Here is a 144179-nt window from a genome sequence, read left to right as displayed (position 1 = left end):
TCAGCGACTTGGCGTCACGTGATCTCAGGCTCAGAATATAGTGGGTGGAGTTATACAATGATGTACAGTAGGTGGCGGTATGCACCTCTGAATTTGTTGAGAACCGCCAGCAGAAGAGAAGAAGAAGCAGCAGCACTAGCGCCAAAAGAACGGACCAAGAGCATATATTAACGACATTAAGACATATATAAACTTTTTAACATTACCTGGCTTTGTACCGTAGTTTCTTGGTCCGTCATTTTAGCGCTAGTGCTGCTTCTTCTTCTGCTTCTTCTCTTCTTCTGCTGGCGGTTCGCAACAAATTCAGAGGTGCATACTGCCACCTACTGTACATCATTGTATAACTCCACCCACTATATTCTGAGCCTGAGATCACGTGACACCAAGTTGCTGATGTAAATTCGTATTCTCATAGAAAATAAATCGTATTCACAAACTGTTATAGCATATTGTATTCATAAAGAATAAACCACAACTGTAAACTTGAACTTTGTGTTTGCAATTTCTTGAAGCTGTAACATTTTGTTTTGTATTTTTATAGAGAAAATATACAATACCTCTTTTGGATTTTACTTATGCACAACTATTGACTAATATGCACACATTTTCGTCTTTACATACAGATTGTTTTTGACAGCATTCTTACCCCATATTTCTCACCCTTTACAATGATGTTCATAGTAAAAGTGAGATTGTTGCAGCATCCGTTTGACGCTGCAACATGTGTCTTTTAAAATGATTAAGGCAGGAGAACAACTTTTTCTGCCAGACTTTAACATACCGAATTACACGCCAATTGGTCATATCAAAACAAGGAGTAAAAATTAAATGTATAATTGGTCTCAAACATCCCCAAGTAAGTGCTGTGTAGAGCAACTCTAGTTTCTCAAGATTCTACTAAATTTAAAGCAAAACTAGTAGAAAAGGGTTATTTCTAAGTTTTGTCTGCATGAGGTTAACTAAAACCACTCTAAAATATGTTCAGAAAATTATCAACAAGTCATGTCAAAATAGAGGAAACATCAGCCAAGCACTTCCATAAGCTTGTAAGCTTGAAATCGTCAGCAGGACCAAGACTTTAGTTTATTAAAGATTGTAGCTGTATGAGACAGACATTTAGTGAGTTAGTAAGACAGTTACTGGGTTTTAGGCAATCTGTTGTCAGAAATCTGTGGTTGCTTTCTTAAAGGGACGGCTACATTTTTTTTTTTTTTTTTTTAAGTAAGGTTCTATAAAGTATAATAGTTCTATGTTTTCAATCATTTACATAAAATGAATTTTATTCACTTTAATTTAGCATCAAACTGTGACACATTCAGTAAAGTACTGTGTCTAGATTAAACTAAAAGTAAAGCACTGTGGTCACATTTAGACTGCCTAAACTATCATGTTCACAATTTTCTGACTTGAATTAGGTTGCAAAGTGACTGCTAAGAATTTTTATCACCTGTTATTATGAAAGACACAACATCGTATGGTGACTCATACGTACTGCAGTTTAGCAGAAAGCACAAACAAACACACAAAGGGGGAAAGCTAGTAGCAAAGAAAAGACAGATGGCTCATGTACCCAAATATAAGGTATTTTTTACACTTGGCTATCAGAATTTAGAATTAGCCATGTAGTAGAACGTACATCTGTAGTAGTAGTATAGTTGAATGCCTAACCATCAAAAATGACACCATGGGTGCATCTAGTGTATTTCTAACAGAGTGAGTAGATGCTTGTTGTGAAAATGGGGAAATTATTGTCAAATGCAGATGGATAAAATACGTCTGTACTAATAGCATTAATGCTTTTCCACGGTTAGCCAAGCTGCACTCTGGCTCTCTATTCCTGTGTGGTTACAAATTAGCAAATCCATGGTTTTAATCAGTCAATCAATCCCCAGCTTCCTATAGGACAGCCTGATAAATGTCTCTGCTGCAATTCCAACTTCAGTGCACATCGTTAATGAGTTAAAACCCCAAGGAAAGATTACTGCTGCAGGACAAATATGGAAATAGTTTGTTTCTTATCAGTGTAATGAATAAACACATTGGCATAACACATTTTAACCACTCTTCGAATTCAAACTTCAAGAGGAGTTTTTGAAAAACACCTGCATTGGTATGAAAGGGGATGTCTAAAAAATAAAAAAGAACACTGCATTTGGACTGATATTCCAAAGAGGACATACAAGAGCTAGCTACAATTTACGAGCCAAGGATTTCAGTTACACCTATTAATTCAAAACACCCTCTGGCAGAACTGTTATTTTCACTAGAATATCAAGACTGATGTAAAAGTAAAGTTAGCTGAAGTTTAATATGCCCTAAGAAACCTGTGTTTGAGTGGTGAACGTGAAAACGGTGGATTTGTGGAAATAGCGGATATTTGTACAGCAAAGGAAGTAAATGAAATCACCACCAAATCTTGAAAACAAAAATGTCTTAAACCAAAAATTGAAATAAACCTTATTCTCATAGTGCTCCAACCAAACATTAGTGTAATTTTACCAGCCTAAGCTTGGTCTCTTCTCCCTGATCTCTCAGTCCACTATAGCCCTAAATAAAGAGAAAGGAGCCGCAATGTCGCTTCCCTCCTGAAATAAATGCCAAAGAGTATAGGATGAGAACACAGACCCAACCACCCCTTATCCGGTGGTGGCAACAGTGCTCTCCGATGCCCCACCGTGGGCTCTCAGGTTGCATCATCGTCATCATCTTCATTCAGGTGATGGTAGTTGAGGCTGATGACAGCACTGATGAATTCACCAAGCTCAACGAAATCCGCCATAATAATGTTGATGCCGTTCTCCCCAGGTCTTTGTGATCTGATCCATTGCATCATGCCCGGTAACGCTCTGAGAAGAGGCACAGACACAAACAAGCACACATGTACAATGCATGTTAGGAAAAAGTGCAAATACTTCAGGTCGATGTTTTTACATTGATTATTTTATCCCCATCACTGCTGACCTCCCCTGGGAAGCATCACAAGGATCCACTCTTTGACCTCTGCCTTTTTTCTCTGGAGCCACTGGCACTTGGTGCTATTTTCCAGAAACATGACATTTTCCTAATTTTTTTATGCAGTTGACTGCCAGTTTTCTTTTTTGTTTTCAATTTAAACATACTGCTGACTGTCTATTCCTGCTTATCCTTGACTGCATGAATGACATCAAGAGATAGATGACACTGACTTTTAATGAGTAATGTTTAGGCCCAACACCAAAGGACCCCTTGTACGGACCTTTCCTCCTAACGTCATATGAGAATATTATTGTAATATACTTGGATGTAGTCAGGTAGTCAGGTAAACTGTAGTAATATCCTGCTTTTTCCAGTTGAGGCGGTTGTCCTTGATAGAGCCATTCTGAACAAAACCTCGCAACATACTTTTATAACGTCATGTCTTGGTTACTTCCTATTGAAATGAGTCAGTCTTCCATTTGACGTTTACAACTGGTACAAAACTCTGCTGCTTGATTTTTAGATGGTACAAAGAGGCAATATAGCATTTACCCAAGTTTGATTTCTTGTCACTGGCCTCCAGATAGTTTCTGATATATATTTGAACATACTGTTTTTAAGTCACTTAAAAGTTGTGTTACATTTATTTGTTGGAACTCCTAGTCCTTTTCTACAGTTTTGTTATATTAAGTTTGTAGAACATGTTCCATAGACAAGATTCAAACTCAGAGGTAATGGAGCATTTTTGATTCAGCTCCCAAGCTCCACATTAAGCAGGCATATTAACTCATTCTTCCTATTGTGCCATGAAAATGCATTGCCCACATACAACTTTCTTCTCTATTGTTTAAAGTTATACAGACTAATCTACCCCTATATTGAAAACGTAATTCCTTCTTGTTAAATCATAAATTTACAGTAATTAGCCATATTCTTTAAAAGATGAGTTCCATTTCATCTGCCACACTAAGGCCTGGTTACCAACAGAATTGTAGAATTAAGAAATTTCCTAATGAAAACCTTTCTGACAACATGAAGTAGAAGATGCCAAAAATCAACACATGCCCTGATCGAGAGATGAGAAGCTAAATTAATGACATCTATCCGTCTAGAAGGGACAATAAAGCCATTTCTAGGGCGTTGGGACTCCAGTGAACCACAATGAGAGCCATTATGCGAAAAAGGAGAAAACATGGAACAGTGTTGAAGTTTCTCAGAAGTGACCAGTCTACCAAAATGACTACAAGAGTGCATTAATGACATCCAGGTGGTCAAAATGTAATTCTTTGCAGACCTCACTTGGCTCAGTTAACATCAGTGTTCACGATTCAGCAATCAGAAAGAGGCTGCGGAAAAATGGCATCCATGGGAGAGTATGAGGCAAAAAGCATTGCTGAGCAAAAAAGAGGTGCATCTTGTAGCATCTAGTGTAAAACTAACACAACACTTCAGAAAAAGAACATAATACTTACAATCAAACACTGTGGTGGTAGCGTGATAGTCTGGGACTGCTCTGCTGCTTCTGGATCTAGACGACTTGACCTGATTTACAGAACCATGAGTTCTGCCCTCTACTAGAAAGTCCTGAAGGAGAATGTCAGACTGACAGTTATGGACCTTGAGCTCAAGTGCACTTGGGGCTACACAGCAGGAGTGAGCCAAAACTGTTTCACAGCAATGTATAGGACTCATTACTAGTTATTGATGCAAGTTGTTGCCATGGGTGCCACAACCAGTAATAAGGGTTAGGGCCAGGTTGAGCCAGGGTAATTTGGATTTTTTTTTATTTTGGAGTTTTTTACCTATTATAAATAATGTCATTATTTTTTTATTTACTCCGGTTATCTTTGATATTAAAATACGTTTGGTGATCTAAACATGTAAGTTTGCCAAAATAGCAAAAACAAAATAATCTCTAAAGGAACTGAAGTTTTATTCTATGGCTATCAACCAAGTGTGAGTTATTTAACATGGCCTAATTTTATTTACTGCGTCTTAATTGGTTAAATCGTTGCACATGTCTTGTTAACTTTTACTGCCCTTATGTGACTGCATACTTTTTATTCTCTCACCTGTTTGTTTCTTATGTCTGGTTTTATTGTTTAACACTTTGGTCAGCCAAGAAATGCTTTGTATAAAAGAAGTGGTATGGTATGGTATGGTATGGTAGAAAAATGGATCGATCACGCTTTTGTGCAGAGAAGAGCTGTGGTAAAAGATCTTTTTGACACAGCTTGTTATGTCTAGCTCTGTCCTCACATCTGGCATTGGTCTGTAAGAAGTGCGCTCTGAGCTCTCGTTGGACATGTTTAGGGATGACAAGCAACGGTGGAGGACTTTATCTTAACAGATACCTCACTCTACATTTCCCCCGTCAATAAAATTCTAGGAGTTTTTTCCCTCCCTCCCTTCTTATGCTCGGCTGCTTTCTTGCAAGCCTGAGTGTTCCGAAATGAATGCTTGGAACTGTGAAGGATGTCTACATCAAAGTAGCTAACTGCCTGGTGAGAATGGCTGATAGAGGAATTATTAAATGAATAATTCATGCAAGGAAAATTGATGGTTTTGGTGCCAAAGCTTTTAACAAACTGGTGACATTAAGATGGAGTGAAACACAGACAAAGCTGGGGATAATTTCAAAAAATGAATCCTGCAACATGGGGGAGATACAAAAAGAGCAAAGCAAAACAAAAGCATTGCTTTGTTTTTTTTTAAACTGACATACCAGCCCGAATGAGGTCAGTGGCAAATGCTGAGGGACATTTGTAAAAACCAACATGCCTGTTGATTACGTTATTTAATGCCACAGCGGCTCACATATTTCTATCTGTGTGTCCACACTGCAAGTTGTTATGGGTAAATTATGCCACCTTAGAGACCGCTGGCGCTTCAGGTGTTGCAACAGTTTTGGTCCCAGAGTGCCAGCTGGGTATTGTTCTGTGTCCTAATTGGTGCAGACAGCATGATTTGCATGGCCTACAGTTATGCTGAACACAAGCATAACAAAGCTTATTTTTTTTGGTCTCTCTGGAGTATGTACCTTTCTGTTATTGTCTCCCTCAGTCCGCTGGCCACGCCCTTCATCACTGTACTGGCCTTTGGCGTTAGAACCACCTGGGAAACAAAGAATGTCCCTTTCCTCCTGCAGAAAAAAGATACAACTTCAAAACTTTCCTTTAACTTAATTTTGTTGCTACTTTTGGAAGATCGTTTCTGTGTGGCAGAAAGTTCTCAGTCTTCACTTTTCACTATACTTAATAAAATTAAATGACTATGGTAGAATCTCCAAAAATATGTAAATTAATGCAAAGATGCAATGATAGATAAGAGAGATTTTGTTTCAATAAATACAAGAAATATGCTCATGAAGGTCAAATTAAATTGAATTCCTTTTAAGATTTATGTAAATAATTTTTTCTGGGTGGAACGATGATACAACAAATAGCGACAACAATTTTTAAAAACAAGAACTGGAAAGGTTAAAATTATTGAGGATTTTCTCTAAATTATACATGCTTATATAGTTACATAAACCCTCACTAATATTTGGTTAAATACCCCCTTGCAAGTAGGAGGAATTACATGGGTTTTGTGTTGCCATTAACAAGCAACTGAAATAATTCTGGCAGGATATTTGCTCATTCTTCTTTGCTGGCTTCTACGTTGACCCCAACCTCAACCCCATTGAAAATGTACAAACTACTCTTAATAGTCAAGTCAGTGCCAGGAAACCTAGCAATTTTAATGAATTCAATGTCAGTCTAACTGGAATTATGCCAGGACCCTGTCGATGGCTTCAAAAAGCATGTCTCTGCAACTTGCTGAGTGACATTTATACAAAAAAAAGAGGATACATGTATATATTTAAGCCTATAAGCATAATTTTGACTTTTTGCAAATTAAAAAAATTGCTAAATAAATTTGAACCACTGTACCTAATTCTTGTTTTCTATAATTTGAGTTATTTGTTGTATATTTATTCCCCCCTAAAAAAAGATGAGTTGATATAAATCATGAAAAGCTCAAATTAACATGACATTCATGGCTAAAATGGGTCTATGTAAACCTCTGAACCAAATTGTATGTGAGTTGGTTATTGGCATAAATGTTGTTACAAACCTGCGGTCAGTTACAGATGCCTGGAGAAACTGAACCAGCTTCTCTGGGTCGGTGGTGTTGGCCCACGGAGCAGGCATCATCTGGCCAGGCCACAGGAAGGGCACCTCCAGGGCCATGGGGTGGTGGTAGAAGACGAGCACCTGGTACTCCTTCTCCCAAAGATACTTCAGAGTCACCTAGGTACAATCAGAGAATTTTCAGAGTAAAATGTAATGAGAAAGGAACCCTCTTCTGCTGTGAGACAAAAAACAGTTTAACCAGCTGAACCATCTAAAAACCGATAAAAAGAATATATAAAAAAGACTTTATTCACCCCAAAGGGAGATTAAATAGAATATTATAGAGCTGGATTTCACAAAATTTGACTGGAAGAAATACAGTTTATTTGCGTTTTTTATTTCATTTTTATGCATGAGACAAAATAATATTAATATTTTTATAACTACAAAAGCCTTTCAGACTTTCAGAAGTCTTTAAACCTCTGTGCACATAATATATTCTAAAATAAACAAAAAAATTGGTATATGTGTGTGTAACTGATGGGAACAAAGAAAGAGTGCTAATGCTCTGCTAAGATCTGAGGAGTGCAAGAAGACAGAAGGGTAGTACAATGATTTGATATATTTCACTATATGCATGTTTAATTCAACTTACAAATGAGCAGGCAAACATAAAAAAACATTAGAAGGTGGTACCTACTGGTACATTTTCTCTCATCTATATAAGTATTGTCCTCACATGCACAGGGGGCTACCACTCTAATCCAGCACAGTGTGATTTTATGCCAAGCAGAAGGAGGGAGGCCAAGGACTAGTATGAGTTAGAGCCACCATCCAGGATTATAAAGCAGAGATCCTGGAGTACATCAGAAAGATACCCCCAATGACAAACTGCTTGAATTAATGCCTGAGGCATTAGAGACCCAGCTTGCAAAAAAGGGACCAGGAAGAACCATCATGGAGAGACAAGCCCCTTCATGGCATGAATCACCAACAAATTGTGAATATGGCTAATTTTAAGAGGTCCTACTAGTGGCTAGAATGAGCTGGGGACAGGCACTTATCATGGCACTAAAGAAACATGCTCTAAGGACTAGAATAATAGAAGCTGAGGTCTACAGCATTAGACAGGACCCAGGATGTAGGTTCTTTAAAAACGTCCCTGAAACAGTCCAGCACATAATAGCTGGGTGTAAAAGTATATATGCTACGCCATATCCAAGTGGCTGGAATAGTGTACAGAAGCATCTATGCTGAGTGCAGGCTAGAGGCCCCACCGTCAAAGTATGAGGCAACACCAAGAGTGGGTTAGAATGATAAAACTAAGATCCTGCAAAGAGGTGTATTTTGATATGGGCTATATTCCTCACTTCCAAGGGAGATATTTCATCAGGGGTCAGCATGAGCACCCCAGAAAATAGTACTGTTATATACACAGTTTTCTATTGTTAACTTGCACATCCAGTCTATTGGCAGAGGGTGCCACCTGATTTGTCACAATTTCAGCATTGTAGGAAAATGTGGCCTTAGAAGCCCCTGAGATTTTTAAATGCAGTTTAATGTTTATGAAATATTTCTATTTGTAAAAACCAGAAAAGAGAAAGTTGTATTTTAAATGTATTTCAAACTAGCATGGGAACCAGGGGGGTGCTGGAGCCTGGCCTGGAGTGGTTGCGGGGTGGAGTTGGGGGTTGTGTCTTCTTTTTGGATGTGGGGTCACCTGCATTTTAATCGGGTGAGTCGGGGTGGTGTCTGCTCTGTTGCACTTGTGGGCTGAGGCTGAGGTGCCATTGCGCGGGGCCCTTGCCTTGCCATCGCCGCACGCTGTGTAGTGGAGGGCAGGATGTGGTGGGGGTGCTTGGAGTGGGGCTGTGTTTGGAGCTTGCGCTGTGTTGATGTGTCCATCTGCTTTTCGGGGATAGAGCTCATCTGTGGGGGTGTGCCCCTGTGGAGATGGGATTCATGGCGTTTGGGTTCGGGGACATGTGTTTGATATCTGTGTCCTGGTTGGGGGTGGCCCTGTGGGAAGATTTATGTTGGGGTTCATAGAGGGTGGGGGTCTCATGGGGTTGAGATCGGAATTTATTGGGGGGTTGGGGCTGTTTCATCCTGGGACGGCTCTGGTTGGCGGGCCTGTTTGGACCAGGTAGACCCCTCTTTTGTACATGGCGCCCTCTCCAGGTGGGGAGGGAGGTCATTGGGGGCTGGGATCGGAGTGGGGGGTCGGGGTCTGGGCCGGGGTCACTTGGGTTTGGGCAGTGCCAGCACTAGTCTGAGCTGGTGCTGGGGTGGTCTGCATGTCTCCACCCCGGAAGGAAGAGGACCACCTCCTGTGTCCGGGGGCTGGTTGCCCCTCTGGGGTATTGGTACCTTGACCTGGGAGTATAGAGTGTGTATGGGGAGTGTGGGTGAGTGTACGACACCCATTGTTGTGTGTCTTTGGGTATGTGGGTGTGAGTGTTTTTAAGTGTACGTATGAGGGTGGAAATGTGTGTTTGTGACTGTGTGTGCCTATTTTTGTGTCAGGTTGGGTCTTGGGGTTGCTCCCTCTCCTGGATCAGTTTAGTTTCCTATGCACCACACTCTGCCCACTGGTGTCTTGGTGGTTCTCAATGTCTGGGGCTGGGTGCTTTGGTGTGTGTTGGCTCACTCCCAATGGCTGCTTGCCGGGGCCTGGGCCCCCTGGCTCTGTCGGGTCTCTGCTTGTGGAGTAATGTGCCCCAGAATCTCAGGTCTCTGGGTCCATGGCTGGATCTGCTCAGGCATAGACGGCTGCCGGCGGGCCAGTGAGTTCATTGCTGCAGCTCCCTGGGGCTTCTGCACTGTGGCTGCTGGGTGGTTCCCCTGGGGCTCTCCTCTGCTCTTCTGTGGGGGAGTTGTGGTAGTCCCTGCGATGGTCCTCCTGGGGTTCCCGTGCTCTGGGGGGCCTTTGAATGTCTGTGGCTTAGATCTCTTCCGTATCTGTCTCGGGTCCAGGGGGTTAGGTCTGTGGCTCCTCACAGTCGCTACTGCATATTTTTATGGAGCAACCATATATACACAAGCGCGCTTACACCCACAGGTGTTTAGATTCAGGTGTTAACAGATACACAGTTGTTATATATTGAGCCGCAGTTACCACTAAATACATCTTGCATTCATTAGTACTTCAGTAACAATGCTGTTGTTATGTATGTTTCTGCAGGTGTAGAAGCAGTCTTCTAGGGTGTTATCTTGTATTCTCTTCGCCTGTCTTTCTCTCCTCTATTCTTTTTTCCTTCATTCCCTTTTCCTTTTTGCCCCACCGCTCTCCCTTTCTTGCTTCTTTTTTTTCTTTTTGTTACCAACTCCATTTCCATTGCAAATGAAGTAATCCCAAAGCTGTTTCTAATAAAGTTTCTTTTATAAATATCAAGTGGAGCATTATAGCATTTGCCGTAATGCTCCACTTGTGAAAGTAAATCTGTTGGGCTTCTTCTTGACAACAATTCTGAGTGCTACTCTGCCGGACAGGACATGTAAAAAAAGAAAGAAAAATAGTTTTGAAATGTAAACCCGTGTAAAATAAAAAAGGGTATTGGATACAGAGGGAGAGACTTGGCAGGTGTCATTCATGCCTGAACAACAACTGGTAGTGTGGGACTTCCACATCCAGACTGAGAAACAAGAATTAATTAACCAATCAGATGTTGTGTTGGAGGACAAAACAGAAAAGAGGGAGATACTGAAAGAGATAGCAAATGAAAGCAACAGCAACACCAAGTAAAATGAATGGTGGTGGACTTTCGGAGAACAACACCCCCATACACCCCCCTCACCATCCTCAACAACACTGTATAGGCCGTGGACCACTTCAGATTCTTAGGAACCACCATCTCTGAGGACCTGAGAAGGTCTTTACACATAGACACTGTTCGAAAAAAGGCCCAGGAGAGACTGTACTTCCTGAGGCAACTCAAGAAGTTCAACCTTCCACAGGAGCTGCTGGTCATCTTCTACACTGCCATCATTCAGGCTGTCCTGTCTTCATCCATCTCAGTGTGGTTTGGCTCATCCACAAAACAGGACAGGTCCAGACTGCAACAAATAATCAGGAATGCAGAGAGAATAATCAGGACTGACCTTCCCTCCATCCAGGACTTATACAGGTCAAGGGTCAGAAAAAGAGCTGCTAAAATCTCTGCAGACCCCACACACCCTGCACATAAGCTGTTCAGAGCTTTACCTTCAGGCCGCCGCTACAGAGCACTGTTCACTAAAACCAGCCGCCACAGAGACAGTTTCTTTCCCTAGGCTGTTTCTCTGTTGAACATTCAATAGAGTACAAAACAACAGCATACAGATGTTGCAAATGCACCTTTTTATTATATATCTGTATATTGTACATTGTAAATATGTATATTCTGTAATACAAAAACAAAACCAAAGAGCAAAGTGTACTGGAGTCAAATTCCTTGTTTGTATGTACGAACTTGGCAATAAAGCTGATTCTGATTCTGATGAGAAATGCCGAAGGCTCAAATAGGAAACAGGAAAGCTGTGGAAAGTCAAGGTCTCAGTGGTGATGGTGGTCATTGCAGCACTCAAGGCTGTGATCTCCAAACTGGGGAAATGGATTCCAGGAAAAAGCTCTAACATTTCAAATGAGTTGAGTTCTAGTAACAACTAGGATATGGAAAAGTGGAGAAAGAAAAGTCTTTGACATTCCAACTGCATGTCACCCAATTCACCACAAAGAAAATCAATATTGAAATCTTGATTGGAACCCTGTGTGATAAGAGAGTGACTCTGAGATAAGACGCCAAAGTAATGGTTTATGAGAGTATCGTCTACATGTGATAAGGCAGAAAGACAAGAAGAGAAACTGATTTAGTACGAGCTAGGAAAAAAGATGAGTAGATTGAAAATAAAACTTAAAAAAATCAAACTGAAAAATGGTATGTTCATAGACAAAAATGCAACTCAAAAAGAAAATGTCACTATGATTAGAATAATGGGTATTCACCCCCCAGATAGACAGATGTTCTATATTGAGCCGGAGTCACCACCAAATACATCTTGCATTCATTAGTACTGTGCACTTTTCGGCAACATTGCTAATATAATTAATATTTCGGCAGGTGTAGAAGTAGTCTTATACGGTGCTATCTTGTATTCTCTTTGCCCTTTTTTCTTTCCTCTATTCTTTTCTCATTCTCTCTTTTTTCTTTTTGCTCGACCTCTCTCTCTTTCTTGCTTCTTTTTTTTCCGTTTTGTTTTCATCCATTGCAATTCAAATATTCCCAAAGTGGTTTCTAATACACTTTATATATATATAAATATGTATATATATATATATATATATATATATATATATATGTATATATATATATATATATATATATATATATATATATATATATATATATATATATATATATATATATATATATATATATATATATACATCAAGTGGAGGGATTACAGCATTAGCCGTAATGCTTCGCTTGTGAAAGTAAATCTGTTGCGCTACTCTGCCAAACAGGCACGTTAAAAAAAAAAGAAGAAAAATAATTATGGTAATCATTATAGCCAATATCTGTGTAGGGCTGGAAAAATAATAATGATCACTCACAAAATCTTTGTATCCTCTTGGAGACAAGTTGTTTAGGCCACAAAAGCCCCTGAAATAAATGTTAGAGGGCTGCACATAAGATATCCTGCACACAAATTCACAAATCCTTACTATTTCACTCCCTGTCACAATGTAAATGCATTTGTACCTCTTGAGCAAAAACCACTGGGCAGAGTTTCTCTCCGAACACCTCTTTTAGCATGGCCACCAGCTTTTCGTGGTGCAGGTTCTGTACGCCGTAGAAGTGATTGAAGTCCAGAAAAACGACCTCTTTGGCATGCCCTGACAGGAAACTGCTGATCTGTTCTAAACCTTCCCGGACCTGAAAACAGACACAAAAATCTCCTCTATTAGGAAATCCTTATACTGACATTCTGACACCAAAAACTGACTTTCCACTTGAACCCCTTGAAGTACCTTGCCGATTAGGCTCTCAGTCTTCACTCAAGCATACAGTTAAATAAACTACCAAATGCAAGGAAATGAAATAAGATCACTTAGCAACCACAAGCAACACTAAAAAGTCATTGCATCAAAAACCATCAGAGCTGTGTGCTTTTTCACTGACCGTGGCGCTGAAGAGCCCGTGGGCGAAGTACAGCTCGTTGTCAGGGTCACGGGGCTTGGTGGAGATGCGCAGGTCAAAGAAACGGATCCCGGCCTCCAGCTGGCTAGTGAAGTTCATAGTCTGCGTGGCCAACCACTTTCTCATTAGCTTCTTGGCTACCGTACCAAAAACAGACACAAAGTTCTGCACAGTCTCTGGCTGCTCAGGACCCACTGGAGATGCCTCATCAATATAGAAGCTGAAGGAATCGTGAGAACCTGAAAGAGGACACAAGCATGAGTCTGCATGAAGGTACTGTCTGGTTTTATTTATGGTGAAATTCATCTGTAGAGAAAGGGGTCAGTAAAGGAAAACAGGAGGATGCCATGACAGCAAGTAGCTGAATACTAGCACCAGTAACAGAAAAGTCCTAAACAATGAAATCTAAAAACTTCAGATGAAAAATAATCTTTTGAAAGTTACAATAATATATTTCATTTATCATATTTCCCAACATTTTTTGTTTAAGTTTTTTTTTCTATTTGCATGGCTTACTTGTAAGTTGTTTGTAGCCCTGTGTGATAATTCAGTTTAAATTTATGTGCTACCACAAGAGTTATTTCATTTTGAAGGTAAGGTAGATAAAATCTACAGTGTTTAATAGTAAACAAATAATACATTTTAATGGTATAAATTAAGCTCTTTGTTTCCTGTCGTCCTGGTTCTGATATAAAAACATAGAATTGTAGATGTGAAAGTTACAGTGTCAACACAAAATGCTAATTGTGAAGTGTAGAGAGAACATTAAATGGTTTTCTTTTTTTTTTTTTTACAAAAAAAGTTGTAAATAGTGTGCCATGCACATGTACTTTATTTAGCCCATTGATTTTTCAGTTTGTTGGACAACCTTTTGCTGCAAATATAGCAGGAAGTTCCTTAGGAGTATCTCTATCAACCTCAGTCTTGTAGAGCTCAAAATGTTTGCCTATTCTTCTATTAGGAAGAGCTCAAACTCAATCAGATTAGATGGAGTGCAAAGGTGTACATCAATTCTCAAGTCTTGCCATATATACTCAGTTGGATACAGATTTGGACTTTGACCGGAAGATTCTAACACATGAAGATGCTTCATTGTCCTGTAAGGAAGCATAGTTTTTAGCAGCCTCAAACAGGTGTTGTCACAGAATTGCAATGTATTTTCCTTCATCCGTTTTGCCATCAACTGTGCTTTCTTGTCCCTGCTGAAGAAAAGGACCCTCTCAGCATGATGTTGCCACCATGTTTCAAAAGTTTAATTTAGGTATTTAGCACCCTCTTCCACATGTTTGCTTTGTCCCCTAGATGGCTAAACTTCTTAGTGCTTTCTTTTAGCAATGGTGCTCTTCCTGCCACTCTTCCATATCCCATGAATGGAAAACTGGCTGATATTAAACTTCTCAGAGTCTCTTCGTAGAGCCTTGACCACAAAACTGTCAAACACCTGTTGGCTATTCTTGAAAGTCAAGTCCATACCAGGAAGCCAACCAATTAAAAGTAATTCTACCAATTCTACCAAAAAGAGTATTCAAATATGCACCAAGAAACTTGTTAATAGTTTTAAGATCCACAATAATTTTAAACCTGTTCACCGAACTCTCATTATGAAAACTATTGCTGTAGTTTTTATATAATTATTTCCCCCTGCAAAAAAAGGTAATTTAAAAAAGCCAAAATTAATGATATTCAGAGTCATGAGGACTGTTTGTAGACTGTGAATGTGACTGTACATAAATATGCAAACTACATGAGGAGGAATAGGAGGTTGCCCACAATAGATCAGACTATTCAGTATCCTCAAGGAGGGAATCATCAGAGTAGATTTTAAAAATGGCAAACAGCACCTTAGGAACCCAGACAAATTTTGAAACTGACAGCAGTTTGAACGTAAAACAGTGGAAGAAAAAAAAAGTTGGTATTTGGAATAGCTTCCTATCTCAAAAATCCAATTATAACTCGAAGCATGCTGGTGACGTAAATATGTGGCAAGAACAACTTTCACTGACAATGCATTTTTACTGTTGACTAAGAACTCAAAACGTAGTCTAATAAAAATCATTCTGATGGTTCCAGAGATATTCTGCCTCATCCATTTTATCCAAGCATTGCTAAGTTGATTCAACAATACAGGTCAACAATGGTCCAAAACACATGACAAAACCAAAAAAGGAGATTTAAATGTATAAGAACTCCAATATTTAATAATGTCTAAGTTAATCACTGTTCCAAATCACACTGAGTCACTAGTGTAGAGTAAAAGCCAAAAAAGTAACAAATTTAATGCAAACTGAATTTAGCATTTACATTAATATATTTTAGAGCTGAAATGTAACTACATACATGTATTAGTGTCCAAATACTAGAGGACTAGTTATTACTACCAGAGGTTAATCTAAAAAAATTATCACTACAAAGTTAAAAGTGAAATCTGAATATCATATAGACTCACAGATATATATATATATATACATTTTCTTTCTGTTCATTTTGATCAAATTTGTTATTTTGAAACAATGTTTAGATGTTGCATAGAAAATGTTACATAAGACCAAACAAAATATTTGTTTTTTTACAGAAATCTCAGCCTACTGAAAAGTATGTCCATATACTTTATAGTTTACACATTTAATACATGGTTGGAGCTCATTCTGCATTAATTTCTGCATCAATGACACATGGCATGAAAGCGATCAGAGTGTGGTTTTGCTAAGGTATTAGGAAAACCCTGGTTGCTTTAATTAGTGGTCTTGTTGGCTCTGGTGTCTCTCTTCAGAACAGCCAGCTTCTTTAGCAATGACATTTTGTGTAGTACCCTCCTTATGGATGAGGTCAGTGCTTGTATGCTGGGCAACTGCCAAGTCAGCAGCCTTTACAACAATTCTGTAAGTCATAAAGTAAAAGAAAAAACGGTTCCTGGGTATCTTATTCTCCAGCAAATAAATAATGTAAAGCTTTTGACAAACAGAAGGCTGAATGCATCTGAAAATGTTTAACTGATGTTACATAGCATAACTTCATAAAAGCAGTTCTATTGTGCTTTCCTGATTATTTATTGCATGAAGGATTGTACTTCCTAGATATTCTTCTGTGATATGTGAAACTTTTTCTGGAATGATTAATGTTGTTAAATATTTAACAAGTCATGTTTCCAAGTTCAAGAGAAACGTCATAAACTGTGAGTAATGCTGTCCTTGAAATACTTCTTTACAAATTGGTGCATTATGCCAGGAGTTTCATTTATCCTTTGTGACATTTTAGGAGTTGTTTAAAAGAGATCAAAAGTTAATTCCAGTAGTTAAATGTAAAGGTTGTGACCTTCAATGCCTGCTTGACAAGGTAAATGTGTACGTGCAAATTGTACATATTACCGAATCCTGTTCTCTCTCCCCCCTTCCATCAACAAACTGGCATGTAGCCTGAACTGACCTTCAACTATCTACACGCAAAAGAGCCAGGTCTTCACAGCCGGCACAGAGAATGACCATAAACAGGGCGGACAGCTGAATCCTGGGGCGGTGGAGCTAACTGCATCACTGCTGGCTGAGCCGCACCATTAGGGTCACAGTGTAACACACCGTGACCTTAACCAGCTGCAACAGCTGCACAGCTGAGTTTTTTTATGTTTTATTTTTATTCTCATGTTGTGGCTCAGAATGTTTTGTTTTTAACACATGATCATTCAAAAATCTTTACAAATTGATTTCTTTTTTACATATGACAAAATAGAAACAGGAAGCAAATGACATACCAGATACTAGACGTCAATAATCTATATCAGACCACATAAATAATCGGTAATACTCACACATAAAGTAAATCACATAAATCACATAAAGTATCAAAATCCTGTCTGAAAGATGTATTATTTCATTCCCAGTTAATAATTAGCTTCATTACATTTTCTAAAAAAGCAAAGGACATTTATTCCATCGGTCAAATTTATTACATGTAAGCAACGATTATATTCATTATGAATCAGACAAAGGTGTACTTCCTAAATATTTAATCAAGTAAAAGTAAACGCAAAGATAAAACAAAGACACTAGGAATAATTTTACACACTATTACTTCAGGGAAAATGGGGGAAAGTTTTCAGGATAAGAAATAAATGTTCTCAATGTTATCAAAGCAGATTAAAGGTTTAACTTTTATCAAAAGTATGTTGCTCTCTCAGTAGTTTAAAGACAGGGCTTCATGACTATAGAATAATAGAGTTTCTAAGACCTAACAATAGTTTTATGGAGATATTTAAAAATTGTCAACTTGACAACTTGGACAAGTCAGTTTTCTCAGAACAAAATCCAAAGAACTGGACAAGAGAGGGCCTAATTTAGGGTTCTGTAATCATGCTGTTGGTCCAAACAGCAAATGCAGCTCCCACAGTCCTATTACTAAGCTCAGCTGAAGGTAACATCTCAGCACAAAAGCTGTTGGTGCGACTGAAAGAGTTACTCATAATGGAAGGAGTTTTAGTTATGTAAAAATAACCAGCAGCTTTTTTTCAAATTTCATTTTCTCCACACAGTCTGCATAAGGCAAACTGTTTTGTTTTCGAGAACGATGAGTTACTTTCTCTGGCTGAATTCCCCATAAATATGCATAAACAAGAGCAGGTTTTAACTTAATGACTCATTTAAATGTTTGGAAACTGCAACAGCGTAAAAGGAGCCATTCTTGCTATTTTTAATCTACCTTTGTGTTTTTTAGAAATGGTGGCACTTGCGAGATAAAGTTTGCTAACATTTGGCAGATGCGAAAAGCTTTGTGCATCTGCCCCTCAGTGAGTCAGAGGTATGGAAGAAAAACAAATAACTTTTCAAGAAATTCACACAAAGATAAGAAAAAAACTAACAAAGCATATATGCAAAAAACTAATTTATTGGCACTGAAGGGTGATGAGGCCTCAGTTCTGACTCGGCTGTGTGTCTTATTTCTGGTTCTATATTTGGTTTGTATATTTTTCTCTCTGGCTATCTGTGCTCAGCTACACTGGAACCTGCAGCCTCCAGGAAAGCAGGTGTCAATTTACTAATTAGAAGAGGACTTTGGAAAATGTGTACCCACATCACAGCTGGTAGCCACTTACAAAACAGATGTTACTCTTTTTTTTCTGCCACATTATTTAAAATGGAAAAAAAAACAAAAAACTTTGAATAATCTAACATTGTAAATAGAAACTATCTCCATTGCAGGTTCCAAACCTGATCATTCTGGATAAAAAGCAAAGTTTTGTTACATAATTGCTATTTAAAGTCAAATATTCAGGCATTAGTTTGGTTGAAGAAGTAATTAGGAGGACTGAATAACCAGTACAAGTCCTTGGTGATGGCATACTGCAAACAAAAATATATAGCATATGAAAATTTTTATTATTGGTCCCTGAAGACTTTTCAGCAAGATGAATCATATGGGATTTATTTTAAAGCCAAGCTCCTAAGGCTAAATAATAAGGCTTGTTTGTGCATTGCTAAGAAACATTGCTCTAAATATGTATGACGGAAAGTACGTGGGTTATGCTACAACGCAAAGAGAAATGGCTTCACAGGAAAAGCCAAGACAGTGAAGATTAGGTGGACGGCCATGTCTTGTAGGTTCTTTATCGCAGACATATCTGATCTGCTTCTTGGTCTTAATTTTCACCATTGTTCCAATTCTCCAAAAGACCTCTGAGGCCCCAAAAGAACCGTTGAATTTATACTGAGAGTTACATAAGGGGACTTACAAATTAGGAGACTTCTGATGGTAACTAGGTCTTATTTACTGGTATCAGAGGTCAGAAGACTGAATAAAAAGGTTATTTTAATAGCAAAACATTTCAAAAACCATGTATTATTTTCCTTCCAACTTACAATTATGTTATTATTATATTATTAGATGCAACATGACAACTCACTTTTGCAAGGCATGGATTTAAAAGGGCTACAGTGAGCTAATGTGCCTGATTTGAAAATGATCATAACATCATAACATATGCTATAAATAAATCATCAAGCTGATTAAAGGTATTACTCTTATTTTGTGGAGAGTGTGATCTCTTCTGCCATCAACTGCTGTGGAAGCAGCATCAGAGCCAGGGACTTAAAAAAGCTCAACAAGCTGACAAAGGAGGCTGGCTCTGTTCTGGGGACTCCTCTGGAACCTCTGGAGATCATTGTGGAAAGACGGATTCTTCATAAAATGAAGAACATTAATGAGAACCCTGAGCATCTTCTTCATGAGACTGTCCTACAACAACAGAGTGTCTTCAGTCAGAGGCTTCTTCAGAATTTGAATTGAATTGAATTCAGTTGACAGACATGTTGTTGCACACATAAAGGTCACAAAATAAAAAAGGATAAACAGAAATCTGTATTTTTTAACCCTCGATAGATTTTATTACAGTCCGACAGCAGGGCAGAATGAGAGCAGTGGGAAGTATTTTCTTCTGACAGTCAGCTACGCAATCAGGTCAGGTCCAAACTTGAAGATCTTGTGTTCACACTGGGAAGGTAAATAGGGGCAAAAGAGCCAAAGACAAAAAATAGAAAAACAAACCTGAAACAAGCTGAGAAAAAGAGTGGCAGTTCTTGATGGTCATTATGACAAGGCTGTTGAAGATGGTGGTGTTGATAGTGACTGTTGCCCTTGAGAATTGACCAGCATTAACTGAGTCATTCTCCCTGCATGAGAGCGGAGAATTCAGTAAGGACCACTGCTGGTCCAAATCTGGATTTTTTTAGAGAAAAACAGCATTTCAGCTCACCATGGATCCTTTATAGATCTATTTTTGGATGCCGAGGACAGGAGAGAAGAAGGGAAACTGAGAAGGGAATGGAGAGTCACAGAATGCAGTGCAGGAAAATGTTACAAAACAGATTAATATAACCTACAGGTCCCTAATCCTCCCTTCTTCACAATTTCTCTGTCGAGATTTTCCATGTCATTTTTAATTTGCTATTCACTGAGTGCTGCACTTTCCATCCTACATCTATTCTATTCGTTAGTTTAGTGGGCACACATATGATCCCGATTTCTGGTAAATGTTGTAAGTAGTATTAAAGTTATGTGTCCTTCTGATAAACTGACTTGCAGCTATAGGGAGAAGCAAAAGGAACCTATATGAAAATCAATATAAATTATTTCCTTTAGCTTCGCTGAAAAAAATGTACCAGAAAGAAAAGTAGATTGGTGCAATTTTAAAGAGTCAACATTTACAAGCTACAATTATTCCTCACAGAGTGATGTTCAGATTTTCCAAGCTTTTTGTGTAGTAGTATTTTGGAGTTGAAAATATCCAGACCATCGGTTGTGCTATATGTTGAGTAGTCCTTGAGAAATGCATTAGGGCTGGACCCATTTCCCTTCTTGACCCTTATTCTTAGCCCTCAATCCTGTTTCTAAGGGGTTTCTAATTGTTTTTGTGAAGTCAGGGGAGGGCTAAGTGGCTTTTTAGCTCTCATAAACAACAATATTGCAGGGGCCAGGAACATAAAATATACTTGAAAATGCAAACAATTTCTCAGTTAACATAACAACATAACAACAACTTCTCCAACAACTTCTCCAAGATTATATCCTTTAACTTCTGTGTCCAACCGCTGCCAGGCTGCGATTCTGTTCAAGAATCGTGTCCAACTTGCGATTCTGCTCTCTTAACGTTCCAGTCTGAATTTTGATCGCCCTACAGACTCCATCCAACATCGCAGGCAGCTTTGGAATGCTTTGAACAGCCGCCCACGTTTTGCGAATCACTCGATAAGCCAGGTAACCACCAACTCCAAAAAGCAGAAATCATGTTCTCAAAAGTCCTAATATGTACACATTTTCTACGTCCGCGACCGATATCGTAGTCAGGCACACAATCTTCCACTGCTGCCAGGAATCCATTGTGTATCCAGAGAAGAACGTCCCATCTGGACAGGAGGGTCTCCTTCAACCTGTCTTCCCGTAGAACAAATTTGATTAATTGCGTTGAGAGTCTAGCTGGCCAAATCCATAGTTTACAAGTTTGGAGTATATGCAAAGCGAGGCTCTGAGAAAAATACAAACAAAAGCAGAAGCAGGGATCAGCAGTGAGGGAGGAGAGAAAACGCGTGTGTCTTCCACCGAGAGCAAGAGAAAAAAAAAAAAAACCTTCTGTGAGTCTAAACCTGAGTAAAAAGTGGTGATTTTCAAGAACATTGACCTGTTGTGTCTTTTAAATTTTGCTTTTGATGTGCTCCCATTCAGAATACTGTGCCTATACTAAGATGAATGGTGTCTAATTCTCAAAGTCCTGTATCACGACTGGGTACTGTCAAACTGTGTATGCTGGAGTGTGTACAAAGTCAATGTGGGAGGGTTCTTTTCTTCCTGTGTCATTGAAACAAAAGGCTGATATGTGGTAGCATGATTTGGAACTAATGTTAATAGAAAAATAGCAAAAATAACATTTTTGACATGTTTGCTTTCAGACTGACAACAATATATAGTCATATTCAATACATTTAAATGTGCGTTCCAATGAGGCTCATTTATCAGATTGAAAGTACCTTTTGAAAATAAGCAGGTATTAGTTTTCATTAAACCCATGTTTCTGTATTAAAATGTTTTTGCATTGGCCTAATGTAATACCCTAGTTTTAAAATGATGTGTTTTCTTAATCCGTAAGCCGAAAATCATCATAATTGACAGAAATAAACGCTTGATAACATCAGTCTGTGTGTAATTAATCTATATATTGTGTTTCACTTAGTAAGTTGAGTTACTGAAATAAATGAATTTTTCAATAATATTCTAATTTTGTTGAATATGACTATATTTTAAGAATGTTTGCAGCAAAATGTACTTAAGGTCTTCTATATTGAAATTACTGTATTTCATTAATTATTTATATTAAATACATTAAAGAAGATAGAGTTTTTATTTGGGAACTTTTGAAATTATCTTTTGCTTCTATTTAAAAAGCATAAAAAACTATTGCTACTGCAGGACCAATAACTGCTAACATGGCACATCAAGCAGATTAATTAATTACATAGTCGAAATCCGGGTTTTTGATTATTCTTAAAAGATGATTGCATTTCAGTGGTACTGGGAAATGTTAACCAGTACCTCAATAGAGAAACAAGGTGTATGAGGAAGGGTAGTTGTAGGTGTAAGGATAACCCTTGGAAATTGGATTAAGGCTAATTCTTCCTTTAAATCAGAAATGGTGACTGCATATGCTACAGATACAAAAATATTTCAATGAATATTTTGCAAGATGTTCAATCAGTTGTTTTACTTTTTAGCCTTTTTTTAATCATAGATGTAACACTGTTGTCTAACAGCTGAACGTTCTGCTTTTTTTACACATGCCAAGTGACTTAAATGACTGTTGTAAATAATAACACCTCTTTTCATTTCAAGAAAATGCAACTCATGGACCACAAAAAAACATACCACCAATTCAGCTATTCTGGCTTTTCTAACAGCTGAATTATTGGAGGCCTGTACTCAGTTTCCATCTTTCTTACATAGCAGTTGAGAGCTCTGGGTTGATTACTGGTGGGTTGATCTACAGTCCCTGAACAAAAGTTACTATCAAAATGCATTATCATCTTAAAAAATGACTTGCTACCAAAGCTGCATTGGATTGATGACATGAGAAAAGTGTCTAAAATGTCAATGTAAACAACTACATTTACTGTACTGGGGACATATTGATATGTTTTTGTTATGATTCTGGCCCGTCTGCCTACTCTGCTCTCACTCATACAATCAACTCATCTGCTTCACCTGTCTGCTGCTGCGCAATCACCGTCCTGCCACACACCTGTGGAACTGTAGTTATATACAGCCATCTGACAGGCAGACGGTGCCAGATTTTTGAAAACATTTGTGAGTAGTTATCCAGCGTTCCTTCCTGACTGATCTTGTTCTCTGACCTTGCCTTGCCTCACAGATTTTGCCTTCTTGCCTGCCCCTTGTCTGACGGATTGGATTTCTGGACTCTGGTTTTATGCCTCTGCCTGCCCCTTGTCTGACGCCTCTAGCCCTGGAATTCGACCCTGTTTCTGTCCCTGGATTTACGCCTCAACCTAGCCACTGGTTTATTCAGCCTGAGCCCGTCTGGCTCTCAAGTCCACCAAGAATTACTGTCAAGAGGACAATCACAGCTCTCTGTGTTCCTGTCACAGTTTCAGCTGATTCCCCGGAGGATTTGGATCAGTCGGCAATCCGACTTCAGTCTGTTGGACACTTCCTCATTAACTGTCTGGATCACTTCCTCCTCTGGATTCTGTGCCTCATTCCCAGACTGAGAAGGTTAGTGGCTTTATCTAACTCCTTGCAAATCCTGAGTTTTATTCAGCCACTAACTAGTCTCTCTGTTCTCAGTGGTTCCTGGAAGCTGACTGCTGTTCTCCTGCTCTCTGATCCTGAGTTTCTGAATAAACCTTTAACTTATCACTTTGTGTTTAGCTGAATTTGGGTTCTCTGTCTCTGGTTGTGATAGTTTTATTGAGACGGCTCCAGCATCATCTTCCTGGCTAAAGCAGATATAGGATTCATCTAGAAATGCCACTTTCATCCGATGACAGCTGTGGTTTGTTTGGCTTTTCTGCATGTAAATCCCATTGATTTCAGCCAATTGTTTACAGTCTGATTACTACACCAACTCCTGCTTCAGCCTAATCATGTTTAATTTTTTTCATTATGCAATTTCTGTGTTCAAGGCATATACATTTATTCCTAAGTCATTCATACAACTGGCAAATTCAGCTTTTTAAGTAATTTATTTTTAAAAACATTTCTCTTCTGACTGGAAGCAATATTTACATTTTGGAATGGCCCAGCCACTGATATTTTGATACAGAATCAGTGGAAAGCACTAAAGATTAATTCGCTACCAGTCAAAGGTTTTAGAACCTCTTTCTCATTTAATGGTTTTGTTTATGACCATTTACATTGTATGTAGATTCTCACTGAAACCATCAAAACTATGAATTGAACACATATGGAATTATGTAGCAAATAAAAACTTGTAACATGACTTTGAATTTACTTTATAGTAGCCATCCTTTGCTGTGATGACTGAAATATTAACCTTTTTCCATCTCTCAATGAATCTCTGGGAAGTTCTTTCAAGACTCTTTAGAAAACTATTTCAGGTGACCACCTCATGAAGAGGAGAGAATGCCAAGAAAGCAAAAGCAGTAATCAAAGCAAACAATGGCTATTTTGTATAATCTAAAATATAATCTGTGAAAGTGTATCACATTTTCCTTCTATCACTGCAGGTGAGTCCAGGGACACTAATTCATAACATCTTTGGCACACCATTCTTGACTGACTTCACCAGATAATGTGCAGTCAGAGTGTGCAGCATTAACCTAGGAAGTCCAGTAATAACTGTTGAAAAATAGCATACCCAGGCCCCTACTGAGCAGTCTTAGGGGAAAAGAAAATGAAAAGTCATTTTTCCTTTCTGGCTATTTTTCAGCTTAATGCACCCCATCTCTTATCACCCACCACTAGATGTTCTTTTCCTCATACAGCCATCCAGTCTTAAAAACTCCTTAAAACCAGAGGAGGCATGGTTCCATGCATAATTAAGGGTTGGACAAAGGTTGCATGTTCGACAAAACACATCAAGTCGGATGGGAGAAAAAGCAAAGTAGCAGAATAAAGATGTTATATTTGAAATAAAACAAAACCAATGCTGCCGTAGCAGGTCGTGAGTCACAGCATTTAGTTTATTTATTTATATTTAAAGGTCAGTAGAACCAGATTTATGTAAATAACAAATTACTGGTTAATACAAATGGACCCTGCTGCCCTAACATCAAAAGGCTGAATCTCAATTAGACGCTACGCAAAATTTCCAATCTCAAAATAGTTTCTTTTCATGTATGTGCCTTGAAAAAGCTGTTCTTCAGCAGCTCCTATTTTTTTTCCCATTTTCAATCAAGTTTCACAACAGCACTGAATCAGCTCTCCTCCAGGTGACAAATGAGTCACTGCCATCTTTGGGCTCTGCAAATCCTATTTTGAAATAGTTGGACCTGATTCTATGGATAAAATTAATAGACTATTTATGGACTGTCCAATGCATGTTCTGGAAATTACAGAAAAAAGATTTCCCAAGCTTTTTTCTAATAGAACTAAATTAATAATTTTTTGAAAACATTTTTTTTATTAATTTGTGTTCTTTACATCTTAGAGGTTTTTTTAGTATAACTATAAAATGCTCTCAGAAATCAGCTAATGACAGGAATCGGACAATTCTATGCCTGACCAGTTCTGATCAGGGACTGGCCCGTCAGGGAAATCTAATCTTTTTCCAGTCATTGAAAGCACCATATCTGAGTACTGCCATACTGCAGTATCAACAATACCCTTCATTGTGGTATAAGTTGTTACTACAGGAAAAAACGTGATTTACCAATTTTCAGTATCAGTAAGGTGTAAAAAAATGAAGTCAGAGTCAGCAGAGAAGTAGGAAGATATTTAAAAGAAGTTGTAGTTGGTATAGCAGTATATCAGCTTTTTATTTGGGCTGCTACAAAAGAGACCAAAGTGCTGGTCATTCGGTCCATTGCCATATTGTTCTTTTGCAGTTGTAGTCATTTTTATTTTGGAGATATTTTACTGAATTGGAACAGATGAGGCGACCTCGGTAGAAAACAAGAAGGCTAAATGTGCAGGAAAGATCCCCTGTTTTGTCTTTTTTTTCCATTCAACCTGGAAAATGCATGGAACATGCAGGATTTGGAAATTTTGGCTGCCTCGTGGAAGTTTCAGAGTCAAAATAAAGGTCCACATTCTCTAGCACAGGGGTCCTGAACCCCCAGGCGACAGACCGCTACCCCTCTGTGGGTTGTTTGGCAAAGTAAAAAAAAAAAGAAAGTTTTAAATCTTTTCATGGTACTGACGATCAGACCACGAGTGATTTTATTCCAAAGAACCGGATGCATGCATGTGCATTTTTCAATACACCTGACAAAAATAAAGATAAACCGATGATAGGGACAAGAAGAACGAGCCTGGGAACTGGGTGCGGCGGTGGCACAGGGGTGAGGCATGCAACCCATTTACGGAAACTACAGTCCCATCCTGTTGACCTTTGCTGCATGTCTTCCCCTCTCTACCTTCAACCCACTTCCTGTCAGTCAACTTACAAAATAAATCTCACTATATAAATAAAGAGAAATAAAGACATGCCTGTGAAATGAAATGAAGGAGGAGAGAGCATGAGCTGAGTTTAATGGAAGAAGTGAAACATCGGTAAGTTATTGCTCTGGCATTTCTAAAGGGCTGTTCTTATAAAATATGTGAACCAGCAGGTAAAAGCTTTGCAAAATCTGAGAGTGAACAAAATATGTACCCAGACAAAAGTAGTGCTTGGAAGTTACTGGTGTCTTTGGACACAGCCACGGTTCAGTTGTTATACACACACAGGCAATCTTTGTAGGGACCTGGGGTCTCATTTATAAAACATTGTGTAGGATCTATACTAAAAGTGTATGTACAGAAATGGCACATGCCAAAGAAAATCCAGACTTATAAAACAATACGCACACACACCAGCAAGCAATTTCTCTTTTATAAATCACAGCTGCAGCTCAACATTTGCGTATAAGGTTCTACCTCATGTTCAGCCCTCTACATGCCTACATTCAACCATAAATGCTTAGTGCAAAGCACCTCATGAATGTCAATGTGTAGTTGAATGAACCAGCGAATCAATATTTCATGATAACAACAGTATACACGGAGAAAAGCGCAAAGAAAAACAAATTCAACATTGCAGAAATTAAGGTGCTGGTGAGGGAGGTGGAGAGTTGAAAACATATCATGTTTGGTAGCCACAGTGTTGGGAAATCTGATGTCATATTAGCAATGCCATCCAACATATTAGCTGTCTGTCAGCTAATATGTGCTGGTAAGAGCCTGTTTTCAACACCTATAATCGAACAGGGATGGAGTGGTTCCGGTAGGTCGCTCTCTCCAATACTGGAGAAAGTTCAGCACATAGATCCAAGAACAGTGCTCTGTGGGGTCTAAATCTGCATATTAGCCAGTCATCATCACGGGCCTGGAAACCTCAGTGATCCCTTAAATGTGTTCCCTCCTGATTCTCCCATTAGCAAGGCCTTCCCGCAGTACCAATGCAGCCATTGCACAGCATTACACAAGAGTGTTACCACCGTATTTAAATGTTTACAGCAATCAGTATAATTGCGTCAGACCTTGTCATAATTTTTGTGTTAATCCGTGGTACACATCACCCTTGTGATCATCGAGGAGAGGAATGTGATTTAATTAAATATTGTGTGGATTATGATTTAGCTCGCTGTATTGGCCTTTTTAATTTATCTGAAAGGTCCTTGTGTATAGTTATGGCTCACCAGTGCAAACCATTCAAGTTTTTTTTAAGCTCACAGCCTTTGCTTTGAAAGTGACATATGCCAGTTTCAAACCCCATTTAGTGCACATGCCACGTTAATAAATGAGACCCTGATGTTGATGATAAGTGCCTCTCTCGTTACTTTAAAATAAAGGCTCATGCTTTAACTAAAAAAGCAAATTGATAATAAAATAGATGTTGGGGGTTTTTTTTGCACTCCGATTTTGTTGATATTGGGCGGCATATACAGCAGCAATGAGAGCTAAAGCAGCACCTCAATGCATTATTTCACTTCTAACTTTTCTATCCTTTTAGGACTCCTTCACATTGGGAGGAGTCAACTGAGGTGGCTCGGGCAATTAATTTGAATGCCCCCTGAACACCTCCCTCGAGAGGTGTTTAAAGGACGTCCCATTGGGAGGAGGCCCAGGCGACGCCCTAGTACATGTGGGAGGGACTATGTCTCCCGCATGGCCTAGGAACACCTTGGGCTCCCCCCAGAGGAGCTGGAGGAGGTGTCTGTGGAGAGGGAAGTCTGGGTGTCTCTGTTGAGACTGCTGCCTCCGCGACCCATTCCTGGATAAGCAAAAGACGACGGGTATGGGTACAGCTTCATTTGTTTTCTGATCCCAAAAATCATGAAAATACGTGAATGAGATCAGCCATGTCTGGAATTTGGCTATAATTAAATACAGTCTATGTGAACAAAGACATCAACAGAGAATAACACAGATAATCTGGCAAATGCTAGGTTACAAAAAATGGGTTAGGATATAACTGATATATGAAACAATGAATGACGTCCTGACCTACGTGTATATTTTTAGATTTTTATTTTAGATAAACTGAAAAAAAGCTTGCTTGTCTAAAGGAGGAAAAAGTCAAGTGGACCCCAGTCAGACAGTTTCTAAAAAGAGACAGAGATGTAGACTTAAAAGAAAAGTTCAGTTCTACCAATTCACTGTGCAACAAAATCTGCTCCTTTGTAATATAGACTGATCTATTATATTGCAAGAAGGCAAGGATTTTCACTGATTGTTCTGGGAGAATATAAGCAAACTGGGAAAAATGAGGGGAGTGTTGAATGGCTGTTTGTCTCCAACCCATAGCTCCAGCAGTCCAATCTGTCATTGCCCTTAAAACTGTAAACCAGGGTAAAAATCAACAATTGCACATTGTTGAGCAACAACTGATCTGTTTCTATAAGGCAGAAACGACTGGGTATAACATTATAGCCACTTTTGATTCCACCTAGAAGTGGGTAGAGTATATTAAGTAGCAAGTAAACATTCTGTCCACAAAGTTGAAGTGTTAGAAGTAGGAAAAGTGGGCAAGCGTAAGGACTTGAGTGAGCTTCAGCAGGGCTAAATTAGATGTCTGGGTCAGAGTGTCTTGAAACCTACAGCTCCTTTGAGGTGTTTTTGGTCTGCAGCAGTTAGAATCTATGAAGAGTGGTCCAAGGAAGGACAATGATGATAAGGGATTGTTGATGCTCATATGTAGAAATGGCAATCCTGCAACTGTAGCTGTAATTGTTTAAGAAGTTAATGCTGGTTCAGATAACCAGGTAGATGTGTTTCGTGGTCGTAATGATATGCTTCATCATAGTATGTTTTGTTTAAATATTTTTGCATTTCATTCAGGTGACTTTAAATACCTGCTTATATAAAATGCTAAATTGCAGCATAAAGCATAGAGCTAGGTCACTTTGAGATTAGCTGCTGCTTCACCACTGCCACCACCTCGGGCTTAATTATCGGCTGAAATGATTTTCCGTTTTCCTATTATTAACCTCTTAATCTTTTGAGTGTGCCATTTCCAGATTAATTATTTTTATTAATACTCAAACAAACCAACAAGAAGCACAGCATTAGATCTGTTTTCAGTGTTAGACAGAATGATCCAAGTCGGATGAAGCAGAACCAGCAGATATAAGCAGATGTAACCTATCATTTGACAGTTGTTGCATCATGTCAGTCAACCTCTGATGCATCTCTGAGAATCTATTGTGTTATAAAGCCACACTGAGCATTTTCCCTCCTCTGCAAAAATCCTTTCTGCAGCATAATATCTCAAAAGCAACAATTTTCACATTACACAGAAGGCATTTACAAGTGTACAGATGTGAAATGCTGGGAACGCAGACAGCCTCATCTTTGAGCTTCTTGGCAGAAGAACGGTTTTGACCTGGATCATCCAAGCTGTGGTAAATTGAATCAGTAGACACCCCTAGTGGTATAGTTAAATCTGCATCACCGTATCCTGCAAAGATATCATTCAAATCTGAGGTCAAAAGATTATTTTCCTAGTTCTAATTTAGCTTCAGTAAAGGCTTATTTATTCAAAGATGAAACCAAAGACGGTGATGTCAGATGAGGTTTTTTAAAGAAATTACAAACAACACGTGGTTCCTGCTAAAATAAGCTCTCTTCCTGGGGATTTCGAGAATTATCTCGGCAAACATGATGCCAAGTGTGTGCAAACAGACGCAAAAACCCAGACTAAGTGAGCCTTTTCAGAACCCGTATCCAAATGGAGGACAGGCAAAGGGCAGCAGAGCTGCAGAGAAGTAATGACACCTAATTAAATGAGACAGAACATGTTCTCACACTGCTTTGGTATGTGAAATTGTGATTCAGCTGCATGTGAAGCATGCATGTAAATGATGGCTCTGTCCTCAGCTGGTGGCAGGTTAAATCCAAGAAGAAATGTATGCCTGCATGTGGTTATAGGCATCCTGGAGAGTTGTGACCACTGCTGGGAAAAATAAAAATGCCACGCCTCATTGGACACAGACACAATCCATCTGCATGTAAAAAAAAAACAAAACATGATTTCACACGTAAATCGTTAAAAAAGCAAACATTCGTACTTGTTCAGCAAAAAGCCGTAAGACGACGGTAAGGGTTGGAAAAATGAGAAAACAAGCACGATTTTTATGTGGAGCAATCATTGATCGTAGGGCAGCAGATTTAGGTGTTTAATGGGCTCTTAATAACCCACTCCATCGGTCTGAGTAGCGCTGGGTTTTACAACCACTGTGCCTCAGTTTGAATGAAGTTTAAGAGACATGCGCACTGATTGGTTAAAGGTCTAACATCTTGTTTCCTATTATCATCTTTATCACCATCATCATCTGAGTGAACTGACTGAACTCATCCCATCCCCTTCATGGCACCACCCCGCTACAAACAAAACACAGCTGCTATTCTGAATTTGTTTTGCATCGGGTGCTAATAAATAAATAAATAAATAAATAAAAGCGATCTGTCACCCTTGTGCTATTTATAGGCAAATCGCGGGCAAGCTGAAGTGAAACAAATGGATGGCACATCTCCTGTTGCGCAACAGGTCTTACCCTTTGTTCTAGGGATGCACAATTAAAGTCATGCACATTTCTGCCTAATTGGATTTAATGAAAAGCAAAGTGAAAGAAGTTTGCAAAGACACAGTGTTAAAATACAGTCAATGTTGTCGTTTTACAAGCGCAGGATTAGACGCACGCTGCTGGAAACAAATGGACAGCATCCACGCGCGATTTAACGGAGCCGGCGTAAATAAAATAAATTATTTTAAAAAAACCTACCGGGAATTGCCATGTTGGCGAGCGGGACGGTGTGCATGCTCTGTGGTAAACTTGCCATCCAGTCCGCGAAGCGCAGGTCGCTTCTTCCGTGAGACGAAGCCATGCTGCCACCGTGCACTCAACGCTCTGTTCTCCAGGACCGGTGCCTGCGCCAACCTGGACTGCGCGCTCTCCGACCCCCACCCACCCTCTCTGTCCACACAATCTCAACCCAACCTCCCTCATACACATTAGCGTTTCCACCCTCCGGATCAACATCGAAGGATAGAACAACTATATTAAAATGCGATTGAACTGACCAAAAAACGTCATCCAGTGCGTGACCAAGTAATACCAATAAATTACATTTCCGCTAAATACACTATCCAACATAAAATAATAAAAACACAGCTGTCAAACGAAGTACAGTTGCATCTCACATTACATTATCAGCAAACCGTTCATTTATTTCAGGAATTCAATTTAAAAATTAGTTATATTTTACACACGCACAAACTATATTGCCAAATGTATTGGTTAATCCATTGAGTACAGGTGTTCCAATCACTTCCACGGTCTCATGTGTATAAAATCCAGCACCTAGGCATGCAGACTGCTTCTACAAACATTGAAAAGAATGGAGCACTTCATGTGGCATTCAGATTAGCTCCATGACACATTAATGGCATAGGTTTCCAGGGCTGAGCAGCTGCATCCAAGCCTTACATCAGAGAGTTTAATGCAAAGCGTTGGATGCAGAGGTGTAAAGCACGCCACCACTGGATTCATGAGCAGTGGAAAATGTCTCGCTGTCAGTGGAAAGGGCGTGGCTTACCAGTTGCCAGGAGCCACCTGCCTGATCGCACAGTGTTAAGTGCAAAGTTTGGTGGAGAGGGTATTATGGTTATGTTTTTAAGGAGTTGGATTTACCCCCGTAATCCCAGTGAAAGAAACTCTTAATAATACAAAAGAAAACAAATTTTGCACGATTTTATCCCTCCAAATGTGCGAGTACAGTTTAGGGATTACCCTTTATAGTCATACATGACTGCAAGCCAGTGCACAAAGCAAGGTTTTTAAAGACATAAATAAGCGAGATCGAGAGACCTTGACTGACCAGCGCAAAATCCTGACCTCAACCCGACAGAACACCTTTGGGATAATTACAATGCTATACAAGTGTAGGCCATTTACCATGGCTGTGACCCAGGCCTTCCCATCTAAAGTCATAAATGTCCATCTGAAAAAGTGGTCAGAAATTCCCATAAACACAGTCTTAAACCTTGTGAAAACCCTTCCCAGGAGAGTTTAAGCTGTTTTAGCTGCAAAGGGTGGCAGATATTTTAACCCCTATGGATTAAGAATGGGGTGTCACTCAAGTTAATGTGCATGAAGGAAGATGAGAGAGGACTTTTGGCAATATAGTGTACATTTAAAAAAAATATCTGTTAATTTGCAGTATTATATATATATATTTCAAACCTTATAAAAACCTAAAATTCTGTTAGTGAATTAGAATATTAGACGAGGAAAGTGCTGCAGCCCTAAGAATACTGTGAAGCAAGACATTCAAGAGTTTGGGGGAGATTAACAAGGCATGGACAGAGGCTGGAGTCAGTGCTTCAAAATCCATCACACACAGAAGTATTAGGCCAACACCTCCTTCAAACAATATGGGTCACATTTCCTATGGTAAGCAACTGCTCAAGCAGAGAGGACATCAGAAGTATATTATCTGACCAAAGCAGAAAAAAGACTGGACACTTGCTTTGTAGTACAAAGTCCTCTTTTCAGATGAAAGTAAGTTTTATATTTCATTTAGAAATCAAAGTCCCAGAGTCTGGAGGAAGACTGGCAATGCAAAGAATTCAAGCTGCTTGAATTTCAATGTTTCCACAATCAGTGATGATTTGAGGAGACATCTGCTGGTGTTGACCCACTGTGTTTTATCAAGTCCAGTAATGCAGTAATTCTTGCAAAAGGCACCCGCCTGAGTACCAAGTACTTACACTCTACAGTAAATGGACATACTGTACTTTCAGTATACTGACGTTTTTGTATTGTTTTGTTTCATGTATTAAACTGTCTGTATGGTATGTGTATAACATTTGATGACCAAGCTAAACTGTTAGGTGTTATGAAATGTTAAAATTAAAACTCAAACACATAGCAAACAATATCTGTACAGAGTTTGATTGATTTTGTTGAAGTCTGGCAAGTAGCTTTAAACAGTCTCATCAAAAGAGCAGCAACATCAGTTTTAGGTAGTAAGAACATCCTTGGGTTTGGACACATCATGTTCAACATAGAAGTGTTTTACTAAAGATAAAACATTTGTTAATTTTCACTATTTATCCCAAGAGATTAGGGATGTTCATTTGAATACATTCATATTCCCACTAAGACCTACTTTGGTAGGCAATTTAGAATTGAGCAGGTGACATAATCTGTGCTGAAAATCGGCTGGCAGGCCACCTTCACATGAGTCATTCAGAAAAAAATGGGTCACAGTGGTATAAAGATTGAGAATATAGAGCTGAATCTTTTTCATATGCCTACTGTTTGAATGTTAACACATCCCACGACTAAATTAGGCGACGGTCTTGGCTTTTTATTTGTAGGTGTTTAAACAATTTTTGATGACACACTAAACCAGCGAAAATCTCTTGAACACCTATGTATAAGAATATTCTTACAAACTGTCAAATAACTCTTGCCCACATACATAGTAATTCATCTAGTTGCATTGTTTCATTTAAAGTGCCTTGCAAGAGTATTTATACTCCTGGAACTCAGTACATTGTCACATTACAATCACATACTTTAATGTATTGTTTTAGGATTTTAAGTGAGGAAAACGCTACATAGCCATAGAAAGTTTCTACAAACAATTGAGCCACCCTGAGTCAACACTTTCTATGACAACCTTTCAGTGCAATAACAGCTGTAAATATTTTTAGCTATGTTTCTACCAGCTTAACACATCTTGACAAGAAAGGTTTTGCACATTTGTCTTTGAAAAATTACAGTAAGTTCAGTCAGAATGGATAAAGAGTTGGCCAATATCACTTTTCAAGTCTTACCACAGATCCTCAGTTTGATCAGGTCTGGACCTTGACTGGACAATTCTAAACACGTGAATAGGATTTGATCTAACCCATAACCCAGCTCTGGCTGTTTTAGGTCATTGTCCAACTGAAAGGTGAAACTCCACCCCAGTCTCAAGTCTTTCCTATTCTCTAATAGGTTTTCCTTCTAGGATTGCCCTGTATTTAGCTCCCTCCATCTTTACATATGCTCTAACCAGCTTCCTTCTCCCTGCTGAAGAAAAGCGTCTACAGGTGGAAATTAGCATTTGTTGCAATAACCTGGTACCATGCTTGTTTCCTTTGTTAAGGTCAATGAAATTTTGTACATTGTCTCTGTAAAAATAAAGACGATCATCATCCTCATGACCACAGCATAATGCTCCCACCACTGTGTCCCAGTGGGGATGGTGTGTTCAGGGTGATGTGCAGTGATGGTGTCAGCCACACAAATTATTCTGCATTTTGACTGGAAATTTTCATTGTGACCTCATCTGAGATCTATTTTAACCTTCCCTACAACTTTATCACTGGACACTGTTTGTTGTGTTCCTAGGTCTTCTTGATGGTGTTTGTTATCTAATGTTTTCTAACAAACCTCTGAGGCCTTCACAGAACTGCTGCATTTAAACAAAAACATAACATTTTAATTAAGGTGTGTGGTTGCAATGTTACAAAATGTGGAAAAGGTAAAGTGGAGCAAAACATTGCTGATAAAATAAAATCTAAAATTAGTTGAGAAATGTTTTGTCACACCAGTTCTACTCAACATTTACTTTAAATATACACTACCAGTCAAAAGGTTAAGATACATTTCTCACTTAATGGGTCTCTTTATTTTCATGACTATTTACATTGTAGATTCTCACCAAATGCAAGAAAACTGAACGAACACTCATGGAATTATATAGTTGACAAAAAGTGTGAAATAACTCTAAACATTTTTATATTTTAGATTAATCAAAATAGCCACCCTTTGCTTTGATTACTGCTCTGCTCTCTTGGCATTCTCTCCATAAGCTTTATGAGGTGGTCACCTGAAATGGTTTTCTAAAGTGTCTTAAAAAACTTCCCAGAAGTTCATTAAGAGATGACCAAAGCTTAATATTTCAGTCATCATGGCAAACGGCAGCTACTTTAAGGAATCTAAATTGTAAAACATATTTAAAATTATTTTACAAGTTTTTGTTTGCTACCTAACTAAACCCATTTACTGCACCCATTTCAGATGAATTACTCCAAAAAGGTAAGCTCATTTATTTATGCAATTTGTTCCAGCTAAATCCAGCTGTATTTCTGAAATCCATTTATCAACTATAAGAAATGGATTACAAAATGTTGTCTAATGGGGAACCACTTGGATTTGACTCACATACAGATGTGCTGGATTAACGTCAACAACCAGTGGCAAAAGCCCCTGTCACTTTCTTCAATTTTTCTGCTTGATGATCCAACCTAGTTGATCTGCCTGTACCCCAAAAAGCCCGCTGGCTTAATTCCATGGTTATGCAACGGTCCTGAGGTAATTGCTGCGCATCTCTGGTTGAGTAGAGAAATCAAGACCAAAATGAAGACAGTGAAAGCTCCAACCTGTGTTACCCTCGGAGCAGCAATTTCCTTTCTGTCTCAGCAGAGGATTGCTGGTTTTTCACATTTAGAGAATAAGAAAGCATATTAAAAGAGACAATTTCATTTGTATTAATCTGCACACAAGGTTTTATTTCATTTTATGTACAAATAGATATCTGTAAAAACATTAAGGTTTATTTTCTATTTGAATTACATGAATTACAGAGAAAAGAAATGATTCCACAGCAGAGGTGGTTATTACAAATATGTCTCGATGAGACCCACTTTCCCTCATTTTCCAAATGGATAAAATGAAGATGTGGATGCGTAATAGAAAAAGCTTCTGCTAACTGATGAAGGATAAATTTACAAATCCAGAAATATAAAATTTGAAACCTTTTAGCATTGAATTTTTAATATTTTTCTATTGGAATCAAGTTTTCATCTTACAGTAAATGTAATTAAATTTCTATGCAGCCATTATGTTAAAGATAAAAAATGCTGTTTTGTTTGTCCTCTTACAAATCATATCAAGATCCTTTCAAATGGGCGTTTTGGTGACAACTCCACAGATGTAAATGGATACAGTGAAATATTCACTCAGTGCCAGGATAAGAATCAGGCACGTTGGCTCCAGTTGAGTCCTACTTCTTAGTTGGTGATGCTGTGTAATTCCTAATATTTGCACATTCATTACCAGAGAGCTGAACCCGGCATGTGTATTTTATAACCTTATTTGACACAGCCCGTCCTGTTCTATTGGCAGGTGCTTAGGACAGAGTAAATAACAAACCAAAAACATCTTCATATCCACTCGAAATACCGTTAAATCTGCTGCATGGGCCTCAGGTTGGGAGACACCTGGATGGGAACAGAAAAAAAAGAGAAATAGCATGCTTCAGCTTTGGGTTAGAAAGTATATTGTGATGTATAGCAAGGGACACATTTGTTGAAGAAAATTATTAATTATTTATTAATATTTTATGGGCACAATTTAACTCAGAAAATTTTTAATAACTCAACCTACAACTCAGTACCTTTTTGTGTACTCAAATTGAGCTTATTACCCTTCAATGTTCCCTGGTTAAGACCCCTAACAATTCCATTTAAGCAAATGTAGCTGAAGCATTTTTCAAGTTGTAATTTACTTTTTTGGATACTTTTCTAGAACTGTCTAATCAGACAGTCCTATTTCCCAGGGTAGAAGTACAACATGATATAGAGGGGGCTGCACGGTGGTGCAGTTGGTGGACATTCATGGAGTTTGTTCTCCCGTGCATGCGTGGGTCCTCTCTGGGTACTCTGGCTTCCTCTCACAGTCCAAAAAAATGACTGTTAGGTTAATTGTCTCTCTGCCTTAGGTATTAATGTGTGTGTGCATTTTAGTTGCAAACGTGCTGGACTATTTATTTATTTAGGCAACATCCTTTTTTACAGCAACTCCTTGATGCAATGAAATGCAATCAATTGAGTTTTTTGCTTTGAAAATTTTAGTGCTGCAAAGTGTGCCCCTTTGTGCTGAGGATGAGAAGGTGAGAGGAATGAGAAAACAAGTGGGAAAAACATTTGAGTGCAAATATATGAAGGTCAGTACAACATGTAGACAGAAAAAGTGTTACTGAGTCAAGTCCTTTACCCCCACCAGTCATATCCACTCCTTCTGTCTGCAACTAATGCAAACAAATGGCTGGAAACATGCTCTGCTCATAGTTGTCTGGTTTGTCCGCCTAACCACCAGCTTGTCAGAGTTGTTTTGGACAAGGGGCATTTAGTTCAGGATCTGCTTGTACAGTACAGACCAAAAGTTTGGACACACCTTCTCATTCAAAGAGTTGTCTTTATTTTCATGATTATGAATATTGTAGCTTCACACTGAAGGCATCAAAACTATGAATTAACACATGTGGAATTATATACTGAACAAAAAAGTGTGAAACAACTGAAAATATGTCTTATATTCTAGGTTCTTCAAAGTAGCCACCTTTTGCTTTGATTACTGCTCTGCACACTCTTGGCATTCTGTTGATGAGCTTCAAGAGGTAGTCACCTGAAATGGTTTTCCAACAGTCTTGAAGGAGTTCCCAGAGATGCTTAGCACTTGTTGGCCCTTTTGCCTTCACTCTGCGGTCCAGCTCACCCCAAACCATCTCGATTGGGTTCAGGTCCAGTGACTGTGGAGGCCAGGTCATCTGGCGCAGCACCACATCACTCTCCTTCTTGGTCAAATAGCCCTTACACAGCCTGGAGGTGTGTTTGGGATCATTGTCCTGTTGAAAAATAAATGATGGTCCAACTAAACGCAAACCGGATGGAATAGCATGCCGCTGCAAGATGCTGTGGTAGCCATGCTGGTTCAGTATGCCTTCAATTTTGAATAAATCCCCAACAGTGTCACCAGCAAAGCACCCCCACACCATCACACCTCCTCCTCCATGCTTCACGGTGGGAACCAGGCATGTAGAGTCCATCCGTTCACCTCTTCTGCGCCGCACAAAGACACGATGGTTGGAACCAAAGATCTCAAACTTGGACTCATCAGACCAAAGCACAGATTTCCACTGGTCTAATGTCCATTCCTTGTGTTCTTTAGCCCAAACAAGTCTCTTCTGCTTGTTGCCTGTCCTCAGCAGTGGTTTCCTAGCAGCTATTTTACCATGAAGGCCTGATTCACACAGTCTCCTCTTAACAGTTGTTCTAGAGATGTGTCTGCTGCTAGAACTCTGTGTGGCATTGACCTGTTCTCTAATCTGAGCTGCTGTTAACCTGCGATTTCTGAGGCTGATGACTCGGATGAACTTATCGTCCGCAGCAGAGGTGACTCTTGGTCTTCCTTTCCTGGGGCGGTCCTCATGTGAGCCAGTTTCTTTGTAGCGCTTGATGGTTTTTGTGACTGCACTTGGGGACACTTTCAAAGTTTTCCCAATTGTTCGGACTGACTGACCTTCATTTCTTAAAGTAATGATGGCCACTCGTTTTTCTTTACTTAGCTGCTTTTTTCTTGCCATAATACAAATTCTAACAGTCTATTCAGTAGAACTATCAGCTGTGTACTGTATCCACCTCCTGCACAACACAACTGATGGTCCCAACCCCATTTATAAGGCTTGAAATCCCACTTATTAAACCTTACAGGGCACACCTCTGAAGTGAAAACCATTTCAGGTGACTACCTCTTGAAGCTCATCAACAGAATACCAAGAGTGTGTGGAGCAGTAATCAAAGCAAAAGGTGGCTACTTTGAAGAACCTAGAATATAAGACATATTTTCAGTTGTTTCACACTTTTTTGTTCAGTATATATTTCATATAATTCATAATGTTGATGACTTCAGTGTGAAGCTACAATATTCATAGTCATGAAAATAAAGAAAACTTTGAATGAGGTGTGTCCAAACCTTTGGTCTGTCAAAATAAGGTGAGATTTTCCATGTAATCCATGCAACCATCATTAACTGCTACAGTTAAATCCATAAAAACTACAATATCCTTTTGTTTAATCCATGCAATAATTATTAAAATACACAGTTGAAGCAGTGGAGAGTGAAAGAAGCATGTTTTCATATTCTGGCACAGAGAGACTAGAAAGGCCTGTGTGGAGCCACATATTATCTGCCACATATTATCTGTCTTATCTTTTGCAAAAATATAAACAAGTATATCTAAAGAAATGATGTATGATGATTTTACATGTTAATACATGTAAAATGTACCATGTTACATGTAACATGTAACATTTACATGTATGATTTCTTTCACATGTATTAAATGAAATTAGCAATCTTTGATTAACAAGTTAAAAGATGTATGATTGAAATGTGGTTAAGAACTGAGGATTAGAGTAAACAAATATTAAGGTTTGACATTCTCAGTCAGCTATATATGAAAGAAATATAACGTTAATCATTTGTGAAGTATGAATAAAAAGAATTGTAACTGTGTTTTAAAGTAAATGCAGAAAGCTGAAGAATGAAATGTGTAATACTGTGTAAAGTTTAAAACTGAACAGATTAGGGAAAGAACTGTAGAACTGACTGGGAGTGAGGAGAGCCAGTTGTATGCTGACAATGAACCCTTTTAAAAGGAAGAAAGGGAAGAGGCGACTATAGCCAGCTGTGTGGCTATTATTGGCATCTCCATGGCCGAAACAACAGCATCCGTGGGTCACAGTGACCGTGACTAAAGTATTGAGCAATAACCAAGAAGCTGAGCGGAAAGAGTTGCGCAATAACTAAGAAGCCTAATAAGGGGCTGACTGGTGAAAGCATCAAGCGCTATAAAACAATGCTGAAAGCAGAAACGGGGTTGTTTCCTCGCAGAAGACCAGCGAACAAGATCGGACGGAGAAAAGAAGCTCAGATGGAAGAGGAACTGAGACACAGCCCAACTGATCGACTGCATTAAAAAAGAGAATCAACCCGTGTGCCTAGAAAGGACTGTGCCTTAAAATTAAGAATCTGATTTCATCTTAAGCCTTTTTATCCAGACAACAGAAGTGAACTTGATCGGTGAACAGCTGATTGCTCTAAGTTTCAGGCTTCTGGAAGTCCTGAATCAACCTCATTTATGTCCCCGGGTTTCCTTCAACTCTTCAGCCTCTGGAAACTACTGTATTCGGAGACATATGACAACAAAGATCCTGTTTAACCCTCGAAGCCTGGAGCATCAGTGCCTGCCACTTAAAGGAAGAAAACTGAAGCTTAAGTCATATTCCCTTCAAGAAACCACTCGTTACCATAAGAAACATCTCCATCAGGTGCTTGGATGAGCTTCCGTCTTCAAAGCTTCTCCAAACTCACTAGTTTCAGCATCATGGAAAGACAGGTTGAGTTGATTGATTAATTTCTATTATTTAAATTATTATGTGTTGCCGAATTTAAGCTGTTACTGACCCCTGCAAAAGCGTTACTAATTAAAGAAAGCATATAAAATTCTAGTTAAATCGTGGACATTCAATTATTTGAGTCACCGTATTTTTGGTTTTTTATTGGTGGTAAAAAGTCTTGTTGCCTGGTTCCAAGATATTTTAGGAGGTTTTTATAGGTTGCCTTAGCCAAGTTTGTTAAAACAGCGCCCTTGGGGCTCGTGCTGAGCTACTAAAATTAACCTAGCCCATATACCAAGAGCCAGTTGTAAAATTAGGGAACGAGCAGCCGTGAACAAAAGTGAATGTCGAGGGTGTGGATGACTGCGATAGGCTACTCGGTCGCCCGGACCTCCAGTTGAAGAAGGGCAAGACTTTTGTATAAAGGCTGTCAGAGGCTAGGCGAGTCATTTCCCGACACCAGCTTAAACAGAACTTTCAGTAAACCTGCTTAGTAAGATCTTTCAGGTTTAGGGAGGTCCGGACCCGTTAGATGGAGAGCTGGATTGAGCAATCCCTTTAGACATGGGGAAGTAGGAGGGAGGGGTTAGTTCATCGGACAACAAAAGGTGTGTACTGTATATGTAAGTTTGGGTTTACCTAAATGCTGTGGCAGCACACCTAAATGAAAGAGTTAGGCACACTAGTCTTACCAGTTAATCTGAGAGAGGATTTTTGACCCTTAACAGTCTAGAGTAATTTAGATTTAACAGCAGGAGTTCCAATATTTCTGCTACAGGTGATTTTGTTAAGAACACTTAACATATGAATATTTTCCATCCTTCGTAAATGTACTCAAATTAAATGTTGGGTTTTTCTAAAATATTTAGTCAAAGAATATCTTACTTCAATAAAAGTCATTTTATTGTCATTTTGAGACTTTTAACACAATGTTACCTGGGGAGCCAAAAATAAAAAAACAGTACTGTAGATAACTGAACAGTACTCACCACAAAATCTGTGCCAGTGCACGCCTTGATGTCCTCAGGAGTCAGTCCCTCCCATATTTCAATCAGGGTCAGACCTTTTGTCTTATCAACATCAAACACAGCCTAGTAAAGAGAGAAATGGTCAAATTATATGAGGACAAAAAGTAGTGAAAGAAAAATGATTAGAACGATTATGGTTGATGGTGGGAAATAATGACAAAACCATAAGTGAGTATATAAAGTGAGGTAGGCAGACAGACAATAATTTAAGGGGCTGAAATATCTAACTGACACAAAAATGGTACAATAAGGCTTAAAAAAAAAAAAAAAAGCAGTGGTTCACACATTAGGCCAAAGTAGCACTTCAGTGTCATCCACACAGGAGATGACAAAAAGGCTGCAATTATTGTTGACACATACAGGAGAGGCACAGAGGAGCCCTTGACTCCCTAAATCTGGACCACTACAAACAAGTGAACAGTTGCACTGTAATTGTGCGGAGTACTCCTGATAATTTAAACATGACAAAAAATAGCTATTTAATTTAATTTTTAATAACCTTCAAAATTTCAAACTTTAGTATTATTGCAGAGTGATTCAAGTTCAATAGTAATAAATTGCTAAATTCAGTAGAACAGGGCTCTGCAACCTTTACACTCCAAACTGCCCGCAGTCCAGCTAAATAAAACTTGATTAGAGCTGTAAATGTTACATGACCTATGGAAGGCAAAAAAAAAAAAACGAAGAATCATTATTTTATTTGTTTTCAAAGCTTTTAAAGATATAGGAACGGTATCCGTTCCTATATCTATTATCTGGAATGGTGTTGCAGGGACAGCGGTCTCAGCAGAGATGCCCAGACTTCCCTCTACCCACACACCTCTTTCAGCTCCTCTGGGGGAATCCCGAGGCGTTCCCAGGCCAGTTGAGACACATATGCCCCTTTTCCACTGGCTCGATTTGGCCCAACTCGGCTCCACTCAGTCGCTTCGCGACCATTTCCATTACTGCTATTTCATTACCGGTACCCACTTTTTTGGTACCTCCTTCTTAGCAGGGCTAAGTGAGGCCGAGTTGGCAGTGTACGTGATATGAACAAACAGCTGTTCACTGATTGGCCGTGGGCGCAGCCAGCCGTAAGAGTCGACCAGCATAAAAAAAAAAAACTGCCATTTTCAAACGTGCATTCAAGCGAGTGAGAGAAACATATGAGGGAGTCCGCACAGTTATCCGGAAAAGTCACACCTTGACGAGGTGCAAGCTTTTCTGCAATATTATAGGACTATAATATATATATATATAGGACTGCAATATTCAGCGACAGCTGGATGGGGCAGCAAGGAATGAAAAGGTGTTTGCTGATGTAGCCAATCAAATGGCCAGCCAAGGTTTTCACCGCACATCGCTCCAGGAGGTGTTCCCTCCAGTGGAGCGAAAGCGGGTCTATGGAAATGCAACACACAATGTGCGGAGGTGTTCCGGGCTGGCCAAATCAAGCCAGTGGAAAAGGGGCAATAGTCCCTCCTGCATGTGCTGGGCCCGGTTGGACGTGCCTGAAACACCCCCAGAGGGAGGCACACAGGGGGCCTCCAGAACAGATGCCCAAGCTACCTCGGCTGACTCCTCTCACAATGTGAAGGAGCAGCGGGGCTCTACACCCAGATGCCCAAGCTCCTCACCCCATCTCTAATAGAATGCCAGGCCACCCTGCAGAGGAAGCTTATCTCAGCCGCTTGTTTTCGGGATCTCGTTATTTCGGTTATCACCTACAGTTAATGACCATAGGTAAGGGTAGGAACGTAGACAGACCCTCGTCTTTCAGCTCAGCTCTCTTTACCAAAACATACCGGCACAGCGTCTGCATTACCGTGGCAGCCACACTGATCTGTCTGACGGTCTCCTGCTTCTTTCTTTCCTTTCAGGGGAGCGCAGGGTTGCCACCCTCTCATTCATCGGTGTAAACCCAAACACAAGATGTCTGAGCTGTGGGGGGACAAGCAAAACCACCCCAGCCTCTTATGTGGCTCACTACAGAGTAGAAGAGAGTTCAGCCTCTCTCTTAAAGGAGCTGGGCTCCAGAGCCCAGGCTGTGCGTGGAGGTGAGCCCCACTATATCTAGCCATATCTCTCAACCTTCAGCACCACCTTGGGCTCCTTTCCCCCATTGAGGTGACATTCCACGACCCCTGTCTAACTGCGTGGGAATCAGGTCGTCGAGGCCTCCGCCTTCGACTACCACCTAATCCTCTTAGCACCAATCCCTCATGGTTCCCTCTGCATGTGTATGGGAGATGACATTGTGTCATTCGTTTGGGAATGGCCAATCAGGCGCTCATCGAGAAGCTGCAACCTCAGGCCTGGCTCCAGGGTGGGGCCCCGGTTCCATCGTACTACGCTGCACTTCCAACGTCTTTTGCCTCGTTGTCTTCATTTTCATAAAGGCTTCTGAGGCACTCTTTGTCTGGCCTGTCACCCAGAGCCTGTTTGCCATAGGAGACCCTACCAAGGTTTTTTATTATTTATGTTATATCTATATTTAAAAACATTAGTTGTTTTTTTTATTTTCTTTAGCCAAAGTTAATAAGAACCATTGTGGAAGGTCCAAAGAGCCAATTGCAGCTCCAGACCCCTGCACTATTGATTCATTGTCTATACACACTCCCCTTGCAAGGTGGCAGGTAAGAGGTGGGGTACACCCTAGACAGGTCGCCTGTCCATCGCAGGGAAACACAGAGATACACAGGACAGGCAATTGTGCATGGACACTCATACTGTACGTAAGGGCAATATAGAGAATTCAACTGACCTAACCGTCATGTTTTTTAACAGTGGGTGGAAAGAACCCATGCATGTATGGGGAGAACATGCAAACTTCATGCAAAAAGACCCAAGGCTGAGATTCAAACCCAGGACCTTCTTGCGGCAACAGTAAAAGTAATAATCTATCATTACTAGTTCTTTCAGAGAATGAATCCAAGTTCCAAAAGTATTTTAAAATACATTAATATAAAAAATGCACTACAGTTGCATATAAAACCCAATATATCCAATGAAATAAAAATAAGTGTTGTAAATAAAATTTTTACAACTAATCAATCTGTTACATTATTTTAGCAGGAGTAATTGTAATTGTTTTCAGTTTTAAATAAAACAAGTAAGTTCAAGTTATACATTTTTATTCAAAATGTTTGAATAAAATCCCATGGTTTCACAGCATTGACACAAAGTTGTCTTTCTGCGAGGAGCTCAGCCTGACCTATGCCTACAGTCCACTTTATATAAACATGTTTAGAAAGAATCTAGTGAAATGTCATTTTCCCTCCGCTGGTAAACGATATAAAATTAATTTAAAGACAGGTCAGGCAAACTGCAGAGCTGGGTTCTGATGCATTTTTCCGTGGGGACTGACAGGCTAAGCCTCAGCCACATCCATGCAAAGCCTGTCAGGACTCTCAGCTCATTAGAACCTCACACAGTGACAGGGCAGAAAGCAAATATCTCACTTCAATATAGTGGGACAGATGGAATGTCACGAGGAACAAGGGTCTATGGGTAACACATACACTGACATACATCTCTAATTGTGACACTTGTCACAAGTGATTAAGGGGGATTAAAGGTGCATCAAAATATGCCAGAGGTGGTGGTTAAAAACATGACAATGGTGTGCAGTTACGGTAGGTGCCATCATAGGTCAGGGGAAGTCAGTTTGACTCTACAGTTACACAACAGTCTGGGTCAGTACATTTATAATTTATCTGCTGGCCTCATTTTTAATAATCACACTTTGTGCAAATTGTGCTCCATTTGCAAAGTACGCCTTTGTTTTGAAAACTTTGGGTCACCTTTCTTCACAGTCTTCAAATCCACCATCATCATTAACCAGATTGATGAAAGTAATTAATTAAGAGGCTGGTAGATGACGTGATGTGCTGTCTGGCTGGAAGTGGGCTGAATGTCAATTAAAACAGGAAGCTCAATGTTTTTAGGGAATAAAATGTGAGTATGTACAATAAGCAACAGCAGCAATTAAGCCAAAGGTTATTTCAACCACGGATTTCAGCAAATGCAATAAGCAAATTTGGAAATGTGTTTACAAAAAACTCATGGTGGAGCTATAAAATAATTTTAATTTGGCCCCTGCAGTTATAATTGCTGTCATTTGTGTTACTGTCTTGATGCACAATTACATTTTCCTAGAACTATTATCATGACTGAGTTATTTTAAAGCCATTAAACTTGATTTAGACCTGAACCTTGTTTTCTAAACCTATATCCCAATAAAGAAAAGTAATTTTAACCATTCAGAGATTGGGAAAAAATGGGATGCAAACAGACTCGGATTTTCCCACTCCACATAAAGCATATATAAAAAAATTCCAAGTAAACATGTTTTAAACAGTGTATGTGTGGTTAAAAAAATAAAGGGAAATGTGAACATTCAATGATTCACCCACAAAAAGAGCAGTAGAAACACAGCCTGAGGCAACAGGTTTCCCACCACCCTGATTCTACAATCAAAACATAACTAGGACAACACTTAATTTACCATCCCTGCAGGCTATCAGGAGCCAACGAGGACGATGTGTTTGAGAGAATATGTTGTGCATGTCACTGTCTGTGCATATGTCTGCCTGCAGGCACATACTGAAAAGTCTCCTTCTTTTGTCCTCATTGAAAAAAATCATTTGGGAAAAGAATATCATGTAAAATGCATGGTACTGACACATCTTTCATGTTAAATTTTACACTTTTTTGGACACATATTTCAATAGTATTTTTTCATTTCAGTCAAATTTTAAAGCAGAAGCAAGCAATAAAAAAAGAAAGGAAGTAAAAAGAAGGAAAAGACAACTGGATTGAAAGCAGAAAAACAAGGATGGAAAGATGAATGGATGAAAGACAGGTGGAATGATCAATGGACCAAAGGAGTGACGGACAGACTGACGGATCGACTCTGATAGGGAGAAGTCTGGAAGTCTATGATTCTAGACTTGTAAATCACCATAACAAGGCAGCCCTAACCAGTGTTATTTGTTATTAAGAGAACAGACAGTTGAAGCTTTGTACAATTCTAACAAAAGCTGCAAAATACCACCATCAGACAATAGATAATACACTAATTGCTGGGGTGTCTTATGAAAAAAACACAGGCTGAGCCTCACCCTAAGTCTTCAGATGTTGTTGCGGAAGCATTTTATTCTTTAAAACAATCACATGGTGTTGATATTAAAACAGTGAGATGGACCATAAATATTCTTCTGTAGCCTTTCAGGAAGCTTCTTATACTCATCAATATTTCTTATTGGTCTAATAAAACTGTTTCTCCCTTCTCTGTTGTCATGAAGAGGGATAGAAGCAGAGCAAAGTTATTGCCTCACTTTCACACAAGAGGATTCCACCAGAGAGACTATAAATAAAACCTTCTCCTAAGTGACACGACACGACTTTTTCATCTTGTGGCTTTTAGAGCTTAACCTAAAAATTCTTGGTGTGAAAAATGAGATACTTTGACCCCTTGCTCCTGAGCAATCCCAGTATTACGTTGGGCAATTTTCCAAGCTTATTTGCATTATGAGCCTCATTATTCTCAAAATGAGTTATTAACTGTGTATAACACAGGCAGGCAAACAAATTATTACTATAGCGTCAAGGATTAGTACCAGGCCCCTCTCTAAATTAAAAGGACATTGACAAAAAGTTATGGTGAAAATAAATATACCTAAACTACTTTCACAGCTTTTCCTTTTAAAGATTTTTTGAAATGTGTGTTTTCAGTAAAATCTTCTCTTAAAATTAAATATGAAGCAGAACATGCTAAAATTTGAGGCAAAAAAAAGCTAGTTTTTGAGGCTACAAGCCACAGGAAGGCTCCGTCACTGTAATGCAAATTGTTTACTTTGTGTCGGTCACTCTTTCATCCCAAACTTGATTAATCTTGTTAGTTTTACCCCTACTTAACTGAGCCAATGTTATCAACAAAAGGTACTAAAAAAATGTGGTGTATAGATGTATTCAGCCAACCTAAGCCAATACGTAAAAAGATACTTTTCACTACAACTAAGGCTACAAGTCTTTTGGCGTATATCTCTACCAGCTTTACAGTCAGATTGGACGGGGAGAGTCTATGAACAGTAGTTTTCAAGTTTAGCAACAGAATATCCATTGGATTTTGGTCTGGACTCATTTGCCCATTCTATCAATGAATGTGTTTTGATCTAAACCAGGGGTCTCCAATGTCCTTGACAGCTACTGTGTTGCAGCCTTTAGATGCATCCCTGTTCCAACACACCTCATTACCAGGCCTTTGCCAAACCTGATGACATGCTGAAGAGGTGATTCAACCATTAGATCCAGGTGTGATGGAGTGGGGATGGATCTAAAAGCTGCAGTAGCTCTCGAACACTGAATTCAGAGACCCCTGATAAACCATTCACCGTAGCTCTGGCTGTATGTTTAGAGTTGCTGTCCTTCAGGTAGGTAAACACTCACCTCAGTCTAAAATCTTTAGTAGCCATTAAGCACCTAAATCAAGCATCCTACATCAAGCATGACTAATAGTTGTCCTGTTAACAGACTCTTCCACCTGAGCTGTTAATCTCTGCAACTCCACCAGAGTTTACATAGGCCTCTTTGATGCTTCTCGGATCAATGCTGTCTTTGCCTGGCCTGTAAGTTTAGATGGACCGCCAAGCCTTGGTAGCTTTGCAGTTGTATCATACTCTCTAAATTTTTAAAGTCTGCTTACACATAGGTAGACTCCCTTTAGTAATTACAAGACCTGTGAAAGCAATTAGCTGCACTGGATTTTATCTAGGGGTATCGGAGAAAAGGGGTCTTAATGCTTAATGTTTGCCATGCTTTTTGTATTTGCACTGCTCTGTGTTGGTATACCACATACAATCCCAAGAAAATTGATTAAAGTTTGTTGTTGAGGGATGTGAATACTTTTGCAAACCACTGTATTCAATTATTTTTTCACTAGACAACAGCCAGACCTTTAATATATAAAGTATAATGTAATATATAAAAATAAAATAACTAAACTAGCCTTGTTGCATCCCTCCTTAATCAAACTAAGAGTAGTTAGTTATATTGCTGACTTCATTTAAATGTATATTTTTTTCATCATAGCCATTGACAAAGAGCAACTGGAGGTGACAGATTCTTGGCAGTTATATTGAGGCTAGGTTTTTTTCAGGAGATGACGAGCTGACGGCCACATGTCATAATTTCAGGAAAGTTCAGTTTGCTAAGCACTGACTACAAAGAGGGGACTGGCACTGTCAAAGACTGCCTTCAAAATGATCATACATTAGGTCAGAATATGCCAGTTTATTGTGCATAAAGCGGGAATAAAGCATTGATCAAATTTATTCAAAGCACAAGAGACAAAGTAGAAAATGAAAGGAGGGGGTGGCAAGTAAAGAACAAAAACAGAGGAGAAAAATAGGTTTTGAAAGGGAAGAAAATGAGGTAATCAATTATGAAGTGTAACATTTTTTGCTCGAGACAGTAAAAAGCTGGGAATCTGTTCAAGGGGTAAATGTTTAAGGACCAAGACGCAGTAGAGGCTGAAATGAGGAAGATGAGGAGGTGGCAGCAGAGCTTTGGATGCAGCATAAAGGGTTTTAACCTTTTCCAAATGTTAACAGAAAACTGCTTGCTGAGAAAAGCTGCGCGATCACAACGGAAACAAGCCGTGTAGAAAGGAATGAGTGGGTTGGTGGGTGGATGGTGGGGGGCACACAGACTTTAAGACTTTGTCCCTGACAGGTCATACTCTCGGTGAACAAAGTTTTGAGGGCAATCATTACAGGGGGAAAAGAGAACTGACTGAAGAGAACACAACACTACATCTGCACCAAGGGCTACACTACTTAATGCAAGAACATCTCTCCTGGCTTCCACCACCGTTTTTCACGTTAAGTATTCAAAGCTATGGTTTCTTCTTTTTGTATATCACTAGCAAACCACCTACATCCCAAGTTTATTCATTTTATACCAAGGGTCAGAAATATAGATTCAATTAACGTAAACCATAATTATTAAATTAATGTTAGAAAATGTAGCTTTATTCCCATTATCAGAACAAAAACCTTATGTCCTGGTAAGACAAAAAATCTTCAGAAAGGAAGACCTTTTTATTTACAAAGCCTGATGGCTGTAATCTTCAGCCTACAACCTCAAACCAACAACCCAAACCTAAAATTTTATTACTGTCAGGAGTGAACTAACAACATTAGAAATGTCATTCTTCCGAACTCTTTCTAAGAACTGTTTTTCCCCACGTCCACATGCTTCACAACAATGCTGGTTCTCAATCACACAGGACATGATAAGTGGCTAAATAAAAGGGAGTAAAGTCCATACAATTCTCACATGTAAACATCTATAAAACATCTGTTGAATTATAAAAAATAGTGCAAAAAAAGTAGCTACAGAATCTCTGCGGCAAAACCAGACTTTATTCCTTATTTCCATCCATCCATTGATATATGTTTCAATTCATCAATCCATTCTTCCATCTGTCCATTCATCTTTTTCTCCCTCCCTGTGTCCATTCAGTTTTTTCACCCATCTGTTTGTCCATTCATCAATCTATTCTTCAACCCATCCAGCTATGCATTCCCATTAGTCCTACATTCATCTATTCATTCGTTATCCCTCCTTCATCCATTTTTTCATTAACTCGTCCATCAACCAATTCATCCATCTGTTTCTGTCCATCTACCTGTCTGTTTGTCCTACCATCTGTCCATTCCAATTTCCATCCATCCATCCATCCATCCATATGGTTGGATTCTGACTTCTACAGACATATGAAGTGACTATGGAAAAATATGAAATTGAAACATGAAAGTGAATAGAGAACCTAAGCCTATTTTCGACATAAAAATGCAAATGTTGTAATTGGGTTCTTTGATTCTATTACACCATTCTATCTGGGGGGAAAACATACACATTCAACTTACCTATTAAATTACATTTCAGACCAATTTAGTTTCAAAAGGCTGATTTAGTTAAAATGTAACCTAAAGAGATTTCCCAACATAAGGAAAAAAACACTATTGCACCATGGTTTTGACCATCGTTTTGGCACTGTCACATACTGTAACAGATGACAAAGGTTAATCTGTCATAAGTTAAATTAATGAAAGACGCAGGTCCAGGGCACAGCTGTAAAAATATAATTGCATAACTCCGGCCCAGCGATGAACTACATCTGGCATCGTTAAAAGGCTTTCTAGGTGTTACTGTTTTTTTTTTTTTACCATCACAGCGACATGCACCATAACTCCCAAAGTTTACAGACTTTTTTTTTTATACAATGAAAATTAACTTTCAAAAATACTTCCTATGCATCAGCAATTTAAAATTATTCCCATTCCAACTTGAGTGAGAATTACAAGTCTATGGTTAATGACTCATTCATCTAATTATGCACATTGACTCTTCACTTCCATTCAAGTGGACTAAGGAACATTTGCACACATAATGTACACAAATGAAGATCAAAATGCACCTTTTCTGTGATGATTCGATCCACGCACTGCTTCCCTGTCAAAGGCAGGCTGCACTTTTCCAATATCTTGTGTTTTCCTCCCTGAAAGCAAATCGCAGCATCTTATAAATAAAGATACACCATACCATTTATTTAGCAAGTTTTGCTCAGTCAACTAAATACAAGATTTTATTCATTATGCAAGCACATCCCAATAAGAGATATACTAAACACATTTAATGTCTGTCACAGTTTTTACCTTTCTTGTCACTTAAGAAAAAGAAGCCAGATTTCTGCCATGCTCCACCTTTTTTCCTGGTCATGAATGAAATTAGGCTTCAGGGTGGTAAATTTACGCTCACCTGCTGCACCATCTGGACTTTAGCTGGGCGCCAGACAAAGTGCCATTAGCCAAAGAAAAAAACCCAGCATGCTTCTGTTAATGCAGAAGGATGGGCTTCTGTAGCATTTCAGTCTTGACTTTCTAATAGTAAAGATATGCATTTTGAAAGCATTTTTGCAGGTTTGTGAAAAGAAAAAAGAAATCTCTGAGTTTATCTTTAGCTTGATCACATCTAATTACTAATCAGTTCTTCTCAAAAAAATTAAAGCACCAACTCCAATTCTGGAGTTGTTTTTAAATTAGCTGAAGCCAAATGAAGATGGGATGCCGTCTGAGCAAAACCTCATTAGGATGTACTGGCATTCTCAGATAAAAAGGCATTAGGCAATCTATTACCAGATTTAACAGACCATAACAGTCACAATCATTATTATAGGAAGCAAACACAAAGTATGCTGGTAAAGGAAGCAGGCATGGGAAAAAGAAACTGCCAATTTAATTTTACTTTGAAAGAAAAGGTAAGTAAGTAGAAATGTATTTATATAGAACATTTCAAGACATTTACTCCCAACGTGCGGTACAACAGAGCATTACAACCTTAGGAGTTCTGCACTACAGTTAAAATACTCTATTAAGCCTTGTTTTTATGTTGCTCCTATGTAAGACATGCAATTTAGAAATTGGGAGAAGCTTAAATTTCTAACTAAATATCTTCTGACTAAGACACAAGACATATCTGTAAAACACCTCAAAATGTGTCGAAACATAGCATGTAAAACAGAAACAATAGGGGGCTGAGCACAGAATCTTGAGGTACACCATATTACTCCATATTGGAGTAATATATGACCTGTAATTTAAAATGGCGACAGAAAAAAAGTAGTCTGATAAATATGGAATAAATCATTTGATCCTGATACACCAATCCAATTCCTCAGCCAGTTAATCATAACCTGATGATTAACTGCATCAAAGATTTCGAACAAGTTCCACATAAGAAAGACAGCACAATTTTAATGTATCACATTGCATTAAAATGAAATTCGAGAATTTAAGATGGGGAACTTCTGTTGAATGAACTTTATGAAAAACTTATTGACATTTATTAAGTGTTTTATTTAGCCAAAGCAAAATCTAGTTCTGTGTTACAACCTTTTCATAACTGTTAATTCAGAGAGTGGATGGAGGACAGCATTTTTGGAATCCTCTGGAACGTGATTTTTGGTGAGCAAGGCATTGGTTATAGTAAACACAAAAAGGCCAACATCCTGGAAGACATGTTTCAACAAGGATGTGGGCACAATTTCCAAACACCAACATTGAAATCTCCATAAGAAGTGGACATCTCTTAAATCTTTAACTGAGGTGAATTGAAAGGAAGTTATAGGCCCACACCCACACATTGCACATACAGACTGCAGGTTTACTGGTGGTTCCTAGAGTCTCTAGAAGTAGAATGGGAGGCAGATCCTTTAGTTATCAGGCTCCTCTCCTGTGGAACCAGCTCCCGGTTTTGGTCCGTGAGGCAGACACCCTGTCTACTTTTAAGGCTAGGCTTAAAACTTTCCTTTTTAATAAAGCTTATAGTTAGAGTGGCTTAGTTTATCAGGGAGGCAGCCTTCCTCCCTCCCTGTTGGTTAGAGTAAGGGGGAGTCAGGTTTAGCCTAAACCGGCTCAGTTATGGTTGAGGTGCAAACACACCCTCCATTTCTGCTACCTGTATGACCCTTTCTCTTTTCCAATGGTTATAATCAGTCTGACAAAGGGAGGTATCCCAATCCTTGTAGTTTTTAGTATAACAATGACCATCAGTGGGACCCTTTGTGGGGTGTCTTGAGACAACATTGTTGTAAATAAGCGCCATTTAACTAAATAATCTGAACTGAAACTATCTGTGAAGTTATGCTGCTATAGGCTTAGGCTGCTGGAGGACATAACGACCACTTTCACCCTCTTTGCTACATTCTCACACTACTCTCCAATTTTGCATTATTTTCTGTTATTTCAGCTTTTAACCTTGTTCTCTCTTTTCTCTTCCAAGAAGCTACACCTGGCCTGGCTCTGTGTCTACCTGTGACACCTTTCTGGAGAGGGGAATCGTCCGAGCTTTTGGTCAGCGACAACTTAATGCTCACCCTCTACCGATGATCCACATGGCCCTGTCTTTCAGTGCTTAACCCTTTCTCTCTCCTAGATATTGGCGGTTGACTGAGCTTAACTGTAACAAACTCTATGTGCTCTCTTTCAGACTCTAACCTTGAAAACCGGCTCAGAGTTTATCTGTTCTTTCTTTCTAGGTGAAACGACTAAAGGAGCTACATCCATTAACATTTACTTTTCCTTCCCATAGAAAGTGCTCCTGGATCAGGGTTTCTTTGTTCTCTTTGTGTCTCTGCTCTGTTCTCTCTAAGCCCCAGTCGGTCGTGGCAGATGGCTGCTCACACTGAGCCTGGTTCTGCTGGAGGTTTCTTCTTGTTAAAAGGGAGTTTTTCCTCTCCACTGTCGCTACATGCATGCTCAGTATGAGGGATTGCTGCAAAGTCAACGCCAGTGACTGTCCACTGTCTCTACATGCTCATCTGGGAGGAGTGAATGCTGCAAGTCACTGACTTTATGCAATCTGCTGGGTTTCCTTAGATAGAAAAACTTTTTATCCAATTTGAATAAATAACTGAATCTGACTGCACTGTTCAATGATTAGGATTAATTGGAATGTATGTACCTGACTTTTGTGAAGTGCCTTGAGACAACATGTGTTGTGAATTGGTGCTATATAAATAAAACTGAATTGAATACACACCTTAGCCGAGTGCTCCATGGTGACCACCACCTTAGTTCCAGCACTTGCCACTAAATCCATAGCTCCTCCCATCCCCTTCACCATTTTCCCCTAAAGCAGGAAAAAACATATTGATTTTAGTTATGAAATATAATTAAGATTATTGTCCAAAAAATACAACAATGTCTATTTCTCTATGTCAACTATTGAAGAATAAGCCTCAAAACGAAATCCTCCTTACAGAAAAAAACCCACAAATCTTTACAAAAGAGCATTGTGTCCTACATGCAAAGATATCTTGTAATGCGTTGTTCTCAATAAAGCCTAATTTTATCTCTTTTCTAGTGAGAAGCTGGGAAACCATCACAGAGAGACAGGATATGGGAGGAGGAGATTATTATGACTCTACAGCTTAAATAAATGTGGTGAGCTGACAATGGAAACACTACAAACACTTTCCAAATAATGAGAATGACATTTATATTAGGTACACCTGTCCAACTGCTCGTTAACGCAAATTTCTAATCAGCTAATCACATGGCAGCAACTCAATGCATTTAGGCATGTAGATATGGTCAAGACGATCTGCTGCAGTTCAAACCGAGCATCAGAATGGGGAAGAAAGGTGATTTAAGTGACTTTGAACGTGGCATGGTTGTTGATGCCAGAGGAGAATGGCCAGACTGATTCGAGCTGATAGAAAGGCAACAGTAACTCAAACAACCAATTGTTACAACCAAGGCATGCAGAAGAGCATCTCTGAATGAACAACATGTCGAACCTTGAGGCGAATGGGCTACAGCAGCAGAAGACCACACCAGGTGCTGACTACTGTCAGCTAAGAACAGGAAACTGAGGCTACAATTCGCACAGGCTCACCAAAATTGGACAAAATGTTGGAAAAACGTTGCCTGGTCTGATGAGTCTCGATTTCTGCTGCGACATTCGGATGGTAGGGTCAGAATTTGGCGTCAGCAACATGAAAGCATGGATCCATCCTGCCTTGTATCAACGGTTCAGGCTGGTGGTGGTGGTGTAATGGTGTGGGGGATATTTTCTTGGCACACTTTGGCCCCTTAGAACCAATGAGCATCATGTCAACACCACACCCTACCTGAGTATTGTTGCTGACCATGTCCATCCGTTTATGACCACAGTGTACCCATCTTCTGATGGTTACTTCCAGCAGGATAACACGCCATGTCATAAAGCATGAATCATCTCAGACTGGTTTCTTGAACATGACAATGAGTTAACTGGATTCAAATGGCCTCCACAGTCACCAGATCTCAATCCAATAGAGCACCTTTGGGATGGGGTTGAACGGGAGATTCGCATCATGGATGTGTAGCCAACAAATCTGCAGCATCTGTGTGATGCTATCATGTCAATATGGACCAAACTCTCTGAGGAATGTTTCCAGTACCTTGTTGAATCTATGCCACGAAGGATTAAAGCAGTTCTGAAGGCAAAAGTGGGACCAACCCAGTACTAGCAAGGTGTACCTAATAAAGTGGCCGGTGAGTGTATGTCCCACAAATAATGATTCTTTAAAGACATTTTTCCTAAAGGTTACTGTAAGAATTCACTACAGTAAATCTTATATACTCATAACTGGAGTCACTAAAACATGCAAACCAGAAGTCAACACATTAAATTTATTATAATTAGGTCATTGCATCTGTCAAAAGAAGCTCTGATCAAAAATGACTGAAAACGGCATGCTGCTATAATATAACCCACAATATGGTATGCGTTTCACACAAAACTGCATCAGTGACATTTATATTTTGGCATAGATAAGAATAATCCCCAATAAAGAAAATGATTGATCTTTAAAACAAAAATTAAGTTATCCATATACATAAATAACCACTAGAGGAAAAAAAGAGTAAACATGTTTTTTTAAATGTGGGCCCATATACTGAAATGCAGAAGTAATGTAATCAGAATCCAGATGTCTTATTTAATGTATGGTATAATGCCATTTTGAATCTGATGGCCAAATTTATCAAAAGCATACATTCAGAAGGGGCAGCTATGGGATTTCAGTATTCCATATACAGGTCCTTCTCAAAATATTAGCATATTGTGATAAAGTTCATTATTTTCCATAATGTCATGATGAAAATTTAACATTCATATATTTTAGATTCATTGCACACTAACTGAAATATTTCAGGTCTTTTATTGTCTTAATACAGATGATTTTGGCATACAGCTCATGAAAACCCAAAATTCCTATCTCACAAAATTAGCATATTTCATCTGACCAATAAAAGAAAAGTGTTTTTAATACAAAAAACGTCAACCTTCAAATAATCATGTACAGTTATGCACTCAATATTTGGTCGGGAATCCTTTTGCAGAAATGACTGCTTCAATGCGGCGTGGCATGGAGACAATCAGCCTGTGGCACTGCTGAGGTCTTATGGAGGCCCAGGATGCTTCGATAGCGGCCTTAAACTCATCCAGAGTGTTGGGTCTTGAGTCTCTCAACTTTCTCTTCACAATATCCCACAGATTCTCTATGGGGTTCAGGTCAGGAGAGTTGGCAGGCCAATTGAGCACAGTGATACCATGGTCAGTAAACCATTTACCAGTGGTTTTGGCACTGTGAGCAGGTGCCAGGTCGTGCTGAAAAATGAAATCTTCATCTCCATAAAGCTTTTCAGCAGATGGAAGCATGAAGTGCTCCAAAATCTCCTGATAGCTAGCTGCATTGACCCTGCCCTTGATAAAACACAGTGGACCAACACCAGCAGCTGACACGGCACCCCAGACCATCACTGACTGTGGGTACTTGACACTGGACTTCTGGCATTTTGGCATTTCCTTCTCCCCAGTCTTCCTCCAGACTCTGGCACCTTGATTTCTGAATGACATGCAGAATTTGCTTTCATCCGAAAAAAGTACTTTGGACCACTGAGCAACAGTCCAGTGCTGCTTCTCTGTAGCCCAGGTCAGGCGCTTCTGCCGCTGTTTCTGGTTCAAAAGTGGCTTGACCTGGGGAATGCGGCACCTGTAGCCCATTTCCTGCACACGCCTGTGCACGGTGGCTCTGGATGTTTCTACTCCAGACTCAGTCCACTGGTTCTGCAGGTCCCCCAAGGTCTGGAATCGGCCCTTCTCCACAATCTTCCTCAGGGTCCGGTCACCTCTTCTCGTTGTGCAGCGTTTTCTGCCACACTTTTTCCTTCCCACAGACTTCCCACTGAGGTGCCTTGATACAGCACTCTGGGAACAGCCTATTCGTTCAGAAATTTCTTTCTGTGTCTTACCCTCTTGCTTGAGGGTGTCAATAGTGGCCTTCTGGACAGCAGTCAGGTCGGCAGTCTTACCCATGATTGGGGTTTTGAGTGATGAACCAGGCTGGGAGTTTTAAAGGCCTCAGGAATCTTTTGCAGGTGTTTAGAGTTAACTCGTTGATTCAGATGATTAGGTTCATAGCTCGTTTAGAGACCCTTTTAATGATATGCTAATTTTGTGAGATAGGAATTTTGGGTTTTCATGAGCTGTATGCCAAAATCATCCGTATTAAGACAATAAAGACCTGAAATATTTCAGTTAGTGTGCAATGAATCTAAAATATATGTTAAATTTTCATCATTACATTATGGAAAATAATGAACTTTATCACAATATGCTAATATTTTGAGAAGGACCTGTAATTCTGTGGAAGTTTAACGAATAAACTGTGGGACACAATTTGCTAAAAATTTAAAAAATAAAGCACATTTAAGACAGAACAGACAACAGCTAAAAGAAATGTTAGTTTATAGAGGGCTAGGAGAAGATTGTGTATATTTGCTGAAATACTTGTGTGGAAAACATTGGGCTCCAATTCGAGTAAATCATTCATTATAGAATCACATTACAACTATAAATACTTAAACCTAAAATGAATCATACTCCAGGTCGATTTTGATTTAAAGCTATTTTTATTAAACTATATTGTTTGAAAAAACATTATAGACTAACAGTTTGTAAGAACCAGAGACAAATTTTTCTTTTCAATTACGAAAAAATCTTGTAAAAAAGAGCAAAGAAAGGGTTTTTAATATGGGAAAAGCAATCTCCAAGTTCATCACCACAAAAAGTTTGTCAGATTAGTGAAAAATCCTTTCTCAGTCTTCCATTGTTTTCAGCAAAGCTGGTTTTCAAATGTGGAAGGCTGACATGCAGATATGGCTACAGGGTGACGGCTCAGTAACTGAATTAAAATCCCATTTCCTCATCAATCATGTGAAGAGCCTGTTTTGCTCTCTGCTCAATGACCCGTGGAAATATATGCCAAGTGTGGTGCATCATAAGGATACTGTCTGCCAGCTGCATAGGGAAGATATCAATTGAGAGCAGAAAAGAGGTTCAAGAGACAGAAGGTGCTTTTGAGATGTGGGGGGGAAGCAGACTATGCATATGCTTAATGGTTTTATCCTATGGAGCCAAATGAAAGGTGACTGATGTAACAGTGTTGTGATTATGAATCTAAGAATATTATTTAATATTAATATTTTATCAAATAATATTTTGGTCTGTTAAGGGTTGTCCTGTGAATACCAGCCCAGTAAGGCGATGGTATTAGGACAAAATAGAAAGGTGTGAGACGAGCTCTGACATTATTGAACAGCATAAACTCTGCACACACATGGAATGAATTCACACAATTTCTTAAAATACAAGAATTTATTAACAAAAATAAGTCAACTCAAAGTCAAACATATTTCAATCAGCAAACTCTTTACTATGCTAAAACAATCCAACTAACTACCAAGCAGAATTAAAGAATAAGGAAGATTAATGGGCTATGTACAATATAAACAAGTTGATTAAAGATGATTGAAAACCATGATCAAAAGAGTGATGCAACATTACCATGCAATGTTTATGTTTGAGAACCAAGGATTATCTTGAAGAATCTGGAAGTGAAGTTAAGTTAGTCTTGGAACCAATTTAGCCAACCTTCTGGATGACCATTTCTCAACGTGTCTAATTAGCTGCCTTTACTTATTAAAATAATATTTAAAGAAATATTATTAAGGGAGTATTTTGGAAAAGAGCCAAATCTTTCTAGAGAAATGGGGCTTAATGGTGTTTACTTAGTTATCAAATTTAGTAAAATGATGTTCAGGGACTATTATTCACTAGCTTGAAAACTAACAACCTTCCTGTTAAATACTCTTTAGTAGCAAACACGTCTTCTTACCGGTTAGCACTTGAGCTAACAAAAGAAGCTGATAGCTTAGCACCAGAAACAAACACATACCTTTAAAATACCAGAGTTAATAAAAGGGTTAAAATGCATAAGCGCTGACGGCGCGTTATGATCAATGTTCTGTTTAAAATCACCCTTCAAGTAAAGTTTGTCTTAACTTTAAACACATACAAAGTACACAAAACAGGGCAGGTGTGCTGCAGATAGCCTGCTAGCACCACGGTAGCCGAGTTTCCCACAAACAAAACTTCATAAAACGAAAAACGTTTAGATCATTTCATCCTAACTGTTAATCTGGCCAAAACACTTAACCTCATGAACCGTGGTGAGGAAACGTTGTCCAAGGGCGAAGTTTGAAGAAGTCAACAAGCGTTTAGCTCGGTAGCTTCGCGGGGGGTTGAAGGTGCGTTCGCTCTGAACAAAAGGGTTACCTCCGGAACTGTAGCTGGGCGGCCCGTCCTGTCAGCTGCGGTCTCTGCTGTCTTCCTTCCAGACTGGGAGACCGCGTCTTTGCAGGAGTTTCTCTCGAACACCGGTTGCTCCTACAGGGCTCGGAGAGACAGTCGAGCAATGATTGTACCCCCGTTCATGAATGAAAATACCGGATACACGGACAGTATTTCATTCGTACTTAACTTTGCATATGATCGATGATCGTATGACATCCTTGGATCCAGTTGAAGAGTTTATGTCTGTTTGCCAGCAAAGAGACAACAGTGCGCTTTGGCCCCCCTGTTCGGTCCCTCTAGAAGGCCGAGTGGAAGAGGGCGGATGTAGCAACAGCTGTGTTTTTATTTGGGTAGTGGCGTCACAGGAAGTCCGCAGTTATCCCGTTTCCTGGCTGTGCCGGAAGAAGGTTAATGCACTTTATTTTGAAAGTTCCAGAAAAGTCCGTACCGGAGTTTAATGTTGAAATCCATGGCTGTAGGTCCCAACAAGAGCTTATCAACATCCAAAAATTAAATCATGAAAATCTGGTTTAGTTATTCTTTCTTCCACTTTTGATCTTCAAATTCAGCTTCTATATCCATTTGTCTTTCATCAATCTATCACACATCAACAAGGTCCAATTTATACATAAAAAATGTGCTTTTCCCTCATGATAAATGTCTATGTGCTCTATGGCCGTTTGTGAGGAAGGTGGTGGGTATAAATGCTTTAGATAATGAAAATTATTCTGATGGCAGCAAGATGGGATGGGTACCTGCTATCTGTGCTGTGTGCCTTATGTTAAATAACTGTGGTCAATTAAATCTAGTAATGGAACCATCGTACCTTGGATGCTTTTAAAGGCTACCTGGTCCTATGTTAACAAAAGAAAATCCTGTGTCATTCTTGGCACAAGGTTGAGCTGCTTCCCGGCACAGGTTGGACTGCCCCTGGGCTGCCCCTCATCACCGATCCTTTTGGCGGTGTTCTTGGACATGATGAAGAGAAGGGTCTGGTTTGTGAAGCTTTGGATCCCATCTTTGCTCTTCACAAATGGTGTGGGTCTACTGGCATCTTTGGGTAGGAAGAAGCAGGACACAGATATATGGAAAGGGGCCACATCTGCAGTAATGTGGTGCTTAAGATAATATTTTGAGATATTCCTGCCGTGTGTGGTGTGTTAAGAGTGATCTAGTGTTCTCTGAGTGACGTCGGGACCACTCCGACCTCAAATATATTCAACATGTTGAATTGCCTCGGCCCGATATTCTACCGTGTGGGGGAACGGAATTAGCTGGGGTGGTTTTGGCATATGATAAGGATCTTGCCCACCTTCTTCCATGTTTGACCCACTGGCAGGAGGCTGTGGGGCAGACCCAGAATATGCTGAAAGTAACCTATCACAATTCTGGTCAATGAACGTCTTAGGAGGGAGGGAGGTAGGTACAGATGGACGGAAAAACCTGGGAGCATTTGTATATTCCAGGGACTAGAGATGACTCACTTTAACCTGGTGCTGTTTGGAAAAATTGATTAATTTATTTATCAACAAATAATAAGATTTTTAGCTTAACCAAACCTTAAAAATTTTCCTATGCTGATAATAAAATGATTTGATAGAAATAATGATATAAAGTTTGTCAAAAGAGGAAATAAAAACTAGCCTTGAAAACTGATGTTGACAAAAGAGTAGTACGAAAAAATAATTAGGATTACTGAAAAGTGTAAATAAATTTGTTACATATAAAAGACAACCCAATGGTAAGTCACTGTTGGTTAAGAGTCTTTGTGTTTTTTTGGAACTACTAGAGCCAACATGGACCCATTATATGTTCAAAAGAACATTAGCAAAAAAGTCTGCAACACAAAAAAATACATTTTACACAAACATTTGAGTTTCTGGTGTATGTTTGATGTCATTTCTTTTTCTAACTGCACCCTAGGACTGTAAGTTAATTAAAAGCACAGTACTGCTCATTTAGCAGTTTCCTGAATTCCATACAGGAAAGCAGGTAAATGAGAAGCTGCTAACAGCAATGGATGCAGAAAAAGCAGCAAATCTTTGCCATTCAAGGAAATGGTCCAGAAAAGAAGGGAAAAACTACAGATAATATGGAGTTCACAAACATGGGATGGTTCACATACAATTTAAACTGTGGTACAAGAGGAACTGTACTCAACATCAGAAACAAGGGCATTTATTTCAATAGCTAATACTTTATTACACTATTTTTAGCTTATAACCGCAAGCATGGAAAAAGGAAAAGCAGACAGAACTTGTACACAGTTCAATGATAAAAATCAATGCTTTCCAGCTACAAAAAAATATAAAAACAAAGGCCATTAATATTTGTGTGAATGCAAGAATTGTACAAAAACATCCACAATAGTCAGAAAAATACAGTTCAGATTGAGTCTGTACTTGTCTATTTGTGAGTCAATGTGTAAAATTTCACATAAACACTAAAAGCGACCTGGAACAAAAGACCACTTGTTTGAGGCTCTGTTGCTCACTGAACATTGTCAGCGACATGTTCTGATGGCTGATGTTTAATATCTAATAACAATTTTGATCCAAGCTGCTTTTTGTCTGGCAAAACGATAAACTATTGTGATCTATATGTCTAAGGCAAAGCATGCATAATAAACTTATTAAATTAACATATAGGTAAAAGATGATATCTGTTGTTGCCTAATTATTTCGGAGAGCTTGTTCAACATAAACATAAATTTTGGTTTCAGGTCTAAAAATAATACAAAACCAACACCTGGGAGAGCACAACAGATGAAATTCTTAACATTTTAAATTTCCATTTAAAGACCACCCTTAAATGAAAATGTTAACAGAACCTCTCTGACTAACCTGATGGAGCTTGAGCAAATGGGCCAAGAACAATGGGCAAAAACTTCAGTTTCCTGATGTGCATAACTGGTAGAGACATACTATAAAATACTTGTAATTGCAGAAAATGCTGGCTTTACTAAATTTTGACTCTGGAGGGGTTAAATTAGGGCTGTGCAATTAATCCAATTAATTATTCACATTAATTTAGGTTCCGAAAGACAACAAAAATATATATAAAATATACAATATATTTACCTAAAAAACAACTTTTATTTTTGCTTTACATGCATGTTCTTATTTTGTAATGTGTCCCATCTGATGCACATTTCTGCCTCTTTTATGGGCTGAACCCAGCTGCAATGATGTAATGATCAAAACCGCGAAGGCACAAAAGGGTGGAATGACCAGCATGGGTGATAAAAGCAGCAGCCACAGCATTTAGCAAAAAATAAATGTAGTCGGCTCATTTGTATTGGGAGCACTGTGCATTTACACAGATCAAAAACAAAATGTTAACCACACAACAAATCTTTCCAAACCACCAGAAAGTTGGGTTGTGTTGAGGAGCGACCCAGGAGAAGCTAATATAGAAATTGACTATATTTTATCAAAATCTAAACACATACATGCGTAGGTTCTTCTAATACCTTGTTACACAAAAATGTGGGGAAGTATGTTTAGTAAATTTGTGTAATTTAATTAGAAAATATTATTTTGTAATTCAGTTTAGATATTTTAAAGATTTGTTTTTCCATTTATTTCAAGTTTTGATTTTTCCTAAGACTGTTTAAGGTAACAAAATTTCTTAATGTTTGTTTATTTTTCTATTACATCCTACATTGGAGAAAGCAAAAATGTCAAGTTCAAGACTCTTCTTAAAATTCAATAATTGCATTGATTTTACCTTAACTGAAATAAGTCTGGTTTTAATGCTGATCAAAAGAACTAATTATATTTTTTTCAATAGTTGTTTTCAATAGTATGTATATATATATATATATATACACAAACACACACCTCTCAATTTTCTTTCTGAAAATTTCTTAAAACTATGCATCCTTGTCCTTTAATAACGCAGTCATGCAGTATTTTGTGTGGGTCTATCACAGAAAAATCCTAATAAAATGCTTTAAATATTGTGTTCTTAACATGAACAAATGTGAATCAGTTCAAGGGCTATAAATGCTTTTTGCAAGACACTTTAATTCCAAGCTCGTCAGAAACAACATCCATTACAGAAGTGAAAGCAGTGACAAGTCACAGTCAACTACTTTTCCTTCGAGTAAACAACAGATTTTTTTTTCTGCGAGCCAATTTATAAGAAGCAGCGATTTCCTAAGCATAATAAATTCTATCAAATTGATACAAACGGTAGGAAACGGAAAGGATTTATTCAGATTTAGAAACAAACAGTTGACAATAAATGAGAATGCCGTTAAATTATGCGGCTGTAGAAATAACACGTGCAAACTGCATCCTGGGAAGCATATTTTGACTGGAGCTTCATCTTACCACACTTCAGGGGCTTGCTGCATTTTTGAGTTGCCATAGCAACACTTGAATTTATTGTGGAAGTGTTTAGGTTTCGTTTGTGGTGGAAGTACCACAGAAAATGACCCCCTTCACAATGCAACAGTTCCCATTTACAAACTGGCTTTTTCGATCTCCCTCTCCCCTTCCATCTCTCTGATGGTCTCCACTGTCTGATACAAATGGCTCTCTATTTAATAACATAGCGACGGACTGCCACAATCCTTTGTTACCCAGACGACTAATGACAAGAATCACAGAGACAGAACTGACAGGAAGACAATGGTAACTGTTTGTTCCAAGTACCAAAAAAAAAACCCAACTGTTTAAGCTATGACACGAATAAAGTAAAATGAGTAAAATAAAGCCAAATTAATACTATTGTTATTTAAAAAGCAGGAGGGTTGAAAAGGAGAACATACAAATGTAAAAATGGGAATCAAAGTAATGGAAACCATGTCCAAGTAAATTTAACATAATGCAGAGGGACAAGAGGTGTGGAGATAATGGCTATTATTTATTCCTTAAAGTCATACAAAACGAGGGTTGTAAAAACTTCTAAAATATAGTTTCATCATCTATTGCCAACTTGGACCTACTAAGTATTCAATTCAATATAAATTCAAAAATACTTCATTAATCCCAAAGGGAAATTAAATGTTGTTGTAGATGGAAATAGTGTTTGAGAAATTCCTGTTTCGCTTAAAATCTACAATCATCTCCTTTGTTTTATTCACATTCAAGATGAGATGATTGTTTCCACACCATGCCACAAAGCGGTCCACCAGGTCCCGGTCCTCAGCTTCTTTTCAATTCAAATTCAATTCAAATTAAAAAATACTTTATTAATCCCAAAGAGAAATTAAATGTTGTTGTAGCTCATTATGTAGGTTTCTTCAAAGCGCCGTTGTAGATGCTGATGGCTGTGGGCAGGAAGGAGCGCTCTTACAGCACATCTGAAGAAGCCTCTTACTGAAGACACTCTGTTGTTGTAGGAGAGTCTCATGAAGAGGATGTTGAGGGTTCTCCATAATATTCTTCATTTTATGAAGAATCCTTTTTTGCACTAGGGGCCTGGGCACCTCCAACCCCCACCTTGAAGTTCCCCCCCACCAGCCCCCTACCCACGCCAGGGATGGCTCGTTCCATCCAGGAGAGGGACGTCAACAAACTCTTCAGGAGACAGAACCCCCGGAAAGCTGCTGGACCGGATTCTGTCTTACCAGCCAGCCTGAAGCACTGCGATGATCAGCTGTCTCCAGTCTTCACAGACATTTTTAACACCTCACTGGAGACATGTCATGTGCCAGCCTGCTTCAAGTCCTCCACCATCATCCCAGTTCCTAAGAAGCCAATGACCACAGGGCTTAATGACTTCAGACCCGTCGCCCTGACCTCTGTGGTGATGAAGTCCTTTGAGCGCCTTGTGCTCTCACACCTAAAAGACATCACCGACCCCCTCCTGGACCCCCTGCAGTTTGCCTACACAGCCAAGAGGTCTGTAGATGATGCAGTCAACTTAGCCCTTCACTTCATCCTCCGGCACCTGGACTCCACAGGAACCTATGCCAGGATCCTGTTTGTGGATTTCAGCTCTGCCTTCAACACCATCGTCCCAGCTCTGCTCCAGGAGAAGCTCTCCCAGCTGAGTGTGCCCAACTCCACCTGCAGGTGGATCACTGACTTCCTGTCTGACAGCTCAACACGCTAAAGACAGTGGAGATGTTTGTGGACTTAAGGCAGAACCCACCCCACCTGCCCCCATCACCTTCTGTGACTCCACAATTGACAATGTGGAATCTTTCCGCTTCCTGGGAACCATCATCTCCCGGGACCTCAAGTGGGAGCCAAACATCAGCTGCTTCATCAAGAAAGCCCAGCAGAGTATGTTCTTCCTGCGGCAGCTGAAGAAATTAAACCTGCCAAAGACTGATGGTGCACTTCTACACAGCCATCATTGAGTCCATCCTCACCTCCTCCATCACCATCTGGTATGCCGCTGCTACAGCCAAGGATAAGGGCAGGCTGCAGCGTGTCATTCGGTCACAGCGATAAGCAAACTGAAGGGGGTCCTGATTTGAGTTTATTGTTCGCTTAGGCAAGTGGGCCAACAGGAGTCTCTAGGACCGTCATGATGTGGGATGTTAGGGCAACAGGTCTGTAGTCATTGAGGACTGATGGGTGAGTTTTCTTTGGTACCAGAACAAGACAGGAGGTCTTCCACAACACTGGAACCTTCTTCTGGGACATGCTAAGGTTGAAGAGGTGCTGCAGAATCGCGCAGAGCGGCTCTGCCCAGACCGTCAGGATATTAGGGCTCACAAGATTTGGACCTGCAGCTTTATATTATATACTATCTAAACTTCTCCACACAGAAGTTTATATAGTCTGTAACACGTTCAGTCATGGATACACATTCATGTCCTCTCCATGTGGGTGGCACATTACGTTCCAGCCTGCAACCTCTCAGGACTCCTTTAGCTTCCTGCGACCATCTTCTCACAGTTCTCTTTATTACAGGTTGCCTCTGAACAAGGGACTTATATTTTGAGCAAAACATTATTGTGATCTGATTTGCCAAGAGGAGGTCTTGCTATACTCATACAACTGTATGAGTCCTTGACATTTGCATAAAACTAATCCAACGTTTTGTTTTCTCTGGTAGAGCAGCTAACAAACTGTTGAAACATTTGATGTGTAACAGAGGGTGAAGCATGGTTACAATCACCAGATATTGCCACAAAAAGTTTATCCAACTTGTTTCCCAACAATCTCACATTGCCAATCATAATCTTTGGAAGAAATGGTTTGAAATTCCTCCTTCTCTCTTTTCTCTTTGCTTCTGCTGCGCATCCAAGGTGCCTCCTTTTCAACTCATCAAGGATTTGGGGCTGTAGTTGAAGTATTATTTGAGATTTTGAGATATTCATCAGCTGCTCCGGGTTTAAAAAAACAAAAACAAAAAAAACACCTTGTTGCTATGGTTATGCATCATAACAAACGTACAAAAGTAAAATTCAATTCAAATTCAAAAATACTTTATTAATTCTAAAGGGAAAATAAATGTTGTTGTAGCTCATTATGTAGGTTTCTTCAAATAGCCGTTATAGATGATGATGACTGTGGACAGGAAGGTTTTCCTGTAGCGGTCTGTCTTACAGCACATCTGAAGAAGCCTCTGACTGAAGACACTCTGTTGTTATAGGACAGTCCCATGAAGAGGATGCTGAGGGTTCTCCATAATGCTCTTCATTTTATGAAGAACAGGTAACAAAGCAACCTCTCAGGACTCCTTCAGCTTCCTGCGACCATCTTCTCACAGTTCTCTTTATTACAGGTTGCCTCTGAACAAGGGATCCAGGGTTTAATCAGCATCCAGAGAGAATAATCGTCCAAAAAATCTATTTTTTATTCACCACAAGAAGAAAAAGAGTTCTTAACAAGATTATATTAGAATGAAAGTAACTTAGCTACTCCAATCTGCTGCCCCCTTTAGCAGCGCAATTCTAGATTTGGGCTGTACTTCAAAAAACAAATACTGCCTTAAGTTTGGGAGTCATTCAAAAGAAAATTGCATCAATTCACAATATTATTGAGAAAAAAAAGGTGTACATATTTCCTGACATTGTCAAGTGCTCATCAGGTTTGGCGACATGAAGATTGACCTCCAGAAAAAAATGTGCAAATGTAACTGCTACAGGTGAAAATGACAATCAGTTTCACCATTTGAAGCACAAAAATGATGTGGAGTGCATCCAGGCAATGAAGGTTCACCAAAGGTAGATGCAAAATGTTTACTGTGCAGTCCACAGGTAAACAAATGAGTAGATGGCTGTTGCCGCAGCAACTACTAGGTGAAGTTCAAATGATGCTGTTACAAAATGTTTGGCTTAAGCTTTGAGGCCTTTTTGGGTTGCATTTACACTATGTTGCACTGTTTGCTCACCCTTTCACATCCCTGATTTCAGGTGTTCCAATCACTTCCATTGCCTTCTACATTTGTGAATGAATAGGTTGCTCCCAGGAGTTCAGTGAATTCCAGTGTAGCACTGTGATATGATTCCACCTGTGCAATACAGCGAGCCATGAAATTTACTCACTCCTAAATATTCCAAAAGGGGATGGGGGTTATAGGAAGGTGGATGTGGAGGAGCATAATCAGATAAGCCGATAGCTAAAGACAGTCAAGCTTCATGAGCTCATCAAATTAGCTCAAGAAAAGTACATGAAGAACTTCATGGAATAGGCTTCTATGACTGAGCAGCTGTTTCCAATCATTACATTACCAAGCGCCAAGGAGAGCGTCAGATGTACTGGTGTAATAGCTGCCCACTGCAACTAAACTAGGGCAGTTGAGCTCTATTTTAGATGGAGCTAAACTAGGTGTGTTCATTGGAGGCATGAATCAAGGATGGTGTGGAAGAACTTCATGGACCTGCACAGTCCTCAACCCATTTAAAACTGTTGGGACTAATTACAAAAAGGTCCAGAAGCACAGAGACTCTAGGCCTTTTCACCGATCAGTGTCTGACCACACAAATGCACGTCTGGAAGAATAGTAAAAGATTTCCATAAACATATTTCAAACCCAAGGGGAAAGCTATCACAAAGGAGTTGAAGCTGTTGTAGCTTCATAGAGTGGGCCGACATCGTATTAAAGCCAATGGATCAAGATTGGAATCTCAAATTCATATGTGTGGAAAGGCAGAGGAGCAAACACTTTTGTTATAACACATTAATGACATTGTTTTGTATTTCTACTCATTTAGATTTGTTCAAGGCAAGGGTTGGTTTCCTATAGCAAGGTATACCAAGGTTTTAAAACCTTACCGTTTCAAAATTGCTTATATTTTCCACAACACCATTACTACAGTTCTGTTGCCAGAGAAAGTGCCACAGTGACCTGAGTTTTTTCTGAACCATTACCTCCCTCACCCATTGCTATGTACTGTCTGTCAACTGACTGAAAAAGGTTTACCAAGTTTTTTTCAAACTTACAGAAAAGGCCAATTTGGTCGTTTGGAAAGATTGCTGGTACACGGACAAGTGTAGGTGTGGAATGTGCGCCATCTATCACTCTTACTAAGGTGGCACAGTTTCACAGCAATTGGCAAGCTTCAAGACAACCTGCAAGCTGTTTCAAATAAAAGCAATGAGACCAGGTCATATATTTTTGCTTTAAATGTCTAAATCCCATGCCAGAGAATGCCTATTTATATATGAAAGGGAAGTTACAGTTCAGGTAAAACTAGTAAGAAATTTCAGTTTTCTGCTTTAGTATTTATAATTTTTGCAGTATTGGACAGTTTTAATCAGTGCCAAACTGGAGTGAAGGAGACAGGCAGGGTGGCAATTTGACAAAGTAACGATTTTAGGTAAAAACTAATAGTTTTACCGGCTCAGCAAGAAGTTATTTTGGTTTGAACCGGGGTCAACTGATGTCATATTTTATAAGAAACTACTGGTTCAATCAACTGAAATACGCAACTGATTTTGGGTAAAAATTTATCTCTACAGTTCCTAAAAATACTTAACCATGATGACAAACACAAATAGGCTGGGGCAAATTTGCAATGAGTTTGAGTTTGCATAGAGATGGGAGGTTGACCAAGAGATGTGACAGTCTAGGTACTACATTGTTTCAAGATCAGATTACTTAATTAGTTATACAATTAAGTTGTTTCAGGAGTTAGCCTTAAGAATTTATTCAACCGATTAGAAATATGTACTATTAAAATCCATCACGTATGGCTCATTTTGTAAAATTATTTGATAAATTGCTGATATCAGCCATACAGCATACTTTTTAAACTTGCAATCCAAATTATGCATTTAAATTGTTAGTTTAAGAGTTGCTAGTTAACCTAAGTTGACTGTGTACACATAGTAAATTAAACATTAGGGTTTATATTTCTGTAAAATACCATGTGAAAGAGTGCTAGATTCAGGAAACCAGATTATGCTTTAGCAACAAAATAATAAAAAGTTCAAAATGCTGTTTTATTTTATTACCAATTGTCTTCTTCCATTTGTTTTTCTCCTAGATGTATCAGCTAACTAAAGATGTAAAAGCATTTCAAAGCCAAGAGCTGGAAAATGTTAATCTCCATTTTGCATATTATACGCATTAAAATTCTACAATAATGCTTAATGTGCTGCAACCAAACTCCTACGTACAACGTTTCAACTTTTACGCTATAAAACTGCCTTTAGATCATCATGGTAAGCAAGAAATATAATTCTCTTCATCCATTCTTTAAGAAGAGCACCAAATGAAGATTGAAGCACATTTTAGGGGTAAGATTTGTGCCAGAGTTGTCTCAGTATTTGCTATTTAGGCTGTCTAACACAAGTTAAACTGTGCTAAACAGCTTAACTGCAGGGTGTGACTGTTTGAATAACATGCTTAATTAAGCACCAGGTAATCAGCGATTACCATGGCAAACATGCACATGTAAAGAGATTAAAACAACATTTCAGAAATCAACATCAGTAAAATTTTACTTTAGATTTTGTTATTAAACAGGTTTAATAGCAACTCTTTTCTTCTTATAGTCACATAAATACATTGGGGAATCTATAAGCCCTTGGTCTTTCCCTAATTACAGATGCAACAACAAAATTATGCACTGACCAATTATTAGTAGTACATAAATAGTTAACAGCTGCATCCCTGTGGTGGTTTCTGCTTTAGCCCTTTCGCACTGAACCAGCACTGAACCATACTCTTGAACGTGGTAATTAATGTGAATAACTGGGGCAGCTAAAGTTTTAAGATCAACTGAGCTGATGGAGTTCCAAGTAATAACACTACCTTGTTATTGTACCAAAGCAATTACAAACAACCATTGTCACTCATTACCATAATACAGAGATGTTCACAAGCCCTTTTTCCCCAAGTCAAGTCTCAAGTCTTTCCCCCCAAGTCAGACTCAAGTCTCAAAGTCTCTAATGACTGAAATAAAAATTGATGACATGTAGTGCCTTACTAACCCTGCATCCAATCCTATACAATTTGTCCTTAGGCCTAAATTATTACAAGAACATTTGATCATTATCTTTCAATCTTTTAACATTTAATACTTGATCCAAGAAACTGTTAAAGGTTGCTTTCTGAATGAATCAAAGTGTCATGAGAGGCTGAGGTTGTGCAGAACTGGTGTGCGAACAGAAGCGTAGGAGCCTAATGGTGAGTAGATTAGGTGTTTTAATAAAAAAAAAACAGGAAAACTTACAGGTAGGCTGGACACAAAAAACGAGTAAGGTAACAGGCATGGAGCAGGTAGGCAACAGTACGATCCAGTGACGAGAACAGAAAACCAGAGTACAATACTGATGTAGAGAGGAGAATGGACTAATGAACAAGGAAGGTTAATCAAAGGAATCAGGAGCAACTATAATATTCTAATTTATTGAATATGAAGGTATTGCATTAAATAGGGTTTGGAGAGTTTTCTTCTCAATCAGAGCTAGAGAATTATTTATAATATTGGGCAAGTGTTTTCTATATCCACATTTAAAACCTTTTTTCCTCCATTCTAAACAGTAAAGATATATAAATGTATGGTATAAATTACAACAGAATGAATGAGGCACAGTGTAGTTAGCAAATAAATCAGAAAGGTGAACTTCTGAATGAACAAAAGAGAAAGTGCTTTTATTTTTGATATGTTCAGCCAAAAGTGCCTTTGTAATGTCTAAACTAGCTTAACAATGAGAGAACGTTGAAGGCAAGTTACGTGTATTTTGTTTCCTAAATGATCAAAGTAATTTAAAACAGCATTTATTTGGAGAGACATTCATGTGGTAAAAAATATGAAGCTACCGCTACCATGAACAGATTGCTATGAGCCATTAACAGCCCGTAATCCACAAACATCAGTGGCTAACAGTCAAGCGCATCCGTTCACAGTAGAACATGCTTAGTTGCTTACACACCGGCTTCCTTTCACTCTTCAGACAAGAAGTCCAAGTCAAGTCTCAAGTATTTAGGGCACAAGTCAAGTCTGAAGTCTTATCTTTGCGATCTGAGTTACATTCTCAAACTTGAGTTGGCATCTCTGCCCTGGCAAGCTTTTCCCTGGGCTGTGCTTCGACAAAAACCGTAGGCATAAAACCAACAAAAACATTTATCAAATAATTTTACCAAACAAAATCCTTTTTGAAAAATTAGAGGGCAGCCATGTGTGAAATTGGACAGCCATATTACATTTACACACCTAATCAAACAGTTAAGACTTGCAAACGTATTTGCATTTCGTGATGCTAGTTATGATCCAGCAGCACTAAAAGAAACATTAAAAAAACTCTTCCTGATGACAAGCTGGATAAAAGCAAAGTTATTTGTAAGCACTGCAACGCTGACTGAGGTTCTCTAAAGAAAATCCGGTACAAACATGGTCATCAGAGACTAAACAGTCCCCTGCGAAGTCAATTCCAGCTGTTTCCTTTCTTTTGTGCTTGAACGCTTTACCTTTCTGCTACAAGGACAGTTGTTACTAACAATAAATTGTGATGCTCCCCGATTTCAGAATAATGTTTCTGTTTGTACCTGTTCAGAAAAAAAGTTGCATAAATGATAATATGTTGATTCAAAAATATATGTTACAGTTATGGCTTTGGACTGAGCGTAACTTTTTTTTAAACAAACTAAATAAAACATCATTGCCCAGAAAGTGCATGGCAAATAGCTTTAGGTTTGTAGTTGATTTAATGTGATTTGATTGTGTTCATACTAAAAGGAAATACCGTACTTAAAAAGTACTACTTTTTTTAAGTGTTTGCAAATAATGTTATTTGACTATTGGTAATAAAACAGTACCTTAAACTGTGATATACACCTTTAAGTCAATTATTATTATTATTACAATGATTAGTTTCTATTAATCACAAACATTTCAGGAGATCAATTGCGATTAAAAATTGTAACCGATCCACAGCACTAATAAATCGTATAAAAAGTAACAGTTCAGAATTTTCACACAATATTTTCTGCATATTTACGCTGAGACACTGTAAAAACAGCAAACAGGAGGCTTGATTTCTAAACAAAAGAATGTCAGCAGTATGTTGCAATTATAATCAACAACCACTGTAAAAAAAAATAAAAAAATCACACAGATAGCATTGAGTACAGCAACAAATTAGCATCCAACTTAACTTTAATGTTGCCTCTATGTTCTGAATATAAAATGTATTTTTATCTGTTTTCACTTTAAGCGTATTTATTTAAACATATTTTTCACTGCATATAAAAACAAACAAGCAAGGTTTGAACAATAAAAAATACTGAATGATGATTATTTTCTGAACCCACAAGACAGACAGAAAAGAATGAACACAAAGCATAATAGGGCTTGACCACAAAAATGGGAGTATGTAAAAACATAGAAAAGAAAAGGGACAACCATATTATTAAGTTTTAGTATGACAAAACTGTATGTTCTGATTGTTTCACAACATCTCTGTTCTACACATACATCTTCCAAGCCCTTATTTGTGAAGTGACAAACATACAATGACATCATAATGATTGGAGGAAACTTTATTTTGCTTTTATCAGAAAAGTTCATTCTTGATTAAAAGAGACCTTTGAAAAGGCATGTTTCAGAGCCAGCATCTTGTGGCCATCAGTGGTATAGCACTTGAGAGTGCTTTCACCTTCAAAATAATATTAAAGGCTTATCTGATTTAAAATGAGGGGATGTTGGTAGATTAGATAGACAAAAAGATGAGAAAAAGTATCTCAAATTTACTGTTCAAATTTCAAAATTTGATTGTACGACAGTAATACTGTCCAGAATTGTCCTCCACACACACCGTTACTCCCAATATGTCTTGGCTGCAGTTTGATTTAACTACAGCGACAGACACAATAATATGCATTTTCTGAAGTAAACACCTGTATTACAGCTATTGTAATACATCTAAAACCCCATGTTTAAAAACAACTGATCAACAGTGAGACTTTCAGCTGCTTCCATCTGCCACCGCTACACATACAGACACCCACATCAAATGCTCATCAAAAAATATCAATGGCTTCCTGACTTACTGTCAGAATTTTTTTAGATCTTTTTGAACTGGTCATCCACAATGCATTCCTGCACTGAAAGCAGGAAAAACAGTGAATCTGTCATGCGTCTGCCTACATTTCTGTGGACATATTTTTGGACTTGACTGACAATCTTTGATGCGTCCTATGACAGCTTCCATACTTTCAGGGATGCATGGACAGAAACCTCTGTGCAATAATGTCACAAGATGTCACCACAAGTTCTACAAGCAACATTTGGAGCATGTTTGCCTTAACAATATTGTGCTCAAGACCATCAAGGTTAAGTAAGAAGCCTTAATATGATAAATGGTACTAGATTTGTATCAAAATACAACTCACAGGGATCATCCAGTTGGCTAGATCTCCATGTTTTGACACCTGCATGGCTCCCAGCATTGTCAGGTTGATGTGACCCCTTAAGAGAGAGACATGACAGACAAGGACAGCTGTCAGCTTTGGGATCAGTTAAACTTATGAAGTCAGGTCCATTCAAAAGGAGAAAGATAAGACATTTTGTAAATAATTTTTAAAACAGTTGTTAACCAATGAGATACTTAAAAATACCAACATTCCCATCTTTTTTGTTAATAGAAAACATTTTAAAAAAAATAAAAAAAGGCTTGTGACAACATTTCATTTTGTCTTTTGCTTTTAAAACTTTATGACATCTAACATACTTTGTATACTCTGTCATAGGCATACAGGCCCTACATTTTACAGCCTTTATCTTAAAGAACTCTATTTCCTCAATAAAGCAGATTTATAAATTCACCTTTTTGGTTTATGAGCAGTGTTTCCTCACATTTAGCCAATACTTGATGGGGCATATTAATTACATAAGCTGTCTTAGGGATATAATATGGCCACCTTAGTATTTTTAGCAACTCATTTGAAGAAACATTTGTACATAAATTTCAAGTCAACTGCTACATAATTTTGTTTTAAATATAGGAATTTCTAGGTATTTTGTAAAGTTTTATGCCAAAAATAACTCAATGGATGAATTAGTGCCTGTTTAGACGAGGGGCCTGGTTTCCTATAGTGGCGTTCCCAACTCCTTATTTTTGTTGGTATGACCTTTTCACAGTCTCTTAATTTCTGATTTCCGGTTTTAGTACAGCTTGGACTTGCCAATACCAATTCTGGCAGATTCTCATGTCTCTTTCATAACTATAAGCTTCCAATATGAGAGAAGCATTAAAAATATCCGTTCTAGACTTCATGCCATAAGTGGACATGAATAGTTTATATTATGAGCAGAAGAATGCTGTTTTTGTGGGTGTAGTGGCTGTAATTTGTTATTATTTTATGTTACAGACAAAATGATTATGGAGAAAAAAACCTCTTAACAAGCTTAAGGATCCTGTTTTTGTCATTAGAGCAGTTAGCATAATTAAAACAGTCTACATGTGGAAAAATATAAGATTTTTGAGTTTTTAACCATCCAGTCAATGGCCCGTCGAGCTAAAAAAAAACCATTCATCAGTTAATTTCTCTGTACATCGAATAATTTTTTTCACATTTCTTTGTCAAGAAATGTACAAAGTAGAAAAAAAATAACCTCCTAAAAGGGCCTGATTTGGCAACTTTATATGCAGCTGCAAATTAAATTTTCAGCTTTAAGCAGCAACAACCAAATGATCAAGACTAGCAGCTTATCTTGTTCAATTTTGATGCTTTAGTAGGTAATAATCCATCTCATTTTGACAAATTCTTTTTTAGCATCTCAACTATGTCTGCACAGTAGGAGACAAAAGTGTTCACGAATTCATCTTGGTTCCTTTTAGTGTCAGCCTGTATGACTGGACATTATTGTTTATGACCACTATTGAATTTCCTCTGGGTGGTCAAACAAAACTAATGCTGCGGGGAGCACGGGTGGGTAATATCAGTCAGTGAGCAAATCAATAACAACAAAAGTTGTAGGATATATTGACAAGGCTGGAGTCTAGTTGTGCTGGTGACAGCAGCTATTTGTTAATGTAGCCAGTCTTCATTGATTGCACATTGCACCAGTAAGAGCAGAGTGTGAAGGTTCAATTAGCAGGGTAAGAGCACAGTTATGCTCTAATATTGAAATGCACACAACATTATGGGTGACATACCAGAGTTCAAAAGAGGACAAATTGTTGGTGCATGTCTTGCTGGCGCATCTGTGACCAAGAAAGCAAGTCTTTGTGATGTATCAAGAGCCACGGTATCCAGGGTAATGTCAGCAGACCACCAAGAAGGACGAACCACATCCAACAGGATTAACTGTGGACGCAAGAGGAAGCTGTCTGAAAGGGATGTTCGGGTGCTAACCCAGATTGTATCCGAAAACATAAAAACACGGCTGCCCAAATCAAGGCAGAATTAAATGTGCACCTCAACTCTCCTGTTTCCACCAGAACTGTCCGTCGGGAGCTCCACAGGGTCAATATACACAGCCGGGCTGCTATAGCCAAACCTTTGGTCACTCATGCCAATGCCAAACGTCGGTTTCAACGGTGCAAGGAGCGCAAATCTTGGGCTGTGGACAATGTGAAACATGTATTGTTCTCTGATGAGTCCACCTTCACTGTTTTCCCCACATCCGGGAGAGTTACGGTGTGGAGAAGCCCCAAAGAAGCGTACCACCCAGACTGTTGCATGCCCAGAGTGAAGCATGGGGGTGGATCAGTGATGGTTTAGGCTGCCATATCATGGCATTCCCTTGGCCCAATACTTGTGCTAGATGGGCCAAGGACTACCGAACCATTCTTGAGGACCATGTGCATCCAATGGTTCAAACATTGTATCCTGAAGGCGGTGCCATGTATCAGGATGACAATGCACCAATACACACAGCAAGACTGGTGAAAGATTGGTTTGATGAACATGAAAGTGAAGTTGAACATCTCCCATGGCCTGCACAGTCACCAGATCTAAATATTATTGAGCCACTTTGGGGTGTTTTGGAGGAGCGAGTCAGGAAACGTTTTCCTCCACCAGTATCACGTAGTGACCTGGCCACTATCCTGCAAGAAGAATGGCTTAAATTCCCTCTGACCACTGTGCAGGACTTGTATATGTCATTCCTAAGACGTATTGACGCTGTATTGGCCGCAAAAGGAGGCCCTACATGCAATGCGTGGTCCACAGTAACAAATCTTGGTTTTACGACAGACAATGATTTTAAATGTGACAGTCAAATAAAGGTCATATTGAAGTCTAGTTTTTATCATTTGAGAAAAATCGCAAAAATAACGCTATACTTTCAAGACAACAGTTGGAAACAGTAATCCACGCTTTCATTTCATTGCGACCGGATTATAGTAATTCCCATATCTCGGAGTCAGACAGTCCTCACTTGCTCGTCTGCAGCTGGTGAAAAATGTTGCAGTACGTCTCTTAACAGGAACACGTAAAAGGGAGCATATTACTCTGGTCCTGGCATCTCTTCATTGGCTCCCTGTGTATTTTAGAATTCATTTTAAAATCCTTCTGTTTGTTTTTAAGGTCTTAAATAACTTTTCCCCGCCCTACTTGGTAGAGCTTCTCCACCATTACACCCCCAATCGGTCCCTTAGGTCCGCTGATCAGTTGCTCCTGGTGGTTCCCAGCTCAAAGCGGAAGCTTAAGGAGACAGGGCCTTCTCTATTTGGGCCTCAGAGTTATGGAACACTACCCTTACACATTCAACAGGCCCCTTCACTGCCCATTTTTAAAACTGGATTAAAAACTTACTTTTACTCAATTGGCCTTCTTTTTTATTTTTAAAAGGAATTGCATAGTGCAGTACCTTGCAAACTTTCGTACTGCAAATAAAGTTTTCAAACCTGGTTTGTCATGGTCTTACCCTCGGATCATGGCAAATGACTCATCACTGGAAAAATAGGCAGCCCCTGGGAGTACAGTGACAGTCTCCTTCCCTGCAGAATAGGAACACAATGTACTGGTGTTAACAGATTATAGCCATAAATTTAACAACACATGACACATGCAAAAGCAACAAAATTAAATGAAAGTATGGTAGGTTAAGTCTGAGTCAAACTGTTAAACAAGAAAAGATGTAGATACATCCAGTGCCTTGCAAAAACAATGTTATCCCTTTTCCCTCCTTTTATATTGTTACAATCCCAAACCTCTATGTCAAGGGTTGGGATTGTAAAGGAATAATTTAATGTAGTATTCTAACACACAGCAGTGGATAATTGTGAATTCAAATTCAATTCAAAATTCAAAAATATTTTATTAATCCCAAAGGAAAATTAAATGTTGTTGTAGCACATTATGTAGGTTTCTTCAAAGAGCCGTTGTAGATGCTGATGGCTGTGGGCTGTGTAGCGGTCTGTCTTACAGCAGATCTGAAGAAGCTTCTGACTGAAGACACTCTGTTGTTGTACAACAGTCTCATGAAGAGGATGCTCAGGGTTCTCCATAATGTTCCTCATTTTATGAAGAATCCGTCTTTGCACAATGATCTCTAGAGGTTCCAGAGGAGTCTCCAGAACAGAGCCAGCCTTCTTTATCAGCTTTTTGAGCTTTTTTAGGTCCCTGGCTCTGATGTTGCTACCCCAGGAGATGATGGCAGAAGAGATCACACTCTCCACAACAGATTTATAGAAGATATGCAGCATCTTGCTGCAAACACCAAAGGACCTAAGCTTCCTCAAGAAGTACAGTCTGCTCTGTTCCTTCTTGTAGATGGCTTCACAGTTGCATCTCCATTCCAGTCTGTTGTCCAGGTGAACACCGAGATATTTATACTCCTCCACCACTTCTCCCATGATGGAAATAGTTTTTGACTTATTCCTATTTCTCTTAAAATTTACAATCATCTCCTTTGTTTTAGTCACGTTCAAGATGAGATGATTGTTTCCACACCATGCCACAAAGCGGTCTACCACCTTCCTGTACTCATCTTCTTGTCCATCTCTGATCCACCCTACAACTGCATAATGTTGTGACAACGGTGGTCTGTTTGTCAGGTAGTCTTTGATCCAGGAGATTGTTGAGGCCTCCACCTGTGTCTTCTGGAGTTTCTGACAAAGCAAATCAGGTTGGATTGTATTAAATGCACTGGAGAAATCAAAGAACATGATCCTCACAGTGCTGCTGGCTTTGTCCAGATGACAGTGGGTTTGTTGAAGCAGGTGTATGATGGCATCTTCAACTCCAACTCCACCATGATGAGCAAACTGCAGGGGATCATGATAGTTTATTGTTTGCTTACTCAGGTGGGCCAACAGGAGTCTATCTAGGACCTTCATGATGTGAGATGTCAGGGCAACAGGTCTATAATCATTGAGGACTGATGGGTGAGTTTTCTTTGGTACCGGAACAAGACAGGAGGTCTTCCACAACACTGGAACCTTCTTCTGGGCCAGGTTAAGATTGAAGAGGTGCTGCAGAATCCCACAGAGCTGCTCTGCACAGGCCTTCAGGACTCTAGGGCTGACATGATCTGGACCTGCAGCCTTATTCCTATTCAGTCTCTCCAGTTGCATCTTCACTTGACTTCTTGAGACACACAGGTGGAAGGGGGAAGCAAAGGAAGTATCAGCATCTTCTGATATGGTTAAAGGCAAACATGTAGAAGCAGAAGGGTCTAGGGCTGAGGTGGAAGATAAAACATTTGAGGTGTTACTGGACAGCTGTGGGTCCTGTGGGTCAAAGGAGGGTGAGATGTCTGTTTGGCTGTGAGCAGAAGAGGAGGATGCTGAGCTTGTTTCTGAACTGAACCTATTGAAGAATGTGTTCAGTTCAGTTCAGTCCACACATCTCTGATATTGTTTTGCTGAAGCTTGCTCTCCAGCTTCTACTTGTACACCTCCTTGCTGTCTCTTGACTTTAAGTTGCTTCTGTATAATCCTCAATAATTCTCTGTCTCCCTCTCTGAAGGCTCTTTTTTTCTTGTTAAGCAGGTCCTTCAGGTCACTGGTGATCCAAGGTTTGTTATTGGCGAAGCATCTCACGGTTCTGGTGGGGATGATGTTATCCACACAGAAGTTTATATAGTCGGTTACACACTCAGTCATGGCATTGATGTCTTCTCCATGTGGCTGGCACAGTGCTTCCCAGTCTGTAGCCTCAAAGCAACCTTGCAGGGCTTCTTCAGCTTCCTGTGACCATTTTCTCACAGTCCTCTTTATTACAGGTTATCTCTGAACAAGGGGTTTATATTTCGAGCAGAGAAAAACAAGATTGTGATCTGATTTGCCTAGAGGAGGTCTTGCTGTAGAGATGTAGAAGTCCTTGACATTTGCATAAAACAAATCCAATGTTTTGTTTACTCTGGTAGAGCAGCTGACAAACTGTTGAAACGTTGGAAGTGCAGCAGAGAGTGAAGCGTGGTTACAATCACCAGAAATAGCCACAAACGCATTGGGGTTTTGTGTCTGTAGCTTAGCAACAACTGAGAATGGCATCACAAACAGTGTCGGCAACAGCGGAAGGTGGAACATATATTGTTGCCAAAATAACACTGGTGAACTCTCTGGGTCAATAATATGGACAAAAACGTACTGCCAAGAGTTCAATATGTGGACTGCAGAGATGACACTTCACAGTTACATGTCCTGGATTACACCATCTGTTGTTCACAAGTACTGCCAGTCCACCTCCTCTACATTTGCCGCTCCTCTTTAAATCTCTGTCTGCTCGTATGGTTAAAAAGCCCGGCAGAGAGACGCTGGAGTCGGGGATATGATCCTGCAGCCATGTCTCAGTAAAACACATAATACTGCATTCCCGGTACTCTGGCTGGGTCCTTTGTAGGGCTTGGAGTTCATCCAACTTGTTTCCCAACGATCTCACATTGCCCATCATAATCGACGGAAGAGATGGTTTGAACTTCCTCCTTCCCTCTCTTCTCTTAGCTCCTGCTCTGAATCCACGGCGTCTCCTTTTCAACTCATCAGGGATTTGGGGTTGTAGTTGAAGTATTATTTGAGCTTTTGAGATCTTAATCAGCTGCTCCCCGTTGTAAGAAACAACCCCATTGCCATGGCAATGAATCATAACAAATGTCCAAAAGTAGAAAAGTATTGGGAAAAATCCTCCACGCTGCACAGCATCCGACACCGGAGAGGAGAGTGGTCCAAAAAAAATCAACTGTATCCACCACAAGAGGAGGAGTTCCAAAAAAAGGATCAATCAGAAACAATTCTAGAATAGGGGAATGAAAATTATATTTCACAAATAGAAAAAAATTGAAAAGCATGGCATGCAAACATTTGCAGAACCTAGAGCAAATGCTGTAGTTACTGGCTACTTTGAATAGCTCCACATCCATCAGATTGGATAAAGAGCATCAGTAAATTTTGAAATTCTGAACATCAATTAGATCTGGACTTTGACTGGGCAATTCTAATACATGACTATGCTTTGCTCTAAACCATACCATTATGGGTCTAGCTGTGTATTCAGGGTAATAGTCCTGTTGGAAGGTGAACTGCCATTACGTCTCAAGGCTTCTGTGGCCTCAAACAGGTTTTCTCACTATTCCAGCTTTTCACAAGATGATGCTACCACCATATGCAGGGTTTCCTTTCTGCCATGTGCACAGGTAGACCAGAAGGTTCAAATTTGGTGTAATGCGACACTTTTACTGTCTCCCATGCTTGTGGCGTTTTTTCAGCATGTTGTATGTTCTGTAATAAACCTCTGAGGCTTTCATAGAACAGCTGCACTTACACTGAGAATAAATTCCACACAGGTGGACTTCTTATTTAGGTGACTCCTGAAGGGAATTGGATGATTTCATTTGGGGGTTTCAGAATAAAGGATGTGTGGTACCCTTTTCAGATTGCGATTTAAAAAAACAAAATTTGGAAATTGGGTATCAATTTCCTTCCAGATAATAGCCACAATAACGCACTTAGAAAACACATCAGCTCACAATTGGAAATAACGAAATCATGTTGAATATCCATACTGATTTGAAATGGGTAATGTTCTTGGAACAAATTGATGTCACATCATTTAATGAAAATCATCAACCAACAGAGAGCTTAATCTAAAGTCACTCAGAAAATTAAACTGAAAAACTGATGCTAGTCCAATTTGTTGAAATGTCCTTGCAGCAACGCAAAATAATCCTCAGCAGTGTGTATTGCCCCATTTGCTTGTATGCATGCTCCTTATGAGATGACAGATGGTGTCCTGGGAAATCTCCTCACAGATCCTGACCAGGGCATCACTTAGCTCCTGGACAGTCTGAGGTGCAACCTGGTGGCATCGGATGGACCTAAACATGATGTCCCGTGGACGTTCTATTGGACTTAGGTCAGGGGGGTGGACACTAGTAAATGGTATCAATTCCTTCATCCTCCAGGAACTGCATGCATACTCTTGCCACATGAGGCTGGGCATTTTCATGCACCAAGGGAAGGGTGGGCGATTTTCCATGCTGGACATGAACGTAGCATTGCACGCACAAGAGCGTAATGACATCAATAGCAGCTGGTACAGTCAACAAAGCATGGATGCTAGATAGGGCTCGTAAGTATGGCTCCACTTTTCAAAACCCAAGCTTTACGGTGCTGGGAAGTGAGCACAGGGCCTACTAGGAGAGGTCAGGCCCTCAGGCATCCCTCATGATGTCTGTTTCTAATAGTTTGGTCAGTTGCCCAATGGAGGTCACTTTGTAGGGCTCTGGCAGTGCTCATTCTGTTACTTCTTGCACAAAGAAGCATACGCTGGTCCTGCTGATAGGTTAAGGGCCTCCAATGACCCGGTCCAGCTCTCGTAAAGTAACTGCCTGTCTACTGAAATCTCCTCCACGCTCCTGAGACTGTGCTGGGAGACAAAGCAAACCTTTGGGCAATGGCCCGTATTGATGTGTCATCCTGGTGGAGTTGGACTGCCTGTGCATCCTCTGTAGGTTCTAGGTATCGCCTCATGCTACCAGTAGTGACACTGACCCTGGGCAAAAGAAAACTACTGAAAAGTAGTAAAAAAAGAATGAGGAGGGACCAAATGTCCTGTATTTGGGCTCATCTCATTGTTGCTACTTTAGTGCAATTGTTGTTAATTCCAATAACACCAAAACAGCTGACACTGATTAACAACCCCCTCTACTCCTTAATTCAATCAGTATCATCAATCAATATTCCAGAAGTTTAACCAACTTGATATTATACTCTGAATAAAAACTGTTCCTTTAATATTTTGAGCAGTGTTTATATATGATTATATTAAATCCTACAGGTTCTAATGTGAAAAGCTACATAATTCTTTTGGAAGGCCCTGTAACGGGTAGCAAAAAGCACCTGTGGGAGAAAAAAAAAAAAAGCAAAATGTTTTGAGTGACAGAAATAATTAAGCAACGCAGTGGCGTGTATAAGACTATATGTAAACTTTGACCAGACTGTTACTGATCTATCTATAATTAAGCAGGTTCTAGTTCACATTTTTATTTAAATATACATTTATCATTCAGGGTATGGATCAATGAACCTCACCAGCATTAATCAGGTCTGCATCCACATCACTCTCAGTGGGGTAGGGCCCCTATCCAAAAAGAAATCAAACATGAGAGTGCACACAGGAAAGCAGACATACATCCACTCACACATGTCACTCATCCTGCCCGGCCATGATCTGCCGAGGGAGACAGATACAATCACATCTCTCTGATTAGATGAGACATTGATTTTTTTTTCTCTGTGTACAAGAAAGGGAGCAATCCTTTCACCAAAAAAATAAAAGAGTGGAGAAGAAAGGTGAGATGGGTACCTCTTGTAAAGCTGGGGCTTTTAATTAAAGGAAGCTTTGACAAAAAAGAAAAAACATTAGCATAGGCGCCCACATATTCCTGCAAACACAACCAATTGAAAAGTCATTCCACAGCAGCTTCAGCAGCCTTTGTTAAAAGGCTCAGGCAGCAAATAATGACTGTGACAAAGAAAAAAGCAAGTAAAAAGTGTCAAACTGCCACAATCTGATATATAATGAACATTGCACAGCTCAAATTAGGGCCCAAACTAGCAAGGAAAAAGTTTAAAGTGTGGCTATTTATCTTGTCTTACACTCGAAGCAGGATTTAGTTTTAAAAAACCTCACTGCTGTCAAAATTATCATTCATGTTACTTGGTGGCTCTGAAAGTAGCGAGAAAAACTCTTACCAGTCCCAAAAGTCCATTTTCACTTTGGAGGTGTACAGTGATCTCTGGTTTGATGAAGTTGCTGGCCAGCATGGGGATACCAATACCAAGGTTAGCTGTTTTCTTCAAGTTAAAACATTTACATGATTTGTATTCATGAGATATAAGTCAGTTATGAGAAAGGAAGCAGAAATACTTTCCAGAGTAAACTTTTCAGAGTTCTCAGTCATTTTAATTCACTTAAAATGTACAAAACACAAGTTTTTTTAATGGCAAAAATTTCTACAGCGCGTGGCTTTAAATATGTAATCTGCAAAAACAAGGAACTGGTAGAAAGGAACTAGGATCAAAGAAGGCAAAGAAAGGGAGGACAGGAGGTAGGACACAAGGACAAAAGGCTAGAAGGATGTACGAATGGAAAGACACAAGAAAGGAAAGAAGGAGAGAATAAAGAAAGTTACGACACAAAAAGGATAAGAACAAAGGACAAAATGAAAAGAACAAAGGACACAAGATAAAGAAGGAATGATGGAACAAAGGAACGAACAAAGGAAGGAAGTCCACTAGGAAGTATGCAAGATGTAAGGAGTAAGGAAGGGGACAACTTTTAGACAATTGGAGAGAGAATAAAGAGTGGAAATACTAATACTTTTCTATACTCATTTTGGTTTTTCTATGCACTTCGAAACCTGGACAATAATGAAATCAAATTCAATGCATAGAACTCGTTTCTTCAGCACATCTTCAACATCCCTTTAAACCTGTACATTAGCACAAAGTCAAGGTTATTTTGTAAGGAAATAATAAGTATTTATTACAGTGTTTGCCACGTTTGTTAGCTTCCCTGACAAAGATTCTCAAAATGCCTCATATATTTTAACTGCATTAGCATGATCTTAAAAAATAAAAAACAGCAAAAAAAAATTACGAAACCCAAACTTTAGGGTCAATGTTTTCAGTGGGGAGATCAAAAATCACCAGCAGGCTGGTGTAGATTCTCAGACATCACAATCCAATGTGGTTATATAGAAAGCAACTGGACTACTCTTGTCTTCTGAAGATGTTTCGCTTCTGATCCAAAATCAGTTCTAATCATGGGTTATGGCTGTTGATGGACAGGATGGAGGGTTTGGTCAACCACCAATGCCACCATTAGGGACAATTATGGGTACCGCTGTTGTCAAAACTTTATACTGCCCATCTTTGTCAACAGGGCATCACTTAGTCTTTTAATATAACATTTCACAAGCCTGCAGCAAAGAGACAAAACAGGATCTATCACCATTATCCTTTGCCCAACCTCTCTAGGTCCAAGGTTCTAGTCCTGGTTCCTCACTTGTAACTTCTGCTCTTTAGTTCACCTCACAGGTTTTCTATGGGATTTAGGTCTGGGGACTAATAAGCTTTGAAAAGATTGTATTGAACATTTATGTATATAAAAATAAATTACTTTCCAATGATCTTACTCAATTTGTTTAGGTTGTTTTGCCAATATTGTAACCATATATAGCGTGTTTGATTGTTTAAATTGTTGTTTGCTGACACAAAGTCATTTTTCACTATAAACCATGGAATGGGGTGCCTTAAAATTCATCTGTCACCTGCTAAAACGTGATTTAAGCATCCAGTTTGCAAATGAAGGATTGAATTGGCATTTTAATGTCTTTATTTCTTTCCTATTTATTATTAACATCACAGCACAGTGAATCCTTTGCATGTTGTCCAATTACAGTTACGCAGGCTGTGCATGCTTCTCTGGCTGATGATCAGTTATGTGCGCACTGCACCATTATCAGGTTTGTGCTTCAGCAGCAGATGATGTCACTAACAGCGATGGTGCGCTGGAATGATCCAGACGCAAGAAACAAGTGTTGCAAAGAGTTTTTATCATAGAAGACATGTCATGGCGCTTGTTTGTGATTGGCTTTAAAATCAGACCTTAGATAATCCTACATAGAATCCTTTATTCTCATCAATTTTTTTTATTTTTGACAATCCATATCTGTTGACTCATGTACAGACGATTCTCTCTTTCTGTCGTCTGTCACTCTATTTATGCCTCCTTCTCGCCACAGTGACAGCAGACATTTTTTTGTGTCAGTTAGTACCTGCATTTTAAACGAGCTAAATCTAGACACAAAAACAGCACCACAATCTGTTTCAGGTTTGATAAATTGCACTGCAGGTGGTAAGGGATTACACTTGCATATCCCCCTCCCATAAATGTGCATGCTTGGGTCATTATCTTATGTTTTGCATATGCATGAAGGCAAACACACTAAAACATTTATGTCAGCTGTTCCACTCATTCAATTTGCACCTGGTTTTGCACATGCAATTCGATTTGCATGTGGTTTTGTACACGAAAACCTTTTGAAGATCAGGACCTTAGAGTTAAAGTTTCCTTTTCTTCAGTAGCTGTGGGACGATACTTGTCTGCTTCAGCCTACGTTAACAGCTTCAAACCAAAGGATGTCAAAGGATACCATACATCCCATCTTCAAATTCCAGTGCTGCCCTGCGAATGATCCTTTCCCGAACAATGTCTGAATCCTTTTTTGGTTTGGGCTTTTCTTCTTGGCCTTTTCTCACAGTGCGTTTCTGGAAGCATTCAGAAATAGATGAGAAACAGCAAGATAGCATCTTGGGAGTCTATTTCTGACCAAGTGTAAGGACACGAGGATGAAACACTGAATGTGTATGCTCTCCACAATGAAACCCTGCTACATTGCACTGGCCCTTACTGTGAAATCATGCACATAATAATATCTCACTGTCATATGATCGTTCCATTTACGTGAACTCTGACAGGTCTTGTTTTTATACCTCAATCCTTTTCTCGTAGCTGGCTCCTTCAACAATCCTGTGGACATAGATACTTGGTATGTGTATGTCTTCTGCGGCAAACCTCCCAACATCTACCACCTCCTCAACCTGCAGAAAGACAGAGTAATGAGCACCGGCTTCATCTTAAAAATTACCCACAATCCCTAAGATTGAAGGTTCTGATAGAGAAACCATGCATTGCTGGAATAACAGCACCAGAAAATAATCTCTGCCCACTGGGCTATGAAATTCACTATGCTAAGTTGGTACAAAGAAATCTATATTGTCTTGATTTTTAAGAAATGTCTATAGATGTATAGTACCTTTCAGCAGCTCAGCACACTAAAATATGAACACATTTGGTCAGGCAAAATACCTTAGTAGATATGACAATGAATTAATTTATTTTTATATTAGAATTTTTCTTTTCATATTTTATTTACAGTTCAGATGTTTTTCAGAGAACTAAATTGCCAGTTGTATTCGTAGTTCCTACATTTGAATACATATTTTTCTCAGTTAATTTAAGGTACAACATGTACAACAGTGGTTGTGTGCACAAAGGAGCATTAACATTGGTCCTTCCTCCCAGCAGCTGTTAGACTTCATAACAATCACTGCTCCAGTCAAATAAGTTGTTTACATTGTCGTCTTCCGCTTAATTAGGGACCAGGTCGCGGGGGCAGCAGACTGAGTAGAGACACCCAGACGTCCCTCTCCCCAGACACCTCCTCCAGCTCCTTCAGGGGAAGCTGGAGGCCCCAGGCCAGCCGAAAGACATTGTCACTCCAGGATGTCCTTGACCATCCCCCGGATTCCTCCTCCCTGTGGGATGTGCCTGGAACACTTCCCGAGGGAGGCATCCAGAAGGGATCCAATACGGATGCCCGAGCCATCTTAACTTGCTCCTCTCGATGTGGAGGAGCAGCGGCTCTACTCCAACCTCCTCCCAGATGGCCGAGCACCCTGTGGACGAAGCTAATTCCAGCTGCTTGTAACCAGGATCTCGTTCTTTCGGTCAGGACCAATTTCTTACATTGTTCCATTCAACCTTACTGAACAGTCTCTTAATTTTACTATTAGTTCCTTTCATTATGTGTAGCTGCATGCTTCTGTTTTCAAGTCACTTTGCTGCTTAACACTTGAATTTCCCTACTGAGGGAAAATAAAGGATATTTCTATTCTTTTCGCCACATGTGATTTTTGTGGTGGATGCAAAGTTACCTACTGTCACAAAAAAAGTACCTGTCCTTCAAGTAGGATTTAAACCAATCGAGTGCTGTTCCAGAAAGGCCAACCCAGTTTTCCAGGCGCTCTAATAAAATGGAGAGATCAACAGTGTCGAATGCTGCATAAAGGTCCAGTAATGCCAGCAGTGTGGTTCTTCCACAGTCTGTTTTTATACAGATGTCATTTAACTGCTGAAACACAGCTTTTTTTATGATCTTACTGATGAAGGGGAGGTTTGAGATAGGTCTGTAGTTCTGCAGTAGCAGCTTTTCCAAGTTGCTGTTTTTCAATAGCGGTTTGATAATTGCTGTTTTAAGGGCATGGGGGAAAACACCTGACACAAGGGATGTGTTTATTATTTGAGTTAAATCAGACATTATGACAGGCAAAGCTTTCTTAAGGAGAGCAGTGGGTAAAACATCGAGACAGCAGGAAGAAGGGCTTAGTTGCTGTATGATTTCTTCTAAGTTTTTGTAGTTTATTTGGTGAAATTGGGAAACATTCTGAAGCCAAGAGAGCATTAATCAAAGAAGCAGTCAGGAAGCTCAGGGTATCTTTAGAAGAGCTGCAAAGATCCGCAGCTCAACATCTGTCAGGACAACAATCTTTATGGAAGTGTGGCATGAAGAAAGCCATTACTGAAACAAAGCTATAAGACATCTCTCATGCAGTTTCCCACAAGCCATTTTGGGGAATGCATCAAACCTGTGGAAGAAGGTTTTATGGAAAGATGAGATCACAATATAGCTTTTTAGCCTAGATTCAAATGGCTATGTGTGGTGAAAAAACATTTAACGTATTCCTAATCACACGATCTCCACAGTCAGAGAAGGTGGTGGCAGCATCATGCTGTGGGGATGCTTTTCGTTAACTGGGTTAGGGAAGCTGGTCAGAGTGGATAGGACAATACAGGGCAATCCTGGAGGAAAACATGTTTTAGGCTTGAGACTGGGGTAGAGGTTCATTTTCATTTTCAAGCTGGACATGAACCCTAAACAGCCAGCTACAATGGAATGGTTTAGATGACAGCATATTAATGTTCTAGATTATCTTATTCCAAGTCCAGACTTAAATCCAAATTTGTGATAAGACCTTAAAATGGGGGGATAATACAATTACAAACCACAGATGTTCATTTGTAAACCTGAAAAGTATGCATAATTTTCCTTCCACTTTACAATCCAGCACAACTTAGTGTTGGTCTCCCACATAAAAGTCTAATAAAAAAACAGGTGTGTTCTTGTAATGTTACAAAAAGGTTCAAGTGGTATGAATAATTTTGCAGAGTAAATGTGAGCAAAAAACTATAAACAACTAACACCTATAGAGGTAGTGCAATATCAGATATTTGCTTATCCAAACAGTTTGCCAGTCTCCAATTTTGGCTAATATTGTGCACTTCACACTGACAAGAGGACCAGTATTAGATGAGGAATCTAGGTTGATCCAGCTTTTCGTTTAGCAACTCCACAGAAGCCACTGTACCCAAATCCAGCTTGGCTATATGAAAAGAGAAAAAGACCATCTGATGCAACAAGCCCAGATGTACAGCTTGATCCAGGGACCAATGGCAGCAGAAAGTAGAGGTGCATAGAAGGCAAGGCACCAGGGTATCAGAGACTAAACACAGCTGCCTTCAGCAAAAATAAGCTTGGTTAAAAACAAAACAGAAAACAACAAGCACAGTTAAATAAACGGTAATAATTCAATTACTCCCACACTTAACACAGAATTGTGCAGTCCAAAATGAACAAAACGATGTATTCTAGGCTCTGAGACAGAAGTGCATCACCTTTTTGTAGAACGTGTGCAGAACCAGCAGAGAAGTGTAGATAAGGGATTATTTCTGTCTGACTAACAGGACAGAGATGGAAATGGTTATTGATTTAAGCAGCACTGGGTCAAGATGACTGGTATAAAAATCCCAGAAGAAATACACCTGCTGTCTCTTCTCCTTAGGTAACATTAGGATGTGCTAAAAAGCAGGCTTCCAGCACCCTACACTCTTACAGGTGTGAAAAGGGAACTCTGCAGCATGTGTGGGCTACAGTAATCTTGCTCGCCATTTTCCTCAGTCTCATCTAAACCATTCCAGTTAAACTCTGGCTGTATGTTTAATGTTGTTGACCACCAACCCCAGGACTCAAGTCTTTTGCATCTTCTAACAATTTTTTTTCCACAATTGTTCTACATTGAACTCCTTCCATCTTCCACTCAAATCTGACCAGCTTCCTGTTCCTTCTGCAGAAAAGCATCCCCATAGCACAATACTGCCATCACCATGTCTCACAGTAGGAACAGTGTGTTCAGTAAAGTGCAATGTCATTATTTCTCAAATACAGTGCTTTCCATGCAGTGGAAAAAAGTACATTTTTGACCCGAGAGCATTCTGCCACGTTTGCTGTGTTCCCTACATGATTTATACAGTGTTTGTTGCAGGGAGCAAATGGTTGAAACTGTAAAATAAGAAAGACAAAAATAAAGCTCTATAAAAAACAATCATGTTTCTGGTGACTGAAAGAGAACTTAACCATGGCAACACAATTCACCACCTCACTTCTACTTTCAGTGCTTTGCTTCTTGTACAGCTCACTGTGTAACCTACTTATTCCATTTACATGAGGGGCAGCCGTTCAGAGCAAATTGAATTGAATCTGTCCTTATCTCTGCTTCTCTCCCTCAGCTCTCGGCGCTGACTGAGAGAAGTCAATGGCCAGGAGTGGATCCCGTCTTCTTGTTGTCATGGATACGAAGGCTTTGGTATCTGAGGAGCTAAGGCCACTTAGGATCGTAAAGTGATTTTATACTCATTTTATGGGTGTTTAGGCTGGTTTGTAGTAAACCTTTGATGCTGGATAACAAAGAATGAGGCAGATGGAGATGACACTAGAAGCACTACAACAAGAGTCTAACATATTTAGTTCAATCTGACATTTTTTCTGAAAACAAATTTGCCTATCACAATATGATATTGTAGCAAAATAGTAAAACTAAAAGCACAACAAAAATTATTTTGCATGCATTTCAATGCTAAAGATAAAATAACTTCAGCACTTTATGTCTTCAGTAAAAACATGGGAGCTCAATGAGAAGTACCAAACAAACATGAATCCACACCTCAGAAGTGGACTTTTTTCATGCAGTTTTGTTGCCCTCTCTAAAACACACACAAAAAAACCTCAAATTTAGCCCCATTTTCAATTAGACTTCCAAAGCTAAAATCACAACACAACAAAAGGCTCATACAATTTAAATGTGGCGTGCAGATAAAAAGCCTCAGTTCCTTTCATCTATGTGATGTGTCCCAACTGCACAGGAGGTTCAACAGACAAGGAAGGATAAAGCATTAAAATAAAATACACACACACACACACACACACACACAGAGACAATTAAACAGGTGTGTAAAGCAAGTAAACAGGCAGATGCATTGAGATTGATATTCCTGTATTTGTAGCCAGATTTTCACATCAATGAGAGCAAAGCGAGGCATGAAGTGAGCTGGCAGGAGGACGCGGGGAATCAATGTACCCTCCGGGGACACAGCAAGGGTTTTTTTTTTTTTTTTTGAGATGGTACGCTTTTTTAGGCCACAAGCTTTGTCAAATCTTGTTAATCTCACACGGATCTGTTTACAATGCAACCAAAATCCAAAAACAACAGTGTTGCTGCACAAGTGTTCCCAGTCCATTTTTAGCAAAATCATGCTATGCCCATCCCAGCTAATTTGACTTAGAAATTAATAAAAAATTTAAGGTAAGTAGCTTGACACATTAAATACAATCCAGTGGTTATAGTATTGACAAAAGCTGTTGCAATTTTCAATAAATGCTTAGACTGAGTTTGATAACATTAGCATTCTGACAGAATGTACAACATATATGTAAAACAAAATCGAAATTAACCTACATTTTCCTAAAGTACTCCGTAGAGCTGATCACACTGGCTGACAGCAGAGCAACAGGACAAGAGGTCACATTACTTCCCAATCACCAAGTCAACATATGAGAGGAGATCATATAATGTGTTTTGTACTAAACTCTGAATGCTGAGAACCAAAGAGTGATGGCCTGACAGACCAAGAGTGAGACACAGGACCAAGAAGAGAGAACAATCGGACTTATGAAGGCTCGATACACTTGATTAAAATTTGGCTGCATCATTGCTTTATTGACCATCTCATCTTTGAAGTTCTAGCAAGATTTGTTTTTGTTCTGCCTTCATGCACCAGCAGCAGACATCAGAACTTATCTTAACCAGCAAGATTATTTTTTGAACTGGCACAATTTGTTTCTGAATTTCAAAGAGAAGAACCACCAAGAGACCCAGTTGATTTCACAAAACCAACAGGCCGTGAGACTGAAGAGTTCCAAAGGCAGACAGGAGATGCTGTTGAAGCAGTGACAGAAAACCCCCCCAGCCACGAGAGAAGGAGAATAAGGGCAAAGAGCTAATGGGGCCCAGAGCAGAAACCCACCATGGTTTAGAAAAACGAAACAGCCATCTGATCCAATAGTAGCCACTTACTTGTTCTGTTCTATGATCAAGGCTGTTTTCTAGAATTAGATTCTGTTGAACCTCAATGGCCTTTTTTGAATTCTCCTTTCTCCAAACCTTTCCTTTGAAAAGGTGTTTAGAAGTTCATCTTATGTGCAGCAAAGGTTTTATATATTTTTACAATATAGTTTTTTTTCTTCCGTTTTATAAGGCATGCAATTAAGGCTAACTGATTGAATAAATTAATATATTCATTCCAAATAACCATATATTTGAGGACTATGTAAAAATGTTAAATAGGCAATCAGTCCAATTATTAAGTATATAAACATAATGGCTATACCATTCTCCAAGGAGTTTAACCCTCGACTGTGGAAGAGTACACCCTGGAAGGATCACAGGATAATAAGAGTGACAAACAACCATGCATCCAAACTGTTGGAGGTGAGACATTTAGACTGGGAGAAAAACAAAAAGGTGCAGGCCAGGATTTACATCCAGAACCTTCTTCCTGCAACAACTGTGCGCCGATGCAGCTGGACAGCAGACTTAAGTAGGGAAAATGTCAAAAAATGACAGTGATCCTTTAGCATTTTCATCATGAGTTGAAGGACTTCTACATTTCCAAGTTAGGATATCCATATTGCAGTTAAGTATATTAATGTATCAAGACTCATATTAAATTGATCAGTTGCGTCCAAACCATTTGATCATTTAATTTGTTTAATTGTCCTGAACTTGATGGTTTTGTGCCCACTCAGCTGTTTAATGTAGCTGAAACATCTGGGGAAGCACATCAGCAGCTTAATCCCCAATCAGAGATTGAATTTGGGAATCATATGGTTATGTTGCCTGAGACAGCCATTAAGACACATTGAATTTGGCAATTACTTTCAACCACTTGTTTAAACTGTATTTTCAGTTGGCTGGAGCTGCTAATTCATTTAAGGTTTTATACGCGTAATATCTTAAAAGGAATAGAAAAGCACTGCTGCCTTTCAAAATTTAAACGCAAAAATCATTCTTTAAAGTGATGAATAATCATAAATGTATTACGGCATTTTTAAAATAAGCTTTCTGAATTCTAAACTACCAGAATAATACGTACCTAAAGGACAGTTTAATGTCCATCATTACATGAAAAACAGCCTTTTATACCTGCATAGGAAGGAGTTGAACTTCAAGGATTTGGGACATTGTCTGCAGAATTTGGGACATTGTCTGCAGAATGAGAGGTCCATTAGATCCTTTAGCCGTCGTTTAAAATCACCTTCAGCACAGAAAATGTTTGTGTCATCAGCAAACAGTACAATTGTCAATTTTTCCACAAATTTACCACATAAATTGTCTACATACATTATGATTTTTTTACCCCCCAAGCACTGACCCCTGAGGAATTCTGAAAACAATATCTAAGATTTCAGAACAAACATCTCTGAACTTCACATTCTGCTGTTTGCCTCTCAAATATCTCTGAACCCAGGTCATGACAATCCCTCTAATCCCATATTGTTCCAACTTATTGTGTATGAAGTACAAAAAGAGGAATATGTTGAACATGCCAGTTAGTTTTAGGAAAATGCTTCATATTGCATATGTGTTGATATTCTGCACTATTACAATTTTAAGTCATGTATGCTGGAGCTCAGGACATTCACACACTTTATAAACTGGATAAAATAAAATTAATTATTTCAGAATTTTAAATCATCAGAATAAATCATCGTAAATTATAAACTGTTTGGTACCTTATATAGTGATAGTTAAGATTCTTGAATTTATATTGAATCTAAAAGTGTGCTTTACAAGAACAAATACTAAAATGGGGCAGTAAGGAGATGAGTAGAAATAGCTAGATCGGCTACAAGAAACAAACTGAATAGGACACTACACTCATTACTGTGTGTATTTTTAGCTTTTCAATCTTCTCCCCATTGTGTGGGCACTTGGCCATGCTCTGTTGTCACTTTCTGGGATCAGTGCAAACTCTATCCTCTAACCTAAGATGCAGGCATCGCGAGCAATCTGTTTCCTCTCTGTGGAACCTCGACTGCCACAATAGAACCTGGAGAACAGAAGCCAGTCAGTCGATTGGCAACTCCTGATAACGCAAGAAGAACTATATATGTTTCCCAAATGACAAAACGCCAAAGGTGACCAATTAGTCTAGGACAAATCCACATGAAAACCTATTAAGAAATCCCTTACGTTCCTCGGAGGCCTGCAGCAGATTAATATTCTTTAGCTTTGTACTTTAAACTTCATGAGACTTCTGCAAATGTCGGCAAGGCACCTGGATCTTAATCTAGTTCAACCTGATTAGATCAATGTAAAGTAAATATCAGCGATAGAAATGTACTAAGTGATTTAAAATTATATAAGATAAAATATTTGCTTTCAGAGACATAATGTGCAAACATCATTGCTAATGAGTCAATCTGGAATTTATGAGCTGGGCAGTTTATAATGTTCCAAAAACTGTATCCACCTTCAGATAAGATGTATTTTTTGACATTTTCACTATAAATTATATCAGCCATTTATCCATTCTCTATACTTGCTCATTCCTACTCAGGATGACACGAGCATCGAGGGAAAAAACGTGTCACAACTCAAATAAATAAATAAGTTGTTAAACAATGCTTTGCATGTGACAATTTAAGTGAATTTGCAAATGCATTTAGTAATTGCATTTATTTCTAATGGTTTCAATCTGTAAATTATCTAATAGATGCATACTTAAATATAGAAAGTCAAATGTGAAAACATAGGTTAAAGTATGTTTACTTATTTCAGTATTTATACATCTATTTTATATATCAGTTTTGCAAAACACAATCTAGTTCTTTTAGCTATCCGCCTAACCCATCAAAGTTAGTGGGTGGAACTAAAACTGAGGTAGGTGATTGGTCTGCAATAGGGGTAACTTCTCAGATGTTAGACTCTTTTGGAAAAGCCAAGGGGAATGTTTAATATATCTTATGATGGAGTGTTGCTGCGATAACAAAAATGAACACAATTACTAAAATAATGAGATTTTTAAAACATATTATAAATTGAAATCTCAATGGACTTAAATAATTCCAGAATAAATAAACCATTTATACATTTGTCACAATCAGTCACCGAAACACTTCTACCTAAAGGCAAATTAAACTATCTGATTAATCCAACTGCAGTGAGAGGAACTGTAACAAGTGATGGATTACTTATTTGTATTTGTGTATCAAACATTTTTATTAATCTAAACCCAATCTTTAATAACCTCTCTCTCTCTCCCTGAATGGTGAATCTGCCTAAATTTTAGACCATATGAAGGAATGAGAGGAATATATTATTTAAATATATTTATTCTTAGAATGTCAATATTAACACTTCAATTTTGAATTGAATGGTTATAATGGATCTAGCACTAATATAATCATTACTTGTATTACTAATAGTGTGACTTCTAGTCAAGTAATAATACATTAAAACATTTAAGAAACAAGAACATGACATAAAAAGCCTAAGAGTGCAAATTCTGAAAACATGAACCTTTAGATCCTTATCAGCTGATTAAAGGTTTATCTTTATCAAAATTATCTATTTATGAATCCTGTCTGAAAGGCTCAATCAAGGCTCAGATGCATGAGTCATTTATTTATTTAACCTTTATTTAACCAGGTGAGCTAGTTTTCATTTACAACACCGACCTGTGATTTGAAATATCAGTCCTAACCTTAGGGGAGGTTTTGTGAGAATGAAGGATTCAACCAGAGGAAAGCCTTGAGGTTTGCCCACAGTTTGGTTGGACACTTTTTACTTTCTGCTACTGGTTCAGTGAGCATCGCCTTAACCTAGCAGGAAAAGACAATCTTTTTTTAGAGAATAATTTAAAGAGTACTGGCATGCATCCAAATAAGGTGTTTACCATAATAGCTTCATAATCTTAAACATTGTATTTTGATTATCTCTTTTTCCTCTCAGCTAGATATAACACCACCAAAAGGCCAGAAGTGTATGCAATTGTGTTCAATGTCCCTTTTTTCTTAATGCTGTTTACAATAAAGGAATGTGTCATTTCACTGCTATTTAAGCATGTTTGAGCATAACACAAAGTAACTGTCACTTACTCTCTTATATGAAAAGTAAGCACTTAAACTTGAAGGGTGGCATGGATTTGTGTTGATACTCACCTCTCATTTGATTTTGCAATTTATTGCAACTGTAGACTCAAGGCCTTCAACTGCTGCAATTTTCTTTGGAGATGTAACTCAAAGTAGAAAGCGGCGATTTTCTAAGAACAATGTTTTTGATGTGAAATATCATGTGAGAATTGGCAAATACTCATTTAAAACAAGCCTTATGACAGCCGCAATATTATGTGCAACACAAAACCGAAATGTGTTCACAGTTCTACCAACAGGAGGAAATGCACATTATTCTTAAATGCAGAACTGTATAATGGTGGACTAAACTGCATGAATTCAGAAAAAAGGAAAAGAGGATGAATTAGCCACAAATCAAGTAGTTTATTGTGACTACAATTTTATCAGCTAACTTCCAGCTGGCAGTTCAGTGTATCAGCAATTAATACAACAAGAGTTCCTACTGCGACAAAGACCTCATAGTGATCAAACACACCACTCATATAGTCCCATACTAAAGGTTATGTAGAAATAAAAAGCCTACTGCACATTTTGTGCCCACAAAAGTCAATTCATCAACCGGTTTTGGCAGAAAGTTTATTGGGTTTGTTGAGAAAAAAAAAGAAAGAGGAAAAACAAAAAAAATAAGGCAAGAAAGCCCGAAGAGGAAAAAAAAGAAGCAGTAAATAACACCCAGAGTGCTGGCTGTAATTGAAATTCCAGCAATAAGCAAACAAGACAGAAGGTATTCAGTACCACAGAACGACTACAGTGGGATTTCAAGACGGGATTTAATATTTCATAAACGAAAACTGGAGTAAACAAACCAACACAACTCAAAAGGTAAGTCACACAAAGTCTGATTTCCTAAATAACATTTAAAACTGAGGGTCTGCAATGAAAACTGTGCATCATCTGCACACACCAGCCATTTTATTAGGTATGCAATATCAACTGTGTGTTAGTACAAATTAGCAAATTAGGGACCAATTAGGAAAATTAGCTAGTTATATGGAAGCAACTCAATGCATCTAAATGTGGTGAAAACAACTGTCTGAGGTTTAAACAGTACCAGAGTAAGGAAGAAAGGGGAATTTGATTGTAAACCTTCTGCAGGATAATGAACCATGTTGCAAAGCTCAAATTCTTCAAAACTGGTTTCTTGACTGTACACCAATGGACCCCACAGTCACCATATAACAAAAAGTACAACTTTCTATTATACAAGTCTTACATTCCACTTACGGTGAAATGTAAGACTTGTATGAGTGTGCAGCAAACAGGTCTGATGCAGCTGTGTGATGCTATCATGTAAACATGGCCAAATAAGATAAGGTTTTGAAGGCAGTATGGGACTAATGGAACTAATGCCATACTAATATGAAGCATTTCATTTCAACAAACTACTGAATCTTAATACAACAAAAAGGCTTGCTTTATGAATGTACAACAGCAACAGTGGGATTTTGGTCAATGTCATATTAAGATCTGCAACAATATCCCTCACAAATCCTTAGAACTCTTAAATTATTTCTCTTGTTACTTCGCTATTCCTCTTTTTATAATGGCACAAGTACAGCAGGTCGTTGCTCAACCCCTCCTTTTCTCTTGGGTTAAAATTACTACCAGTAATGAGAAATTTCTGAATATTTCAATATAGCTATGCGTGGCAAACAGATTGTGCCTAACACCGAGTCTTTTTGTACAAATGTGGGCTAGTTTGTCTGTAAAAGAAGCTCAACGCCTTATTCGAATTTGGGAAAACGGCCAAGCATACTGGTTGTGCCATTTTTACAATAGTTTTGTGAATTCCACAAATCACTGATATGCTACCTTTTAGTGCCCTTAGAAGAGAATTAAGCTCTTAGTCTAACCATTGTTATAGATATTTTGTATAATTTAAAACACTACACAAACCTCAAGCACAAAAACAAAATCCACAACTTCTATTTTTTGTTTTAACACAAATGTACAGTGGGAGGCTGATAAATCACTCTGAATGGAGGTCATTTATATCCATTTAGAGCCCTCTTCTGGGTACAAGAACAAAACACACTAAAATGTAAATTCATTTGACACTTGCATGAATGGCTGCAGAGCACACAAATGTATTGTATTACTACTAGGATACTGTTGAGTCATTTACCTGATGACCGATCGTTGAATTGTGGCAAAAACTACTTTGATTCACTACATTGACTCCCATAATGCACTGGCATATTTTGTTGTACCTGCATTAACAGAGAAGAACCAGAGCAGCTGGATACCGTAGGACTGTGATCTGGTTGCCTAGCAACCATGGCAGGAGCAGGTGATGATCTAGTAATTTTTTTGTGAAATCTTCTTTAGTAACACCTAATTTTCAGACAGTTTTCTCACAGCAAAGACGTTGATCTACTCCAAGGAAGCACAGCAGTTTTTTCAATGATCTGACGAAATAAGGCTCTTGTATTGGTCATGACCTATTGTTTTTAACTTCAATATGTATAGAAACAACTACAATGTATTATGCCACAGATTCTGGCCATTTCTTTAAAAATGTGTCAAACATTTGTCAATATTTCACTTAATATTTAAATAAATGTCAAGTAAGCAATAAGACACTGTGTAAGCATAAAGCAATTCCCATGTCTTACAAAAGGACTCCTAGCCCCTGATCTTTTTCCCATGATGACCCTAAACTATCCTGTACTTTATTGGCAAGTTATCTGACAGACACCCATCATCTGAAAATTCAAAGATAATGGTACAACTGCAAACCATCAACACCATTGTCATTCAATTAAACTGTCAGGCTGGGCAACGAGAGCTTTAATCAAAGAAGTCGCCAAGGGGGCCATGATGACTCTGGAGGAGCTGCACAATCCACAGCTCAGGTAGGAGAAACTGTTGGAAAGACTACTATTAGTTGTGCTACAATTCTGGCCTTCATTGAAGAGTGACAAGAAGAAATGTGTTGAAAGGCCACAGAAAGTTGAATTCCCAGTTAGCCGCAAGCCATACTGGGAGCCAGCAAACTTTCTGTGCATCAGACCCAAATGTTGTAGGTAATATGAAAAATGTAATGTGCACTGAAACACTGCACATCATCCTGAATGCAGTGAAAACATGGTGGTGGCAGCATTATGCTGTGGGGATTCTTTTATTCAATAGGGACGTAGGAGTTGTTCAGGCTGCATTCAAAGATGGACTGTCCAAAATACAGGGACTGCAAGAAAACCTGTAGGAGACTGCTAAGGACCTGAGACTGGGCAGAGATTTACCTTCCAGCAGGAGGACAACCCTAAACTTAATAGAGCTACAATGGAATGGTTTATATCAAAGCAGATTTATGTGTTCGAATGGTCCAGTCAAAGTCCAGACCCACATCCAGTTATCTATATGGCAAGATATAATTCAGAAAATAGATCTTCATTGATACTTTCTCTCTCATCTGACTGAGCTTGAGATGTATTGAAAGGAAATTGAAGAAGATGCATAAAGCTGGTGAAGGCATACCATAAAATACCATATTTTTCTACCCGCTTACAAATTATACACTACTTTGTGTTGATGTAACACATCAACAAAAAGTAGTCTCACCTGCAACGACAGCAGCAGGTGAGACTGGGGAGCATCTTCTCCCAATCCAGATCAATACGTACTGGTGCCCCCCAAGGGTGTGTTCTATCCCCACTCCTCTTCTCTCTGTACACAAATGACTGCACCTCATCGGACTCGTCCGTGAAACTCCTTAAGTTTGCAGACAACACCACTGTCATTGGTCTGATCCAGGACGGTGATGAGTCTGGTCAGAACTACCTTGAACTGAACCCACTCATGACTGTGGAAATGGTGGTGGACTTTCGGAGAACACCACCCCCCATACACCCCCCTCACCATCCTCAACAACACTGTATCGGCCGTGGACCACTTCAAGTTCTTAGGAACCACCATCTCTGAGGACCTGAGATGGTCTTCACACATAGACACTGTTCGAAAGAAGGCCCAGCAGAGACTGTACTTCCTGAGGCAACTCAAGAAGTTCAACCTTCCACAAGAGCTGCTGGTCATCTTCTACACTGCCATCATTCAATCTGTCCTGACTTCATCCATCTCAGTGTGGTTTGGCTCATCCACAAAACAGGACAGGTCCAGACTGCAACGAATAATCAGGACTGCAGTGAGAATCATCAGAGCTGACCTTCCCTCCATCCAGGACTTATACAGGTCTAGGGTCAAGAAAAGAGCTGCTAAAATCTCTGCAGACCCCACACACCCTGCACATAAACTGTTCAGAGCTTTACCTTCAGGCCGCCGCTACAGAGCACTGTTCACTAAAACCAGCCGCCACAGAGAGTTTCTTCGCCCGGGCTGTTTCTCTGTTGAACATTTAATAGAGTTCAGAACAACAGCATACAGATGTTGCAAATGCACCTTTTTATTATATATCTGTATATTGTACATTGTAAATTTGTATATTCTGTAATATAAAAACAAAACCAAAGAGCAAAGTGTACCGGAGTAAAATTCCTTGTTTGTATGTACAAACTTGGCAATAAAGCTGATTCTGATTCTGATTAAATCCCAATAACACTGACTGAAGTTGTGATTGTAATGTTACAAGAGGCGTAAAGGTTCAAGGGTTATGAACACTTTTGCTAGACACTGTAGTGGTGTTTTTATTCTGCAGATTGTGGCCTGTTTAGTCTGAAGGAGTTTAGCCAGGGTTCAGTCACAGGAAAATAAAATACCCATCAGACACAAAAGCAGGAGTAGAACTTTCTCAGGCAGGTCTCAAGCTCATTGAAATTGTGTGATGGAAAACTTTTAAATATTGATGATACTGGCTTTGACTGCTTTCAGACTTTTCATATTTTATGTTAATAAAAACACTAACCAAAAGTCAAATTCAAAAGCAGATGTGGGGTTTCCTTTCCTCTGAATAGAAAATCTAATATCTTTGCTGTCACCAGTTGCTCTGGAAAATGTCTGGCTTTTTAAAAAAATATGAATGGCACAAAAATCATAATCTATCTAATTAAACCTGATCAAATGTTTACATAACCTGGAAATTTCATCCTGATAAAATACACACAAATTGATACAAATGGGTTAAATTACCCAATAGAAAGGTAACAATCCTCTGTTTTATGTATTATTTTTGAAGATAGTGTGCGAGTATGAAATGTCAGTGAGTTTCTGACCTCCTGACAGACCCCTTTGTGTTTCATCCAGTGCTGCACTGATGTTGCTGGAAAAGCAAAACAAATAAAAGGATCTGCAGAGGAAGGTAGCTGTAAAACCATTTTTCATATTAAACTTAGGAGCACAACTATATGTTACGACAGAAGGTAAGGTGATATATGTTCTAGGCCTGGGCGATAATCCGAAGACTTAGAGACACCGAAATGTACAGCAATGACCGACATCATTTTGCCCTTGTCGTTTTTTTTCCGGTGTTTTAAAAAAAATTAAAAAGAAAAGTCGTTTTTCCTTTTTTAGTAGGCTATGCTCATGTCCCTTTAAGACACTGCGCCACGTGTACAGTCTGTAGTTATGTGACTCCACACCATCCAGTCTGTAACAAGAAGTGATAGAGATGGAGAGGTTGAGAATATGGAGGAAATTTCAAGTACTGAAGCAGCAGTAAAGCTGGTCGAGGAGGAAGAGGAGCAGCTTAGTGTTATCGTCCTTTTATCGTTACCGAGGTGAACTGCTCAATATATCATGATATTGACCTTAGGCCATATTGCCAGCCCTAATATGTACAACTACATATGATTAAAAACCAATTTTTGGGGAGGCTTAACCAAAATTGAAGCAGTTCTAAGGTTCAAAATATTATTTTACAACTTCCTGTTTGACCCAACTCCATCTGCTACATCCTGAGATTTACTATCCCTTGGCAACCATCAACTGGTTAGTCCATAAAACACTTTGAGGTCACCTGGCTGCATGCAAACTAAAACATCCTTTGAAATCTGGCCCAACAGAGGGCTGAGAAGAATCTTACTGCCGAGGTACTGGAAAGCTGAGCTGCAAGTAAAAGTCACTGTTTCACAAAAACTGACAATGTCTGCTGGTTATTTAACAAATGCACCCAGACAGCAGGTCGAAAATGACAACAAATCATGGAATTTATGACTAAGCCTGGCCCAAAGCCTAGAGATAAACCTATTTTCACAGAGACAGTAATTGCATTATTATCAAAGATAAAAGGTTTTTAAATGGCACTGCAACATATGTCTATCATTTTCTAATCATGAAAAGGTCGTCATAGATAACATTCATGTTACCTCTGGGGCAATGAAAAAGGTATCATAAACTTCGAAAACCACTATGAAATGATACGTCTCTACCGAACAGCAGTTTTCATCCTGCTTACTGATTCGGAGTTAATCCATAACAAGGATGCAAATAATGTGTATGTTCATTGGATAGTGGGGAGAAAAAAGGCAAATATTTGATTTGTGATACAGAGTACAAACTAGAATACTTTGACTAAACTTTGTCAAACGTTGTTGGCTTATATTAAGCAAAAAAGAAACTAAAACATTACAATAGGTTGTAGCCCAGATGAACATTAAACACCAAGATGTCTCATTTGCTGTAGAACTCAAATTACTGCAAAATAAATGTTTCCAAAAAGTCTATGATCAGCTACATACAGGTGCACCTCGAAAACCCGGGACATTAGAGCCATCAGGCGTTTGTTTTTTGTCCATTCATGATTAGGGCTTACAGATTAAACTTTTGTTTCTCATAAAAATCTGTATATTACATAAGACCAATAAAATATAACTTTAATACAAAAGCGCCAACATAATCGTGAGGAAGACTGTTAACATGCTAGTTCTCACTGACACCCTCCCCAAGGAAAGTAAGCCACATGAAGTCATTGCTAAACAAGCTGGTTGTTTATAAAGTGCTGTATACAAACATATAGTACTGGAAAGTTGAGTGGAAAGAAAAAGTGTGATAGAAAAAGGTGCACAGGGAATAACCACACACTTAAGAGGATTATGACGAAAAGCCCTTTCAAGAGATTGGGGCTAATTCACAATGTGTGGACCAATAGATTGAGTCAGAACCTCAAGAGTCACGACACACAGAGGGATCCAGTTCATTGGCTACAACCGTCACATTTCCCTTGTTAAGCCACTCCTGAAACAGAGACATCAGAAGTTTCTTTATTGGGCCAAGGAGAGAAAAAAACAAGAGTATTTCTTAGTGGTCCAAAGTTTTCTTTTTAGATAATGGGAAAATATTGAATGTTAGTTAAAAAATCCCAGAATCTGGACCAAGACGGGAAAGGCACAGAATGCAAGATTTTTTTTAGGTCAACTGTTTGCACAGTGACTGACGCAGCCATGTCATCTGGTGTCAAAAATTGGTTTTATGCAATACTTTAATTATCTGGGAAACTGATTTTGGGGTTTTCCTCATTTGTAAGACACAATTTTCAACATTAACAAAACTATAACCCTTCAGATCACTGTGTAATAAACCTATCTATATAACACACCAGTTTAACTTTTTGAATTGTTGAAATAAACGTTTTGAACATATTCTAACTTAATGAGATTCAACCAACTCTAGGTTTTAGAGTCTTAATTATTTCTATTTAGCCAGTAATTTTTGTAAACAGCTCAAGTAAATTTCATACCAAGGAGAAGTTTGAGTGTTTATGAGATGGAGAATCAGCAGAGCTGAAAGCCAACACGAGGCTGTTGCAATAAGGTGAAATTGGACCAATTTTGTTCAGCTTGGAATTTAGTTGTGTCCAGTCCATAGCTACTCATGATCTCACTTTGCTCTTTGGTGACATTAAAACAAGTCATCTGTTCATTTTACAAAACAAAATGTTCATCCAGGCCTTCCAGTAACATTATATTCCCACATTTCTTATAAGGCTGCTTAGATCAAGAAAACCATTTATCTGGGATTTGGCAGGATAAGATAGCCAACCTTCAACATTTTTAAAAGCAAAAGCCTACAGATTCAACTTTATACTAACAAAGTATAACAAGAGCGGGAACTAAATACACTGCTCAAAAAAATAAAGGGAAAACTTAAACAACACAATATATCTCCAAGTAAATCAAACTTCTGTGAAATCAAACTGTCCACTTAGGAAGCAACACTGATTGACAATCAATTTCACATGATGTTGTACAAATGGAATAGACAACAGGGGGAAATCTTTGGTGATTAGCAAGACTCACTCAATAAAGGAGTGGTTCTGCAGGTGGGGACCACAGACCACTTCTCAGTACCTATGCTTTCTGGCTGATGTTTTGGTCACTTTTGAATGTTGGTGGTGCTTTCACACTCGTGGTAGCATGAGACGGACTCTACAACCCACACAAGTGGCTCAGGTAGTGCAGCTCATCCAGGATGGCACATCAATGCAAGCTGTGGCAAGAAGGTTTGCTGTGTCTGTCAGCATAGTGTCCAGAGCCTGGAGGCGCTACCAGGAGACAGGCCAGTACACCAGGAGACGTGGAGGAGGTCGTAGGAGGGCAACAACCCAGCAGCAGGACCGCTACCTCCACCTTTGTGCAAGGAGGAACAGGAGGAGCACTGCCAGAGCCCTGCAAAATGACCTCCAACAGGCCACAAATGTGCATGTGTCTGCACAAACGGTTAGAAACCGACTTCATGAGGATGGTATGAGGGCCCGACGTCCACAAATGGGGGTTGTGCTCACAGCCCAACACCGTGCAGGACGCTTGGCATTTGCCAGAGAACACCAGGATTGGGAAATTCGCCAATGGCGCCCTGTGGTCTTCACAGATGAGAGCAGGTTCACACTGACCACATGTGACAGACGTGACAGAGTCTGGAGACACCGTGGAAAGTGATCTGCTGCCTGCAACATCCTTCAGCATGACCAGTTTGGCAGTGGGTCAGTAATGGTGTGGGGTGGCATTTCTTCGGAGGGCCTCCATGTGCTCGCCAGAGGTAGCCTGACTGCCATTAGGTACCGAGATGAGATCCTCAGACCCCTTGTATCTGTCTGTATTATGCACAGACAGATGTACTAATGGATTTAGACCACATCTGCAGTACGCATTTCAAAGACAGGAACCTACTAATCGCTCTATGTAAAAGTTCAATCTGCTCGATCATTAGAAAGAAAGACGTAAGTGATAAAGTTACATTAAATTAGACTTGGTGCAATACGTCAAGTTCACTTGAACTGTGACATTTACTTGGGCAGCACGGATTAGCTCCGTGATCAGATTCTTTGAGCAATGCTTAACCTCCAAATGTTTGAAATTGAGAGGACAATTAATTTTATACTGAATTAAAAAGAAAAATCAAATGATTCCATTAAAAAGAGTAAAACAAAAGACAAGGGATATAAAGTAAATTACTTAAGTGAATAAATGTGGTTATAATGGTTCATTTGTGCTGGCCTGGTCTTTTTCTCACCAGATATGTGCAATTAGTGAAAGAGCAGTCTCATTAAATACACTTTGTCTCTATACTCTCTTTGTTACACATGGATTTAAAAAAAAAAAATTGTTTAACCCAAAATTATTCAGGTCCAAGGTAGATTTAAAATTATTTTCATCCCGTCAGGCAGTTTGTTTCTAATAAAACAATGTAAAGTTTTTGTGACTGTAACGAGACAAAAAAGGAAAGGTTTATTAACAATTTATATGTAGAAAAAAATACATGTTGACAATTATTTACAACCTTCTCAGTAATTAATGGAAAAAGACTTTATTTGTATTTTTATAATTGCTGATCATTTTTTTTTTTTTTTCATATTTCCACTGGTTTTTGGGAAATTTATATTTGGTGATGAGCCAAAAGGCTCTTTGCCATCACCCAAATCTTCATAGATGCTCCATAGATGCCCTATCTGATTCCAGTCAGGACTTGGACTGGGTCACTATAAAACACTGATATTACCTCTAGGCAGAAGAAACATACTGGTAAAATGAAAAGATTAATTTAAACCCAAATCTGCAAAAAAGTATACAAATTACAAACAAAATGACTTACTTTCTCAAAAACCATTTTGTAAGATGTCCGGATATGTTTGACATTTAACATTCACAGACTAAAAAGACATTGCTCAAAACACTTCCTAAGACTGGAAATGTCTAGTAAAGGGCTACGTGGTATTAGAAAATCATGATCTGCTGATAATGTTAAATACTGTAATGACACATCAGGTGTGATAAATCCAGATTTCCTTCACTCCTAATAAAAGGAAGCACATACTGTGTCCATCATGGAGGAAGTAAGAACATTAGACCTTCAACCAAGAAACTTTGCAGAAACATAACTTTTCTCAGACCTCAGAAATATTTTTTAGTTTCTGCCATCCACTTTCCCACTTTCGCAACCATCATTCCTGCCGTTCACCACTGTTCGCACAAAGAACAAAAACACTCTTAGAAATGCAGCTGGATGTTGCAGAAATAAATATCTCTATGTGGAACCTAATGTCAACTATATCTATAATCCCCTTAGGTAATTTTTACTGATCAACAATATATCAAGCAGAGTTGGTCCACAAATGTAAATATTAACTTCAATCATCAGCAGATTACAGTCTTTTATTGTTGTTATAAAAGCTGTTTCAGATTAAAGCTCTTATCAATAAAGGTGTTTCTTTGTACTATAACTACTGTTAGGGGAACGCTCCTGTAGCAAAAGAAAATCTGTTTAAGCATTGCACCAACTTTTCATAACTTATTGAGTCATCCTTGCCATTATTGTGACCATACCAAATCTGCATGATGACATAAAGCTGAAATCAAGAATTGTCTTTAAGTAAGGAGGAATGGCTGACTGACTGGAAGAAATTGATTTAAAGTAATATGTCCACAACAGCTCCATGGTTACACAGTTTACTCTCCCTTTCAAATTCTTTCAAACTTTTCTAAAATCAACAGCAGACCAAATCTCAGGTCCAGCAACTGTGAAATAATTGAAAATATGGTTTTTGGAACTCAAGATATTTATACTATTATATAAGAGCTGACCGCTGCTATTTATTTTAAGAAAGTGCTTGCATTTTATGGTTTATCCTCAAGCACACTTTTTCCTCTTAGTCGAGTTTATATGGAAGGTGTGAAGCAGTCTGTGTGTCAGAGGAGCTGAGAGGGAGAAGGAGACACACGCATACATGGAGAAGATAAGCAATAACTATTCTAAACTGTCAAACGCTAGACAAGTAGGAGACCAGTCAGGCAGCCTGAAACCAATCACGTCTTGGGCAGCCCAGAGAAAGCACAAAACAGCAATTTACATCTGGCACAAACACAAGACAGGTCCAAGCTGCAAAGAACAATTAGCTATACAAAAAGGATCATTTGGGCTGACCTTCTGTCCATTCAGGACTTGTAGAGGTCTTGAGTCAGGAAAGGGCAGCTAACATCTCTTCAGACCCCACACATCCTGGACACGAACTGTTTAAACTTGTACCTTCAATTCAGCGCTATTGAGCCCTATTAGCAAAAACCAGCCACCACATAGACAGTTTCTTCCCGCAGGCAGTTTCTCTGATAAACACAATAAACAACTTAAAGCCGGAGCTACTCTGCTGTAAAACAAAATAAGCATATTTAAACTACCAGAACCTAACTTCCATGTTCCCCCCCTTTTTTTTTTTTTAACAAAATGGCTTATACTTAATATTATTTCCCCTAAAGTTTATATATTTATAGTTAGTGTCTGTGCGCTGTGAGAGAATTAAACCAAAGTTAAACTCAAACTCCTTGTTTGTACGAAGAATCTTGGCCAATTAAGCTGATTCTGACAATTAAAAGTTGCAAGATACCAGCCCGCGAGGACAGGAGTATGAATGTGATATATGCGATTTCAATTAAAGCATATTCGTGTGTTAGAATGGCCCAGTCAATGTCTAGACCTCAAACCCAATTGAGAATCCATGACAGAATGTCAAAATTGCTGTACACAGACACTCTCCATCCAACCAGACCTGGCTACATCTGCAGCAAATGGGAGTTCTGCAAAGCGTTGACTCAAGACTAAATACAAATGCACTGTATACTATTCAGACTTTTTATTTGTAAATCATGCATAACTTTGATTCCACTACACCATTATTCACTACTTTGTATTGGAAAATTCAAGGATGCATTGATTTACATTGCAAGGATGCATTAGGTGTAAATTGTGCAACACTGATTTACAAGCAGCTGCCATAACTTTTACAAGGCAAAACATCACAAGAGCACAGATCTCGGGCCAACAAAAAAAAACAAATCCTGGAATTTGCTGAAGAAAACTTTAGCAAAAAACTTGCTTTCTGCCATCAGCAAAAACAGCAGTTTATACTCAATGCATCTCTAAAGCAAAAACTGGCCAAAAATGTATTCATATTTTTCATCTTCTTGGGGTGGGAAGATAAGGCACTACATATAAAAGTTCATTTTACAATGTTTCTATTTTCTTTTTTTATATATACAAAAACATGCATAAAAAAGCTTTCTATCAGTAAAACTATATGATTTAGGGACATTTATGCATACCTCAACAATAGTGGTTTTGGCTGCCTTGCACATGGGTTGGTTGAAGTTTCTGGCTGTCTTCCTGTAACACATAAAAACAATACCTATGATTTATAGACAGATTTTGTACTATCAAACATTCAGAATTAACAGTTATTTAACTGGAGAACACTGCCCTCTAGTGGAACAAAAACCTATCTAGACAAACTGCAGTTCAGTCTACTAAAATTTTTTGAAATCCATATATTACTCAGAGTGAGCCATACTAACAAAACTTAAAACACTTAAAAAGAGGTTATTTTAACTGGTAGCAAATAAATAACCTGAGGTTTTATATAATCCGTAACAATAACAAAACCATGAAGTATGAAAAAAGCTTTAATGAGGCTTAAAAAAATAAAATGCTTCCTTTTAGCTTTCCTTGGTTTAGAAGCAATGGCATATTTTCAAACCAAAATTAAAGGATGTTTTGATAGGAAACCAGATTCATGACAAACTATGTGAAGGGTTACACTGGTGCAGCGGTAATACATGAGAATAGAGTGAAGGAACATTTTTAAGGGGCCAAAAGTTTTACCAAGTAACAAAACTACTTTTCCAACAATGTGCTGATGTGCATCTGTCTACAAACCAGACTTACATACACAGCAAAACAGGGGGGCAAAATCACTGACAGCTTGTCAGAAAATGAATGAACTACATCAGCATGTGTACCAAATGTAGATGCCGACAACTTACCAACATTACTTTACTTACTAGTCGGAATAAATCAACATAAACTGGGCTGATGTGGGTACTGAAATGTGTTTATGTTTTAGCATACGAAAAAATGCCTGCAGTTAGTTTAATTTGATGACTTGAATAGGTTTAATATTTTCTCTTGAGATTTATTTTTTCTATTTTCCTATTTTGCTTTGAAATCACAGCAAGGATATGAAGACCCACAATCATACTAAGCTTAATCTAAAGCGGGAAAGACTTAATTCTAGGAACCCTTTACGAAAGGTATTGTTCTCTTTTCAATTTGTTTTATATTTACCTAAAAATGATGTTTCCTGCTTTGTCAGCTTTCCATGCCTTTATCAGGGCAAAATCCCCAGTGATGGCTTTTTCCATTATATAGTGCCTGCCATTGAACTCTCGCACCTGTAGTCAAACAACACAAATCCAAAAGGAGAAATTCAGACTCCATCATACAGTCCAGCTGGAAATAACGCCTACATCTTCTGTATTTCAGAAATAGGTTAAATACAGAACAGCTATGCCATATTGCTTGCTAACTCCGTTACTTTATGTTCAAAACCAAATATGCTTTTTTGCAGAGACAAGAATTTGCAGATCATAACCTTAGGAGAAATATAATTAGGCTACGAGAACTAAACGGTAAAGTTAACGCTGTATTAGAACTATGGTACAAGGCTGCATCTCATGCTGATTACAAAATGGATGTTTTCTGGTTAAAAAATTTTTACCAATGAGGATTTGTCAAATAGATGTGCAGCCACTTATTGGCTGCAATAAAAAGAATGGAAGTTGCAAGCATTTGTCTTACAAAGCGATCTATGCAGAACATGTGGGGGAGCTCTATCAAAGAAAACACTGCTTAGCTGAGGGAAGAGGATACAACACAGTTCATGTGAGACAGCAGTCTTACCTCTCTCTCCTCGCTAGCAATAGCAATGCTGCCATCTTTGTTGTACTTAATAGGAGAGCCTCCTTCTTGGATCAGAGTGCCATAGCCGGTGGGTGTGAAGAAGGCTGGAACCCCAGCGCCTCCTGCCCTGATCCGCTCTGCAAGAGTTCCCTGTCAAAAAGAAGTTACCAAAAAAATGACCCTGAAAGATATATTTCCTGAGTCAATTTCACCCCAGGTTAAATAAATGTCAGTGTAAATGAGTGTGTGAACTGAGCCATGATCTGAGAAATATGAAAAACAACAAACCACCTTGTGTGTTTAATGTTTAACTGGTTGGTAACGTTTATTGTTTGCTTGTTAACGTGTGTAATATATTTTACACCAACCTGTGGCGTTAACTCCACTTCCAGCTCTCCTGACAAATACTGCCTCTCAAACTCTGCATTCTCTCCAACATACGAGGAAATCATCCTTTTGATCTGCTTGGTCTGCAGCAACAGGCCCAGCCCAAAATTATCAACTCTAATAAAGATTTTAAAAAAGTAAGAACATTGAGTTAAAGATTTTAATTTAAAGACGTATTCACTCTTTTTGCATTTCATATTTCCAGGTATGCATGTAAAAATATATTTAACCTTAATGTATTTTTCCGCTCTATTATGAAGTCTGATATTTTTCTGATATGTAATTTTATTCCTTCCTATAATCTCATCAATATCGTAAATCCATATAATAATAATAATAATAATCATAATAATAATAGCTCAACACTAAAACATTAATTAGACAAAGCTTACCCTGCATTATTACTGACTGCTGTAAGACCCTTTACGCCAGTCTTCAGCAAACTGTTGATTAGATTCTCGGGTATACCACATAACCCAAAGCCTGTGTTGGAAAATACCAGACAAATAATAATAACATGATTTTTTTTTTTTTTTTAAGTAGCGACAGACAAAATAACAGTGTGAAAGGTGATGTTTCGTGATCTAGTTCAACTTTCACCTCGTATATCTAGAACATGTCAAATATGTGGGGCAAATAAGCACATGATGCTGGTCTCTTCGACCATTACAAATCACACGCAGACACCCAAAGTCCAAGGACCTTGGATCACAAGATAGGAAATCCAGCTCCTCCACATGGACATACCGGTCAGATCATGATGTGCATGGATGTCCTTATTGTATTTGGCTTTTAAAGTATTTACTTTAAGATTTCATAAGAAAACAAAGAAGTTTGAATCATTGTTGATTTTTTCAAATTAACAGAAGGTAAAATTTATACATACCAGCTGAAATATATACATACACCCCCACTAATAATCGGATTAATGTTTCTTCGAAAGCTGCAGAAACCAGGCACTTTTTAATAGCCTTAAAAAGGCTTCTCGCATGGTTTTGTCTGGATATTTGACCTCTCCACAGAGTTATCATAAAAGGTAGAATTAATTGGAAATGGTTAGTTTCCATGTCTGGATCTGACTCACAAGCATAGTCCATAAAGCTTCAACAGAATTCATTTTGGGGCCATTTCAGAAGTTTAACGTTTCCAATTATTTAATTGACTCAAAAGCAGTTTAGAAGTGTGTTTGGCATCATTGTCCTTATGAAGCACCCATCTGTGTCAAAGTTTCAACAGTCTAAATGGGTTAATGTATATTAATGTGAGGTCTTCTTCAAAAAGATAAGATCCACAATCAATTCCAATATGTGCATGTAATAATTACCGTTATATGTCATTATTATCATGGTTCAAAGAATATAATCATAAATCATAAATAAGATGGCATTCATGAGTCTGATGAGTGTAGGTAAAATCCTGACCTTGACAGCAGCTATATTGTTGCATTAACAGAGACTTCCCTCAGACACACAAGTGTGACGCAGTGGAAAATGCTCAACAGACTCGGAGCTTGAATATAAATAAGTTGTGCATGCTCAGTGTTTTATTGTGAGGCAGCCAGCATGCTGAAGCCAACAGCACTTCATAGTAAAGTTGCCACTGCACATACACTTTCTGTTTTGATTTCTCTGTGTTGAACCATTCTGTAGGTGTGGATGTTCCTTTTTTGAAAATCCTAAATATTACCTCCAACCAGAATAGTAGCTCCATTAGGAATATCTTTTACTGCCTCCGTTGGATTTGAGTAGAACTGTGAACCTCTCAGGCTAGAGGTGGAAAAGTAGCAACCACAAGTCTGCAAAAAGAAGACGAGGGAACAGGTTAGGTACGTGGACAAACATGCAGCAGCTCCGCCGCTGCACATTATTTTAAAGCGCAGTCATTATTACAATGTCAATGTGTGCAATATCACAGGTGCAAAGGACTGCAACTGCATGCCAGAGACACGGGTGCATCTCAATAAATCAGAACCGTACATCTATTGTAGTAAAGCTGCTGATAACATCAGAAGCACCCTATCTAGACTGAACAAAAAAAGGAATGAACTAAGGATCACTGCTCCAAAGTCCTCTTTTAATTTGGAATTTTGGACTTAATTTGGATATCAAGGTCTTTTGTTATATACTCATATAAGGAGAGGCAGAGTATGGCGCTTTCGAAAGCTGTAAGCCATAAAAATCTAAATTCACAGACAACACCTAAAATAGATTACTCTGGTAAATGAATGTGTTTCAAATTCTGAATTAAGTTACTAAATCTAAAATAACTTCACAATTATCCCCTCCTTGAACCGCCACCTTAACGTGGTGGAGGGGTTTGAGTGCTCAAATGATCCTAGAGGCTATGTTGTCTGGGGCCTAAATGCCCCTGGTAGCGTCTCCCATGGCAAACAGGCTCTAGGTAATGGGTCAGACAAAGAGTGGTTCAAGACACCCTCATGAAGAACAAAATATCGAGGCACGTGACTTCGCCCGGTACGGCGGAGCCGGGGTCCCACCTTGGAGCCAGGCCTGGGGTCGGGACTCGTCGGAGAGCCCCTGGTGGCCGGGTTGCTCCTCGCGGGACCCGGCCGGGCCAAGCCCGAATGAGAGACGCGAGGCCATCCCCCAGCGGGCCCACCACCTGCAGGGGGAACCGTGAGGAACCGGTGCAAAGAGGATTGGGTGGCGGACGAAGGTGGAGACCTCAGCGGCCCAATCCCCGGATGCTTAGGCTGGCTCTAGGGACGTGGAAATTCACCTCGCAGGGGGGGAAGGAGCCTGAGCTTGTGCGGGAGGGTGTGTTCCAACTACAGGGGGATCACACTCCTCAGCCTCCCTGGTAAGGCCTACGCCAGGGTATTGGAGAGGAGAGTCCGACCGATAGTCGAACCTCGGCTTCAGGAGGAACAGTGTGGTTTTTGTCCTGTCCGTGGAACACTGGACCAGCTCTATACCCTCTACAGGGTGCTCGAGGGTTCATGGGAGTTTGCCCAAACGGTTCACGTGTTTTGTGGACCTGGAGATGGCATTCGACTGTGTCCCTCGTGATGCCCTGTGGGGGGTGCTCCAGGAGTATGGAATCGGGGGCCCTTTATTAGGGTCCATCCGGTCCCTGTACGAGCAGAGCAGGAGTTTGGTTCACATTGCCGGCACTAAGTCGGACCTGTTCCCGGTGCATGTTGGACTCCGGCAGGGCTGCCCTTTGTCACCGGTCCTGTTCATAACTTTTATGGACAGGATTTCTAGACGCAGCCAAGGGATGGGGGGGGGTCTGGTTTGGGGACCAGTGGATTTCGTCTCTTCTTTTTGCAGATGACGTGGCTCGGGCATCTATACCGGATGCCTCCTGGACGCCTTCCTCGGGAGGTGTTCCAGGCACGTCCCACCGGGAGGAGGCCCAGGGGACGGCCCAGGATACGCTGGAGGGACTATGTCTCTCGGCTGGCCTGGGAACGCCTTGGGCTCCCCCTGGAGGAACTGGAGGTGTCTGGAGAGAGGGACAACTGGGCGTCTCTGCTGAGTCTGCTGACCCGCGACCCGGTCCCGGATAAGCGGAAGACGACGAGTACGAGTACTTCACAATTATTTTGTGATTTATTCATAAATTTGGCCAGTTGGATGGGACCTTCCCCTCTCTTGAGGCCTACACCTAATATGGATCGATACCTGTTGGGTTGTCTTATTACCCAACAGATCCTGAATAACAAATGGTTATCAGGGACTCACAAATATCAGATAATACATTAATTTAGCAGATCTAACCAGCAGACTAGACCAGTGTGGTATTAGTTTAAATAACATCACTTGTTTTTCTTCAACACATAAACCTGAACCATGTAGTGACCAATAGCATCATTATGTTTCAAGGAACTTGAACACAAAAGGAATAAAACTTTATGTACCCAAATGCAAGTTGTCCAGTTTGTGCAGTAGCTGGCAAACACGTGACACTGATAATCCACGCAAGGTTAGGTTGTAAACAGAGTCAGATAACAGCATGTACAATCTGCAAACTTCTGTACAGCATCAAAATGCAATGCATGTTATCTCGAAGGGTTTTGCCGCAAATAAAAAGAACAGCATGCGAAATAGTTAAGACGCATCAACCAATCTCAACTGTATCCCTTCTATGATACATTTAAGTCACAGGTCAAATACAGACCTTGCTGAGCTGGTGGCTAGCGAAGTTTAAACGGGCTCTGCGATGAACTGCGAGGTTTTTGAAGAGTAAACTCTCTGCTCTGCAAAATGCTTTAAGAGTCGCCATCCTTTCTGGATCTACACACGAAGATCAGAGAACTTGAGTAGCAAACTGAAAGGTCGCTGGATATGGCTAGCAGCCTAATAGCTCGACGTTAGAAAGGGGGTGTTTTCAAAGGCAGGGCCTGCTCATTGAATTTTAACTCTTTCAGCGCCGTCTCGCTGTCGCTTCTTACATGGTGAAAATTAACGCTAATTTAGCTTCAACGTAGTTACATAAGGCAATGTGACAACACGCAGGTAGTAATACATTTGCGTTTATGCGCTTTGTTTTGAGAAGCGCCTTTATGATTTTAATTACAAAAGCCGTAGGATGTACGTCAATAAGCATGTGATAAACCCTAGACATAAAAAGAACAGAACCCGGAGGAGGGTACGCAATGCTGCCACCATATTGCAAGTGGCATTTTTGTGGAAACATGCAAAAGTTTACACTAGCCAGTTCTCTTGCAGGAATTGTGTTCTGACATTAAAGCAAAAAATATATATATATATATATATATATACATTATTTGATGCAATACATTAATAATCTCATTTTGTTATATAGGGGTTATGAGTTAAAAGCCAAAGACTGACACCAAAACAATGTGGAAATATGTAGTGAATTTTGAACAAAATGCACCAATCTGGCTATCTGAAGACCATTTTGTTGGTGAGTTTTATTGGCAAGTGTTACTCTCACTCTCTCCCTCAGCAGAGACACTGAAAGTGGACGTCTGCACTTCCTTTCATTAAATATTTTTATTGAGGTTGGCGGATTTGATCTGGGCATTTAAATGCAAACTCAGCAAAACAATGTGATACTCAATGTGGGTGAATGGATTTTAATTTTGTCTTTGCAAACATAAATGCAAAACTCCTGTGGTAAAATTTAAAATCACCAGAATGTATGCAATCGTAACCTAGTATTAATTGGGAGATGACTGAAACAAAAAGCTGGCAATATTCAACAAGTAAGAAATATTTAGCACTCCCCTACCCATGGGCGGTCATAGACAGGTGCCAAGGTGGGCCACTGAATCCTGCAGACCTGCTCCTGGCCCCTGAAATGGCCCCTGTACTGAATGCATAATACTAAATTAATTTCTTTTTATGATGTGTGCTGACACAGAAACTGTAACTGATTAATCTCTTGGACCAATTTAATTTTTTACCGTTACAGTTCTACTTTAACAAAGAATTAAAAATGTAGTTGATGCACTTTTAGCTTCAGCCATATTGATAGGATCACAGCTTTCATCTGCTAAATCAGGGGGGTCTGCAACCTGCAACTCCAGAGCCATAAGTGGCTCTTTGACTCTGTGGCTCACTTTATATATGAAATGATAAAATATTACCCTGTTTTTTTGGTTTTATTATTTTTTCTACCCTTATTCCTGAAAAGATACATCGTTGTATTGCTTTCCAACGTGAACTTGCCACTCACAATATGGCGGACCCACTGATGCGAAATGCCTATCGACGTTTTAAAGCAGCCAAAGCGGCGTTTACTTGTTCTATGTCTACGTCAGAAGCCACGTGCCCACGTGACCTATACTACATGTAGTCATGGCAGACGACTACAGGCGACAAGATTTTGAGTTGGAGAGGAGAATATTTGAGATAGACAACAAATGTTCATGTCTCCGAGCTGAAAAGCAAGGTATCGCTTAACCATGTTGTTCTACTATGTTTTGTTTTGTAACTGTCTTGAATATTTATTTTTTTTCAGAAGAGAAATTATTTTCCTGGATTGTTTAGCTGCGAAGCTAACTAACGAACGTTAGCTTGCAGCCATAGCAACAACTGATGTCTGAAACTATGCGGTTTGACAAGTCATTTACTGTAGCTTTGAACTAACCGGTATCTCAGCAGCTTCATAGTGAGGTTTATTGTCTAAGTGGTGGTTTGTTTTGTACTTTTTTGCTTTTAAGTTGGTGGCAAATAGTGAAACATTAGCTTAAATACAGTTGAGAAACGTTTATTTTAAAAGCTGATAGGATGAGTCATTGTTAGTGGCGTAGAATGTAATCATTGCTTCCCATGTGACCTTAATTCCTGTAAACACTTGAACACGTTAGTTTAAATTTGCTAACCACAAAATAACCGCCAAAGGCTGTCACTGCGCTCTCGATGCTAAAAAAGCCCCTTAGAAGTTGTCACTAATCGGGGTTTATATGCATTTACGATATGCCTAATTTGTAAATGCTAACATGTATTTTTTCTTTTTTTAATAGATGATGATTATTTGCAGAATGCGTCTGCCATACTAGAGAAGTTGAAAAGCTTTTACAGACAAGGAGGAGAAAGCTTCAACCTTTTCAAGCTGCTTCAGGATTACACACAGGTTTTTCTTCACTTTATTCTTTAACTGATATTACTTAGTTTACTGTGAAACGAAATCTGTATGAGATTACTTAAAATGTCTAAATAGGAATCCTGACAATATTGATCACATTCAATCAGCATCTTCTTTGCTGTTTGTTTCATAAGGTTTTGGGATCTACAAAAATGAAACGTAACATGATTCTAAACTCAGTTTGGACAATTTATTTGGTTAGAAAATTACTTCCAAAAATATCAGACGGACCATATTGGAAGAAAGGGTGAATCCTACGTTTTGTGACAGTAGTGTCCCCTTCTTTTCCTTTTTTCTCCTCTTCTGGAATTGCCAAAAACTTTCAGCAGGCAGTATTATTGTCATCTGTGGCCACTCTTATTATTAAGAATGTCAAAAGAAAATGCTGTCGTTGGTATTTGTATAAATATACATAAATATGAGCAGGGCTTCCCCCAAATGAAAGGATGCATAATATCTAATTAAAATGTGGGTGCAAAATGACGCCAATTTGCTCAGTGCAGCTTTTCTGCCTTTAAGGCTAGTTTCTGAATTATGAACCCCTGTAAGCTCATGTGTGTTGTGTTAAACAAAACGGTAGTAAATGATAGAAGTATTCCTGTTTGGACAAGGATCAAAAGTTTTAGCTGCAACCACTCTTGTTTAGGCTTAGATGGTGTTAAACTAGCTTTGTTTTGCAACTAACCTAAGAAAACAATCCAATGAAAGTCACTGCATAATTAAAATGGGATTTAAAGTGAAAAGGTTTGGTTGTATCCCATGATGCAATTTTTTTTTACAAGACAACAAAGTCCCTTGGATTTTAGTCTGTCAGACCTCTCCTTTTTTGCTGATGATCAACAGCAATGGACATTCAGTTCAAAATACACAAATATAGCCTATTCTGTCTAGATAAAACAAAGTATGAAGTCGGTGTGGATGTTTTATTAAAGGAAGCAATGAGTCTCATGAGCAAAATTAAAGGCGCCCTCGTGTAGTGAGCTAACCGTGTTCTGAAAAATGTCAGAAAGGATGTTTCTCTCAAGCTGCCAACAATTGTGCTTCTGTTTGTTACTCTAGGCTTTAAAGCTTTATAGTTAATTACATTCTTTTCTACTAGTACATGAACTTTATTTCCTTTTTGTTTTATGCATGGATCTGTTTTCATTTATTTTCTCCTATGTAGGTGATTCTTGACATCACTTTTTATGAAGAGAATCAACTGGTGGATCAGGAATTCCCTGAAGACTCCTCACCATTTAAGATCCAGCAGCTGCTGCAAGACCTGACTGAGCCAGAAGTTTTGGTGGCGAGGCTGACGCCAGGACAGGAGGTGAGCAATTTTATGTCGCAGTATGTTATTCTACTCTGCAAATATAGTTTTAGAAAACTCAGTTGGGTGCATTCGGAAATTGCACACTATAATTTACAATTTATGGACAAATCATTTAGGCACACTAAAGGGGAAGACACTTTTCTCCCCAAGAGAAATGATATCCAACATGGTTTTATGTTGCTGCTGTCTTCGGTCGACTGTTGGAAATCTTTTCCACTTAGATTTTACTGACTTTATTTTCACCGTACATGCATATATGTGGTTTGTTAACATGGTTTTCTATCGTCATAAAATAATTCATATTTTTTGGCCTTTTGATAGGTGCAGTCTGTGTTGGGCACAGAGCTGTTGGAATGCCTGTACTGGAGACGTGGAGCTCTGCTGTACATGTACTGCCACACCCTTCATCAGCGAAAGCAATGGATCAAGAAAAACAAGGACACATTCATTAAGGTACCACACTGTAAATGTAAAGTGCCATGGAAACGTATTTATACTCCTTGAACCTTCTCACGTTTTGTCACAATGTAAACACATACATCAATGTATTTTATTTGGGGTTTTATGTGATAGATCCTATACAAACTAGTTAGAAAGAAAATTACATATGGTTTAAACAATGTTATTTTTACAATTGAAAAGTGTGGCATTGCTTTGAATTCATTGTTAATTAATCTCAGTGTAAATACAGCTGTTCTGTGAAGCCTTCAGAGGTTTTGGTGGAGGACATTAATGACCAAACAGAGACCAAAGAACACAACAGACAGGTCAGGGAATAAGTTGTGGAGGAGTCTAAAGCTGAATTGGACGATATCCTAAAAGCACGCCTGCAAACTTGCCAAGATATGCTCATCCACCTTAACTATCAGGTTTTTAGTGAGAGATTTACTCAAAAAAAAAGCAGTCAAGAGCCCCATTGTAACTCTTGAGGAGCTGCAGATTTACAGCTCAGGTGGGGAATCAGTTGACAGGACAGCTATTTATGGTAGATGTATGGTGATCTTTGGCAGGTCATAAAGGGTTAAGTATTGTTGTGACTACCCCTAAACCAAGTTTCTTCAAAGAAGGTGTAGATCAAACCTTATTCGTGTATTAAAATGGGCCTGTTAACGTCAAAACATATCTCCCTGAGAAACCGTGGCCAAACTGGTCTGGTCCACTTTTCCACAAGTTCAAGACTGAAAACTGAAAATTGTTTACAGAGGCTCTCCATCCAATATGACTGATCTTGAGCTGTGCAAAGAAGGAAAAAGAAAAATCAGTCTCTAGATGTGCTGGTAGAGACATACCCCAAGACGTGCAGCTGTAACTCCAGTAAAAGGTGTTTCTACAAGCATTGACTGAGGAGGGGCTGAATACAATTATGAGCTACACGTTATAAGCTTTCTTGTATGTGTAAGCATACAACCATATTATTCCTACCCCTTCAGAATTATCCTCTACTGTGTGCTGAGCCAACACCTAAAATCCCAATAAAACATGCTGAAGTTTGTTGCTGTAATATGACAAAATGTGAAAAGCTCAAGCCGTATGAAATCAAGGCTGTGTACTTGAAGCATATCTATGAAATGTTCCTTGACTGATTATTATGTCCTACAAATATTGTCCATTTGCTGGAAAACGTTTCAAAAGTTGCCCCAATGCACATTTTGACCCAGTGTATTCAGGAAGGCGTTCGGTATTTGATGCGGATGCTACAAGTTAGAAACACAGTGAAGCTCAATGATGGGGTGGTGCTCCATGACAGTGCTACAGCAAGCATCTTATCTGAAGGTAAATATGTTCAACTCTGCATAAAATAAACTGTTCTGCCTTCCTTTTTGCAATACCCGTTACCTGCTTGTGTTTCGACAGGCATTTTTTCAGACACTCACCTGCTGACAATGATGTACATTGGCGAAATGTGTTTCTGGGCTGTCAAGTATGAGGATTGCAGTGCTGACTCCACAGACCACAAAGACGGCCTCCAGTTTCGGGACATCGGTACACAGATTCTGAACAAATATGTGCATGCCTGCGAGGGTCCTCTGCAAGGCCAGGGCTGGAATACGGAAAATGCCAAGGAAATCCTTAGTATTTTACAGTGAAATAAACTGCTAAAAGTTACCACCAGGCACAGATCTAAGTACAGTGTTCAAATGTGTCAAATCCAAATAAATATCGAACTCCATGAAAGTGGTGCAGGTGCAGTTTCTAAAAGGGTAAAAGAGAGGGACATGCAGGAAGTGTGTGAGGATAATGTGTCTTTGGGTTGTTTTACCCTTAAAGAACATGAGAAGAGCATGTGAATGAGAGTTTAGAAAGTACTGTTGGAGGAAAATAAAGGCTAAAAGATAAGCTTAATAATTTGTGCTGACTAAGCAGATCTCATCTTGAATAGTTCTTGGAGCAATTTGCTCCAAAGATGTTATAATAATTTTATTATTAATATTCAGAGAGTATTATTTAACTAAAATGACTGTCTCTAATTTTTAAGATTGTTTCAGATTTGAACATAATCCAGCATGATGTGTGACATTGCACATAACATCTTATTTATTGTTTTGTTGCCATTCTTATGTTTTTATGGTGTAATAGAGTTGTGGCTAATATGTGTGTATAAAATATGCACATACATGTAAAGCAAGGAGTTTCAGAGCCGATTACCAATTTTAGGTATGTTTAGGTGTGTTCATGCCATTTTTCTAATGTGTTGCCTGTTTTTCCATGTATCCAAATTCGTTTTCCTTCCACCCCACCTGGATAACTGGCAGTGTAACCATTAATACAGACCCTGTTATTTGAAGAAAAAAAAATCTGTTTTTTATGTCCTTGTTGATAATAAAGATATGATTTGTTTTCAGTAAAAATGATTTTTGTATCATGTCATTGTTTAAAAACAAATCCTTGTTTGGTCATGAATCCGTTTTTATTCATGTAGAACTACACTACCCATAGTGCTCTACTATTGCCACTAACGAGGAAGTAAAAGAACAGGAAACGTCAAAGTTGTTTGGCACACCGTGTTTGACTGGGATAAAAGTGCTTTATATTAGTTTGTCATTTATTTCTAACGTCTGAAGCCATGGCTGAGAGAAATGGGCAGCTGAAGTCTGTGGTGATTCGCAGCTTCAGGCGGTTCAGTGAACGATATTTTCCAGAGAAAGCTGCCAAAAACCTGATGTCAGACGTGGAACAGAAAGAAGAGGAATCACACTTGGGATGTTTGGAAAGCTTACCGGTAAGGCATAACGGGGAGCTTTCAGTAGAAATAACTAGAAAATGGTTGTGTGTTAAACACTGTCTTGCATTCAATTGCTTTCACCCTTAAAGGCACAAAAACAACTAGTCTGACATTATGTGGTGATAAGATAATGGAAATAAACAACGTGATTAACTTCCCCCTACAGGTATTAAAACTCAAAGGCTTAAAAAATCTACATGTTGCCATTCATACTTCCAGGAAAAGCTGGATAGTTTTCTAAAAAAGAAATTCCCCATCAAAACATGATGAAAGTGCTGCTTTTACTTATGTTTAATGCATGTGCAGACTAAATGTTGGGAAGTGCTGCTAGTGACAAGCAAAGATAATTTTCAAAGAAAATAAATTTACCAGGTCCGGCTTTATTTGGTCTTGCCCAAGATGAGAAAAGGTTGGATTTATACTTCTGGCCACAGAATCTATAAAATGCATAATCTAAATTGGCAGTTTTTCCTTCCATCAACCTCCTGTTGCTTGTTTGAGATAGAATTTTAGAGGTAAGAAGTCCAGGACAGAAACCCATATATCCCTCTGTCCAGCTCTTCTTGAGTATTTGGACAGAGGTATATCCCAAGACATTCCCAGGTGAGAAAAATCTCTACAGATTGGTGCCCGGGAAGCATCCTGAACGGATTCCTATAACCACCTCTGCAGACTCCTCCAAACTTGCACTCAGTGATGGAGATTGTCAATCTATCTGGAAGAGTGAGCCAAACCAGCCTGCGGGCGAAACGTATTTCAATCGTTTGTATCAACGACTTTGTTCCTTTGGCCATGATCCAAATCTCATACCGCTAATGAGGGTAGACCAGTACACGAATCAGTACATCGAAATCTTTAACTTTTGGCTCAGCTCTTTTTTCACTGCATCGGACCAGAGCAACGTCTGGATCATTGCTTTCAAGGTTCCAGTCCATCTATCCATCTCTTGCTCCGTCTTACCATCTCTCGGGAACAAGAACTTGATATACTTGAAGTTCTTTACTTCAGGCAGACTGCCAACCCGTAGGGAGCAGTCCACCTTTTTTTCTGTTGAGAACCATCTCTGATTTAGAGAAGCTGATTCTCATCTTGGCTGCTTTACAGTTTGGTGCCAAACAGTGCTATGCACACTGGAGATTATGGCTTAAACACTATAACAGAATTGCAAAGAGGACACTCTGAAGTTCCCAAGCCAAACTCTTCTCCACGATCATGCCTTGCATTCCTGTCCATGAAAACACCCAACACGATTGAGGACAAGCGATAGTTCTAGCGGAGTTTAACCCACAGTAGGAAGTGTGTTGAAAATGTAGACTCAGCTCTTTGGGTATACAAGGACCAAGAACCCTACACTCTTGCAGACCCCCAACCCCCACAAAATACATTGAGGGACACATCTGAAAGGTTTCTCCATATCCACATAAGACATGTGGACCAGTTCCCTTGACCCCTTTAGTAATTCTGCCAAGATCTGGTCCAGTTTTCCAAGATCTGGGTAAAAGTCACACTGCTTAACCTGAATGAGGATTGATAATCAGTGGGAGCCTCCCATTTAATACCCTGTGAGAAGTGTGATCCATTGATGGTTAGAACATATTTGCCTGTCTAATTTTTTTAAAGTAGTCCAGTGTTCAGCATTTAACCAGTGTATAAAATGTAAAAACAATATTATATCTTCTTTCAAAAGGTGGATATACAATTCCTGATCATGACCTTTCTTTCTCCTGTGGATATCTGCAATCTGGGAACCACCAGTCGATACTGGAGGGCCATGGTGAGAGATCCGTTACTGTGGAGATACTTCCTGTTGAGAGACATGCAGCACTGGTTGTCCATCGATCATCTGACTATGCCTGATCTGGAGTTGCTGGATGCCCCGCTAGTTAGTGAACATGAAAGCCTGGAAGACAGAGAAGAAGGGGAAGAGAAAAACAGGGAAGTGATATTTGACTACATGTCAGAGTAAGTATATGTTTCTGATGCCTTACATTAAGCTAATTCATAAATGTTTCCACCATATGTTTTTTTTTAACGCATGTTTTGTTTTGACAGATACTTAAAAGGTTGTCCATCCTGCAGACAACAGTGGTTGCCCTCCCGACCAGCATATGAGCTTCTAACTTCATTTCTTCAGTACCTGGTCCCCTCATCTGAACCCCGTTATGCAATGTTCGGGCCTGGCATGGAGCAGCTAGATGTCTCTTTGGTCACAAGGCTCATGCATGCCCCAGACCTGTTACCTGTGTCAGGTACTCCACAAAGACAGATAAATGGTGAGGTGATGCTAGGTTCTCTTTTTTGGTTTGTTTATTTTGTTGGTAGTTCTTTTTCTATAAATATAAATACAGTACAGTAGTTCTGTTTGGTTCTTGTATGCAAATTACATCCTAAATCCAAGAGAGACTTACACAGTAGCACCTGAAAACCTTTAAAAATACAGTTAGGAATATAGACAGTATTAATAACACTTTTTAAAATTTTATCACATTAAAACTACAACTTTGATTTATTTTAATGGGCTTTTAATTGACAGACTAAAACAAAGTTGGACATAGTTGTGAAATAAAAGGAAAAGAACACATGCTTTTCAGAAAATTTTACACAAAAATCTAAAAAGTCTTTTCAGGTATTGGTTTACTAGCACTCTGGAGACTTCTTTTTTGCAAAAATGGCTGTAGCTCAGTCAGATTGGATGAAAAGCATCTGTGAACATCAAATTTGTTGTCTTGCAAAAGATTTTCCGTTGGATTTTGGACCAGGACTTCCACCAGGCCATTTTAACACATTGGTATGCTTGGGTCTTAACCATTCTATTGTAGCCATGGTTGTATGTTTGGGGTCGCTATCCTGCTGAAAGATGAACATCTGCCCCAGTTTTCATTCTTTTGCAGCCTCTGACAGGCTTTCTTCAGGGATTGCTCTGTATTTAGCTCAATCTGCATTTCCATCAACTCTTACCACCTTCCCTGTCCTTTCTAAAGAAACATGTACCCACAGTATAATGCTGCCAGCAAGTAGGTAAAAAAAGCAACATTTTGACCTCACCTGACCAGAGCACCTTTGTTAACTTGTTTGCTGTATCCCCTCCACGACTTGTAGCAAACTTTAAATAGGACATCTTATCAGTTTCTTTCAGCAAGGACTTTTTTTTCAATTCCTCCTTAAAGTTTAGGTTTGTAAAGGGCACTAAAGCTGCCCTGCCAGCAGATTGTCCAACTCGAGCCTTGGATGTCTGCAACTCTTTCAGAGATGTCAGAGGTGTGGATGCCTGCAGCTCCTCCAGAGTTACCCTGGGGCCTCTAGGCTGCTTCTCCGATGAATTCTCTTCTTGCTCAGCTTATTGGGTTTGGTGGACAGCCATGTCTACGTTTGCAGTTGGGCCGTACTCTTTTCAGTTTCACAGTAAAAAAATTGAACAGTGCTCTATGATCTCAAAGAGCACTTTTTCATTCAAAGCTAGGAGAGTTGCTTTATTACCTAACCCTACTTTAAGCTTCCCTACAACTTTATCTCTGACCTGTTTGCTGTGTTTATTGATCTTCATGATGCTGTTTGTTCTCGAATGTTCTCAAATAAACATCTGAGACCTTCACAGAACCGCTGTGCATTTACTGAGATTACATTTTTAAAATGTGTTATCTTTTTCCAACCACATTGAATTAGTCTATAACATAAAACCCCAATAAAATAAGTTATATACAGTTTGGGTTGAAATGTGAGAAAGTATGAAAACAATCAAGGGGTACGAATACAATTCAATTCAATTCAAAAATACTTTATTAATCCCGAAGGGAAATTAAATAAATGTCCAAAAATAGAAAGTATTAAGAAAAATCCTCCAAGCTGTACAGCATCCGACACTGGAGTGGACAGTCATCCAAAAAAAATCAACTGTATCCACCACAAGAGGAATAGTTCCCAAAAAAGAATAAATCAGAATCAAAAGTAACAGAGCTACTCCAACCTGCTGCCACCTTGAGCGGCGCAATTCTAGAAATACTTCATAGCACTGAATACATCTGCAGTCACAAATCATCTTACTTGTAGGTGTATTTGCCTGCCACAGGATAGCAGCATTGGCCACAATCCTTACTAGTTACTGTCAAGAAGGCTGCTGATGAAGTAACCCGAACTAATGCCAGATACCGTTTTTATTCTAGGTATTGGCTCTGGGATTAGCTACCTATTCAACAACCAACACAAATTTAACATCCTAACTCTGTATTCCACCAACTGGTAAGCTCTTTATTCAAGATGTCACTAAGCTGCAGTTGCAATTCTTTTTTGTTTGAATAGCTTTGAAAACAGCCACAGATATAATAGTTGTTGTGTTTATGTCTGCAGGGCTGAGAGAGAAAAAGCACGTCTGCAGCAGCAGAGTGTCAGCAATAAGCTCTTTATCTTTGAAGGAACTAATGACTGGGGTCATCCAGTGGTTATCCCTGCTCCTCAGGTGCAGAAGGTGTGTGAGGTGGTGGATGGCTTCATTTATGTGGCCAATGCAGAGCCTGGAAAAGGTGAGAGAAAATGGCACGTATTTGCCGCCATTGGTCCTCTTTAACTTTATGTTTTGTCATATTGTTGGTTTTAGGTCACTCAGCTCTGAAAAGCAGGATAAAAAACATTTGTTTCACAGGTGACGAGGCGTCTGAGGTGGCCCAGATTAGAGCTGTGCTGAATTGTGTTGGGGATTCCACAACTAAGCCTCTACTGGTGCTCTCCTGTGTGTCCCGAGAACCAGAGGCAGCGAGTGATAGAGCCAAACATCGAACACCCTGTGTTTATATGGCTAAGAGACTTGGCCTTCCTCAGCTATCTAATCGCTGGATGGTAACTGGTTCATACTAAATTAATTCCAAGCTTTCTACTCAAACATCAGTATGTAGATAATTTTCAAAAAGTGTTTCTTTTTTTTTTCAGGTGCAGGATACAGTGGCAGAATCACTGGCAGGTGTTTTGGATGGGATTGCCTGGCTGCTGAAATCTTCTGGTGTCAAAATTTAGTGATGACAATTCTGAAAATCCTAATACCATCAAAGGGAATTTGACCACAGACCACCATGCCATTTCATCTTGATGCCAATACACACTTCTTTATTATTTTTACCTTGTATGCATAGCTGTTTGATCTGCCAAAGTCTTATTAGAAGAGCACTACTGATGGAGCGTCATTATTGTGGGTGAGTGGATAGAGGTATCATTTTTGAATTGTGCAAATGAAGCAAATAAAATGCATAGTTTAACACTAATTCCAAGAAAACTAAAGACTGATGCTGCATTGAGGATATTATTTACATATATTACATATCCGGGGGAAGAGGTACCGTCAAAAATAAATTTTCACCCTGAAAAAAATAAAAAATCTAGTTTTGATCCCTAGGTTTCATAGTTATGAATGTTTACCAGAAACTGTCCTGTGAAGGCATTATACTTTTTTGTTCCCAAGGGGAAATTATTTTCCACAGACTAGCCCCTGGACTCTCCTTACCAGTGGTGAAAGTCTTATTATGGAAACATTAGAAGAAAAGAAGCTTTCAAGTGCACCGTTTGCACACAGCTAAATTAATACCAGCAATTTATTTAAAAAAAAAGAAATGTTGCCTTTTGATAAACAATGAACACTTGAAATGTATAAGCTGTTTTTGTTGAATACACTTTTTTTTTATCTCTTGAGAGCAGGAACAAATTATCTTTTTTATTCATTTCTGTATTTTTATTATACTTGTACATTTCCTTTTTATGCAGTGCCTCTGAAAAATCACTAACCATTTTGTCAATTTACAATCACAAATGTTGGTGTATTATTCTGAGATTTGTCTTTGTGATAGACCAATATAAAGTGGTACATTACTGTTTAAGTGAAAGGTAAAAGTTTTCTTTTTACAAATAAATATCTGAAAAGAGTTGTGTCCATTTACTTTGATAACCCTAAATAAAATTCAGTTCCACTTTTTGCCTCTACAAGTCAAATAATTTGTCCACTTGTGCCTGATTTAATCTGAGTTTCAATCTGGTTGTTCTTTGAAGGCCTCAGAGATTTGTTAGGTAGTGAACAAATGGCATGAAGGACCAAGAACCAGAGCAAACAGCCCAGTGATGAAGTTGTGGAAAGGTTTATGCAGGGATAGATTATAAAACAAAAATCCAAGTTTTTAACATCTCATGAAGCACTATTCAGTCTACCTATTTTCTGAAAGTGGAGAAAAGTACACCACCTAAACCAATGAGGCTAGGAAATGAGCGGATTAATCAGGGAAGCAGCCAAGAGGCCAATGTTAACTCTGCAGGAGCTGCAGAGATCCAGAGGTTAGGTGGGAGAATCCATTGACAGGACAATTATAATCTGTGCCCTCCACAAATCTGACCTGTACTGATGAATGTCAAGATTGTTGAAAAAAGCCAAGTAATTACCCACTGCAGTTTACCACAACCTACAGGTCCTTCTCAAAATATTAGCATATTGTGATAAAGTTCATTATTTTCCATAATGTCATGATGAAAATTTAACATTCATTTATTTTAGATTCATTGCACACTAACTGAAATATTTCAGGTCTTTTATTGTCTTAATACGGATGATTTTGGCATACAGCTCATGAAAACCCAAAATTCCTATCTCACAAAATTAGCATATCATTAAAAGGGTCTCTAAACGAGCTATGAACCTAATCATCTGAATCAACGAGTTAACTCTAAACACCTGCAAAAGATTCCTGAGGTCTTTAAAACTCCCAGCCTGGTTCATCACTCAAAACCCCAATCATGGGTAAGACTGCCGACCTGACTGCTGTCCAGAAGGCCACTATTGACACCCTCAAGCAAGAGGGTGACACAGAAAGAAATTTCTGAACGAATAGGCTGTTCCCAGAGTGCTGTATCAAGGCACCTCAGTGGGAAGTCTGTGGGAAGGAAAACGTGTGGCAGAAAACGCTGCACAACGAGAAGAGGTGACCGGACCCTGAGGAAGATTGTGGAGAAGGGCCGATTCCAGACCTTGGGGGACCTGCGGAAGCAGTGGACTGAGTCTGGAGTAGAAACATCCAGAGCCACCGTGCACAGGCGTGTGCAGGAAATGGGCTACAGGTGCCGCATTCCCCAGACCTGGGCTACAGAGAAGCAGCACTGGACTGTTGCTCAGTGGTCCAAAGTACTTTTTTCGGATGAAAGCAAATTCTGCATGTCATTCGGAAATCAAGGTGCCAGAGTCTGGAGGAAGACTGGGGAGAAGGAAATGCCAAAATGCCAGAAGTCCAGTGTCAAGTACCCACAGTCAGTGATGGTCTGGGGTGCCGTGTCAGCTGCTGGTATTGGTCCACTGTGTTTTATCAAGGGCAATGTCAATGCAGCTAGCTATCAGGAGATTTTGGAGCACTTCATGCTTCCATCTGCTGAAAAGCTTTATGGAGATGAAGATTTCATTTTTCAGCACGACCTGGCACCTGCTCACAGTGCCAAAACCACTGGTAAATGGTTTACTGACCATGGTATCACTGTGCTCAATTGGCCTGCCAACTCTCCTGACCTGAACCCCGTAGAGAATCTGTGGGATATTGTGAAGAGAACGTTGAGAGACTCAAGACCCAACACTCTGGATGAGCTAAAGGCCACTATCGAAGCATCCTGGGCCTCCATAAGACCTCAGCAGTGCCACAGGCTGATTGCCTCCATGCCACGCCACATTGAAGCAGTCATTTCTGCAAAAGGATTCCCAACCAAGTATTGAGTGCATAACTGTACATGATTATTTGAAGGTTGATGTTTTTTGTATTAAAAACACTTTTCTTTTATTGGTCGGATGAAATATGCTAATTTTGTGAGATAGGAATTTTGGGTTTTCTTGAGCTGTATGCCAAAATCATCCGTATTAAGACAATAAAAGACCTGAAATATTTCAGTTAGTGTGCAATTAATCTAAAATATATGAATGTTAAATTTTCATCATGACATAATGGAAAATAATGAACTTTATCACAATATGCTAATTTTTTGAGAAGGACCTGTATGTTGGAGAAACTGTCTAATTGATGCTTGCTATCCAATCTGACTGAGCCTAAACTAGTTCCCAGAGCAGCTGGGCAAAACTGCAAGACATTCATTGTTTGTGAAGATGTCTCCCTGTTCTTCCACTTGAAAATGATGCACTACTTTGTATTGGTCTAACACATTATATCCTACTCAAATACAGGGGTTGGACAATGAAACTGAAACACTTGGTTTTAGACCACAATAATTTATTAGTATGGTGTAGGGCCTCCTTTTGCGGCCAATACAGTGTCAATTCGTCTTGGGAGTGTGTTGCCCTGTGATGGACTGGCGACCTGTCCTGAGTATACCCCGCCTCTCGCCCATACAGGCACCAGCTCCCCTGCGACCCACTATGGAATAAGCGGTAGAAAATGACTGACAGACATTTGCCACAGCCTCTCCCTTAATGTGTTTAAATTTGTGTTTTTGTATGGAAAATTGCCACCTGCTTTACTTTTTTTTGCGTCCATAACGGCACTTCTCAGACACTTTAACAGCAGCGATAGGATCATTTCAGCAGTATGCCCGATATGACAAGATAATATGCTTCACTGATGCTCTTTTGTTCTGGTCCCCTTGGAAACCTCAAATCGTCAGCAAATGTTCTTCCCTCCAACCAGTCCTTCCATCAAAAGGTTCCTCCATCTCAGTAGTCATTTTTATACACATGTAGGCTTAGAACAAGATTATGATTGCTGCCATTTGGGTCCATCAGGAGAAGTTTAATAGTGATGAAGCGGAGATTGTTTTTTTTTTAGTTTTTCTGTTGTTTTTTTATTATGTAATTTTAATTTTCGGTAAATAATGGAGGAGTAGGCTGCTGACGATGGACATCTGTGTGTAATTTGAGTGCTTCTAAGAGAGATAGGCAGATCCTTTTTACCTTCTGGTCTGTGTAAACAGGATGTCTTGTTTTTGGTCCTCATTTGGCAGTTACTTACCCTGCTTCTGGGTTTATCTGCCTGTACATGTCTTTGTGTGTTTTGGAGAGTTCACAGTTTACACGGGCTGGAAGATCATCTTAGACGACATTCAAAAAGTTATTCATAATTGTTGATATTTTTTTAGGGCAGGCAAGGACTGACACTGTATAGATAAATAAATGATTTTGTTAATAATAATAATAATAATAATAATAATAATAATCTGAACAAATAAAAAAATTCCTAACATTACTTATCCTGAGCCTAGTTTTGAACATTTTCTTTACATAAACAAATACTAATAGGAGTTACCGCAGGTTAAGTTGGATCCATTGTAAGTTCTTACCTGGATATTTTCAAGGTCTGGTTACTGAAATTCCTGACCGCAAACCATGAGCACATCTCAGCTGTGGGATGTGACAGGGCCTGGGTTTGGTGGGGGAGTGAATCTATGTTTTGGACTGTTGAATGAGTACCAGACATCCAGCTGTGTCCAGCCTTCTTTAATCATAGGGGCCCTCTAGAATTAGAGGAAACAAATAAGAAACCTCAACGCTAACTCAAGAGAGATCAGTGAGATGTGGCGTACTGTTAAAAAAATAGTTAGGACTCTTCTTGCATTCAAAGTGCAAAGTTTGGCAAATACTGACTACAGGTCCTTCTCAAAAAATTAGCATATTGTGATAAAGTTCATTATTTTCCATAATGTCATGATGAAAATTTAACATTCATATATTTTAGACTCATTGCACACTAACTGAAATATTTCAGGTCTTTTATTGTCTTAATATGGATGATTTTGGCATACAGCTCATGAAAACCCAAAATTCCTATCTCACAAAAGTAGCATATTTCATCCGACCAATAAAAGAAAAGTGTTTTTAATACAAAAAATGTCAACCTTCAAATAATCATGTACAGTTATGCACTCAATACTTGGTTGGGAATCCTTTTGCAGAAATGACTGCTTCAATGCGGTGTGGCATGGAGGCAATCAGCCTGTGGCACTGCTGAGGTCTTATGGAGGCCCAGGATGCTTCGATAGCGGCCTTTAGCTCATCCAGAGTGTTGGGTCTTGAGTCTCTCAACGTTCTCTTCACAATATCCCATAGATTCTCTATGGGGTTCAGGTCTGGAGAGTTGGCAGGCCAATTGAGCACAGTGCTACCATGATCAGTAAACCATTTACCAGTGGTTTTGGCACTGTGAGCAGGTGCCAGGTCGTGCTGAAAAATGAAATCTTCATCTCCATAAAGCTTTTCAGCAGATGGAAGCATGAAGTGCTCCAAAATCTCCTGATAGCTAGCTGCATTGACCCTGCCCTTGATAAAACACAGTGGACCAACACCAGCAGCTGACACGGCACCCCAGACCATCACTGACTGTGGGTACTGGACACTGGACTTCTGGCATTTTGGCATTTCCTTCTCCCCAGTCTTCCTCCAGACTCTGGCACCTTAATTTCCGAATGACATGCAGAATTTGCTTTCATCCGAAAAAAGTACTTTGGACCACTGAGCAACAGTCCAGTGCTGCTTCTCTGTAGCCCAGGTCAGGCGCTTCTGCCGCTGTTTCTGGTTCAAAAGTGGCTTGACCTGGGGAATGCGGCACCTGTAGCCTATTTCCTGCACACGCCTGTGCACAGTGGCTCTGGATGTTTCTACTCCAGACTCAGTCCACTGCTTCCGCAGGTCCCCCAAGGTCTGGAATCGGCCCTTCTCCACAATCTTCCTCAAGGTCCGGTCACCTCTTCTCGTTGTGCAGCGTTTTCTGCCACACTTTTTCCTTCCCACAGACTTCCCACTGAGGTGCCTTGATACAGCACTCTGTATTCGTTCAGAAATTTCTTTCTGTGTCTTACCCTCTTGCTTGAGGGTGTCAATAGTGGCCTTCTGGACAGCAGTCAGGTCGGCAGTCTTACCCATGATTGGGGTTTTGAGTGAAGAACCAGGCTGGGAGTTTTAAAGGCCTCAGGAATCTTTTGCAGGTGTTTAGAGTTAACTCGTTGATTCAGATGATTAGGTTCATAGCTCGTTTAGAGACCCTTTTAATGATATGCTAATTTTGTGAGATAGGAATTTTGGGTTTTCATGAGCTGTATGCCAAAATCATCCGTATTAAGACAATAAAAGACCTGAAATATTTCAGTTAGTGTGCAATGAATCTAAAATATATGAATGTTAAATTTTCATCATGACATTATGGAAAATAATGAACTTTATCACAATATGCTAATATTTTGAGAAGGACCTGTATGTGTAGTCCAAATATACAGTGCCAGTCAGACATTTACATGGACTGATTTTAGGCATGAATGTAGTCAAATTTGGGCTTTTACTCATGCATTTAAGCTGTTGTTTTTTGGGGTGGATTGATCATGCAACTTAACAATTCAGGAAATTTTAAATACAGGAACCGTGTTCCATAGTTGGAATTAATTCTGAATTTACACAGGGTTAAAATTATACATACAGGCTCAAATATGTACATACTCTCCCACGAGTGTTTGGATAAATGTTCCTTAGCAAGTTGTAATGAAACTACAATCTTTTTGTAGCCACCAAATATTGATATTTTTTTGGACCAATTGCTTAACAGAGTTCAATTAGGCTTTAATTTTTTAACTTTCTTATGATTTGTTTGTTTGCAATTTAGTTGTAAATAAACATTACTTAGTGACATTAAAGTAAAGCAGAAAATTGCTGCTGTAAATTAGCCGCTCACCTAAATTTGTCCATTTATATTTTTCCACTGTAGGATCTCTGCTCCTCCCCTTCTGGTTGGTTCTGGCAGGTCATTGTCTGCAGCTGCAACGCATTCTCCTAATGAGCTCATGGGCTTCTTAAGGTAGACCTTTGCTGGAATATAACCTCAGTTATGTGGACTCCTGTCTGCCTGCCTATCCGTCTGCCTGTCGACCTGCCTATCGGCCTACCTGCCTGCCAACATCTGGTAATACTCCCTCCTAAGGACTGCACTGTAAATATTCTCATCACCAGTACTCTCTCTCTCTCCTTGGATTTCTGGGTTTACCTCCTCCTCCTCTGGCTTCTGGACAACTCCAACTCAAGATTCCTTAAACAAAGTCTACAGTAGAAATAAACCTCATTTGCCGTCTTATCCTGTGTGCTGAGTCTGTTTCATCCTCTGATTTTGTTCTACTTCGACTATTTAAGCAATTCATGATAGTATGTTCCAGCCACCTAACATGTCGAAGAACAATTCAGATGATGAACAGACTTCCTTAAAGGAACGCCTACAATCTACTGAAACCATGCTTCAACAGCTACTGCAACAACAAAGGACTACGGATTCTCATCTCACGGAACTTTGTGGTATGGTTCATGCTTTAAGTGAAATCCTAACCAAACTCTCACCTGCCTCTTCCAATCCTCCAGCTCGTTTAGAGAATCCTCAGCCACCCACAATTCTATCTTCTGGGATCCGAGAGCCTGACTTCCGTCCGTCTGAACTGTTTGATGGTAATCCTAATAACTTTGGTGGTTTTTCTCTCCAGTGTGAATTAGCATTTAGTCGTTCCCCCTCCCTTTTCCCTACTGCTGCCTCCAAGATTACTTATATTGTTACCTCGCTAAAGGGATCTGCTCTGCGCTGGGCGCACGCCTATTTGGCATCTAACCCTGTTGAGTCTCTTAGTTATGCCATTTTTTTCAGTCACTTCAAGAGAGTCTTCGATCAACCACTCCAGCAGGAGGCAGCGGCTAAGAAGATACTCACCCTCAAACAGGGAAGGAGAGCGTTGGCAGAGTTCGCCATCGACTTCCGGGTGGCAGCGGAGGAGGTGGGTTGGGATGAAGCGGCACTCAAGGGTATTTTTGTTAATTCCCTTGCAGATCAAGTAAAGGACCAGTTGGTTTTGAGAGATGAACCCGAAAGACTGGATGAATTAATCAACCTATCGATCCGCATTGACAACCGTCTAAAAGAGAGACAAACAGAAAGGAACTACAATTCACAGAGGCAGCACTCTCTGGCGCCACGAACCACTTTCTTCGACGCACCCACTTCCTCTTCTGAGGGATCTGCGGAACCGGAGCCGATGCAGATTGGTCACACTCGACTCTCCCCGGAGGAACGACAACGTCGCTTTGAGGGTGGTCTTTGCCTATATTGTGGACGAGGAGGACATTTTATCACAAGATGCCCCAAGAAGGGAAAAGAGAGGACTCGTCAATAGGTCAGGGGACTCTGATGAGCATATCCCATTCTTCCCCTGTCTCTCGTCTGTGTTTTCCGGTCACTATTATTGTTGGCCAAGAGAAGTTTCCTGTTGATGCTTTTATTGATTCTGGTGCTGAACAGAATCTTATTTCCTCGGATCTGGTTGATAAACTTCAAATGCCCTCTCAGCCTCTCAACCATTCCCTTTCTGTCACTGGCATCACTGGTCAAACCATGTCTCAAGTGAGATTTAAAGTGCCTCAGCTTCACATCATCACCTCTGGTAACCATCATGAATGGGGTGAGTTCTTTGTTGTCTCTTCCATCTCTCCACAATTAGTTTTGGGGTTTCCCTGGTTGCAGAAACATAATCCCGCTATTAATTGGGTGGAGGGCAGAGTAGAGAGATGGATTAATCTCTGTCTCCAGAACTGCTTAAGAACTGCTGTCTCTCACTCTATCAAACAACTCAAACCTTCTGAGCCTGTTGATCTGTCCAAAGTTCCACCTGAATACCACAATCTCGCACCTGTGTTTAGCAAACAAGGGGCTCTTTCTTTACCTCTGCATCGCCCCTATGACTGCCCTATTGATCTCCTCCCAGGCGCTCCGCTACCATCCAGCAGACTCTTTAATCTCTCCGGACCCGAGAGAAAGGTCATGAAAGAGTACATTGAGGATTCTTTAGCATCTGGGATCATTCGTCCATCTACCTCCCCTGTTGGCGCCGGATTCTTCTTCGTGGGTAAGAAGGACGGCACATTAAGACCTTGTATTGATTATAGAGGATTGAATCAAATCACTATTAAAAATAAATACCCACTACCACTTATTGATTCCATACATGAACAATTACATTCTGCCAAGATCTTCACTAAACTCGACCTGCGCAATGCTTACCATTTGGTCCGGATCCGAGAGGGTGATGAGTGGAAAACAGCTTTCAAAACCCCGCTAGGACATTTTGAGTATTTGGTTATGCCTTTCGGGTTGACTAATGCACCTGCTGTTTTCCAGGCTCTTATTAATGATGTTCTTCGTGACTTTCTCAACCTTTGTTTTCGTTTATCTGGATGACATTTTGATTTTTTCCCAGGACATAGAACAACATCGCCAGCATGTCAGAACAGTTCTCCAGAGGCTTTTTGAGAATCAACTCTTTGTTAAAGCCGAAAAGTGCGAATTCAGTGTCACATCTGTGTCTTTTTTGGGTTTTATTTTTGAGGCAGGCAGGCAGGTACAGAACTGATCCCGAGAAAACCAAGGCAGTGGCAGAGTGGCCTACTCCAACTGATCGCAGGCAACTTCAAAGGTTCTTGGGATTTGCAAATTTTTATAGGAGGTTTATAAGGAACTACAGTCAGGTTACGGCACCTCTCACTCAACTCACCTCCTCTCTGAAAACGTTCCATTAGACTCCTGAGGCAGAAAGGGCATTTGGTGAGTTAAAGACTCTATTTTCTTCAGCACCCATATTGACACATCCTGATCCATGTGCACAATTTATTGTAGAGGTTGATGCTTCTGACATTGGAGTAGGGGCTATTCTATCTCAACGGTCTCCTCTGGATGATAAGGTACATCCATGTGCCTATTTTTCTCGTCGCTTGTCTCCAGCAGAGCAAAATTATGATGAGCGCAACCGTGAACTTTTAGCCATCAAGTTGGCGCTTGAGGAATGGCGGCATTGGTTAGAGGGTACTGAAGTCCCTTTTCTCATTTGGACTAATCACAAGAACCTCTCCTACATTCAAAATGCCAAGAGACTTAACCCCAGACAAGCCCGTTGGTCTCTGTTTTTAGCTCGTTTTCATTTTTCTATCTCCTACAGACCCGGTTCCAAGAACATTAAGCCTGACGCTCTCTCTCGCCAGTTCTCTCATTCTGACCAACTCAAGACTGAAGCTTCCATCCTACCGGATTCTTGTATTGTGGGCGCCCTCACCTGGGCCATTGAAAAGGACATCAGGGAGGCACAGAGGTCCGAACCTGACCCAGGTACTGGCCCAGTGGGCAAGCTGTTTGTTCCCAACTATGTCGTCAATAAAGTTCTGGATTTGGGTGCACAACAATAAATTGACTTGTCATTCTGGGGTGACTGGTATGATCACATTTACCAAAAGATATTTCTGGTGGCCGACTATGAACCTCAACATTAAAGATTTTGTTGCAGCTTGTCCCACATGTGCTCGAAACAAGAACACTAATCAACCCCCTGCTGGTCTTCTTCAACCTCTGCCCACCCCTAGCCGCCCCTGGTCCCACATTTCTGTTGATTTCATCACTGCTCTCCCGCCATCTGACGGTAACACAGTCATCCTTACTGTTGTTGACCGATTCTCTAAAACAGCCCATTTTGTTCCTTTACTCAAGCTTCCGTCTGCATTGGAGACTGCCCAACTCCTGGTTCTCCACGTTTTCCGCATCCATGGCATACCTTTGGACATTGTTTCTGACCGAGGCCCGCAGTTCATCTCGCAAGTTTGGAAGGAGTTTTGCAAAGCTCTTGGTGCCTCCGTAAGTCTTTCGTCTGGATACCACCCCCAATCTAATGGACAGACAGAAAGATGCAACCAGGAACTTGAAGTCGCCTTGAGGTGCGTAATAAATGACAACCCCTCTTCTTGGTGCAAACATCTCACATGGATCGAATATGCTCACAACACACATACTTCCTCTGCTACTGGTTTGTCCCCCTTTGAGGCTTCACTGGGCTGTCTACCTCCGCTGTTTCCCAGTGTTGAATCTGACATCCTGGTCCCCTCTGTTCAGCATTATGTTTCCAGGTGTCGTAGGATCTGGCAACAGACGAGGAGGACCCTCCTACGCACTCTGGAACAAAATAAGAGGTTCGCTAACCGTCACCGTTCTGCTGCACCTGTCTACCGCGTCAATCAGAGTCTGGCTTTCCACCAGGAATATTAAATTAAAAGATACTTCTAGAAAGTTGGCCCCCCGTTTCATTGGCCCTTTTCTCATCGAGAGGATCATCAACCCATCTGCGGTGAGACTCAAACTACCATCTTCCATGCACATTCACCCTACTTTCCATGTTTCCCAGATCAAGCCAGTCTCGGAAAGCCCCCTGAGTCCTCCCACCAAGCCCCCTCCCCCTGCTCGACTCATTGATGACCACCCTGCATATACGGTCCATCGTATCCTGGATGTTCGGCGTAGGGGGCGTGGTTTTCAATATCTTGTGGATTGGGCAGGATATGGACCTGAAGAGAGAACCTGGGTTCCCCGTTCTCACATCCTGGACCCTGCTCTCATCACGTCCTTCTACAAACGCCATCCTGAAAAGCGTTCTGGATTGCCTGGAGGCAATCGTTGAGGGGAGGGTACTGTAGGATCTCTGCCCCTCCCCTTCTGGTTGGTTGTGGCAGCTCATTGTCTGCAGCTGCAACGCATTCTCCTAATGAGCTCATGGGCTTCTTAAGGTAGCTGCTGATACAGACCTTTGCTGGAACATCACCTCAGTTATGTGGACTCCTGTCTGCCTGCCTATCCGTCTGCCTGCCTGTCGACCTGCCTATCTGCCTACCTGCCTGCCAACATCTGGTAATACTCCCTACTAAGGACTGCACTGTAAATATTCTCATCACCAGTACTCTCTCTCTCCTTGGATTCCTGGGTTTACCTCCTCCTCCTCTGGCTTCTGGACAACTCCAACTCAAGATTCCTTAAACAAAGTCTACAGTAGAAATAAACCTCATTTACCGTCTTATCCTGTGTGCTGAGTCTGTTTCATCCTCTGATTTTGTTCTACTTTGACTATTTAAGCAATTCATGATATCCACCAGGCACCTTGAGCAGGATAGCAAGCAAGGTAAAAACAAAAAAGTCCCCAAGTCTCCATTACAACCATCAGATGCTATTTAAATTCCAACTGACTGTTTAGGAAGCATACCAGCAAAAATGTGAGCATGTGGAGTTTGCTAAATGCTATAGTAAGATTTTAACTGGAACCATAGGCTTTAGTAAAATTAGACTATTTGGCAATAAGCACCCCAAGTGAGTCTGGTGGATGAATACTGCTTCTCCACCAGAAGCCCTGGGAAATTCATTAGAGGACATGGTCATCACAAACTCTGTGAAATACTGGGAAATTGTATATCTTGTTGCTTGTACTAGAAAACTGAAATGGATGTTTAAGAGTATGATCTAAAACTTATGGCCAAATCACCACAGGCATAATTCACAAAACACAAAATTAAGCATCCTCCATGCCCATCTCAGTCTCTATCCTAGATGTTGGAAGACCTGATGGGTGAGCAGAGTAGAATGTACCAAAATAAGAGGTTTTAATGGTTTACAAATAAATTAGAAAATATAAAAAAGTGGAATCATCCAACAATATTATAGTCAGTGGTGATAAAACTCCATTGTTGCTTTAATTGTGTAAACATATCACAGAAGCAGAAAGCATGTGATATGAGTGAACATACAAGTCCAGAATTAAGAAAGAAGTGATTGTTATTAATCTGATGAACTTGGCTGTAAGCAGATCACAGTCTTTCTACAACTTCTGTTTTTCACACCTCCGCCTTCTCTGTTCTTTACCCTTTCTCAGCTAAGCTCTTCTTTTCATTAAACTTAAGTCTCTGATTTGTATTCTAAGATAACAGCCAAGATTAAAGTAGGTTTAGGGAAAAACAGCATGATTTGCATGATGCATTCACCGATTAGGCTAAGCGTCCCTCTTAATTGTGTTGTTTTGCACATGGTGGAGCTCTCATGCTGATACTCTGTAGATCACATTCATCCCAAGAAATCTTACCAGTTCAATTCAATTTCCTCCCCACTTCACAGTGTCCATCTTATCCCCTCCCCCTCATCTTCCCCATCATATTGGATTATGAATTATTAGTGAATCACTTTTGGCCTATCAGCAGCTAAAGAACATGTGTGGAACATGAAGCACACATTGATCCCTCCTTATTTTCTTGGTGGTTGTTTCTTTCCCTGCATGTGGTAGAGACTGCATCCTCCCTTTTCATCTAATCAAATAGGCAGAGAGGGCTTGACACAGATGTAAATTGCCACACTTCGACTTGAAACTGCCCTAAATGCATTATAGGTGACTTGATGGGGTTGAGACAGAGGCCACTCTTTTGTTATTGGAAAAGCAGCAACAGATAGCCAATCACAAATTACATTGCTGCAGAAAAGCATGCTTTGGCAGAAAAGCAATAATGAAAATATGGTTGTGACTTGTAAAGCCTGACGCATCTTGCCTAGGTGGCTTGGACTTTAAAAACAAAATTACATTCAGTTTGGCTGTGAGTACTCACAGGTAGCAGTGACAAAACAAATACAGCTAAACAAAACCAAAAAACACTCCATATTTAATCTTATGCAGCTAATTGAGGCATATATTTGGACTTAAATTTAGTCTTGCAATAAATTATATTATGTTGGTTTAAGATCATTTTTTTAATTTTCATTACAAAGAGCATAATCTTAGAGTATGGCTGTTTTCTCATATTTTATCTCCAGGCACAGTTTAGCTATGATAAGCAAAAGATTGAACCTCTGTTGTGACTCAGTTAAGTAAGTGTTAGTTAAGGATGTTACAAAACTGTGCACATATATTTATATTATATTGTAGATATGTTTATACTGTTTAATTTGTATTGTATTGCACCGACTACTCCAAAACAAATTCCTTGTATGTCCAAAAACATACTTGGCAATAAAGCTTTTCTGATTCTGATTCTGATTCTTTACTTTACTTACTTTGGGGTGAACCTTTGGGGTTTTAGTTGTGTTCTTAGTATCTTGTATTATTTTTTATTAGATGTTTTTTGCAATCATAGTTTCTAAAGTGTTAAGTGCAATTTAAATAAAAATAATTTTCTCTCAATAAAATTCATTCACAGTTTTATTTTATTGTTCAATATAAAAATGTTTTGTTATTCATATGTATGGGAAATTTGTTGTATCAGTTGCAAGTGCCAGGCAAATGGAAAGCACACAGACACATAAAATTGGTAATAATAAAATTAAAATAAAAAAGAGCCTATATAGCATGAAAATTTTTATTTAAGTGTCATACACACCATATGTCCAGCCCATACAAGCTTTTATGACACTATTAACAATTAAGAAGTAGCCATACATTAACAGTACCAAAATATAGCAATATCAAATACACCATGAACAAATTGGAAATGCAGAAATGTGAAAATTGTACAAGTGAAATAAGATTATGGAAAAATATGTACAAAATCTGCTTTTACAGATTTGCGCAAAAATATACAGTACAGACCAAAAGTTTGGACACACCTTCTCATTCAAAGAGTTTTCTTTATTTTCATGAGTATGAATATTGTAGCTTCACACTGAAGGCATCAAAACTATGAATTAACACATGTGGAATTATATACTGAACAAAAAAGTGTGAAACAACTGAAAATATGTCTTATATTCTAGGTTCTTCAAAGTAGCCACCTTTTGCTTTGATCACTGCTCCATACACTCTTGGCATTCTGTTGATGAACTTCAAGAGGTAGTCACCTGAAATGGTTTTCACTTCACAGGTGTGCCCTGTAAGGTTTGATAAGTGGGATTTCAAGCCTTATATATGGGGTTGGGACCATCAGTTGTGTTGTGCGGGAGGTGGATACAGTACACAGCTGATAGTCCTACTGAATAGACTGTTAGAATTTGTATTTTGGCAAGAAAAAAGCAGCTAAGTAAAGAAAAACGAGTGGCCATCAATACTTTAAGAAATGAAGGTCAGTCAGTCCGAATAATTGGGAAAATTTTGAAAGTGTCCCCAAGTGCAGTCGCAAAAACCATCAAGCGCTACAAAGAAACTGGCTCACATGAGGACCAGCCCAGGAAAGGAAGACCAAGAGTCACCTCTGCTGCGGATGATAAGTTCATCCGAGTCACCAGCCTCAGAAATCGCAGGTTAACAGCAGCTCAGATTAGAGAACAGGTCAATGCCACACAGAGTTCTAGCAGCAGACACATCTCTAGAACAACTGTTAAGAGGAGACTGTGTGAATCAGGCCTTCATGGTAAAATAGCTGCTAGGAAACCACTGCTGAGGACAGGCAACAAGCAGAAGAGACTTGTTTGGGCTAAAGAACACAAGGAATGGACATTAGACCAGTGGAAATCTGTGCTTTGGTCTGATGAGTCCAAATTTGAGATCTTTGGTTCCAACCACCGTGTCTTTGTGCGGCGCAGAAGAGGTGAACGGATGGAAATCTACCTTCCAGGAAAAACCTCGTTGTTGCATTTCTTTTGAAAAGTCTAGGAAAGTTCGGAAGTTTCTGAGTTTTGCATTTTCCAGGTGTGAACAAGTATTGGAAAAGAAACCAAAGTGCAGAAAATATTTGCATTTCAGGACCTTATTTTCAGTCCTGTTACGTTGCCTTCAGTGTGAAGCTACAATATTCATAATCATGAAAATAAAGAAAACTCTTTGAATGAGAAGGTGTGTCCAAACTTTTGGTCTGTACTGTACTATTCACAACAAAATGGAAAAATATATGCAAAGAAAAGCAGGGATGTAATCAACTTATTTTGTGTGCTGGGAGCATCCATCCCTTCCATCCATTGTCTTTCGCTTATCTGTGACCAGGTTGCGAGGGCAAGAGGTCCAGTAGGGAACCCCACATCCTTCTCCCCAGCGACATCTTCCAGTTAATTCTGGTGAATCCCAAGACAGGTTATATAGTCCCACCAGAGATTTTTGGGTCTTCCCCCGGGGTCTCTTCACAGAAAGACTATAAAACCTCCTGAGGGAAGCACCCAGGGGACGTCCTAATCAGATGCCCGAACCATCTTAACTGACTCCTTTCGGTGCAGAGAAGCAGCTTCTTTTAAAGTTACTCACTTCTCTGCTTCGGTGCAGAGAAGCAGCTTCTTTAAACTCCCCCCGCATCATGGAGCTCTTTACACTATCTCTAAGGTTGAGTCCAGCAACCCTGTGGAGAAAACTTATTTTGTCCACTTGTATTCAAGATCTCGTTCTTTCTGTCATGATCCATATCTTATGGCGATAGGTGAGGGTCGGAACTTGGACCCACCGGTAAATCAAGAGCTTTTCTTTTTCGCTCAGCTCATTTTTTCACCACAGCATACCAGTACTGCAGATGGAGCCCTAATCCTTTTTTTCAATTACCTGTTTCATCCTACCATCACTCATTGACAAGAGACCAAGATACTTAAACTCCTCCACTTGAGTCAGAGGCTAACCCCCAACCCAGAGGGGGCAGTCCACCTTTTTCCGATCGAGAATTGTGGCCTCAGACTAAGAGAAGCTGACTCTCATCCCAGCCGTTTCACATTCAGCAGCTAACCACTCCATTGCATGCTGGATTTCATGG

At 39.4% G+C, this 144179-nt stretch overlaps 4 protein-coding genes across 4 annotated transcripts; 2 read left to right on the top strand and 2 right to left on the bottom strand.

Moving 5' to 3' along the window:
- Positions 1-1222: 1222 nt before the first annotated feature.
- plcxd3 (phosphatidylinositol-specific phospholipase C, X domain containing 3) lies at positions 1223-31371 on the bottom strand. Its single transcript, XM_047380272.1, has 6 exons — positions 31186-31371; positions 13235-13491; positions 12815-12988; positions 7075-7250; positions 5996-6097; positions 1223-2846 (listed from the first exon to the last, which is right to left on the bottom strand). The coding sequence occupies exons 1-6, from the start codon at positions 31286-31288 to the stop codon at positions 2684-2686; spliced, it is 975 nt and encodes a 324-aa protein (XP_047236228.1). The 5' UTR covers positions 31289-31371; the 3' UTR covers positions 1223-2683.
- A 4571-nt stretch (positions 31372-35942) lies between these two features.
- oxct1a (3-oxoacid CoA transferase 1a) lies at positions 35943-115984 on the bottom strand. Its single transcript, XM_047381147.1, has 17 exons — positions 115728-115984; positions 113271-113379; positions 111977-112067; positions 111566-111701; positions 111198-111347; positions 110583-110689; positions 109565-109625; positions 87208-87315; positions 86868-86982; positions 84403-84497; positions 83740-83788; positions 78132-78204; positions 74651-74726; positions 54257-54346; positions 51135-51215; positions 41630-41731; positions 35943-36680 (listed from the first exon to the last, which is right to left on the bottom strand). Exons 1-17 carry the CDS (start codon positions 115830-115832, stop codon positions 36645-36647), a joined length of 1584 nt encoding a protein of 527 aa, XP_047237103.1. The 5' UTR covers positions 115833-115984; the 3' UTR covers positions 35943-36644.
- Positions 115985-117312: 1328 nt separating this feature from the next.
- rimoc1 (rab7a interacting mon1-ccz1 complex subunit 1) lies at positions 117313-122333 on the top strand. Its single transcript, XM_047382579.1, has 6 exons — positions 117313-117470; positions 118045-118154; positions 119332-119478; positions 119803-119934; positions 121140-121254; positions 121336-122333. Exons 1-6 carry the CDS (start codon positions 117377-117379, stop codon positions 121566-121568), a joined length of 831 nt encoding a protein of 276 aa, XP_047238535.1. The 5' UTR covers positions 117313-117376; the 3' UTR covers positions 121569-122333.
- Positions 122334-122442: 109 nt separating this feature from the next.
- fbxo4 (F-box protein 4) lies at positions 122443-128607 on the top strand. The gene is made up of 7 exons (XM_047382578.1): positions 122443-122701; positions 124392-124666; positions 124757-124977; positions 126865-126940; positions 127049-127221; positions 127341-127534; positions 127625-128607. Exons 1-7 carry the CDS (start codon positions 122546-122548, stop codon positions 127706-127708), a joined length of 1179 nt encoding a protein of 392 aa, XP_047238534.1. The 5' UTR covers positions 122443-122545; the 3' UTR covers positions 127709-128607.
- The last annotated feature ends 15572 nt before the right edge of the window (positions 128608-144179 follow it).

This window comes from Girardinichthys multiradiatus, chromosome 12 (genome assembly GCF_021462225.1).
Source record: "Girardinichthys multiradiatus isolate DD_20200921_A chromosome 12, DD_fGirMul_XY1, whole genome shotgun sequence".
NCBI lineage: Eukaryota > Metazoa > Chordata > Actinopteri > Cyprinodontiformes > Goodeidae > Girardinichthys > Girardinichthys multiradiatus.
The sequence above is the reverse complement of the archived record's forward strand: the minus strand, read 5'-3'. Positions and strand labels throughout refer to the sequence as shown.

Bases quoted from the DNA above. Each gene is read 5' to 3' on its own strand.
- plcxd3 (XM_047380272.1), bottom strand. From the start codon at position 31,288: ATGGCTTCGTCTCACGGAAGAAGCGACCTGCGCTTCGCGGACTGGATG. The intron at 6,098-7,074 runs GTTTGTAACAAC...TTTTTTCTGCAG, and splicing joins GCATCTGTAACTGACCGCAG to GAGGAAAGGGACATTCTTTG. The intron at 2,847-5,995 runs GTACATACTCCA...GCCTCTTCTCAG, and splicing joins AGGGAGACAATAACAGAAAG to AGCGTTACCGGGCATGATGC.
- oxct1a (XM_047381147.1), bottom strand. From the start codon at position 115,832: ATGGCGACTCTTAAAGCATTTTGCAGAGCAGAGAGTTTACTCTTCAAA. The intron at 109,626-110,582 runs GTAAATATAAAA...TATGTGTTACAG, and splicing joins GCAGGAAACATCATTTTTAG to GAAGACAGCCAGAAACTTCA. The intron at 51,216-54,256 runs GTGTGTATTCAA...ATTTGCTTTCAG, and splicing joins CCATGGAGCACTCGGCTAAG to GGAGGAAAACACAAGATATT.
- rimoc1 (XM_047382579.1), top strand. From the start codon at position 117,377: ATGGCAGACGACTACAGGCGACAAGATTTTGAGTTGGAGAGGAGAATA. The intron at 118,155-119,331 runs GTTTTTCTTCAC...TCTCCTATGTAG, and splicing joins TGCTTCAGGATTACACACAG to GTGATTCTTGACATCACTTT. The intron at 119,935-121,139 runs GTACCACACTGT...ATTTTGACCCAG, and splicing joins ACAAGGACACATTCATTAAG to TGTATTCAGGAAGGCGTTCG.
- fbxo4 (XM_047382578.1), top strand. From the start codon at position 122,546: ATGGCTGAGAGAAATGGGCAGCTGAAGTCTGTGGTGATTCGCAGCTTC. The intron at 126,941-127,048 runs GTAAGCTCTTTA...TTATGTCTGCAG, and splicing joins ACTCTGTATTCCACCAACTG to GGCTGAGAGAGAAAAAGCAC. The intron at 127,222-127,340 runs GTGAGAGAAAAT...TTTGTTTCACAG, and splicing joins CAATGCAGAGCCTGGAAAAG to GTGACGAGGCGTCTGAGGTG.